The following is a 136555-nucleotide window of genomic DNA, read 5'->3' as shown; positions in this document are numbered from 1 at the left end:
CTCCAGAGAGCACCAAAGGTGAGCCAGCGGCAGAGTGGCAGGGCAGCCCTCGAGGCAGCAGCTGGGGAGGAGGATGAGGAGGAGCCGCGGCCCGGTACCAAGTGATCTATGGACCGGTACTGGTCTCCGGACCGGGGGTTGGGGACCACTGCCCTAGACAACCTCATAATGTCTCTGAGTTGTACGGCCATACAAAAGTCTAATATACACGTGTGACAATGAACTTCTGTGGCCACACATTTTAATACATAATATACATATTTGTTATAGATTTAGTTGGGAAGTTGTGTTGGTCTGAAGCAGCAGGCATCTGAAGAAGTGCATGCATTTGAAATTTTGTTGGTGTTTGTTGTATAACTACTGTAAATAAAATAAAATAAATTAACAACTACTTTATTTTTATAGCCTGCCCTTCCCAACTGGCTCAAAGTGGGTAACAACTATGTATGTATGTATGTATGTATGTATGTATGTATGTAGGTAGGTAGGTAGGTAGGTAGGTAGGTAGGTATGTTGCAGCCCTTGTTTGCATGCCCATGTTGATCATCACTTCGGGGTTGAGAGGTGAATTTCTTCCAGGCCAGACTGACCAGGAATTCTAGGTTTTTTTGTGGGGAAGGGTATCATCTGGGCATGACATTTCTCTCTCTCTCTCTCTCTCTCTCTCTCTCTCTCTCTCACGCACACACACACACACACACACACACACACACACACGAGCATTATGTATAATATATACAACAAATATATGCTATATAATGAATATTATATAGGATTATAAATAAATATATGTTCATACATCCTGCCCTCCCTAAACACTCCGCGAGGGTAACAAAATAATTTACAATCAGTAAAAATAGGGCATATTTCCCGACGGACTCCTCCAAACCAATGATCATTAGGACAAGACCTCGTAGGTTGTAAGCCCTGCGGGAGAAAGGCGGGTTGAAAATACAATAATAATAAGCAGCTGAGCTCTAAATTAACATATTTGATCTTTTACCGGGTGTGTGTGTGTGTGACATTTTCTCCATCTACAGAGACAACCGTCCAGTCTCCTTCAAGCGTCTCTGTGGCGCTTCTCGGGCCTCGCCAGGCCGCCGCTCTGGCCCCGGCTGACCATAGAGACCAGACGGCGCTTGCGCTCCCGCCCTGCGCGCCTCTCTAGCCGCCGCGGTCTGTGATGGGGCCTCCGAGGGTGCGCGCGCCTGCCTCGGCCTGCCCGCCGCGCTCCGTCTCCTCGGCCGGCCGGCGCTGAGGCCTCTGCGGCTACCCGCCCGCCCGCCCGCCCGCGGCCATGGAGCTGGAGGCGCCGGACGAAGCCAGCAGCGGCGGCGACGGCGCAGAGGCGGGAGCCGGAGCCGTTACCCCGGAGGCGGGCTGGGGGGGTCTCGACTCGGCTGGAGGTGAGAGAGGACCACGGTTGCCACCTCTGGGTTGGGGGGACCGGGAGAGTTTAGGGGCGGGGCGGGGCCCCAGGGAAGTGTAATGCTAGGGAGTTGCCCCCTCCAAAGAAGCCCTTTGCTGGAAGCCCTTTGGGGAACGGACCTCCGTGGCCTGGAGATGACCTGTAAATCCAGGGGATCCCCAGGCCAGACCTGGAGGCTGGCATCCCTAGTGTACCCTCCAAAGCATCTGTTTTCCCCAGGGGAACTGACCTCTGTGGCCTGGAGATGAGCTGTAATTCCAGGGGATCTCCAGGTCCCATCTGGAGACTGGCATCCCTATTGTGCACCCTCCAAAGCAGCCCTTTTCTCCAGGGAAAATGATCTCTTACCTGGAGATGACCTACAAAACCCGGTGATCCCCAGGTCCCACCTGGAGGCTGGCATCCCTGGCCAGCATCCTCAATACACAAGTGCTGTGGCTGTCAGCCTCAGTATCCCCAGCCCTCCCCCCCCTCCGGTGCATTTGAGGATGGGTCACCCTCCAGATTATTGCTGCTCTTCTCTTCATCATCAATACCGCCCTATTATTATTATCTCCGTTATCCTTATGGATCCCCTTGTCCTCATCGTGGTGCCACTGCTCTTGTCACCAATGTGGCGTTTGCTGTTATTACTATTGGGTTGCCCTTCCTCCCCCAGCCACAGGTTTGGGCACATGATTTTTAAGGGGGGGGGGTCAATACATTCCAGAAACGTTGTGAAACTTAATTAGTTCTTTCTCACTTTTTCTTGAACTTTTGTTCTTTTTCTATTATTATTCTGTCTCCTACCTTTTGTTAATAGGCTTTTTGTATTGTTTCTTTACTAGGGATGAAGGCCTGTTGCATCCAGGAATACAATGGCCATTAGACCCCCATCCCCCAACTCCACCCTGGGCAGGCCAGCCGAGTTCCCCCTCCCGCGCCCCCCTAAATCCCACCCAGGCCTCAGCCAGGGATGGGACAACCGGGACAGCTTCCATGATTGATGGCTACGTGATGAGTCTCAGCTCCTTCCAGCAGCCTGTAACCTTTTTATTAAGGGGAACAGATTAGCTTGCTGGGAGGTAAATGGTAATGACTGGGGAAGGCACTGGCAAACCACCCCGTATTGAGTCTGCCATGAAAAAGCTAGAGGGCGTCACCCCAAGGGTCAGACATGACTCGGTGCTTGCACAGGTGATACCTTTACCTTTTTTTGGGGGGGGGGGTTAACCCCTTCCCCTTGTGCATAGCCTTGCCCAGTCACTACACTTCTGTTTTCTCTGTTAATGAAATCTGCATCTAGCATTTGGCCTGAAGGTCTTACAGTAGGGGTGGTCCAAACTGGTTCTCTAGCTGTTTGTGGATTGTGATTACCATGACCTCATGGGAATTGTAGTCCATGGACATCTGGAGAGCCACAGTTTGGCTGCCCCTGCACCATATCAGAAGCTTAGCTTTTCTTCTTTACGCCCCCTACCCCCAAAACTGCTAAATCCATAAGGTCTCCAGAAATGTTTCCTCTAATTCCCCCCTCCCCCCCCCCCTTGTTAGGAACAGTTCACATCCTGAGCAGGAGATAATTGCTGTAATCCTAAAATGAGCAATGAAGGAATCCAAATGAATCCTACGGTGTGTCCAGTAACCAACACAAATCTATTAACATTTTATTTATTTTATGTATTATATATATGGGATTTGTATTCTGCCCTATTTTTGGGAACTCATGCAGTATCCCTTTAATAGCAAAATTATTTTAATCATATTACACATTCATTGTCTTTTCTGTGTGTGTGTGTATTGCATTATTTTTATTTCATATACACACACACACACACACACACACATGACAATGAACGTGTAACATATGTACTGCCAACATAGTTACCTTTATAGAATTTCACAAAACAATTTTGCGCTTAATGGGCTATTGCATGTTACTGGATTTGCTTTGGTTATTTGGGTTCCGTCATTGTTTATTTGTTTATTTCTCCTGAGCCTTCCCCCTATTTTGTTTTTGTAGCCTTCAAGTGGGCCCATGGGCAGTACAAGGCCGTTTGCAGCTCTAAATTGCCGCTGAGCTGGTCCTCCTGTTAATGTGCGGTTTAGGACGTGGTGTTTTCCAGTTGCTGGGCCTCATTTCTCTATGAAGAACTCTCTGTTTTGAAAATAGGCCTTTTATGCAATATTAAGAGCCTCTTGTGGCGCAGAGTGGTAAGGCAGCAGACATGCAGTCTGAAGCTCTGCCCATGAGGCTGCGAGTTCAATCCCAGCAGCCGGCTCAAGGTTGACTCGGCTTTCCATCCTTCCGAGGTCAGTAAAATGAGTACCCAGCTTGCTGGGGGGGGGTAAACAGTAATGACTGGGGAAGGCACTGGCAAATCACCCCGTATTGTCTGCCATGAAAATGCTAGAGGGCGTCACCCCAAGGGTCAGACATGACCCGGTGCTTGCACAGGGGATACCTTTACCTTTACCTTATGCAATATTAGTGGAGCACCTCTGCTGTGCTCATTGACGGTCTTTGCCAGGGATGGGAATCAAAGTGGTGCCTGGAATTTTTGTATGTCATTTGCCCTTCCTCTGAGGAATTCAGCGGTGTCATTCATGGGTTCCCCCTCATCTTTTTTCACAACCACTCTGGGAGCCTGGTTGGCCTGAAATAGTGTATAGCTCAGGGTCACCTAGGAAACCACCTGGTGTACGGGGGATTTGAATTTGGGGACATTCCAGCCCTAATCTGACATTCTAACCACTGCACCGACTCTAATTATTTCTATTTAGGGAATGTAGATGCTCCAGGTCTTCAACCAGCTCAGATGACTAAGTGCTGCCCTAAATACTGTCTCCCACAACAGGTTATTTTCAGTGGAATGTGTAGAATTTAAAGCCAGTGTGGAGGGCATTGTTATCATGATTGTTATTAACAGTTGTGTGGATGCCACAGGGGGTGGTAGAGAGCTGTCTTGTGTGTTTTTGTGACTAAGAACAGTTAATGGTAACTTGTCGTGCATTGCGTATCCAATCCCTCCGTTCTTCATGAAAGACTGGCGTCTTCAGAGGTCTTACCAGGGGCTTTCTAATTGTACCCCGGGACACATTAATAATCTTGGGGGGGGGGAACAGGGATTTGTGGCATTCTTTGGTGTGGTGGTGGGGCTTTTGATAAGGGAATTGGGAGAAGGGCTTTGGGTTAATTGTAGAGGACTTGTTTTTAGAATCATAGAATTATAGAGTTGGAAGGGGCCATACAGGCTATCTAGTCCAACCCCCTGCTCAACGCAGGATCAGCACAAAGCATCCTAAAGCATCCAAGAAAAGTGTGTATCCAACCTTTGCTTGAAGACTGCCAGGCAGGGGGAGCTCACCACGTCCTTAGGCAGCCTATTCCACTGCTGAACTACTCTGACTGTGAAAAATGTTTTCCTGATATCTAGCCTATATCGTTGTACTTGTAGTTTAAACCCATTACCCAGTACTTGTACTTTAAACCCATTTTTGCATGCAGATGTCCTAGGTAAGGGTGTGCAATTGTTTGTTTTTGTTGGGTTTTGTTTGAGGTTTTTCTGTCCTCCCCCCCCCCCCATTATGTTCAAACCAGAATGGTGGCAGAAAGGGCTGTCCAGCCTTATGGCCAACCTGTGGGGTTTTCGAGGCAAGATGAGCAAAGGTGGTTTGCTATTGCCAATCTCTGCAATACCAACAACAACAGTGTTATTTTTGTATCCTGCTCTTCCTGGATAGTGAAGAGCCATTGTTTATGATTTTATATAAATTGTTTTTTTTTCCTGGGGGTTTTCAGTTGAGTTCCGCCTCTTGTCCCACCATGCCGATCTTGCTGTTTTCCGCCTCCAGGAAGAGCAGCAACAGTGGCAGTGCTCCCCGGCCAAGCTGCTTGCCCTGCCACAACCCCTGTGAAAGAGTCGTTCGATCCCCCCCAAAGGGATACTGACCCCCAGGTTGAAAACCACTGGTGTAGTGGTTAGGAGTGTAGAGTTCTAATCTGGTGAGCCAGGTTTGATTTCGCGCTCCCCCACATGCAGCCAGCTAGGTGACCTTGGCCTCACCACAACACTGATAAAGCTGTTCTGACCGAGCAGTAATATCAGGGCTCTCTCAGCCTCACCTCCCTCACAGGGTGTCTGTTGTGGGGAGAGGAAAGGGAAGGTGAATGTAAGCTGCTTTGAGACTCCTTTGGGTAGAGAAAAGCGGCATATAAGAACAAATTCTTCTTCTTCTTGAGAAGTGAAGGAACTCTAGTTCCAGATGCCCACCAAAAGACTTCTGCCACTACAGAGCTCTGTCTTAGTTCAGAATATCATTGGTAAATGTGCTCTTCAGCTAGTTCTAGTCCTAAAATTGATCATAGTGGGTATAATTCCAGCATGCTCATCAGATGCCCCTGTTGAGGCGACAGCATCTCTCCTGGAAGTTAGGCGTCTAACCTTACATTTCTTTATTTCCATTGTTTTTATTGTCCCCCTTTCTCCTTGGGATTCAGGGTGGATTACGCAGTGAGAATAAGTCAATCAACAGGATGGGGCATTCAGTAAACCACAAAATAGAATTATGGTTGTAGAAACCTGGAACCAACCAGAAATCTTTTTAAACATCAGAATGAAAGCAGAGCCATCAGTATTAACATGCCATGTTAAACAATGCAAAAATCACATAGAAAGATCGTGTAACAACCTAGCTTGGTGCAGTGGTTCAGAACAGTGGCCTCTAATCTGGAGGACCGGGTTTGATTCTCCACTCCTCCACGTGCAGCCAGCTGGGTCATCTTAGGCTAGTCACAGTTCTCAGAGCTCTCTCAGCCTCATGTACCTCACAGGGTTGTGGTAGGGAGAAGAAGGGAAGGCGATTGTAAACCACTTTGAGACTTCTTCCGGTATTGAAAAGCAGAATATAAAAGCTTCTTCTTCTAAGGGCCTACTATAATAATTTTTGCACACTAAACGAAACAGTTACATAAATCTGGAACCAGCCAGAAATCTAAAAAGTAGAATTGAAACAAAGGATAAGTATTAATATGACATATTAAACAAAGCCGGAATTACACAGCCCCTAATCGTTTATCCAGGTAATTATGTGAACTATTTAGTACAGTGTAACCCTATTACCTGTGTAGAAAAACCCTGTTGAATAATTCAGTTTGCATAGGTTTGAGGATGCTAGCAAGGAAATGGGATGGACATAGTGCTTAAGCCATTATATTTGCATGCAGTTCAGTTTTGTTCACAGCTGTTTCTTTCCTCATTGTCTCTTGAATTGCCTTCCAGATTTCAACAACATCAGCACTGCAGCAGTGATCTTTCTGAAGTCTGTCCAAGATTATGGATGTACTGGCAGCAAAGTCCGTTTTTAAATGGACTATAGAAGTGCAGGAGGGTGGAAGGGCCCCTGCAGAGCAGGGTGGCTAAGCTCGCCAGCTGGGCTATTGCACTCTGCAGGAGCCCTGCTCTAGTGCCTGCCAAGCAGGGAGGGTCAGGTGGTGAGCTGGGCCGGATGGCCCCTCTGAGCTTTCCCTGCAGCCAGGAGACTCAGGTACGCAGCATGGATGCCATGGACAGCCTGAACAGCCTTCCCTGCCCTCCTGGCAGCCAGGAAAGCAGGGAGTACAGGTTGGCTGCAGCGGAATTCATTCATTCATTCATTCATTCATTCATTCATTCATTCATTCATTCATTCATTCATTCATTCATTCATTCATTCATTCATTCATATACTTACAGCCTTTCCTAAAGGCTTAGGGCAGTTTACATGAAACAGGAACGATACAAGTAACTCTGTGATAATAATGTAGTGATAACAATAACATTAACATGGTAATAACAGTAAACAACATTACAGGACAGTGGAATACTGGGAAGAGCATTGAATTCAACTTGTACTGAGGCCCAGTTGGTGGGGCGGATCTGTAGTGGTTGTCGTAGGAGGGAGGCTTGGGGGCCAATGGGAAGTGGTGGTTCAAGCCAAATGCCTGGCAGAAGATCTCCCTTTTACAGGCCCTGCAGAACTGTTTGAAAGGAATGTGGCAGAGTGCAGCTGGACAGCCGGCCCTAACTTACCTCCTGGACTGTTTCCGCACTGGAGGCTTTGTACTGGGCTGCAGGCTGGAGTTTGAGTTGGGGCAAGTTGTCCCGCCTCTTCCTGCTCCTGCATGGGGGGAGAATTTGGCCCAGTGCACCTTGTCCACCCCAGATTTGGGCTCCCGCACAGGAGCCGGGGCAGCAAAGTTCCCAGTGTGGAAACGGTCCTGCCCACTCTTCCTCCTCATAGCAAGTGCTGGGAAGCAGCACGAAGGAGGAGTGGGGCACGGGAAGAGCCTCTGATTGGCCCTCAGTTGAGTCCTTCCATCATCCTATTGGGAGATGTCCCTCAGCAAGGGCCAATCAGGCTTGGCACATCAGCAGCAGAACGGTAAGGTTTTTATATATGACGACGATGCTGAAGGCCGTATCTGTAGTCTTGGACAAACTTCAGAAAGACTGATCTGAGTGGTGGTACACTTTGAGGAAGAGTGTCTCCAATGTTTCTTTGTGATTTTCTTAAAAGATTTATATGAGAGGAGGAGGGCTGTTAATAAATGGATCAGAACAATTGTATTGCTGAATTCCACAGTCAGTCTTCAGGAACAGTTCGCTCGGATTCTCCTGCATTCTTCAGTGAATTTGAGGGGAGGGTGGTCTTATAAATGTAAAATAAATAAATGGTAGGATGTACTCACCAACATTTCCTTTTATTCGTGGAGAAGTATACAAGTCTTTGGCTAAGGAAGTCTCAGATGAGCATTGAAACTGCTCGTTGTTAGGCGAAAGCTTCCCCCCATTATTGTCTTCTGGTCTTGGCCTTGTTTGCTGTGTGGTCGGTCGGTCACAGAACTGCAGTTCTGATCCTTGAGGTTTTGTTTGCTGTGTGTTGCAATTTTAATTACTCTGGCATGTGGGCATTTCCTGATGTCTCTGTTGAGGAGGGCCATGGATCAGTGGCAGAGCATCCACTTGATACATAGAAGGTCCCAGCTGGCCACTTTTTTGGGCCGGCACACCTGGAGAAAACCTAGCCTCCCTTCCAGGTAGACACAATATGCTTCAGGGGTAGCCAGCTCAGACTCCCAGAAGTCAAGAGCCTGGCCTTCGGTGTCCGGTTTAACTCACTATTCCTTCCCCATGGCTAACAGGAAACTCTGAAAAGCAGTAAACACTGTAGAAATAAATTATGCAGACAGAAAAAGGGCAGGTGGTTTCTTTGCATAACTGGAATTTAGCTTGGGGACGCTGGTGTACTTTTGTAGTGTTGGTTTTTTTTAAACTGTCGTGTAATATATGCCCACACTCTTCACCAGGCCTGTTGAAAACCTTCATTGCTTTTTGTTGGAGAAATGGGTTAACGCAGACTGGGAGGCGCTCAAGAAACTCCAAGCCGTGGGCGCAGAAGAAGACGGCTATACCACCATCTTTACTTCTGAGCCTACACATGGAGCGGAATATTTTTCTCCTTCCTGGAAGCATGAAAAGCTTGTTTTCCGGGGTAGACCATTTTAGAAAACCAGTGGCTTGGCGGAAACAAAATCTGCTCCTGACCTGCTGGCTAGGTCACGCCTTTGAAATCTCTCGAAGTTCCTTTGCAGTGTGTCACCCCTTCCCAACTTGTGTTCCGGCCCATGGCAAGATATGCATCTTCTTTTCATGGTCACTAGCTCTTTGTGGCAGTGTAGGGAGGAGGAGGGAGGGAAGGCCATGTGATATAGCATGATCTCATCAGATCTCAGTAGCTAAGCAGGGTCAGTAGCCACCCAAAGTCAACTTGTCGGGAAGGGTGGGGTATAAGTTTAATAAATAAATAAATAAATAAATAAATAAATAAATAAATAAATAAATAAATAAATAAATAAATAAATAAAGAGAAAGAAAGAAAGAAAGAAAGAAAGAAAGAAAGAAAGAAAGAAAGAAAGAAAGAAAGAAAGAAGAGTTGGTTCTTATATGCCGCTTTTCTCTACCCGAAGGAGTGTCAAAGCAGCTTACAGTCTCCTTCCCTTTCCTCTCCCCACAACAGACACCCTGTGAGGGAGGGGAGGCGGAGAGAACCCTGATATTACTGAAGAAAAAGAAGAGTTGGTTCTTATATGCTGCTTTTCTCTACCCGAAGGAGTCTCAAAGCGGGTTACAGTCGCCTTTCCTTTCCTCTCCCCACAACAGATACCCTGTGAGGTGGGTGAGGCTGAGAGAGCCCTGATATCTCTAGGTCACCCATATCTAGGTCACCCAGCTGGCTGTATGTCGGGGAGCGCAGATTCAAACCCGGCTTGCCAGATTAGAAGTCCGCACTCCTAACCGCTACACCAAACTGGCTCTGCAAATAACTTGGATGGAGAACCAGCAAAGAAGGCTCTGCACAGGAGGGCAATGGCCAACCGCCTCTGCTTCTCACTTGCCTTGAAGACCCCCTGCTGGGTCACCAAAAGTCAGTCACAACTTGAGAATACTTATGTATATAGGGAAGGGAGAAGAATTTTATCTTTCTGGTAAAAGAGACCTTGTGTCACCGCACTCTCAGCCGTGTTAGTTGCTCCCCAGCAGCTCTCACATGCATACCCTTTTTGTTTTGTTTGTCAGGGGTTTAGCCGAGTGGCTTTCTTAACCGATAGCAGAGACACGCTTCTCCGGTTTGCTGTGGAAAAATTCAGAGACTCATCAGCCAAATGGGAAAAATGTGTCACAGTGGCGTGGATGGAAAGAGTCCATGGGCCGTGCTAGGACTGGATGAGTGTAGTTAGCTGTCTTGATAGGTGCAAGTCCCTGACTCAGATATCTCCTCTGCCATGAGGGGGTGGTGTTCGATGACTCCCCATGGTATGCTTATGTCCTGCCTTGCAGGTGGTTGTATATATCTGGGGATGGCTTTGTTCCCACCCAAACTCTTTATGTGCTCTAATGCAGTGGTCCCCAACCTTTTTATCACCGGGGACCACTCAACGCTGGGGACCACTCACCGGGGACCACTCAACGCTTTTTACTGAGGCCCGGTGGGGGGGTAGTTTACTCCTCTACTCTCAACCACTGCCCTGACGCTCTCTGATCGCTATGGTAATGTTTAAACATCCCTTCAAAATAAGATACAGACACGCCACAACAATGAAGTATGTTGTAAAGGGCTGGGGGGGGAGAGAAGGCATCCTTCGGGGCCCACCTCCAATTAGTCGAAGGACCACATGTGGTCCGTGGCCCACAGGTTGGGGATTGCTACTCTAATGCAGGGGTAGTCAACCTGTGGTCCTCCAGATGTCCATGGACTACAATTCCCATGAGCCCCTGCCAGCAAACGCTGGCATGGGGTTATGGTAATTGTAGTCCATGAACATCTGGAGGACCACAGGTTGATTACCTCTGCTCTAATGGTTAGTGTGCCGGTTTAGAATCAGAAATATCTGGGTTCACATCCCCATTCTGCTGTGAATTTGCTGTCTGACTTTACACCCAGTTAAAGTCTTAACCTCATTTTGGAGGGTTGTCATGCATTAGAACCAGCTAGATTCGAGTCTAGTACATCGTAGGGATCAACAAGGGATATAAGCTTTCAAGAGTCAGTGCTCTGACAAAAAGGAGCCTTGAGTATCAAAAGCTTAGTCCCTGAAAGTCTTGTCGGTGTTTTGATCTGGTCTACCTGAGAGGGCTGTTGTGAAGATGTGATGAGGAAGGGGCATTGCTGGGGTTTGTCAGCTCCAGGTTTGGAAATTGCTGGAGATTTGGGGTGCGGTGGAGCATGGGGATGGTGCGGTTTGGGGAAGTGAGGGACCTCAGCAAGGAGGCATTTTCTCTACTGTCTGGAGATCACTTGTAATTATGGGAGAGCTACAGCAGCTCCCACATGCAGGTTGGCAACCTTCGGCACTGCTCTGAGTTCCTTCAATGAAAGTACAATAAATATATACTGGATAGGTCTTGTTTTGAAAACAGCATTTCTAGTCCAACCCCCCATAAACAAACTATGCATTAAATGCACATTTTTGCCTTGTCAACCATTTAAAAACAGACTTAAAACTAGAGGTTATGTTCAAAAGCAGGTTGATCAACCTTTGGGGTCCAAGCCTTTCCGCTTCAAGCAGCAAAAGACTCATCTTGCCCCTTCGTGGCATTAGGTCAGCCACTTCTGGAGGCTACTGCTAATTGGAAATCCTGTGGCTTGTTGTAGTGTCTTAGTCGTGTCTTGCGGCCTGCTTGTCAACCCTCTCTGTGAATATGAACATAAGAGAAACCATGTGTCCCATCTGGTCTAGCACTATGTGTCACACATTGGCCAAAGCCCAGGCGCCATCAGGAAGGCCACCAGTGGGGAGAGAACTCCAGAAGCCCTTCCATTTCTGGCCCCCAAGCACCAGGAGGACAGAGCATCGCTGCCTCAGACAGAGCGTTCCATCTAGGCCTTGGGGCTAAGAGCCACTGATAGACCTCCGCTCCAGATGTTTATACAATCCTTTCTTGAAGCTGTCTGTACTTGTAGCTGCCACCACTTTCTGTGGCAGTGAACTCCACATGTTAATGGCTCTTTGGGTGAAGAAGGACTTTCTTTGATCAGTTCTGCCCTGCTCGGTGTTGCCTTTTTTGGCATGGGCTAGGGTGAAAAATGTACTCTGGAGGGTCTCTATGGCAGGGGTAGTCAACCTGTGGTCCTCCAGATGTCCAACCTGTGGTCCTCAATTCCCACGAGCCCCTACCAGCAAACGCTCACGGGAATTGTAGCCCATGGACATCTGGAGGACCACAGGTTGACTACCCCTTCTCTACAGCATTCCTTTTCTGCAGGTTGCCTGAGGGCAGCTGTGTACTTTCTGTTCCTTGATCCTGTGCCAAAGGATCAGGATAATCTACCTTCCCCTCTCATGGGTGTTACAAGGGAAGAAAACAATGATCCTTTCCATTGCCGAGCTGTGCTCCCAGGACACTTCCATGTTTCCTCAGCTTCCTGGACCGAGGACTCTCCCCAGAGCCCACCACGTTCCTTTTATTTATTTATTAAAAACATATCCAGCCTTTCCTTGTGGTTCAAGGTGGCCTACGATAACTTTTACAATAATTTTTAAACATCCCCAGATAAAACCCTAAACAAAACAGCAAATCCCAGATGCCTCCTCTGTTTCCCCTTAAAAGATTCCTGTCGGTTCAGACCCCCTCAAACCCCTTGGCCAATAGGCCGGCCTTGAAGGTACCTCTCACCTCCTCAAAGTGCCCATTCCAAAAATTGGAGCAATGACAGAAAAGGCCCTGGGCTCTGGTCAGTGCCAGAACGGCCAACCTAAATGATAGGATAGCTAAAAGATGGCTGCCTGACAGTCTCAGATGGTGCACAGAGACATATGGAAGGAGGTGATCCTTCAAATATGTGAGTCCCGGGTCAGGAAGAGCTGTAACAGTCATAGCCAGTATCTTGGACTGCGTTTGAAAAGAGACTGTCCATCCATGCTGCTGATTCAAAATAGGCAACAGAAGAAGAATAGATCAGCTTCCGGCGTTGTTCCAGAAATAATAATGTGTAAAGTTTATTATATCCATCCTTTTATGTCTCTTTTATTCAATATTTGGTGAAGCCAGAACGGGTTCCGGATAAACAATATCCAGTTTTCAGTTTTTTGAAGATGAAGTGGAGAAGGGGTGAGCGACCCAGACCAGTGGTTCGCAACCTTCCTAATGCCACGACCCTTTAATCCAGTTCCTCATGTTGTGGTGACCCCCAGCCATAAAATGATGCAAGTGTTCTTCCACAGGAATTAAACCAAAACTGACCAATGGCGTGAAGATCCGTTATTCATGATTGTATATAAATTGTTTTTTTCCCGGGGTTTCTCAGTTCAGTTCTGCCTCTTGTCCCACCATGCCGATCTTGCTCTTTTCCGCTGCTCCAGACAGATGAACACTCTATCTTAATCTATCCCGCGAGGCTGTTGTGTGGATGGTCCCCCCCCCCCCGCCCTGCTGCTTGCCCTGCTGTGAAAGGGTCTTTCCACCCCCAAAGGGGTCCTGACCTCCAGGTTGAGAACCACTTACCCAGAGTAAAGGCTGGGCAAAAAAAGACAGATCAACAATGGCCAGAGGTCACCAGGATGCATTTTAAATTCAATCTAGCTTCTTGCAGTATGTATCAGTATACAGATAAGCAACTGCATACTGAAAGCCATTTCATACATTGCCGATCAGCAATATCAGTTTTGCTTTGGAGTGTTTAGTCGTCCCAAAGTTACAGCTGATCCTGGCTAGTATACAGGTAGGGCGCATGGCATTCATGCTGGATTTTTTTCTTTTCGACTTCTGAAAAAGCAAAGGGGTGATGCGTCCCTCACGGCGGGCAGATTTCTGCTAGCCACCAGCAAGGTCAAATAATGCCAAGCAACATGCTCTCCGGTTTCTGCGTTTGTCTCCTGAGGCCGTGATTGATGTCTATCAGGTTGAAAGCCCTGAGTCCAAGCTCCTTTTCCTGGCTGTCCAGCACTTTGGCCCCTGGCTTTGCCCTCCAGCAGGATTTCTGCTGACCGTTTCTTTTTTAATGCTTTACTCCACTAATTGGGTCAAGTTGTGGATGCAGTGGCAATAAGGAGCTGATCGCCTTAGCAAACGAGCCCCGCCTAAGTGGTGATGATTCTAACAAAGTGGTGATATTCCTAGAATGTAACATCTGTTTTCCCAATCTTCCCTCACCCCAAGAATTGCTGAAGGGGACTCTACTTGTATACAACCGATGATCATAGAATCATAGAGTTAGAAGGGTCATCTAGTCCAGTGGTCCCCAACCTTTTGGAGGCTGGGGACCGGCAGGGCAACTGCGCGCCAGTGCATGCCATGCATGTGCGGCCGGGCCGCGCACGCGCACATGCACAATGCGCGGCCGAAATCGCACATGCGTGGCACTTTCGAGCATGCGTGATTTCGACCGTGCATGGCACATGCGTGATGCACGGGTGCGGCCCTGATTCCCTCTCCCCCCCCTCCCGCAGTAAGAAGCTTCCCGGGCCGCAAGCTTGCGGCCCGGGAAGTTTTTTACTGCGGGGGGGGGGCGGGGAGAGGGAGCCGCAGCCCGGCGCCAAGGCCTTCGCGGCCCGGCACCGGGTTGCGGCCCGCGGGTTGGGGACCACTGATCTAGTCCAACCCCCCACACAATGCAGGACCCTCACATCCCTATCACTCACCCACTGTAACCTGCCACCCCCTTGAACCTTCACAGATTCAGCTCTGTCAGATGGTTATCCAGCCTCTGTTTAAACATTTCCAAAGATGGAGAACCCACTATGACGCTTTTGTTGAAATTTCCTTTGTGTGCAGGTAGCTCCATCAGAGCCTGTCCTTCCAGGCACTGCAGGTAGGACAGAGGCAGCGTCCCCCAGCACGGCCAGCAGCAAGGCTGGAACTGTTGGGGTGGAGCCCAGTTTGGTAGGGGTGGGAACTAACAGGCTTCAAGAACACAAAGAAAAAAAGAGACAACAATGAAGAGAGACAAAATGCCAATACCTGTCTGCCTTACCTGCCAGCCTTTCCTTGCTATTCATCTGCTTGCCCACACGTCTTCCGGCTGTTTGCCATCTTGTCAGCCATTATTTGTCCAGCGACTGCATTGCTCAGCACCAGCACCTCCCAGAGAGCATGATGTTGCTGCTGTTGCTGCTGGTCCATCCTGATGCTGCTCTGTCTAGAGCAGGGGTAGTCAACCTATGGTCTTCCAGATGTTCATGGACTACAATTCCCATGAGCCCCTGCCAGCAAACGCAGGGAATTGTAGTCCATGGACATCTGGAGGACCACAGGTTGACTACCCCTGGTCTGGAGTATAGCATCCTGTCTCACACAGTGGCCAACCAGGTCCCCTGGAGGGCTAGGAATAGAGGCTGAGGCCTACATAAGAAGAGCCCAGTTGGATCACATTAGTGATCCAGCATCCTGTCTCACACAGTGGCCAACAGTGGGATATAGAAGCTGAGGCCTTTTCTCCCTTGACTTGGCAGAGATGCCAACTTCTGCATCCAGAGATCTGAGGTTTTACACCAGCCTCTTCCTACTCTGAGTCTTGGGCATAGTGTACTAAGCTACCTCACCTAAACACAAGCATACTCCCCACAAACAATTTCTTGTGATTGTAGCATGGTTTCTCCCACCGACAAGAGTACAGGGTTTTCTGCCCACCATGCTACTCTTTCCATGCAGTCATGTGCCTGAATAGGCAGGGCTCCGGGAGCAAGCCTTGCATGTGTGAATGGACCCCTGCTGGTTGCTTGCCCTGAAGCCGGGAGTTGAATTAGTTTTTCTCACGAGGCCATCTGCCAGCTTGTTTATGAGATAAGTACAGTCTTAATGCTCCTGCTGAGTAGCCAGTAGACCTACCCCCACCTTTTACCCATGGCGATATAACAAATAGGCTATGACCATGGTGTGTCGAAAGTGTTTGGCTAGTTGCTTTGGGGTCCAATTATTGAGTTAAATAGCAGAATAAAAATAAAATAGGAGCGTGTGTGTGTGTGTGTGTGGGGGGGGGAGGTGCGCAGTGCTCCTTCTTTGGCCCCCCCTCCCCCTTGCTAGCTGTCCCCTCTCCTGACCCGGGCTGTGCTTAGTACAGAAGCTATTAGGTACTTACAAGCTGGGAAGCCAAGCCGCTTGTGATAATTATTACAAATCTCCTGCTCTGGGAGAATCAAAATTAGCCGGTGGTTTCCCTGGAGTCTCCCTACAGCAAGGGAAGTGTGTGTGAATGTGGTTCAGATTTATAGTGGAAGATGTGGGACATCATGCTTAGGTGTAAAGGGGGAGTTTTTTGATCTTGTGCACGGTTCTGTGTACCTGGGGATTCTGTGCAAGCACTCAGTGTGCCTAATCCAGCTCCCGTGGAATCATCTTTGAATTTAGGGTGGTGGTTACGTGTATCATGTATTGGACAGGGACCATGGCTCAGTGGCTTGGCATGGAGAAGGTCCCAGGTTCAATTCCCAGCATCTCCAGCTAAAAAGGATAAGGCAGTAAGGGTTGTGAAAGAGCTCTGTTTGAGAGCTGCTATCAGTCTGAGTAGAGAAGACAGACTCTCACCTTAAGAGAACCTGGTGACCCGGGTCTGACTCCCTCTCCTCTTCCCCATGAAGCCTGCTGGGAGACCTTGGGCCAATCACAGGTCTCTCAGAGCTCTCTCAGCCTCACCTACCTCACAAGGTGCCTGTCGTGGGGAGAGGAAGGGAAGTAGATCATAAGCTGCTTTAAGACTCCTTCAGGTAGGTAAAAAATCGGGTTATAAAAATCTACTCTTCTTTCTACGTCTAATAACCTTGCTTGGCCATTCATATCTGTGACTAAAAGCATAAATAAAAATCATGTAAAATAAAAGATGTTCTGTAAACATCCTTACCGTGCAAGATCTGTCTTTTTTGGTGCTGAAACCAGCACATCAGTCTTTCCCTGCACTGCTTCCTTACACTTGGGGCACCATAGAGGTCGAGGAGATGTCACAGCTGGTGCCGTGACAGGTTCTAAAACTTCGTTGACCACCTAGTTTTGATCTAGCTCTTGTGGGGGTGGTAGCTCATGGGACATTCTTGTGAAAAGTTTGCTTTTCACAAAACAAAAAAACACCATTTGTGCCTAAAGAGTGAGTTTGTCATAGGGGAGACTTCCAAGCCAGCTTATTCTCTTGTGTGGCATTTTTATGTGGATGGTTAGGTTTTATCGTATTTTCAGTTGAGCAAACTCCGCTCGCAGCCTGCAATAAAGTGGACTGCCTTTAAGTATCACACAGAACCCTGGGATCTTAAATCTGCTTGCTAGGGGGGAGGTTCCCTTGAAGTTAGTGGGGCATGAGTAAATACGCTCTGAATTATTTGGGGGGGGAGTTGGGAGAAGGCGTGGGAGGGAAATCGGTTTTTGGGTTGAGAAGGTGAGTTTTTCATGAAAGCGTTTTGACACAAGGCGTTCTCAGGGAGGGAGAGAAGTGGAGCTTCTTAGTCAGCGGTGGTCAAACTGCGGCCCTCCAGATGTCCATGGACTACAATTCTCATAAGCCCCTGCCAGCGAATGCTGGCAGGGGCTTATGGGAACTGTAGTCCATGGACTTCTGGAGGACCGCAGTTTGACTACCCCTGCTCTTAGTCATCCTGCCAGCACATGGGCCAACAAACTACTCTTGTTGAGATGCAGCTTCTGAGGGAATGGGCATTCAATCTCCTTACCCTGTTGTTCTCCTTCTCTCCTTAGGACTGGGACCTAAGAAGATGGTTCTAACAGAGGTGAGTGCTGGTGTTCTCCGATCAGGAGATGTACACGCAAGCAGATCTTCCCAACAGCAGAGATGCAACTTTGCACTGTGACGATGTCAGACATAATCAAAGAGTGGCTTCCTGTCCCCATAGCAGAGGTGCAACCCAAGAAAATGCCTCAGTCATTAAAGCGTTCCCACTGAATACGCTTGTATCACCGTAACATGGCCTTGGTAGCTTTATTTTGCATGCGCCACAGCTGAGCATGAAGTAGAATGTGTTACATAATATGTGTTACAAAATATGATGCATAACAAGAAAAAAAAAGACTTCAGGAAGCATCTTCCATAGTTCAAACAATTCCCCTGTCTATTGATCAAGTTGACAGTCTCTCATCTTACATTTAGACTATTTCCTATAAGAACATATGGGAAGAGCCCTGCTGGATCAGACCAGTGGTCCATCTAATCCAGCATCCCGTCTCACACAGTAGCCAACCATAAGGATAGATTCAAATGAGTAGCCGTGTTGGTCTGAAGTAGCACAATAAAATCAAAGTCCAATAGCACCTTTAAGACCAACCAAGATTTTATTCAAGGTGTGAGCTTTCGAGTGCAAGCACTCTTCCTCGGGCTAAGAACACAGTGCTTGCACTTAACAGTTCACGCCTTGAATAAATCTTTGTTGGTCATAAAGGTGCTACTGGACTCTGATTTTAGTAGCCAACCAGTTCCTCTGGAGGGCCAACAGCAGAGCACAGAGGCTGAGGTCTTCATAAGAACATCAGAAGAGTCCTGCTGGATCAGACCAATGGTTCATCTAGTCCAGCATCCCGTCTCACACAGTGGCCAGCCAGTTCCTCTGGAGGGCCAACAAAAGGGCACAGAGGCTGAGGTCTTCATAAGAACATCAGAAGAGTCCTGCTGGATCAGACCAATGGTTCATCTAGTCCAGCATCCCGTCTCACACAGTGGCCAACCAGTTCCTCTGGAGGGCCAACAAAAGGGCACAGAGGCTGAGGTCTTCATAAGAACATCAGAAGAGTCCTGCTGGATCAGACCAATGGTTCATCTAGTCCAGCATCCCGTCTCACACAGTGGCCAACCAGTTCCTCTGGAGGGCCAACAAAAGGGCACAGAGGCTGAGGTCTTCATAAGAACATCAGAAGAGCCCTGCTGGATCAGACCAGCATCCCATCTCCCAACTCTAAAAATGGCTGTCACACGTGGTGAAGCAGGCAGGAAATAGCTGCCAGAGCTTTCCTCCGGTCACGCAGTGACGATCCTTGTGAATCTCTGTTCTGCCTGTGCCCTAGGGATGCTCTGATTTGATATTTGTTACCATGATTTTTTTTTCCTGCTAGGTAGTTGCTACTGCTAGCTGTGCTTGACCAGAGAATCCCAGGGGTGGCTGGGGAGTGTAAACAAGGGAGGCTGGCAGTCACATTCCATAAGTCTCTTTGGGACCTCTTTTGCGCTCTCTCACAAACTTGGGTAGCAGACAGTGCTTGACTCCCCTTTGCTTTTGCAGGCTAGCTGCATGGAAACACACCCGGGGTTTGGCGCCAAGGGGCACTGTGGGAAGGGAGCTTGGGAACATCTTAAATCTGGGTCACTGCTAGTTATCCTTAGCTTCGGTAAAGAGTTTCATGTGCCTGTTTCGTTAACCCCTTAATAAAGACTCTTCTTCAACTGAGCGCCTGCTTATTGAGGAATTCGACTGCAATATGACAGGGGTTCGGTGGCAGCTACCCCCAAAACAGTCTCCACTGGCCAGTCACACACACAAACACACAATTACGCTCTGCCACAGCCAACTGGCTAGTGATCCCTGGCCCCAAAGAAGCACGTCGGTCCTCAACGAGGGCCAGAAGTTATTCTGTCCTTGCCCCCACCTGGTGGAACGAGCTCCCAGAGGAGATCAGGGCTCTGTCCGAACTCCCACAATTCCGCAGGGCCTGCCAAAGGGAGCTCCTCCACCAGGCATTTGCCTGAGACCGACAACAGGTCCCTCCTCAGACATCCTCTCCATGGCCTGAACCAGTCTGTCCTCTTTAAGGGTCTAGCTAAGTTCCTGTTCCCGTTCTATTCTTTAAGATCACTGAAATGGTGTTATTTAGATTATTGTTGTATTTGTTTATGTTATATATTAATTTGTTCCATGTATCCCCCCATGTTGTATGTAAACCGCCCTGAGCCTTATGGAAGGGCGGTATAGAATTCAAATGAATGAATGAATGAATACATAAAATACAGTACCTCTGTGGGCGTACTAAAAATAAAATTGAATAGAAAATAATAAATACCATATATAAATAAGTATACAGAGCAGAACTTAAGAAATTCCTCCGATTTAAGATATATATGCTAAGAATGATGTATAATCAAGGTCTCAGTCAATGTATCTGGATCTTTCTCTGGTAAACAGCAGCTAAAAACTTGGAACATGCTCTGTTATTTCAGGGATCTTAGCTAATAAATGCCGTGTCACATCAACATCTATATCCTTTTGGGCTTGCAAGATGAGCCCAATTAGGTGTGACCGCTGTTTGAAGAATAGTGGGCAAATTAATAATATACGTGTAATTGTTTCTGGTTCACCAAGATGGCGGGCGCATATCCTTGGTTCTGTGGGTATGCTTTGGTATCTTCCTTTCACGACAGCTGATGGGAAAATATTCGTCATGGCCATCATAAATGCATGATGATGAATTGGGTTTAACAGATTTGAGAAATACTGGGCCATAGAGTTCTGAGTAAAAGAGAGACCAAAGAAATGGGGAGAGCATACCCGATTCATCCCTGCTTCATTGAGCTGTTTCTCAGTTTCCCATAACCTTTTTATTGTCTGGGGAATATAACTCTCCCTCTGAATTGGCCAGTGGGTTGATGTTTATACCAAGAGTATTAATTTTACGAAGGATACTATAATATATTGAGACCATTGAAAACAATGAGGGTCAGCAAGTAAATCAACTATTAGACTGGTATGTTCTGGCCAAAAATGAAGGCATAACCAGTATTTAAACATAATGATCCATGCTCTGGATTCCAGTAAATGCAGTCTCAACTCAGCATACCAAGTGGCATATCCAATAGAATTTGGGACACCTAAAATACAGCACAATAAATTCACAAACATTCTACTCATTAAGAGTCTGGATCCAGACATAACCTATAATTTCTGGATTGCATCTGGCACAAATTGGTGGCTTTACTGGACAGAAGCTCCTGCTGGTCGCTACCACTGCCTAAAAATTCTTGGCAAGCAGTGGGAAAGGTGATGGCAGGCACTGTTAACTCCTGACCTACAACAGAGATGACCGATTTTATAATAACAGTAATAAATTTATTTTTCTAATCTGCTCTTCCCGTGAGGTTCGGGGTAGCAATTTTGCTCAGTTGGGTCAGAAGGTAAACTTCTGGATATGCCTTCTGTGGGTCATGACAGATAGAATTTTCTGGTCAGTATTGGTCTGTATAACTCTGTCTCTGCCCCAGTGAGCTGTCATGTTCCAGTCAAATTCTCTAATAAGCAGACTCTTGGTTGAAGAAATCTCTTTATTAAAGGATTAACAAAGCAGGCACATGAAAACTCTTTGCTGAAACTAAAGGTAGCAAAAACCTGCCTGGCTTTAAGCTACTTCCAACTCCCCTCCCCCAGCACCCCAGGTGGAATTATACTTTCCCCCATACAACAAGCCCACTAAAGCTAAAAGGGGAGAGAAGCACTGTCTGCTCCCCAAGGCCATGAGATAGCAGAGAGGCACTGAGGAACCTTTGGAAATTTATTGCCAGCCTCTCTGGGGTTACAAAGTTAGAATAACATAACAAATTTTGAGACCAGTGGTACCTTTAAGACCAACAAAGTTTTATTAAGTGAATAGCTTTTTTGAGCCTGCACACTTCCTCAGATACAACATCATGACATGGAAGTGGTAAATTCTTACTTACAGGCAAAGTATGAGAGTGAATTCACTTACAGCATATAAAAATGGTTGACAGATTCCACAGATAAATAGGACAACCAGTCAATTGGAGCTGTTTGTATACACTTGGGATTGAATTGCATGGGAAACATTTTGGATTTAATGGAAATGCCGGCGTCGGAGCATAATGAGCAAATATATAATCCGCTGGCTGGATTCAAAATTTGTCCTGCTTCAGACCAAGACGACTGCCCACTTGAATCTATCTTCTTAGAATTAACATAGTTTAGCTTTCTCACCCGGCCCCTTCCTTTGGCCAAGCACCCTGAGCACAAGCAATTACAAAGCAGGGTAAAGGCAACATGGACTAAAAAAATGAATCATGGGCGACACAGGCACAACTCAGACCATTACGTCGCTTTGACATAGGCAGATTCAGATCACATAACCAAACATGGCATGAACATGTTGTTATTATTATTGTTATTGTTATTACTGCTATTATTGGATTTCTAACCCGCCGCTCCCCTGAGACTCGCGGCGGGTAACAACATGTAAAAACCTCATAAAAACCCCTAATACATAAACACCTAAAAACAATCCCCAACACACCCCACCTGATGGCGGCGGAACTATCCGGGAAACCAGGGGTCACTGCTGATGTAGGAGGGGGGGGCGCGATCTAAAAAGGGGAGGCGCCGGCCACAACCATAAGCCTCAACCATGTGACAGCAAGTTCTTGCCGTGACCCTTTGAAAGCTCATGATCCCATCTCAGCACCCGACGATTCAGAGGATTGGACAAGATGACCCATGAGGACCCTTCCAACTCTATGATTCACTGACACCCTTTGTGAAAAGGCTCAAACCAAGCAGGGAAGGCTTTGCAATCCGGGCTTGAAATTAGACACTGGAAATTCACTCCTCTTTAGAATCCGTGCGTGTGTTTTAATTAACTGGTAGCCCCACATAGATCAGGAAGCCTTGCTAGGGCGGTTGTGGTTAAGTTCTGACTCCTGGGAGAGGCGCTGGGAGGTCTCTAAAGTGGCAAAGCAGACTTCTCTCTTCCTCCTTGTTGGCACATTGTGGCCCCCAGAGGCCTGGCTGCCGGTCTTCCGCACAGCCAGGCGGTTGCCAGCTCCTCTGTTCCTTTCCTCGCTGGCTCCTTTGCTTAGCACATGTCTGGCTTTTAACAGCAGCAACAAAACATCCCGTCCTTTAAGAGAATGCTTGTAATTATTGATTTATATGCTTTGTACATACCCTGCCTTTCTATCCCACGGGGACCTCAAGTGGCTTGCCTCAGTTTTGTTTCCTCTATATCCTCCCGACAACCCTGTGAGGCGGAGAGGCTGAGAAAGCGCAAATGACCCGGGGTCAGCCAGAGAGCTTCCGCCGCAGAGCAGAGTCCTATTTCGTTGGTTTCCCGCTGGCTTTTATATATTAATCGCATACTAATTGTCCTCATCTTTATTTTTATAACCCAGCTTTCCTGTGAGGCTCAGGGTGGATTGCATCAGTCACTAAAGCGGTCATAAATAACATTAAAATAGTATCCCAAAACATTGGACAGCTTTCCAGTGCATTCGCCAATTAACCAGAACACGGAGGAAGGTTCCCGTTCTTTGGACAGTAGCTTTCGGTGCTTTTTCTTGGTGCTTGAGCAGGAGTCCCATCAGGAGGCCAGCCAGTTAGATGTTACGGGTATTACATTCCTGGCCTCAACTGCAGGCCCCGTGGAATAGCTCCGTGTTACAGGCGCTGCAGAACTGCTTGGTGTTTTTGACGCTTTTTATAGCTCCTCATCCACCACAAAGGAGTTAAGAATATGGGGTATGCCTCCATAGAATCATAAAGTTGGAAGGGACCTTCAGGGTCATCTAGTCTATCCCCTGAAGAATGCACTTCCTCTTCAACGGCATGCTGTCAGCAACCTTGACGCCTGCAACTGCCAGGTGCACCCTTGAGGGACAAAGGCCAGGCCCCCCTTTCCCCCTAGCACTTGTGCCTTGCACGGGAGCCCTGTCTCCTGCCCAAGGGACTGGATTTCCTGTTTTCGCTTCTGCTCACCTCAAAACCTTTTCTTTCTAGGCGCCGTCCCTGACAGGGCAGCCAGGGGTTGGCCAGGGGAAGAAAATAGGCCACAGGGGAGTGGATGCCTCTGGGGAGACGACCTACAAGAAGGTATGTCCTTTTTTCTGTTGTTTTTTTTCCTAGAATTCTGGAGTCTCAGAGGCTGGGGGCAGAGCTGGGAAGCCAAAGACTGCCTTTCCTCTCTCTGTCTCTCTTGCACATGCTCACTTAATAAGCTGGGGGGGGGGGGCTCTAGCTGTAGGTGGTCTTGAGACAAAAGACAATCCAATGTCTCTCCCACCCTTTCCCAGTGGGTCTGCCAACCTTTAACAAGCAGCGTATTTCAGGGTTCCTGCTGTAATTTTTGCACATAAATGTTGCCTGTTGATGTTTTATAAGGGCCCTTCTTTTGTCAGTGACCTTTTATTTTTTACTCTTCCATCTCCCTAGCTGTAAGTATTTTTGTTGTTAACATAGGAAGCCCAGAGCTGGAAAGCAGTTGAGGGTGGGGGACATGATTGGCAGATGCCTTCCCTCCAGGATATTCTGAGTCCTTAGGGCCCTGACCCAGCCCGTTTCTCCATCTCCCACTGTATTTCCTTTTAATCGACTCTCAGTGGCTTTTTAACGTGTCCCTGGTGGCTTCTTAAAGTATTCCTCATCAATTCCCCCCCCCCTTTTTAGGCTGGAGAGCGTTTGATTTTTTTTTTTTTTACAATGCACACTGTAATATTTTTGTTCAGCAGTTTTTTTACCATTGGTTGCAATCCCTCATTGACTTTATTGCCACAGGCAATTCTCCCCTACTGGTTCCCAATCTTCTAATAAACTGTCTCTCCCCCCCCCCCCTTAACCTGGCTCCCACTTCCATGCTTAAACTGTTCCTGTTAACACTGTTTTTTTCCAAGCTCATTACATGGAGTCACCTCTGCTGCTGGAGCTCTCTCCCACTTGACATAATTAAATTGGGACAGCGGAGTGGCTTCTGCTACTCCTATTCCAAAGTGCATCTTTGAGACTTCCTGCTTATAATTGCAGGATGCCAAGTGAAGATTTTCAAGCCTTTTCTTTTTCTGATGCAGTTATTTAGAACCTCCTTCTTCAAAGGTGCTCCGCTGTCAGCATGCTCAAAAAGAAGGGAGAAAAACAGAGTGGAAAGATCATGAATTGCATCCTGTCTTGCTGTGGGTCCTTTCAGGACCGGCTCTCCTGGTCATCTTTCTCTTCCTCCCTCCCTGGGCTTTTTCAGCCAGCTGGGAACAGCAGCAGGTGTGACTCCATCTGTTCTGGGGCACATGGCTGTGCCTTGCAGCTCAAGAGCCCCTTTCCTCACCAGCTTTTCTTGTATCTGGATCTCACCTTGACTTTAAGTTCCACAGCAGCCTCTGTTGACAGTGTCCCTTCTCGGCTTCCCTAGACCACTTCGTCTACGCTCAAAGGGGCCATCCAGCTCGGTATTGGCTACACCGTGGGGAACTTGAGTTCCAAGCCTGAAAGAGATGTCTTGATGCAGGATTTTTATGTCGTGGAGAGCATTTTCTTTCCCAGGTAATGACCACAGATGGTGGTGGGAGCTTCAGGGAAGGATGGTCAAAAAAAGAGAAGTCTCCATGTATGGCGTAAAACAACCTGTTCTCATGTGTCTTATTGCCTGGAGTGCTAATATCTTGGTCACTCTCAGAAGGGATCCAGAAAAGTGAGGGAAGCATCCAGAGAGCGTTGCCGCTAGCTCCGGCATGATGGATATCCATCTGCAAGGGTCTTAGGGGTTGGGTACATGGTTCTTCTCACCCCTGCTTTAACCTCACAGCAACATTATGAGACATGTTAGGCTTCAAGAGTGACTTGCCCTAAGTTACCAAGCAAAGATTGTGGCAGAGCAGGGGCGGGAGAAACCCAGGTCTCCCAAGCCCTGTGAGGGAAGGCTTGGGAATGTTCAGCCTAGAGAAGAGGCGATCGAGAGGAGACATGATGGCTCTGTTTAAGGATTTGAAAGGTTGTCGTTTGGAAGAGGGCAATGAGCGGTTACTGTTGGCAGTAGAGCAGTGGTCCGCAACCTTTTCCAGGCTGCGGACCGTCGGCAGCGGGGAGGGCGATCGCCTGGCCGCGCATGCCACGCATGTATGACACTCCCGTGCGCATGCGCGTTTGCGGACGCATGTGGCACAAACATGCTTGTGCAACCCGGCCGCACATGCACGTTTGCGGCCGCGGATGGCGCAAATGTGCATGCGCGGCCCGGCCCTGTGGAGGCAGGGAGCCGTGGCCCAATGCCAGGGCCTTTACGGCCCAACACCAGGCCACAGCCCGGTGGCTGGGGACCACCGCAGTAGAGGACAGGACTTACATGTAGAACGGTACGGGATAGATATCAGGAAAGAATTTTTCACAGTCGGAGTAGTTCAGCAGTGGGATCGGCTGCCTAAGGAGGTAGTGAGCTCCCCCTCACTGGTGATCTTTTAAGCAGCCAAAAACCAAAAAGAGGGGAATGTACAATAGAAAGTCTAAATCAGAAAAGGAAATCAGAATATCTGGAATCCAATGTACACTATCATCAAAGACCCTATAATTTTTACAAGGCCATTCTGTATTGTTTATAATTCCTGGATGGCTCCTTCCAACTCTGTGATTCTGTGAATTCTGTAACTGCTATACTATTCTGGCTCGCAATGAACTGGTGGCGGAAAGTGAGGTCAGGGCACTGCCAACTCATTGCAACCCTTCAGAAGAGATGTTCAGAGGTGGTTTGCCGTTGCCTGCCTCCTTGTAGCGACCCTGGACTTCCTTGTGTGTGTGTGGGGGGGGTCCTCCCCTCCAAGTAATAGCCACGGCCGACCCTGCTTAGCTTCCGAGATCTGACCAGATTGGGCTAGCCGGGGAAAAGACCATGTAGAAGTAGTGTTACTTAATGCATGTATTTTATATGCATTTGTGCCTCTTTCTCTTTCCCTGTCCCCTGTTCAGCGAAGGCAGCAACCTCACACCTGCCCATCACTATCCTGACTTCCGGTTCAAAACCTATGCACCTGTGGCTTTTCGATATTTCCGAGAGCTGTTTGGCATTCGCCCAGACGATTATTTGGTAAGTGTGGCTCTCTCTCCCTGGCCTTTCCCCAGCTAGAATCTGTCATGGGACACGTAGTTGAGGAGATCTGTAGATTGCACAGGTCAGCCATGTCGGGGGGTAGGGGGGAGCCCACATTCTTGCTGGAATTGTCTATTGAAGGGATTCTCAACAACAGGTCCATGGACCTGGAATTCCATGGAATTCCCTGGGGTCCGCAGGAATTCCAAAGGGGGCCCACAACCTTTCCCCACCTGTCTTAATGGATTTAATGGATTCAGCCACACTAAGGAACCAGCTGCTTCTATTCCTCCCACTCCCAAACATGAGTTCTCTCATGGTTTCTGTGCATGGGAGGGGGTGGAGCCTGCATGCCTACTCCTGCCTTAATCCATGTCCTGTCTCCCCCCTCCCATAATCCTCCCTGACCCAGCCTGTTAACGCAGGTGGTGATGTCACTTCCGGTGACACGGAACTTCTGAGGGGCATGGCAGGGATCACTTCCAGGGTTCCTTGAAGCCTGAAAATTTATTTCAGGGGCTGTTTCATGGTCCAAAGGTTGAAAAAGGCCCGTCTGTTGCCTGTGCACACCCTTCCATGTTCCTTCTTGCTTTTGTTCCTTCTCTTCAGTATTCCTTGTGCAACGAACCCCTGATCGAACTGTCCAACCCCGGGGCCAGCGGCTCCCTCTTCTACGTTACCAGCGACGACGAGTTCATCATCAAAACTGTGATGCATAAAGAGGCAGAGTTCCTCCAGAAGCTTCTCCCAGGATACTACATGGTATGTAGCGTAATTCCTCCGCTCCCTTGTGAGGCAGGGAGATGGCTGAAGAGTCTTCTGGGCTGTAACCTCACCCTACAGAAGCGGACCTTGTGCTTTTGAGATGTCCTCGCATGCTGCTTGCCTGGCTTCAAGCTTGTCTCTCCAGCTGTTAGTGAATCTTATGCTGAAAATCTGTAGCTTTCCCTTCTCGCTTTACCTTTTGTGTACATTACACAGAAGGGAAGAAATCTGCAAAACACTCACAAAAGCTTACTTTTATTCGACGTTAAAACAGTTGTCTTGCACTTCATTCCTCATACGCATGTGGTGTTCATTATTAAGCGTGTTTCATGCCTGTCTTTGCTTATGTCTTTGACTCATTTTAGATGGTATTTCCATCAATACTTCCTCTGTATGTCATACACTCCTTACATCTAGTGGGTTTTCCGTTTTGGTGTAACCTGATTAAGCACACCTTGTGCAAATCTGACCATTGCCAAGCTGTGAAATTTGAGATTGACAGGATGATGCAAATTTGGGTCGGAAAGAAAACTGTGATGGGATTGATGCCAATGCAAAATGGTCCCCCTCCAGGTCTGCATGCAAGAGGATCTCTCCCTGGGATGGAATCACTAAGGTCACCTAGTCCAGCCTCCTGCAGAGTGCAGGAAATTCACAACTATCTGCCCATTCCACTGGCTAGTTGGCCTCAGCCCTCTCATGGGCTAGACTAGGCTTTCTCAACTAGGATTTCAGGAAACCCTGAGGTTCCTTGATGAACCTGGGTTTCCCAAGGGGTGGAAGTTAATTTTTTTATATATATTGTTTAAATTTGGTAAACATTTATTGGGTGATATGACAATATATGGTCATGAGGACCCTCTTCCATTTCCCCTTCTGAAAATGGCCATTGATGGGCCTGGAGGGGGTGGGAAAGGGAGGGAACCCAGGTGGGCGTGTACACAGCTGTGCTTCCCAGCCATGTTCTGCTCAATCATGCCACTTCTGGGGTTTCTTGAAGCCTGAAGAAGGTTTCAGGGGTTTCTCTTTGGTAAAAAGGCTCTTCAGCCCTTTCTCACCTTTTTTCACCATCTATAGGACCTCTCTTCTTTCTCTTACCTGGGCTTGGAGCTGTAGCAAGTTGACCTTTCTGAAATAATTGATTCACTGTAACTTTAAAAATACCTCCCTGACTATATGTCATGCAAGATGAAGGACAATATCTTTCTCTAGTTACCATTGGAATCCGATCTTCCCCCTTAACCGGGAAATGTGGAGAAACAGGGATCCTGCCTACAGCTTCTGCGTTTCCAAGGCAAATGATTTTTTTAAACATTTAACCCACCAGCTGCCCCTGTCCAGTGATCCTCTTCCCCTGATCTTGTGTGTGTTTCCATCACCCCCACCACAGAACTTGAACCAGAATCCGCGGACGCTGCTTCCCAAATTCTACGGCCTCTACTGCGTCCAGTCCGGCGGCAAGAACATCCGGGTCGTGGTAATGAACAATATCCTGCCCCGGGTGGTGAAGATGCACCTGAAGTATGACCTTAAGGGGTCCACCTACAAGCGCCGGGCGTCCAAGAAGGAGAAGGAGAAGTCCAGCCCCACCTACAAGGATCTGGATTTCATGCAGGACATGCCAGAGGGCATCATGCTGGATACGGACACCTTCAGTGCTCTGGTGAAAACCCTGCAGAGGGACTGTTTGGTAAGGAAACGGTGGGTGGGATTTGCCAACCAGCAGTAGAGAACTACCCAGGGCACACAGAGATCTGGGTTCTTTCAGGCTTGAACTCAGGAGTGACTTGGAGAATCATAGAATCCTAGAATCATAGAGTTGGAAGGGGCCATACAGGCCATAGAATCAGAGAATCATAGAGTTGGAAGGGTCCACAGAGGCCATCTAGTCCAACCCCCTGCTCAACGCATGATCAGCCCTAGGCATCCTAAAGCATCCAAGAAAAGTGTGTATCCAACCTTTGCTTGAAGACTGCCAGTGAGGGGGAGAAGTCACGTTCCCTTTTCTCCTGTTTTGTATATACTTCCCTTTGCTCATCTTCTGTTCCCCCTTGCTGTGGATCCTTTCCTATTGAGATTGGAGTTGCTCACCTGTACTGTTGCCAGCCTTCGGGTGGTGAATGGAGATCTCCCGAGGTTACAGCTGATCTCCAGGTGGCAGCGATTAGTTCCCTTGGAGTAAACAGCTGCTTTGGAGGGTAGATGCTGTGGCAAGGCTAGCCAAGTGCTGGTTCTCCCGATGTCCTTGGACTACAATTCCCGTGAGCCCCTGCCAGCAGTATGCTGGCAGGGGCTTATGTGAATTGTAGTCCATGGACACCAGGAAAGCCAGCATTTGACCACCTCTGCTCTGTGGCATCATGCCCTGCTGTGGCCCCTCTCCAATTCCCAATCTCCCCAAATTTCTCAGGCTCCGCCCTGAAAACCTTCAGGTATTTCTTAAACAGAGGCAGCCCTCTTCACCTGCCTTCTTGACCAGACAGTGTTCTACCCACTAGGAAGCAGGCTTGTAGTGGACGAAAAGTACGGCCATGGATGGACCAAGGGGCATCGCCCACTTCCTCTCCAGAGCCTGCCTTTTTCCTGCCTCCACGGTGAACAGTCTCAGATTCCTCCTGCTTTGCTCTGTACAGCTTAGCCAGTTCATAGGGCTTATTTCTGCCCCTAGGCTAGGGTTTCAGCAAAAGACAAGAATCATAGAGTTCGGTGCTGCAAGGAGATTTGGGTTGAGGGAGCCAGTCTTGCAGAGGCATCTGCCTCTTGTGCTGGGCATTGAAGAGGTGAATCTGCATGCTCTGTTTGGCCGTTGAAAGCTGAGCTTGACCCTCACAAGGTCTCTGGAATCTCTTGTCCATGACTGGGATTTTATTTGTGCTTGCGGGAAGTGAGGGGGATGTCTGCTTTCTGGTTTTGAACCTCAGCTCCCAATCTCAAGGGTCGTTTGCTGCGGCCTGCCGGGAAGACCTAACTTTTAGTATTTCTCTTGTGCAGTCAAGTGGCTGTCTGCAAGAGGGCAGCAAAGAGTAATTTTTGCTAGTTTTTGCAATTGGATGTAAACTGCCTTCCTTGGCGGTCTCCCATTCCTGGACCATTCCAAAAATGCATTGCTTCCAAGATCTGATATGACTAGATTATACCATGTCACATCCCCTCCCCTGTTTTTGCAATTTAAAAACTTTTTAAAAAGGAGCTTTGGAGTAATTTTGGCCTGAGGACAGGCCAGAAAGGAGCCACTGGTTCTGCTTCCCCTTCCCTTCCCTTCCCTTCCCTTCCCTTCCCTTCCCTTCCCTTCCCTTCCCTTCCCTTCCCTTCCCTTCCCTTCCCTTCCCTTCCCTTCCCTTCCCTTCCCTTCCCTTCCCTTCCCTTCCCTTCCCTTCCCTTCCCTTCCCTTCCCTCCCCTCCCCTCCCCTCCCCTCCCCTCCCCTCCCCTCCCCTCTTCATTGCACCACCAGTAGGTCTGTGCATCTCCTCTCCTCTTCAGAACTAGAGTCAGGGACAGTGTTGTCACCTGTTTTGATTTCAGTGAGGAGTGACCAGTCTCTTGCTTAAGGCCTGGGTGCAATTGAGGGAAAAACTTAGGACGTGTCATTTCCCTGCTGTGCTCCCAATGAGCAGATCTGTGGTTAAGCAAGGAATCTCTTTACTGAAGAAAATAGTGAACAGAAGCAAGGGTTTTCCTTGCTAACACTGACAGGCAGTACTACAAGCATACCTTTATGCTGCCCTCATAACCCCTCCCCCCCATTTTGAATCTTTTTGTGCTCTTAAACATGCGAGGCTCTCAGCTTCCCAGACAAGGCGCATGCCAACTCCCAGGCATTCCTAAGAGTACAAGTCAGACCAGCAAGGTCAGAATAATAAGACACCTGCCAGCAAAGGAGCTATGAAAAAACATTATACAATTAAGACCCAGGTTAACAACAGGATTTGATGGAGACAGTTCTCCATTTTCATCTGTGTCCTGCAATGGAATGTTGCGTATCTTGGCCTGAACATTTTATTGGTCTCCAGGGTGCTGCAGCACTTGAATCCAGCTCCCCTTCTGCCATTTTATTAATGCAAGGTAGGCAAGGGTGAGAGAATGGCTAATCCTGGTTTCCTTTCCATATCCCATCAGTGAGTGAGTGAGTGAGTGAGTGAGTGAGTGAGTGAGTGAGTGAGTGAGTGAGTGAGTCAACCGCCCTGAGCCATATGGGAGGGCAGTATAAAAATCGAATGAATGAATGAATGAATTAAAAACAGCATAATGCCAACCACTCTTGAATAACACAACAAATATAGGCTATATAATACAAGACCATTTAAAAATAATACTAATATAGGAATTTTTGTATGACTGAATAAAACACAGGGAAGAGAGTCACTACAAATGATAACATTTGCTTGCTTCCACATATAACTGACGTAATTTAATGGCCGTTGCACAGAATTTAGCTGTCTGCCTATATACAGTGCTATTCCCTTCCTATAAGAAAAACTTGATTTTCTTTTTTGAACAGTGATGCCAAATTCATCCTTGAACAAAGGCGATATTATTTTAGAGCAGGGTGGTGCATAAAGTCATGGCAGAGTGGAGATTTGACCCGAACCTGGACAACTGGTCAGTTCCTGCCCTCTTTAGGAAGGGCACCACCCTCAATAATTTTAGAACAATCAGAGACTTTATTTATTTAGAACAGGGGGAGTCAAACTGCGGCCCTCCAGATGCCCATGGACTACAATTGTAGTCCATGGACATCTGGAGGGCCGCAGTTCGACTACCCCTGATTTAGAAAAGGTAGGTAGGTAGGTTGGTCGGTCGGTTGATCGATCAATTGATCTGTAACATTACAATTATCCAACAGTACATAAGACCAATAGTTCAAGGTCTGCGGTGGGAACAAGGGCTCCAGTAATTTCCCTGATAATTCACTCATGAAAGGGAAGCAGAGAACAAATCAGGGAGGCCCAGTTTTGCTTCTTTTGGCCTCAACCATCTGGCTTCACCCCAAGAAGAAGAAGAAACCTTCAGGTAAGCCAGTGTTTCGTCTAACACAACAGCCAACTAGTTCCTCCGGGTAGCCAGCAACAGGGCATAGAGGCTCTTCCCCTGACATTGCCTCCTGGCACCGAGATTCAAAGGCTTATTGCTCCAGAAATTTATTGGACTTCTGGCACCTTTATGAAGACCAGCCAGTTTCTTGTGGCCGAAACGGGGCCCAGGCCTGTTCTCCTGGCTAATCCCTTTTTTGTTTTCCTTCCGCTGGGCAGGTGCTTGAAAGCTTCAAAATCATGGACTACAGCCTCCTGCTGGGGGTCCATAACATTGACCAGCAGGAACGGGAACGGCAGGCTGATGGGGCCCAGAGCGTCTCTGACGAGAAGCGGCCGGTGGGCCAGAAGGCGCTGTACTCCACGGCCATGGAGTCCATCCAGGGTGGGGCTGCCCGAGGAGAGTCCATCGAGACAGATGACACGTAAGTGGAAATGCTGGCTTGAATTGCGCCGCTCGCTCGTGTGCTGCTGGTGTGAATTGTTCAAATATCACTTATATGTCTCTGTCTGTCCTTGCTTATCCTACCTTCTCTTCACTGTATGTGGTTCTTGCATTTTACACTTTGTCCTCATGGTAGCCCTTTGGTGGAGGGTAGGCAGGCTGTGCATGAACATGTCTGCGTGTACCTGACCCCGAATCATGAGTGCATATTTTGGCCGAGGGAGGATTTGAACCTGGGTCTTCCTTTAGCTACAACCTCGTACTTGTTGTCAGGTAATTGAATGTTGCAGCCAATATGAGTTGTTGTGTGAGGAAAGGGAGGGGGAAGGTCGGACCAGAACCAGTAGGCTGAAATGAATTCAAAAGAAGTTTTGACTAAACATCCGGAAGAGGTTCCTGACAGTTAGAGCAGTTCCTCAGTGGAACCAGCTTCCTCAGGAGATGGTAAGTTCTCCTTCTTTGTGCAGGGAGTTGGACTAGAAGAAAAATAAGAAATTTGGTACTTATATGCCACTTTTCTGTACCCGCAGGAGTCTCAAAGCGGCTTACAATCCCCTTCCCTTTCCTCTCCCCACAACAGACACCCTGTGGGGCTGAGAGAGCCCTGATATTACTGCCCGGTCAGAACAGCTTTATTGGGGCTGTGGCGAGCCCAAGGTCACCCAGCTGGTTGCATGTGGGGGAGTGCAGAATCGAGGAGACGTCTACGCTCCTTACCACTACACGAAGCTGGCTCTCTAGATCAGGGGTAGTCAACCTGTGATCCTCCAGATGTCCGTAGTGAACCTGTGGTCCTCCAGATTTGCTGGCAGGGGCTCATGGGAATTGTAGTCCATGAACACCTGGAGGACCACAGGTTGACTACCCCTGCTCTAGATTACCCTGGAGGTCTCTTCCAAATCTATGATTCTATGCATGCTCATTATAGAGTTAACCGTACAGAAACTCTAATGAATGAGATCAAACAATTAAAACAGAAGTATAAAAACACAAGTTTTAATGAAAAGAAAAAGCCCACGATGGAAGCCTGGGAACAAATCAGGCAAGCCGTGCTCCTTAGGGATTTCTCTCAGTTCTGGAAGTTGGTAGCTGATGGACCGAAAAAACCTTGTTTGGCCTCAACAATCCTACTTGAAATATGGGATGCTCACTATAAGATGTTATACTCTGCTCTGGAGATGAACACCCCTCAGTCAGTGGATACTGAAGATAAGGTAAATCTGCCTGATTAGCCACAAGTTCGCTCTGTGGAAATAAGGAAGCTGATAGGGAGCTTGAGATCAGGCAAAGCTCTGGCCTATGACCTAGTACCCCCTGACTTAATAAAGAGAAAATTCGACTGGTGGACACCACTGCTAGGCAAGTTCTTTGCTGCAATTGATAGATCAGGCAGACTCCCGAAAGGATGGGAGAGAGCGTTGGTGATCCCAATCTATGGAAAAGGAGATGGGGACAATCCACATAACTACAGGCCCATAAGTCTGTCGAGCACTATAATCAAACTGTACTCAAGGCACCTAAACTGTAAATTCAGAGACTAAACAGCTAATAAACATTTAAAAGAAAAAGAAAGCCAAGGGCACCATGAGAAGCTTCCTTTTCTGGATGCCGTGAGATGATTGTAACTCTGTGTCTTCTGTCTTCTGTTCTCTTCAGAATGGGTGGCATTCCAGCTGTGAACGGCAAAGGGGAGCGTTTGCTCCTGCACGTGGGCATCATAGACATTCTCCAGTCCTACAGGTAGGAGGGTTATTCTGCAGCTAGACAACTAGAACATACTTTGCTTGACACTCCCTAGAAGCTTCAGCTACTTTGCTTACTGGTATAAGCTGTTATAAATGTACAAGTGGAAGGTTCTAAGACTTTTTGGTAGGCACCAAGAATGGTGTCAGCAGATGGGGTGCGCACAGGCACAGCATCAAGGACCTGAACCCACATTGTCTTACCATGTTCTATATATATATATCATATATATATGATATATAGAACATATATATATATATATATATATATATATATATGTTCTATATATATATCTACCCCCTGCGTAGAGCAGGGGGTTGGACTAGATGGCCTGTATGGCCCCTTCCAACTCTATGATTCTATGATTCTATATTATATATATTCACCCTTCCCCTCAGTAGGGATGGTTTTCTGAAGCCATACTGGTTTCCAATTAATCTTTCTACGGCTGCCTTGTGGGCTGCCTTTGTGGGCTGCCTTTATGGAAAGGCAAGAAACAGGTAGATTCAGATTAAAATGTGGAATTCTCTGCTGAAGGATATTGAAATGGCCACAGGAATAAACAGCAAGGAAGCAACATGAGTGGAAGGCCTCAGCCACTATGCTCTGTTGTTGGTCCTCTAGAGTAGCCGTTCCCAACCTTTCTCAGGTCAGGGACTGTCTCCGGGGCGAGGGGAGAACCGACGGCCCGGATGCTGCCCAAACGCGCACGTGCAGTTGCCGCGCATGTGTGTTTTCACCACCAGGTGGCGGTAATGCGCATGCACGCAGTTGCCACGCATGTGCATTTTCGCCACCAGGGGGCGCTAACACACATGCGCGGCAATTGCGTGCATGCGTCTTTGCGTCTGCCTCTTCCCTTCCTTCTCGCTGTCTGCGGGGGGAGGCAGGTGCGGCTGCCGGCGGCCCCGTGTGCTGGGCCGCGGACCGGGGGTTGATGACCCCCGCTCTAGAGGAACTGGCTGGCCCCTGTGTGCGACAGGATGCTGGACTAGATGGACCACTGATTTGATCCAGCAGGGCTCTTCTTATGTTCTTATCAGAGAAGGCCTTGGCCTCTGTGCCCTGTTTTTGGCTGTCCGGAAGAACTGGTTGGCTGCTGTGTGAGACAGGAAGCTGGGCTAGATGGACTATTGATCTGATCCAGAGGGGCTTTTCTTTCGTTCTTAAGTATTTTAGCAATTTCCAATGTGCTCTTGTGATATATTTTTCTGTGGATATTTTATTTGTCTAGCTGCTGGAGCTTCCCACCCCTTTTGTGTGTGGGAAGGGGAGGGGTGTTGTCTGTGCTGGGATCAGTTCCATTCGGCCTTTTGTTCATCTGTATCTCTCTCCCTCCCCCTCCTTGGCAATTCAGATTCATCAAGAAGCTGGAACATACGTGGAAGGCTCTGGTTCATGACGGGGTGAGTTGTTGTTGTTGGATGGCCAGCAGCCGTATTCTTCAATGCCACTTTGTTTTCTAGGAATCGGGTTCCGCCACACGTGGATCTCCTGTGACATAATAAGTCAGGGGTAGTCAAACTGCGGCCCTCCAGATGTCCATGGACTACAATTCCCAGGAGCCCCCTGCCAGCGAATGCTGGCAGGGGGCTCCTGGGAATTGTAGTCCATGGACATCTGGAGGGCCGCAGTTTGACTACCCCTGTAATAAGTCGTATAAAAGTTAAAAGCAAGAGGGAGATGGTCTGTTTGGAGATGGTCTGTCTTCACAGTTTGGTTCCCCAGGGCCACTGTTATGATGCAGAACCTGTGTGGGTTTTTCACCAGATCTGCATTTTGTGAAACTGGAATCCAGCCTGCCCTTGATCATTCAAACCTTGGTTAGTCTTGGCCAGGGCCGTCTTTGTTGCATTTGGCTTGTTAGCCAACCACTGAGGAAAACGTCCAAACCAAGCCTGCTAAAGGTTCTGGTAATTACCTTCAAGGCCATACATGGTCAGGGCCCAGTTAGGGGTCAGACAGCAAAAAGGTATAAAACAGCCAAAAGCATAAATTGACTAACAATATAAAATAGCTTAGACTAGCGATCCCCAACCTGTGGGCCACGGACCACATGTGGTCCGTCGACTAATTGGAGGTGGGCCGCGAAGGATGCCTTCTCCCGCCCCCCCCAGCCCTTTACTTCATCCCCCTGGGCCCTTTACAACATACTTCGGGTTCAATTTTGTCTCCCATCACTCCCAGATGGGACTATCTCGTTGCAGAGAAACAAGCTCAGGGTTCCCATTGATTTGTCATTGTCAGGAGTTAAAATTTCCATGAAAATAAAATGTTCCTTATGTTCATTGTTGTGGCGTGTCGGTATCTTATTTTGAAGGGATGTTTAAACATTATCATAGCGATCAGAGAGTGTTAGGGCAGTGGTTGAGAGTAGAGGAGGAAACTACCCCCCCCCCCACCGGGCCTCAGTAACATTGTCAAGTGTTGAGTGGTCCCCGGTGATAAAAAGGTTGGGGACCACTGGCTTAGACCATAAGCGTGCTAAAAGCATAGATGAGATTATACATCTTGGAAATCATTCTGATTGCAGCTCTCTGAGTCGTTAGGCGTGAGTCATCTTGCGCTGAGTTTTCCTGGCTGCAGCACAGAACCTGGCGACACCATATGTCATCACACAATTTGTGTCCGTGAGCAGTAAGGTATAAAATTGACCCGAACGCCCCAGGACTCTATATAACAATGGTGAAATAAAAATGGAACGTATACCGTTAAAATATTGCCTGTCTTTCAAAACTGCTGCCCTTTCCAGAAAGAAGGAGATGTAAACTTTCCAGGAATATTTGAAGGCCTGGAAGAAAAACTCTGGGCGTGACTGAGGGAGTTTTCTCCTTTCTCTCCCCTTTTGAATTTTAACTTGGATGCTCATTGCACCTTTGCAGTTACTCAGGTTTCTCTGTTGCCTGCTTCATTCTCTCCCCCCCCTTCTGTTTTCTAGGACACGGTGTCAGTTCACAGGCCCAGTTTCTACGCTGAGAGGTTCTTCAAGTTCATGACCAACACGGTGTTCAGGAAGAGTTCCTGTGAGTACGCTTGCCACTTGGGAGGCTGTGAAAAGGAAAGAGCTTTGCCTGAGCTGACGGGAGAGGAAGGGGATACAGAGTTACCGCCTGTTAATTTCCTCCCTTTCTCATCCAGAGACTTATTCTCGGTTTCAAAACTGGAAAAAGCAATGCTTTCACATGACTACAATCCATATCCTCATTGGCTTCCTTTTCTAAGTGCATGTGCAGATTTAGACAGCTTGTCATAGCTACTCAGGGAAGGTAAAATGGGATGAGCAGCCAGTCCCCGTTGCCAACTCTTCTTTGCTGCTGTACACTCTGCACTGGTTGCCAGCTCTTGATTGCCGCTAAGTACCTATGTTCTTTTTACATATAGAATTGTTTTCTTGAAATTGCCAGCTTACATTTTTTTGCCTGCCACGCTGGTTGCCAACTCTTCATTGGAGAGCCAGCTTGGCGTAGTGGCGCAAACTTCTAATCTGGCGAGTCAACTGGCTGCATGTGGCAGAGGAGCAAGGAATCAAACCTAGCTTGCCAGATTAGAAGCTGGCGTTACTAACCACTACACAGATAGACTGAGCTGGAAAATGGTGTGGGTTTTTTTTTTATTTTGCATACTCCTAGTCAAGACTTTAGAGCCTCTTGTGGCGCAGAGTGGTAAGGCAGCAGATATGCAGTCTGAAAGCTCTGCTCATGAGGCTGGGAGTTCGATCCCAGCAGCCGGCTCAAGGTTGACTCAGCCTTCCATCCTTCCGAGGTCAGTAAAATAGGTACCCAGCTTGCTGGGGGGTAAACGGTAATGACTGGGGAAGGCACTGGCAAACCACCCTGTATTGAGTCTGCCATGAAAATGCTAGAGGGCCTCACCCAAGGGTCAGACATGACCTGGTGCTTGCACAGGGGATAACTTTACCTTTAGTTGAGACTTTAAAGCAGAGCTCACACTTTGTCCCCCTCTCTGTCTCAAAGACTGAGGCTTAATGTCAGTTTTTAAAAACAGCACAACGATGGAGGAAGGAAGCCAGCAATTCCATTTTCCTGCAAGATGCAGGGTATAATTCTCCGCCAAAATAATCCGGTATTAATCTTCCCTCTCAGAAGTCCACCAGAGGTGTGCCTCTAATTCTTTACGCTCCCCACATAAGAAAAATAGAGAACACATGTCCTCAGTGATACTCTGGTCTGAAGACAAATAAGGCATACAGACAGGAGGACTGTATTTCAGTCCTAGGGGAAGAAAACATCAGGCCAGAGAAAGTCCCTCTGCTCAAAATTTAGATAGGCCGTTTATGGCCCTTTGTTGAAGATTAAAGCGCCTTCTCTATGAGGCCAGGCTAAAGCATCTGTTTGTTTTTAGTTTTGGGAGGAAGTGTCCCCTTTCCCCTTTCAAACATCTGTTTGCCTGAATTTTAGCCACTGTGTGACACAGAGGGCCTTTTCGCACGGGGATCTTTGTTGCAAATTGTTTGCGGAATGAAAAATCGCCATTTAAAATAGTGGAATTCGTCGTTATGCATACCTGCCTTTGTAGTGGAATCAGTTGCGTTTTTTAGCGTTTCCCACAGGCTTCCGGTCTCGGCAAAAATCGCTAGAAAGGAAGCGCTATTGCCAAGCTCGTCCCGCTCCTGGCCGTCAAGCAGCCAATGGGCAGCCGTTAGCATGCTCCCAAACAGCCCCTTTCCCTTTAAGAAAGGTTTAAAAAAAAAAAAAACAGACCCATAGCAACGAATCTAGGTAGATTCGTTGCTACGGAGAGACCCATCCAGCTGCCTAATGTGAGCTGTCGTTTGATTGTATGATCGTTGGCACGCTGCCTCGAGTGATAAAAAAAAAATCCCCCCCCCCCTCTCACGGGCCCGATTTTCGGCTGAATTTATGTGTAAAAAATAAAGGGACTTTATTTCAGCAAACGGGCTTTTATGTGGTTTGTGCTTAGTGACTAAAGGTGAAGGACTGAAGCCAGGGAAGCCTCTAAACAGAAAGAGGCTCGCTGGTGCGTTTATCCCCGCTCGCTCGGAGAAAAAAAAATGGCGATCGCTTCGCCGGAAGTTTGGAGGAGAGAGCCAGGGGGAGGGACTTTGAAGAACCAGTAACAATGGTAACGCACAGGTCTTTAGCGCTACTGTTGCAGATTGGTTGCAGGAGTGTATCGCTATCCGGAGGGTGAATCCACTTTTCTGGATTCCCCTGAAAGCGCTACAACGAAGCGCTTTTTGCGGGTCGGTTTCAGGATTGTTGCAGATTGTCTACGACGTCGTGGGTTATGGCAAATTAGTAGCATTTCCAATTAGCAACCATTGTGCTATTTTGAAGCCGTGCGAAATGGCCCTGAGTGTTGAACTGGATGGGCCACTGGCCTGATCTAACATGGGTTCCCTTCATGTTCTTCACTGTGGCTCTCGATGTCTTCTTCTCTTTCCTCCTCTCCAGCTTTGAAGTCTTCCCCCTCCAAGAAAGGACGAGGCGCCTTGTTAGCCATCAAGTCACCGGGCCCGATGGCAGCGTTCTCAGCCAGCCAGATCCCCTTGGAGAAGGATGAGGCCCAGTACGACCTCCGCGGGGCCAGGAGTTACCCAACGCTGGAAGATGAAGGTAGTGAGAGATGTCTGTGGTCCTGGCTCCCCTGGTGTGTCCCCAGCTGTCCAGGGACTACAATTCCCATAAACCCCTGAAAGATATAACCCCTGTAAGGGGCTCATGGGAATTGTGGTCCATGGACAGCTGGAGGGCCACTATTTGCTCACCCCTGCCTTAGCCTATTTGGTCTCTCTGTGCTGCTCCTTACCCCTCTGTGCACACTACCCTGTCCCCAAATACTAGCGTGTCCTACAAATCTTTTTGAATCTCTGACTGTGCTTTTGCAGGTCCTAAAGTTAACCACAAGAGGTGGGAAGGTAAGAAAGAGCATCAGTTGTCCCTTGAGTAGCCATGAGAAAAGTGTGCTTCCTCAGGCAGCAGTGGTCTTGCTTTCCTGCCCTTTCCTTTCTCTGTATCACATCCCCCTTCCTCCAAAGAGCCTCCGTGCAGCATTCCCAAACTTGCCTTGTTTTACCGTACACAACAGCCCTGCAAGGTTAGTTAAGACTGGGTAACTTCACCACATTTCCAGTGAAGTTAACCCAGTGAACTGCCCGACTGAACAAGGAATTTCAGCATAGGATTTCCTGCTATAAATCCAACAGGTCCTTACTTTGCATGGGTGGAATTTTCACTGGGGAAGTTCCTCTCCCCCCAAATCCCACCCCTGCTACTTTCGGGCCCAAGAAGCTCCTTTGAACCTGTAAGCAAGCCAGTTCATAAAAAACACACAGTGCTTGTTAAAAAAGAGCCACTTTTGGAACTTCCAGGAAGTTCCTGGCCTGTTAAAATATCTGTCGGCCGAGGTGTTTGCTCTCCCTGGAGGAGGCCATCAGATTGTTCTTCTTGTTGTCCTTCAGAGGCAACGTTAATTCCCTTGGATGGAAGCAGCCTTTCTCAACTTTTTTACCATTGAGAAACCCCTGAAACATTCTTCAGGTTTCGAGAAACCCCAGAAGTGTCAAGATCAGGGGTAGTCAAACTGCGGCCCTCCAGATGTCCATGGACTACAATTCCCAGGAGCCCCCTGCCAGCGAATGCTGGCAGGGGGCTCCTGGGAATTGTAGTCCATGGACATCTGGAGGGCCGCAGTTTGACTACCCCTGGTCAAGATCATGCCAAATATGGCTGGGGAGCACACCCACGCAGGGCCCCTCCCCTTACCACCCGTTCTTGACCCATCTTTGGCCTTTTGGGGAGGTTTGACATGACTATATATGGTCATATCACCCGATAAATGTTTAACAATTTTAAAAAATACATTAAAATGGAATCAATTCCCACCCATTCAGGAAACCCTTCCAGGTTTCATGAAACCCTGGCTGAGAAAGGCTGGATGGGAGGGTACAGCTCCTGGTTTCGATCCAGCCTCTGCCGGGCAAGCAGATTTGGGCTCCTTGGAATGCTAGATGCCTTAGCTTAGGGCTCTCCACAGTCATCCCTAACAAAACCTTTCCCAGTGCCTGCAGTTTTTAGCAACTGGGAGGGGCCAGGTGGGGCTTTCTGCAGCCAGGCTCCTGATAGCCCATTGGAGATTTGATCGGCAGTGCAGATTTTAAAAACATTGCTTTGCCAGCAGCAATTATCACAACACAAGGATTGTTACTGTGCGATGGAGGGTAAGCTGCAGCAGCCATTTTGTGGCTGTCCCGGCTCCCGCAGCAGCCCTTTTGTGGCAGCCATTTTGTTCCTTTGCCCAAAGGTGCCCGCAGGCTCAAAAGGGTTAGGGGCCCCAGCCTTAGCTTTTAGTAATGTGCCATCTTTGTGTGTGTGTGTGTGTGTGTGTGTGTTTGTGGTTTTCCCTCTCCTGTCCTTCCTGAACTTTGCTGAATGCAAGGGGAGACGAGGGGTCGGTGAATGGATAAAAACTGAAGGGTGTCCTTGGGCAACAATTTCCTTAATCATTGTGGAAAGAACATCGCTGTCTTTCATGCTGTGGCATGTCGATGGTACCTCTGAGGGCAGGCAAGCCTCTCCTTCTCTTGCGCAGGGATAAAGCAAAAGCCTTGCCCTCTGTTCCAAAGCAGGAAACAGGGGAACCCTCCCACTCCCAAGGGGTTTTGACAGCTCCTTTCATTCCTCGAAATCTCTGTCTAAGTCTCAGGATCCCAGACCTAACAGGCCAAGGGAGTTCAAACAGCGCAATGCTGGCGTTGTTTGGCTTGGAGGGGCTATTGTATGGAAGGCTTTAATGGAAGGTCAAAGGACTATCTCCTTCCATATTTTAATTTTATTTATTGTTTTATACTTATACCACTCCTCTCTGCAAGCAGGCTCGGGGCAGTTTTCAGTAATAAACTAAAAACATGGTTTAAAACGCAGATAATCTTCTCTCCCCCCACCCCTTCCATCTCATCTATTGGACTGGCCATATTAGATGGTATAAATAAATAAGAGGGAGGGAGTCAAGGAGAGGAGGGAGGCATGTAAGATTTCAGGCCACCCTGGCCTCAGCCATAGGTCTTATGTGGAAGAGTGCCATTTTGTAGGCCCTGTAGAATAGATCCGGGGCAAAAAGGCCAGGCAGACTTCTTTGGGGCCAGGGATTGCCTAACAAATACATCTCTGTGTGCCAAATGGGATCATCAGGGGAGCAACCTGCTGGCTGTCTTACCTGTAGCGTAGCCTGAGTGACATAGAACCCAGCCCAGGCCTTTTTCATCATGCCTCCAGTTCTGTGAAAGGGACTCCCTGAAAGGGTGGGGTGGGGGCCTCCTTAAAGACCTGCAAGTCCTGTTTGCCAGGACTTCTGTGGGGGGTGGGTTGAATGACGGGCATTCTTGAAGCGGGGTGTGTGTGTGTGTGGGGGTGGATTCAGGGCTTGCTGTTTTATTTGGGATTTTAATTGGAAATGTTTTCCACTATTATTGTAAACCACCTCAAACCATGGGGAAAAAGTGGCATATATATGTTCTAAAATAATAAATAAACGAATTAAAGTTCTGTAAACTCTGTTGATAGATTCAGGTGGTGGCCAGCATAGTTAGTGTAGTGGTTAAGAGCAGTAGCCTCTATTCTGAAGAGCCAGGTTTGATTCCCCGGTCCTCCACATCTAGCCAGCTGGGTGATCTCGGGCTAGTCTCAGTTCTCTGAGAGCTGTTCTCACAGCAGTTCTCTCAGAGCTCTCTCACCCCCCACCTACCTCACAGGGGCTGTGGGGATAGAAAGGGAAAGGTATTTGTAAGCTGCTTTGGGTAAGCTCCTTTGGGTAGTGAAAAGTGGGTTATAAGAAACCTGGCATGAGCTAGCAAGCTAAGGCACAAAAAGGACTGTGTTGCGTGCTTCAGGGCACAGCAGGATCAACTACTTTGTGCAAGAAGGAAAGTGCAAAGGGAAAGCCTGGGAAGGAGAAGAGAAAGAGACTCTCTTTCTCATTGGCAAAGCCTGGGAGGGAGGCGGGAGGAGAGGAGAATCCCTCCCTCATCGGCAAAGACTGGGAGGGAGGTGTGATAAGGGAAAGATTTCACAACAACCCCTAATGCTGATTGAAGGGGCATGACTTGTATACCACTGTGGCCCTTGGCCCGCTGACATCCTAACGACAGGCCACCTTCACTTGCTTTGGGGCTTGTCAGATGAGGTCCCCCTTGAATGGAGATACCAAAGTATGTGTGCCTGTGTGGAAAGTGCACAGTCGAACCCACCTGCTTGCGCAGCCCTACAAGGCAGTACCCGATGCTGTTCATGCACAGCATCCTCACAGCAGCATTCCGTGGTTTCCCTTTTTTTCCCTTGTGGGCCAATCAGGCCGGCCGGACCTGCTTCCTTGCACCCCTCCATCCTTTGAAGAAGCAACCACTGCCTCCATAGCCACGACACTCTCATCAACGTCCCTTTCGGTCCCCGAGCGGTCCCCGTCCGAGTCCTCGGAGCAACCCAGGTATAGGTAAGAGGACTGGTTTGTGTGTCTCCCGTCGGAGGTCATTGTATGTATTTATTTGGTTATTCACAGAGGGCTTTCTCACTGAGACATGAGACAGTTACAAGTCAGGTACAGCCAACAAGATGGAACGTTAAGCAAAGAACACAATAGGGTTTGGGCTCCAGAAATCTCAAACCGAGCTGAAACTAGGCATGCTTTTTAAAAGGAGAGATGTTCGGTGGTGCAGACACTACGCAGTCTGAAGTATGCTGAAAGTGAGAGGTAGCAATGCAGTATTGTGGACCACGGCCTCAGCCTTTTACCAGTGCAACTCTCTGATGTCTCATTATAGCACAGCACTCTTTACCTGTGCAAAAAAAAAAGCCTTCCTGCATAATTCTGCTTCGCGGAGCTTGTGGAAAGCCAGGAGAAGGGGGAGCCTTCGTAACCTCATCAAGGAGGCTGTTCCACAAGGCAAGGGCCACATCAGAGAATTCCCATGTACGGGTGGCTATTGACTTTGCCTGTTTTGCAGGATGGAGCCCTCACAAGGCCCTGTTTGGAGGAACAAACTTGTCACAGAGCAGGCACGCCTCTCTTTGCTCTGGAAAAATGGCCCCCATTTAGACCTCGAAGGCTGATCAGCAGTCTTAATTAATAGGATGTGGCTTTGATGGGGAGAAGTGTTACCAGAGCATCAGCCATTGAGCATAACGCCTCCTTGAAGGTGGTGCGAGCATGTGTGTGTGTGTGTGAATGAGCACTCTTGCGTGAGTCACTCTTTTGCCCAGGCTGTTCTTTCTTCCACAGGCGGCGTACCCATTCCTCGGAGCAGGATGGCAGGTCAGTGTTGTCGTAAGCCACGTGTGCTTCACTGGATACTCTCCTGCCATTGGACGGCCCCATTGGCAGTACTCCTCAATGCTATGAGTGGGGTTTGGAGGTTTCCTTGGGAAACGGTATTGAGACTGCCCTCTTAAACTACAAAAGATTGAGGGCAGGTGACATTTCTCATTAGTTTGCGAAGAGATGAAAAGGCAAAGGTACCCTAGATCAGTGGTCCCCCAACCTTTTTATCACTGGGGACCGGTCAACGCTTGACAATTTTACTGAGACCTGGGGGGGGGTAATCTTTTGCCAAGGGACGTCGTCAACGCCACCGCTGCCTGAGCCCCTGCTCCACTTGCTTTCCTGCCAGCACCCCTGACTTCCCTCCGGCTGCTGCGGGTTGCTGCCAGCAGCAGCTGCGCAGTGCCATGCTGAGGGGGAGCCCCAGCCATGGCGGCCGCTGGAGAGCACCAAAGGTGAGCCGGCAGCAGAGTCGCAGGGCAGCCCCCGAGGCAGCAGCCGGGGAGGAGGACAAGGAGGAGCCATGGCCCGGGACCAACTGGTCCCGGTCCCTGGACCAGGGGTTGGGGGCCACTGTCCTAGATCACCAAAATCTCTATTGCAAACAAATTTTAGTCTGCTTATTGTAAATGTCAGACTGTAAGCTCTATAACTTATTTGCAATAACTAGTTTGTAGTTTCACCACCACCCCGTTTTATTTTATTTTTTTGCCCTGCATTTTCTGCCGGGCGTAAACCATTTGATCCCCATTTCTGAGTCCTGCTGCAGTTTGATTGTAAGGGGAAGAGGTATGGCTCCGTGCGGGAGCATACAGGAAATCCCAGACTCCACCCCCAGCATCTCCAGTTAAAAGGACCAGGCAGTAGGTCATGTGAAAGGCCTCTGGAGGCCTCGCAAACTACCTGGAGAACCACTGGTAGTTTGAGTAGACAGTACTGACCCGGAGGGACTAGTGGTCTGATTTAGTATAAGGCAGCTTCACGTGTGTATCGCTTAACCCCAAATTCTTGTGCTGATCGGCTGCCCTGAGCACCTTAAGAGGAGAAAGGCAGGATGAAAATATCCTGCTACAGGGAAACATAGTTACAGGGAAACAGCCCCAATATGAAACTGAGACCAAGCATTTTGTTCCCCCCAACCCACAGGTCCCGCGAAGAGGCTCGGGTCGAAGATGATCTCCAGCAGATCACGGTGGAACTCAAGCCCAAGTGCGACATCGAGATTGTCGTTCCTGATGCAGCTGCTGTGGGGTCAGAGGCCAATGCTGTTGCAGGGTAGTTGTTGCTGGAGGATGGGGGAAGCGGGATACCAGGATGGTGTATCAAATGTTACAGTACAATAAACAGACTTCTAAGGAGTCTTCAAACTTCAGTTGGTTCTTTAATGTCCAGAATATTAAACAGAGCACGTCTGGAACGCCTTAAGCTAGGAGCAGCAGTTATTATAACAGTCTTACTCTGCTAAGAGCCAGTTTGGTGTAGTGGTTAGGAGTGCGGACTTCTAATCTGGCATGCTAGGTTCGATTCTGCGCTCCCCCACATGCAGCCAGCTGGGTGACCTTGGGCTCGCCACAGCACTGATAAAACTGTTCTGACCCAGCAGTGATATCAGGGCTCTCTCAGCCTCACCCACCCCACAGGGTGTCTGTTGTGGGCAGAGGAAAGGGAAGGAAAGGTAAGCCGCTTTGAGTCTCCTTCGGATAGAAAAATGTAGCATATAAGAACCAACTCTTATTCTTCAGTAATATCAGGGCTCTCTCAGCCTCACCTCCCTCACAGGGTGTCGTGGGGAGAGGAAAGGGAAGGCGAATGTAAGCCACTTTGAGCCTTCTTCGGGTAGAGAAAAGCGGCATATAAGATCCAACTCTTCTTCTTCTTCTAAGAGAGAATTTCTCTAAATTGAAGTTTCCTGTTGTGAACATTGAAATTTATGTCCTTTGGAAAAATCACACAACAAAACGTGTTTGGATCTGTTTAACACTCTGGACATTAAGGAAAAAACTGAACTTTGAAGACTCATTAGAAGTCTGTTTATTATAGTGTATCATTTGATACACCTTACTGGTCTTCCAGTGCCCTATTACTTGCTTTGTGTCTGGTCCTTCACTGGATCCTACCCCTCCTATTTCATTTTTGCTTTGGGGGGGAAGCGACAGCTTTCCCAGCATGCAGTGGGTTGCCCGCATAGGAGCCAAGTCAGGAGAATGGGTTGTGCCCCTTGAGACGAGAGGTGGGAGACACCTCTGCTTAAAAAAAGGTAACGGCTCAGTCGAAACATCAAAGAGGTATGGTTTCTGTGGTTTGTCTGATCAGGCTGCTTCACTAGCCATGGTTGATGAGCCTTCGGGGAGGGCGGTATATAAATATGAATAAATAAATAAAATAAGTAGAAGTCGATTTGGTCTTGGGGCACTGGGGCTGCAGTCATGGAAGCCCCCAGAGCGACTTGTGTGAAGTAGCGACCCTTGGTTAGTTCTGTCCTCTGGTTCCCCTCAGGCAAGCAAGCTCACAGGCGTGTGCCCCGTTGTTGACAGCAGCTTCTATCGAGGTGGAGACGGCCAGCCAAGCCTCTGAGCCAGCCAGCCAGGCCTCGGATGAGGAGGACCTCCCAGTCCCGGATATCTATTTTGTAAGTCGGTTTTCAAACACCTCTTTGGGGGATGCGACGTTCAGTCCGCTGCGGTTCGCTCTGCTTCTTTCTCTCGCCTTTCCTCTGCTCTTTCTTCTTCCTCTCTTTGCCCCCATGGCCTTTCATTCTTTGCCTCTCCCTCCCTCTCCCGCGTCCATTTGGAAAAAGCCTTTAACCTTCCGAATGCTGGCTAGAGGGTCGACATTCCTCAAAATCCAGTTCCAGGTCGGTGACCTTGCAAGTTCTTCCTCCCTTTCTGTTCACGGAGGAGCTCTGTAGCCAGGGTCCTCCAACAACCATCACGTGACAGTCAGGAAGAACCCCTGAGTCCTCCGAAACAGGCGCTCAGCCTAGAAGGCTGTTGCTCCGCTGTTTCCACAGTGAACCCTGACTTATTTTCCTTTCCCTGTAGGCAGAAACAGGTGCAGAGGAGGAAGTCTAGGGAGGCTGAGCAGGGGTGTAAGTGGTCCAGAGTTGGTGTGCGGTGGACGTGTTCTGGGTTCCATTGCTGGTTCCTGGCAAATTTGTAAAGTGGATTTCTCTGCCTTTTAATGCATGAGAAGTGCCTGCCTTCCCTTCCTTAACACAGTTTTTAACTTCTTAAGTTTTTTTTCTGGGGAGGGATTTTCTCCCCCTCCTCCCAAGCTTCATGAACATGTGACTTCATCTCCTGTTTTTCTGCCCAATCGATTTTGCACTTTTTTCTTCTTCCTAAAGAAGGGCAAGGTCAGGGCAGGAGTGGCTTCAGGAGAAAAGGAAATGAAGTTGCCTTTTCTTCAGGCGAGAGGGCGTGGTTGTCCTTAGGAGCCTTATCCTGGACTCTAAAGCCCCAGTGGAGGGTCCGGAGCCTTTCCCCTCCTGGCTTAATGGACTCAGCCACAAGCTATGGACCTTCCATTGAGCATGAGTGTGTTCTCTTGTGGTTCCCATGCCTGCTTGCCTACCCCAGGGTGGAGCCTGCTTGCCTACCCCTGGCTAAACCACCTTCTGTCTCTACCCACCCCCCCCCCCAAGCCTGCCTGTTAACACAGATGATGCTGTCACTTCTCGTAACATGGCACTTCTGGTGGGTGTGGCAGGGAGGCGTGGCCAGCTGGCATCACTTCCACGGCTCCTTGAAGCTTAAAAATTATTTCAGGGACTCCTCCACAGTCAAAAGGATGAAGAAGGCCCCCAACCTATTTGAACCTCTAGACCAGGGGTAGTCAAACTGCGGCCGGGGCTCATGGGAATTATAGTTCATGGACATCTGGAGGGCCGCAGTTTAACTACCCCTGCTCTAGACCCTTCGAAATTCTAACACAGAGTGGTGGTCACAGTCACAAAATGGCTGACAGAGGAGGCGGAACCAAGCACACAGTGTCAGGGAGTGAGTGCACACTTAATTTGAATACTAGCTCTTCAGTTCAGTTCAGTTAGTTTTATTACGGTCATAAACCAGCACAAGATAATGCAAAAACATCCATTAAAGCCAGGAATTAAAACATCTTAAAACATAACAATACAAAATAGAATAATAATAAGGTACATAAACAAAGCTGTCCAGTTCACATGAAACAGACCATTCTATTACGAATTTTCATTGCTGCTGCACAGAACTTGGCAGCAGCAAGCTATAGGTTGTATCATTATCTATATCTGTAAGCAGCAGAGAAATGTAAAATTCTCCTGAACACCTGGGAATCTCCCTAACAGTGGAAGAATTAGACTAATTTGAATGTCATTATAACATTGGCATTGAAGGAGAACATGTTCCATGGTTTCTATGTGTCCAGAACCACAGGTACATTTCCTTTCGATATAGGCTATTTTTCTATATCTTCCTTCTAATACAGCCAAAGTGTTTCAAGCAGAGGTTTTCCTAAACAGGATTCCTTTTAAAACAAACATATTATTAAAAAGTTATTTCCTTGCTTGCAAACCGCCTGCCTTCAGACTTGCGGTGAAGATATTTTGTGCTGACAAGGCATTTTTTTTTAGATGGGCACATCCATTCAGAAGCCCTGCTGGGCAAAAGTGGCCCTGCCCATTTTTAAAAACACTGGGTGCTCCAAAAATGGCATCAGCGGGCACCGCGGTGCCCATTTCACCCTGTTTGGGACCCCAGCCCTACACATTCAAAACATGGAGGGCTAACAACATCATCCTTTTAATTAAAAAACGCAAGTTGAAATCCTAAGAGAGCTGAGTTTCCGCCATCGGTTCTGGAATCTGCTCTTCTATAGAACTGAAGAGGCCAGCCCCTTTCACTCCTGGACTTTCCCAGAGACGGAATGCTGCTTGGCACCAAAAAGATACCCGACAGATATTTTCTATGGCATGAAATAATATTCACTTCCCAGACTCCAGTTTGCATGCATGGGAGTGTGTGGTGGTGTGCAGTGTTTTGCATCGTGGATTTATTGTGTTGCACCAAACCACTCTTGGGGTCCTGAGATGCTACGGAGAAAGACGGGTGTATAAATATTCTGAGTACATCAATAGTCTGTCTCCCCCACGCTGGGTTCACATCTACATGTAAAATGGGAATTGAATCAGAGGATGAAGGTAAACGCAGAGGTTGGAAAGTAACTTCCACATTGCTGGAATTACTTTTGCAGTGGCTAAGGAATACACGCGGTTTGCAAAATGTTTTGATAGTAAGTTATACTTCTGGGTCTAAATATCCTTCCCTGTAGAAAGGAAGGGGCAAAGCATGGTGCAGCTGAATCTAGAGGCGTTTCCTTCCTTCCTTCCTTCCTTCCTTCCTTCCTTCCTTTCTTCCTTCCTTCCTTCCTTCCTTCCTTCCTTCCTTCCTCCCTCCCTCCCTCCCTCCCTCCCTCCCTCCCTCCCACATGTACTCAGACATCCTTTACATGAGCTTCATCATTTTGTTATTTTGTTTTCCATTCATTCTTTCTTATCTTTGTTTTTCTTCCTCCCTCCCTCATCCTGGTGTGACATCCAGTTCACAGATGGCCAGTACTGGATTTACTCTCCCCACCTGCGCAGGCTCCGAGCTGCCTCCTTTTCCTCTGGGAGCGTAAGTGAACTGACTAGCAAAGAAGGCAGCTGAACAGCCGTTCTGAAATGAATCAGTATAGCGTTGAACAGAATCCCATCTTGCCGAAAGACGGGAGCATTGCGGTCAGGCTTTGCGTTAGCCTCAAATGAATGAATTCGATATTTATTTTAGCCATAATAAGCACGCCTAAGAAATTTCATTTTCCCATACCCATCTCAAACAAAACAAAACCAGACCAAAAAGGGAACAAGAACCCAACCTTCACAAAGTCAGGAACTCAAAAGTTGAGCTACAAAACAATATAACATTTAAACAATTTTTAAATTAAAGTGCACCAATACTAGGTTAAAAGCAAAGTAAAATCCATATTAAACTATACAGATCTAACTGCACAAGAATAGACCAAATGCGTTTCGACGCTACTGGGTCTTCCTCAGTGGTCAATATCATTGAATAATGCACTCTTATCTAAAACCACAAACATTGTGATTGTGTGAATGTAGGCATCCTGCACGGAAAGTGCATCTCATGTGTGTCAGAAAAAAGTTTTTTTCTGACACACATGAGATACACTCTCTGTGCAGAGTAAATCAATAGCTGAGAATGGTGTTCTGAGATACCACCTATCTTAGAAGGTGGTGCTCCAAAAAGAAATATTATACTAGTATTTGCTGGGGCTACACCTAACAGATTTCCCTTCACAGAGCTATACTTTATAATTGGTTTTAGATAAGAGTGCATTTTTCAATAATATAGTCTGCCCAAGTGGAAAGCTAATAGCAATATTGTTCTAAGCAACCATGCAAATTTGTGAAAACAAAGGCCCCCACTAAAAAGCTTTCCCCCAAATGTCTTAAAAAGCACCAGACCAATGTTCTTACCCTAGTGCTGCCACCAACTTCCCCTGATACTTCAGCCTGGGGATTGGTGCAGTTTACAGCACTGTCAACATGGAAGGGAGGGTGCATTCCTGTCCCTCTCACATTGCGTAGTACAGGAGTAGTACAGGAGTAGTCAACCTGTGGTCCTCCAGATGTCAATGTACTACAATTCCCATGAGCCCCTGCCAGTGTTGGCTGGCAGGGGCTCATGAGAATTGTAGTCCATGAACATTTGGAGGACCACAGGTTGACTACCCCTGGTGTAGAAGACAGTGTGTGATTCGGGTGGCGTGCAGGTACAATCTGATCACATTCATTTTTCTTTAAACCCTACCTTTTCACCTAAATTGGGATTTTAAAAAAAACCCACAAATGTAGTTAAAATTCAATGCAAACATCCTGCCGAGCGGAGATTCTCGCTTGTCTTAAATCTCGGCACAATGTGGGGTGGGGTAGTCGCTTTATGCCCTCCTTTAGGAGGGCTTTTTTGTTCAGTCCTTCTGTCCTGTACCCAAAAAGGAGAAAGGAGCGGTTTTCTTGGTGGAATGTGCAGATGTTTGCTCATCATGCTGAAGCCACTGGAATGAAGCACACCAAAACCACTTGTCTGTCCATCTCTTGAATGGCAGAGGTTCTCCAGGGCCTTGGACAGATCACTTGTTACCTATCTGGAGATGTAGGGGATCGAACCTGTGTGCGTCTGCATGTATACCGGGTGCTATTCCACTAATAGATTTCCTGCATTTTAATTTTCTCCGCTTGTGTGTTCCTGTTCCTTCATTTCCCCCCCCTGTTCATCATCGTTCTTCTGTGCAGGTCACACATGGACGCTGTGCAAGAGCAAGCCTGCCTCGGAGAGGTTTTTGTGGCTAAAAGGGACTCTCGAGGGCACTGTGTACCAGAACCAAACTCTTGGTCCTTTCCAGAGAGCAGGTGCTTCACACCCTCAGTTACTCTTTTGCCGCCAAAGGAGTGATTCTTCTGTTCTTTACTTCATCGGCTAGGAAGCTGTTGGTGAGAGAAGAGAGGTCATTTTGGTGTAGTGGTTAGGAGTGCAGAGAGCCAGTTTGGTGTAGTGGTTGGGAGTGCGTACTTCTAATCTAGCATGCCAGGTTCGATTCTGCACTCCCCCACGTGCAGCCAGCTGGGTGACCTTGGGCTCGCAAGGGCACTGATAAAACTGTTCTGACCGAGCAGTAATATCAGGGCTCTCTCAGCTAATTGACTCAAAGCTACCGCCTCCTTCCTCCTGGGAGAAAAGGAGGGGTATATAATATATACTGTCAGATGGATTAAGTAGGTGGATTTTGGTGACAGCGGCCAATGGGTTTTTGATGTTGTTTCAGGGCTTCAACCACTGGCCCAGCGCAACAGCTCTATCTTGCAGGCCCTGCGGAACTGCTTAGCTTCTAGACTTACTAGGCAGAGTCTTCCACCAGGCTGGGACCAGGAGTTCTTGGGGGCCAGGAATCCTGAGCAAACTTTGCCTGATGGAACTCAGTGTTCTGTGAGGGACAGTCCCAGACTGTTCAGGGCTTTAAAGGTAGGAACCCAACCCTTGAACCTGATCTAATCTTCATTCTGCATCCAGTGAAGTTGGAAGAGCACAGGTCGTACGTGTGCTCTGCTCTGTATCCCAGTGAGGGCCTGTGCTGCCACCATATGGACCAGTTAAAATTTCTGGAGCAACTCCCAGGGCAGCCCTGTGTGGAGCAACTTACAGTCATCTAGCCTAGAGGTGAAAGGTGGTAATTGTCATACCTGGTGAAGATGGTTGAATGTTTAGCAGGTGATATTCATGATCTGGGCACCGTCATGTGGAAGTCTGTGTTCTGTGGGAGAGACCAAGAGTTTGATTCCGGCGTGCGGCGCCTCCCAGAGGCTTTTAAAGCTTCAAATGCTTTCAGAGGTGGATTTGCTTATGCGCAGTCCCATGTATTCCTGCACAGAAGACGCTCGATGAACCAATTTCAGGCAAGCAACTGTGTTTTCTGCATGTTTTGCTCTTGTGGTCAAGTTGATACGACATTGCTTAATGTTCAGCCTGTCTCCCTGCAGATTTAAACTGCAGGTTTCTGTGCTGGAGCAAAACATGCGTGGAACAGGAACAAACAAACAAAAAACAAGAGGAACCCACAGGTAAGGAAAATGAGGCTGTGGGGAAACCCTAGATTCTGGGTTCAGCAAGTGGTTGAGGCATCCTTTCAGTTTCCGGTCTGCAAAACTCAGAATGTTGGTGACTTCACTGGTTTGAAGGGTTAGGCCTGTCCAATGTAGGTAGGAGATGAAACTTGACCAGTAGAGTATCTTTCTCTGTGTGTGGGCATGTAGCACTCTGCCCTCCCACAATCTCAGCTTCTGCCAGAGCCCCCCACCCCCCATAGATGGTTGTTGTGGCTGTAGAACCTGTCAAGTAAGCAAAGAGAATCCCCCTGTGCCTGCCCAACCCAGTTTTGTTGCACGAAAAAAGTGGACGATTCCAAAATTGTAACAAAGGAGAGACAGAATCTATCCAGTGGTTTAATTAAGTATAAGAAGATAAAAAGTCTCTTATGTCATTTATTTAGACTTTGACTCTGCCAAAACGGTCTCTAGATTCATTTGTTTTCCGTTTTCAGTCGGGCTTTCGTCAGTGGCAATGAGTCCGTCCTTGTTAATGTTTGAATATAATGAGGCAAATGCTCTTGTATAATGGAGAGTCAAGGCTGTGAGCTGAGTTTTGTTGGTAGTGCATTAACCAGGGGAAAAAAAGGCGACCTGTTCAACTTGGCCCCCTTCCATTTTAGAAAGGGCTCAGAGTAGCCGTCTTTCCTTTAACCAGGCAGATTCTGGCCCTCAGCCCTTTCTGGATGGTTCAGGTATGTACAAGGGGGCTTTTCTGTCCTGCCTTATCGTCTTCTTCCCCTTCTCTCTCTCCTCATTGGTGTCCTGCTGTCATCTCTCATTTTCTTTTTTTCTCCTCCCCGCTTCTCTTGCTTCCTGCTTTGCAGCCGACAGATGAGAGGAGCTGGGTATATTCTCCTCTCCATTATAGCCCTCAAGTCCATTCAGTCTCCGATGAGGAGAGTGATACAGTAAGTTTTTGGGGTGTTTTTTTTTTTTTTTAATGGCTTGTAACTCTGGGGGGGGGGAGCATGAGTTGAATTCAGTCCCTCCTCCCCCGGCCAGCAGGTGGCGTTGCATGTGGATTACGGGAGGCATCCCTTGTTTATGTTTTGGGGAATGGGGGTCGAGCTTGGAAGGTATGCAGAGTATTGTTGAGCATGTATGGAGATGGCCTGATCCTGGCTGTTTAGGATACCTCGGAGCCAAGGAATTCCTGATGGGCGGAGTGGAAGCTGAATTGCCTTGAAGCATCTCAATTGTGGACAGTGCGTGGGGGGTGGGGGGGCATGGCTGCTCCAAGAAGTAGAAGTATGGCAAGCAGAACTTAACACGTGCCAAGTGTTGGCTCTGGCATCTTCTTCAGTAACCCGGAGCCTCCGAACTAGGATAGTTCAGAGAGAAAACCTGCAGGGGAAGTGGATTCCATTCCCCGGCTGGCCCCTGCTTCTTCCTCTCCTGATACTATTCCAGTTTACGTGGACTGCCTCTGCTCCCCCCCTAACCCCGGCTCTGCTTTCTTCGTTCCTCCCCCTTCCCCCTTCCTCTCCTCTGGTTCCGCACCCTGCTGCCCGGTTCTCCCCGAATGGCCTGGTCTTCCTGGATCCACTTCCTGGCTGCTTCCCTGCTTGGCATAGGCTGGGGATGGGGAAAGCCGGGCAGGGCAAAGGCAATATCCTTCTTTCACAGAGCATCTAGGCTTCCTTTGGGGATCTAGTACGCCATCCAGTCCCTCCCTCCCCCCCAATATCTGCGCCTGTGTAGACATCCATTATAGTGTTTGGGGTGTTTTTAAGAATCCTATTTTCCCGCAAACCTGAGGATGCCCTTGCCTTGCATGCTCCTGCCCCCACCCATCAGGAATTACGAGGATCAGAAAGGGGGCCTTGCCGGAACTCTGTCCCCAGCATGGCTTTCTCTAGGAATGGAGCGCTCATGGCTCGATCCCTTGCATTTGTGACTCCATCAATACCCCATGATTATCCTAGGACTGGGGGGGGCGGGGGCGGGGAGAGCCCCTGACATGGCATGGCTGACTCTCAGCGAATCCTTTCAACCTCTGCTTTACTCTTTCCCAAAGTGCAAAGACTAGCAAGGAGCCGCCCGGTTGCCACTCTCAGTAACTTTTCTTTCCTTCCAGTAACTTCTATGCAAGCCGCCCCCCCCCCAACCACCCCCAACAGACCAGAGCTCTCACTCCTCTTGGCCGGCCCTGCAGCTGCTGCTATGGAACGGGGGAAAGGAGCATGTGGCATCAGTGCGGGCTGCGGTTCTGTATCCCAAACACTTAAAGAGACTTCGTTTCTCTGGTCTCCTTCCAAGAAATGGCCCACAGCCGGTGGGGGCACCTGAATCTGGGAGCACCCTTGGATTCCGGGTAGTGACCAATAATTTTGTCCCTGTTTCTTTTCCAAAGTGCACTACAGTAGCTACCTTATTCGTATGTGATACTGTGAACCTGCTTATATTTCCCCCCTCCCTTTGGTCATGTGATTTTGCTTATTTTTGGACCAACCTAGCATGCTTGTGCTTTTAAGCAGAAGGACAAAAAACAAAAACCTTTAAGCGACTGTATGATTTTTTTGCGTTGGTATATCCGGTCAAGCAAACTGAACTGTGGCCACAGGTCTCGGGACGGTCGGCTTTTGCGTGGAGAGGGGGAAACAAGCACCAGCTGTCTGGCAGGGCGGCTCTCACTGATGTAAGGTGTGCATCCTTGGGCAAATCTACTGCCCCGTGCCTTGGTTTCCCCGCAGGAGAGAAGAGAGCAGCGCCCAGCCTGACAACTCTGCTGGAACACACTAGACGCCTGGGAACATTGGCTGGACTTCAGAGCAAGCATGCCCTTTGACCCCAAGTGCGTGTCACAAAAAGCTTGGTGCTCTCTGCTGGTGAAGAAGAAAAGCCGTCTGTTCTCGGGCCTGCCTCGGATTGTACACATGTTGCTGGCGGAGGACGTCGAAGGTCCCACGGCTTCATCACCCCCTTCCGATTCCTGAACCCCCAAAGTACTTCACCAAAAACTCATTTGTCCACTTGGAGACATGTGGACATGCCTGCGGTGGACATCTTGCTTTCCGGGGCTTCCGGAGCACGCTGCGTCGGCACGAGGGGACCTGGCTTTAGGACCTGCCGTGGATTTGCTTTCTCGGAAGACGACGGAATGATTCGCCCTCCGCCACAAAGCCCACAGTCGGTGTCGTAAAGCACAAGGCGTCCGATGGCCGAAAGAGCCGAAAGTGTCCTCGTGTCTTCCAGCACTGGGGGAAGAATCTTTGCCAGACAGGAAGCGAGGCCAGTTTTGAGTCTTGGGCAGCTTTTTAAAAACTGTTTGATCCCACTGTTTCCCGGGCAGCCTGCTTTCTCCGTTCCAGGGCCCGATGACAGGGACAGATTGGGAAGCAAAGGTTTGTAATGCCAGTCACTAAAAGGTGGCAGCGTTCGGTTCAGATGTGTTTCTGCTTCTGTAATGGCAAGCCAGAATACTTCCTACGTTCACACTCGTTTCTTTCTCCTCCCTGCCCCCAGAAACACCGGAAGGGTTGTCCGGGTTGAGAACATGGCTGAGGCAAATAGATGTCTAGAACTTCCCAGCTGTCACTATCAATTCTTTCCCCACTTGTCCAAAGGCCTGTTCAGTCAGAGTCGCAGTCAGAAAGTCCTTACCTGAACTGATTTTCCTTTGGTGGGACCCTTCTCTAAAATGCAGCTCTTTAAGAACGAATTCCACGTCAGCTAAACCCTATGGTACAGAGGCTGGAGGGTTTAGTCTCCCCTGATTGCATCCAAGCTGAAAGAAGACTCTTCTCCTCCATCTTGTCTTCCAGGTCTTGAGCTGTCATTCTTGTGGGGGGCAGGAAGAGGTTTTCCTCTCTTTCGTGACATCGGTCTATCCTATAGGGCAGGGGTAGTCAACCTGTGGTCCTCCAGATGTCCATGGACTACAATTCCCACGAGCCCCTTCCGGCATTCGCTGGCAGGGGCTCATGGGAATTGTAGTCCATGGACATTTGGAGGACCACAGGTTGACTACCCTTGCTATAGGGAACACTTCCTGCAAAGCCAGACGTTGCTTGACTCCTTTGGCTGTGACTTGCTTAGGAGCATATATTCATCTGATAGAACAGTTGTGACTTTTTCTAGCCTTTTGACCTAAAGGTGTATTTCTGTTTCACAAGAGGAGTCTGCAGGGGGCAGAGGAACCATTCCCCTCACAGTACTCCTTTCCTGAAATGCAAGAAGGAGAAGCAAGGAAGTCATCCTCTCTCGAGCCCCCATCCCCAATTTGAGTTCCTCATACAGCTGAGCCAGCTTGCTAAGGCCTCCTTGTAGTTAGATGCAGTGGTGCTAGATCAATACCACTTTTCAGGTTTCTCAGACTGGAGGCCACCATTACAACCTTGTCCCATGTTCCCCCCCCCCCCCCCCCACAAGCTGGACTTTGCTTTGGGAGACAGGCTGTGGGTGATCCAGCTGTCTTAGCATCTGCTATATGTCCTACCCTCAAGGCCCCCATCCTGCCCTGACTCTGTCTTATTCAGTGTGCGGGGAGAGGAGTGCTTGCATCACTAAGCTTTCCTTCTGCATGGTTCAGAGTCCAGGGCATTTGGAGAGGGATTGGGGAGAGCAGTTGGGAGCTGGCCATTGTGGCAACCCTTGATGGACAGAAGGCCATCAGCAGGCATCAACCCACAGTCTGTTCAGGCAACGCCCTGACTTTTATGTTGGAGGGGCAGGTTCTCTTTAGGGCTCTTTCCACACTTTCATTCACCAGGGCCCCCCCAAAAAAAACAAGAATCCACTCCTCGGAGCCAGGCTCCCAGAACTGTGGCTGGGTGAACAGGGGTTGCCACTTCACACTCGGGCTTGTTGTAATTCTCTAGTCCTATCTCCACCCTGTTGTAGCCCAACAGCCTCCAGAGACGCACCCACTTTTCCCATCCTAAAAGCAAGGTCCTACGGGGGCTACATCCAGCCTGAACTGCAGGGGAGACCCTGATTGGACCACCAGTCCATAGCAGGCTTGGGGTGGGGATGGGAAGGGCAGATGAATGCTAGTGAGCTCAGCAAGCAGACTCCTTCCCTTTGCGGTGGCACACTGGTCCACAGGGCTGCTTCGGGGCTGAGGCAACGCCAGAAAACAGACCTGTCACCTTCCTTGCGTCATGAGCTCCCGTGCTGCTCTCCCAATAAAACGGAACCTGCTTCTGTCCTGGGAGATGCAAAAAATGCATCTTGCTCACCGCAGTGGCTTCTGTTGCAAGGATGAGACTTCTTGCACCTACAGAGGTGCCAGCACGTGTTTCGCTGCGACCCCGGAAGCCTCCGCCGCTTCTTCTGTGGTTGCCAGCTACCTCTGCCGCCACTTCTTTCCCCCTCTCGTTCCTCTTTTCTGCTGTCCCCTGTGGGATCGGAACCTCGGAAAGGAAACCAATCTGCTGCTGTTGGGAGCCCTGGGGGACAGGTCCTCTGATTGGGCTAAGCTCAGCTATTTTTTCCCTGAGCATTTGTGCAGCTGCCTCGCAAACCTGGATCTGGGCTCTTCTCCTCCAGCTGCGGAACTTTCCGTTGGATACCAACGCCCCACTCCCCCCCCCCGGTTCCTCCATCTCTCTCACTCGGGCCATCAAAAGAGTATCTCAATTTGGCACAGCTTGCAGTAGATCTAATTTCTGGTGGCTTTATCAGAAGGTCCCTTTTTAAACAGCCGTGTTCCAGGTTGCGTGCTTTTGTACAAAGAATGTATAGAAGTTGGGGAGGGTGGCACAACCCATCCCAACGTGGGGGGGGAAACGCCCCTCTGCTGTCGTTAGTTTCCATATTTTTCCTTTGTTTTGTTTAGTCATAAATGCTTTTGTGTTTGAGTCGTCGTTCTCCCCTCCCCCCCCTGAAAAAGTGTAAATCGATGCTAAAGATGTAGCAGTGTGAGCACAATGTAGTCTTTTGATGTGAAACCAGAAGCAATTCAAAGTGTGTGTGTGTATATATCTTATTTATATGTATGTATGTATATACGTGTGTGTGTATATAATATAAGATATTTAAAAAGTCTAGTTAATTTAAGGACCTTACCCTGGGAAAGAAGCCCTAATTGAAAGGACTCGGATAAATATTTTTTCCTCTCTTGTTTCCCCCCCCCCCCCACTTGTAAATAAGTTTTTGAAGTGCGTGGAGACTTGTACCTCGTTGAATGCCTCCTGGTAAAGAAAAAGAGCCCAGTCTTCATACCCGCCCTTCATTTTATTGTATTTATTTTCCTATTGGCCTCTTTAAGAGGGGCCTTGCTAAGAAGGCACCAGTCTCTGGGGGAAGAAGAGAGGACTCTTCTCCGCTTGCAACCAACCCTTTCCCTCCCTGTTGCATCCCTTCTCTGCCTCTCCATGAATCTCTCGTGCCTGTTCTGTGGATCTGAAGTCTCCCTGCTTGCCAAGCCCGCTTTCTCGCTTCCACGGCCACCGTGTCACGACACCTGTTCAGGAGGGCTTTTCCAGCCTGCCTCTGTTCTGTCGAGTGAACCGCCTATGGATGGATGACACGCAAGTCCCGGTTGGCCTGAGCCGGCTCAAGTGTGGTCCCCTCCTTCTACTCCCCCACCCCTTCCCTGACTATTTCTAAACACCATTTTATTTAAGAGAATTCTCCCTTTCTCCCCCCCCTTCTTGCCTGATAGTAAGTGACCTCTGACCCTGCGTTCCCCCCCCCTTCCCCAAAATTGGAAAAGGAGACTCTCAGAAGCCAGAGCTGAGTGGCTCCCCTCTTTGTGTACCAAACCATGCAGACAAAATGAAACATTCTCGTATGCAACTCTTTCCTTTTTGGAATCCTGTTCTCCCTTTCTTTATTTTTGGAAGTATCCAATAAAATAGGATGATAAAGCACGGTTGGGTCTGTGTGCGTTCTTTGTTTGCTGTTGAGCTCTTGGTAGGTCGGCCTTAACCGTTTTACCATTGAGAAACCCCTGCAACATTCTTCAGGCTTCGAGAAATCCCAGAAGTGGTAGGATTGTGCAGAATGTGGTTGGGAAGCAGAGCTGTGGACATGCCCACCCCGGGACCCCACCCCTTCCCACCGCCTCCGGGCCATTATGGGAAGGGTGGGTGAGTCGATATGACCATAGACAGGTCATATCATTTCATAAATGTTTAGCAAATTAAAAAAATATCTACACAATTGATTAACTTTCACCCATTTTGGAAACCCAGGGCAAACAGCCCCGACCCTGGTTGAGAAAGCCTGTGTTAGGAGGTGGTAGTTCCCCCCCCCCCGAGTTTCCTAATGGACCTATTGATTAAACTTTGCATATTGCCACTTCTCAGTACAAAGATACATTTTTACAGAAGTTGCAGTGGAAATGTTCTGCTCTAGTTTGGAGGCATTGTTCCACCAAGTTCACTCCAAGGGGTTCCTGACTTCTAGAGAAGCTTCTCTCTCTCTCTCTCAGGACCTTTGGCACTGCCACTGCATACAGAATGGCCTGCTTGAAGGGTCAGGACTCCTAGCTCCCCTTCTCAGACCGCAGGCCTTGCATCTATGGCTCCCACTGCCCAGTGCCTGGCCACCCGAGGGACCGTTTACTGCCTGGTGTGCTCCTGCAGGAATAGCTGCCTGTCATTGCCAGTTTTTCTCCTGACACCCCTTTTACAAGAGCATGTCCAAGAAGGTGTGGTATAGAGCATGGTGCTCGCTGCGCTGGGAGCGCGCTGTGGGTGGGAGGTGCGGGTGCTGGCATGACGGCGGGCGCAAACGCGCAGGCACGGACCTGCTGTGCCTGTGCGTTTGTACCCCCCTGCATGCCGGTCCCCGCGCCTCCCCCCCGCAGCGTGGTGCTCTCTGCGCCAGAAGGCAGCTGATTGCTCCAGGCACAGCAAGGGCATGCTGCGGGGGGGGGGGGTAGGGAGGCGAGCCTGCTGGCACACCGGCGCCTCCCTCCCCCCTCGCTGTGGCCCAGTACCGAGGCCTCCTTGACCCGGTACCTGGCCATGGCCCAGTGGTTGGGGAGCACCGCCCTAACAGATGACAAAATACAGAACAGGCTCCTTAGCTTAAGACAGTGGTTCTCAACCTGGGGGTCAGGACCCCTTTGGGGTCGAATGACCCTTTCACAGGGTTTACGGCAAGGCAAGCAGCTTGGTCAGGGGAGTGCTATCCACGCAACAGCCTTGTGGGGTAGATCGAGATGGAGCGTTCGTCTGTCTGGAGGGGGGAAAAGAGCGAGATCGGCATGGTGGGACCAGAGACAGAACTGAACTGAGAAACCCGGGGGGGGGGACAATTTATATACAATCATGAACAATGGATCTTCCCACCATTGGTCAGTTTTGGTTTAATTTCTGTGAGAGAACACTTGCATGATTTTATGGAACTGCATTTAACATGAGGAACTGCATTAAAGGGTCGCAGCATTAGGAAGGTTGAGAACCACTGGCTTAAGATGTCACACATCTCTACAGAGGCTCCGTTCCCTTGAAGGTTCCTTCATCTCTCCACGTGAGCACATGGTCATTGGCTGCTCCTCTAGACCTGAGGCAAGTGGTTTGTGTCCGCTATGATGGACGTAGCTCAAAAGAGACCTTCCTTGCAGGCAGGATTTTTCATCACATCACTGTCTCCACCCACTGACCAGGTCAGAGAAGCGTTTCCTGGCAATCCTCCGGAATCTCCTTCCTAGCGTTTCTCTAGCATTTCAAACCTCCAAATCTCTGTTTCCCGTGGGAGGGAGCCGGGGGGGGGGGGGAGGGGGACTTGACCATTTCATTGTCTTTAGCAGACCTGTTTGCATTTGTACGATGGTGAGCTGAGGTATATCTGGAGAGGAACTGGACTCACCAACCCCTTCTACTGTGTTTTCAAATTATATCACACTTCCATCCCATTCTCCTTCCACAAAGCTGAGAATGACATACGTTGTTCTCCCCTTCTGCATTTATCCTTACAATCATCCTGAGAGGGAGAGGATAGGCCCGAAGGACACCCATTGAACTTCACAGAAGAAAGGAGATTTTGAACCTGGACCTCCTTGAGTCTCAGTTTGAGAGACCTGCTCAGCAAAAGAACTCTGCAGTAAGAGATGCTACTATGGAGAGTTTTTAGAAACCCAGGGACTGTGTTTCTACATTTCCTCTGTGCACAGGAAAGAGTTCTCCAGATAGGTGTTGGGCAAATGGAGCAATTTCTGATTTACCGCCTTTCTTGTTGAATTTTGGTGAATTGCAGAGCAAGAAACCATAGTGGTCGGTAAAATACTTACAACAAACAATTCAATAAAACCGAATTACACAGTAAATGAACAAGACAAGCAAAATGCCCCACCCCCACGCATAATGTTTACTTCTCTCATACCTATTCTGCAGTTGGGAAAAATTCCATTTCAGAATTCTTAAAATTCCAGGGATTAACAGAAGTTTTACACAAAAATCTGGCTCTGAATCTGAATGCAATCCCTGTTTATGCCTTGATTTGTGAATCTTTAGAAACCACGGTTCCTCTACCTCCATCCCTCCGGGAGAGAATTCGCAGTTATCCAATGAAGGACCTCGGGATTTGAGTCTGCCTTCCTCCCAAAAGTGTTGTCATAGATATGTATTAACTGCCTACTACCCAGCTCTCCTGCCTGACCCCCTCACTGCCGTATTAAAAATTTTTTCCCCCCATGATTCCTTTACAACATGAATTTGAAATAACAATAGCATCTGCTTTTAGGGAACACTCCCGAATGTTATCCTGTTATCCCTGCATGCTGGCAGGGGCTCATGGGAATTGTAGTCCATGGACATCTGGAGAACCACGGTTTGGCCACTCCTGTCCTATGTGGTTTGTTTTCTACCCAAACTTTCTCCCCTGTTATTCTTAACTTTCATGCTGATAAGTCTGGGCTTGCACAGGAAGGGAACAAATAGCAAGTAGAACATAAAATTGTGCTCTGAGCATGGGAACTCACAACCAGCGAGTGTTTGCATGCTAAATTATTGTGGCTGACGTTTTAAATTACATCACCACAAGATTGCGTTATTGCCCATGTACAAGCTACAAAAATTGTTTTTAAAAAGGGCTGTCCTGAGCTGTGACGGAAGATGATAGATGCAGAATGCCAGGCGCCATTTTGGATTCTAAATTTCGTACCCAATGTAGTGAAAAAGCAAGCTGAACTGTGGAAAGGGCCTCATTTTAGCAAAGATCGAGAGTAGCTTCAACACTTCTGTTTAATGTTTGATTTGCATATGAAATGAGTAAATCATTTATAATGCTCTAACAAGACTACAGTCTCCTTCATACACTGTATTTCCAATCCAGGTTCATATTTTTTTCTGAGGCTGGAGCAGCACTGTGGATTATCCTCCGCCCAACCCCCAGCAGATCTGAACTTGCATGATTCTGGAAGACCATTGATTCCAATTGAAAATTATTGTACATTTGTCTCCCAAACCAACCAGCGCTGTTTTTTATTAGGTTGTTCCTTAGTGAGTCTATCCATGTTCACAATCATTGCTGGCATCCTTTGATAATCTGGGATTGTACTTTGATAAAACCTGTAGTAAAGTTTCCCTTCCCCTCCGTCTTACCTTGGTAAGAGACCCCCAACCTTGTAAAATGGTGAGGTAGACATAGTGAGGACACACTCAAAGTGCCCAATTAATGGTGCATTTTTTTAAAGTGTCAACTATTTATGGCAACCTGAAATAAAACATTAAGATTGGGAAACTATGCAGAGAACCGAGCTCCAGACCACAATTGCATGTCCACTTCCTGAATGAAATTTAAGGAACAAGGTTATAGTCTCAGTTCTCAAGGATCTGGAGAGGACAGAAATAGTTTAAAATGACAATCGCTACCTTCCTACTCATGATGACGGTTAGATTTATTACGGTACTTGACCAGGATACAGAATATATATGGATAAAATCAAATAAAGTGAAGAAATAAAACTGGGAAATTCTAAGAATCATAAATAACAATATTAGAATTTAAGATTGGATAATCTAAGATACATTGTAAATTTAGCAAGTAGCACAGTCCTTTGACATATTTTTCTGCAAATTCCTTCCGAACATTCTTAATCTTGGTAGCTACTGCAGCTACTCCTAATCTTTGGCTACTACAGAAGTTCACTGATTTTTATCAGGCAGCATTTTCCTAAGTGGATCAGAATTCTTCCTGGTTGTGAGAGATCATAAGTTCTTTCCTAATTTGGTTATAGAATCATAGAATCATAGAGTTGGAAGGGGCTATACAGGCCATCTAGTCCAACCCCCTGCTCAACACAGGATCAGCCCTAAGCATCCTAAAGTTATATAGTTTACATTCAAAAAACACGTGTTCTGTTCTTTCTATACTTCCGTCCTGATAGATGCATAAACACCACTGCTTAGATATATAAAATTGTGACCATACAGCCTGACAAAATGCTGAAGGTTCCGAAGCCTCTTATTGGTAGAATCTCTCCCCCCAGGGCCAATTGCTGCTCTTGCTCAGGATCCCTTTCCCTTCAGGCCTGCTGTGAAGGAAGCGTCTAAAAGACACGCAGTAATGGGTTTAAACTACAAGTACAACGATATAGGCTAGATATCAGGGGGGGGAAATTTCACAGTCAGAGTAATTGAGCAGTGGAATAGGCTGCCTAAAGAGGTGGTGAGCTCCCCCTCACTGGCAGTCTTCAAGCAAAGGTTGGATACACACTTTTCTTGGATGCTTTAGGACGCTTAGGGCTGATCCTGCGTTGAGCAGGGGTTTGGACTAGATGCCCTGTATGGCCCCTTCCAACTCTGTGATTCTATGATTCTATGACCCTGACTGAGGGATGGGAGGCATTTCCGAGAGCAACACAGGCGAGACTGTGGGCATGGGTGTGCATCCCTTTTGAGGGAAGAAAGCTTTCCCCTTCTGCCTAATGACTGGCTGACAGGGAGGCTACAGAAGGGCTATGGCTGGCCTCGCTGCTGGAGACAAGCCATGTGTGTCTCTTCTCCATTCCCTGAACCTTTGAGGCCTACCATGCAGGGTGGTTGTACAGATGAAAGGATGCTGTTGCAGGGGTTCTTTTACCTCCTGTTTCATCTGCACAACAACCCTATGCAATAAGCCTCAAGTGTTTCATCACCACAACAACCTTTGTGGGAGGCCTCAAATGTTTCTTTTGCACAACAGCCCTGCCCACCAAAGCAGCCATTTCTGCCTGGAGAGCTGATCTTTATAGTCTGGAGATGAGCTGCTATTCCAGGAGATCTCCAGGCCCCAAATAGAGGTTGGGCATCCCTGAGTTGGAAATATTCCTTGAGATTTGGAGGTGGGGCCTCAAAATGGTACAATGCTTCAGAGTCCATCCTCCAAAGCAGCCCGCAGAGCTGATTGTTATAGTCTAGAGATGAGCAACAATAGTAGAGAGAATGGTGGGGTGACAGGTATTTTTTGGCACAAACAGACATACCAGCAAGGGACCTGCAAGTCTGGAAAGTTCAGGAAGATCTAAATAGGGAATATTTAGACCCTGTAACTGTAAATGTTGAACAAGCAACTGGCTGGAGAGACATAGGAACTGAAGTGACTTTGCTCAAGCTTGGCCTGGTAAATAAAAATCGGTATTTGCAATGAAGGTCCTATGAAATAAAAGGCATAAGGGGAGTTTGCATACACAGGATTTACAAGAAAGTAGACAGACTTTTTTTGGGGGGGGGACTAGGGGCATATCCACATTTCCTGTTAAATGTAGTAAGGATACAATGCCTGGGGATCTGATCTTTATAGTAGAGTAGTAATTCCAGGAGATCTCCAGGCCACACCTGCAGGTTAGCTACCCCTGGGCTGGAAATTTTCCTTGTGGTTTGGAAGTGGGACCTAAAAAGAGTACAGCTAGCCAAATAGTGCCCTTGGCTTATTTCAGGTCAAGAAAACATTGCAGAGAGGAGGTAAAGTTGCCAGATAGGTGTAGGTTCATGTTCTGGAATTCCACACTTCCTAGGTGTGCTTGAACCTGACTTGGGTCAGGACTGTTGTGCACAGAGAGACCTCCTCTTATGGTTACCAGGTTCCAAGAGAAGCACAAAACCCGCTCCAAACCATGAGCTAACGCCCGTTGCATTGCAGCATGCAATGGGCTTTAATACTAGTTTAAAAATATATATTTACCTTCACTAAATAAAGACTCACCCACCCTCTACCCTTTCCCAGACAGAGGTTTCAGTTAGAAATTGCAGGCCGTTGGTTCTTCCTCTTCAGCCAAGAAGATTTGAGGAAGAAATTACATGAGCGTCAACCAGCAAAACCACATTGGCTGAGACCTGTTTAAGAAATGCCTTTCTCAAAAGTCTCTGTGCTGAGCAGGAGCATCCTGCAGTCCCCAGTCAGCATCCTTCCAGGCTGAGCCGCTCTGCTCCTTCTTCAGATCCAGAAACCTCCAACAAAGTTTTAGCTCTGCTGCTATGGCCTCTTGGTTGCTACTTCTGGCCTGGCTCCATTCAGGTAAAGCAAGGGTTACTTATGTTTTATTTATTTGCACAAGAAGTTCCATAATACTTCCAACTGGGAGTCCACAAAACTATCAGGAATTGGAGGGCAAAATTTCAAGAGCACCAAAATTCTTCATGATGAATTTCAGAGTTAAAAAAAACAAAAACGGGGGAGATCTTGGACCACGGTAGAGTTTGGAGAATTTTAAAATGGAGTGGGATGTGTTGCCAACTCAGCTGGGAATTAAGTGGTGCTGAGTACAGAAGAGGCCTCAAGTTGCACAGGATGCTGCTGGGACAGAGAAGAGAAACATCCAACAAAATCTCCATGTGATTGTGAGTGTCCTGCATAGTGCAGGGGGTTGGACTAGATGACCCAGGAGGTCCCTTCCAATGCTATTATTCTATGATTCTATGTGAGAATATAAAATCTGGCAGCTAGTTTGGCTATTGCAGAAGTGCGTAAGGCCATTGCATGATTTTTGTTTGGGGATTTTAGTTTTTGCAAACCAAGCTACCTAAAATTCTATATCTAATAGCTGTAGGTGGAATTAGAAGAAAAAAATCTTGGAAATGGAGGGAAGGGAGACTGGTGGGTTGGGGGGGAGGAGTGAAGATTGAGCATGAGGGAGAAACAGTACAGGACTGATTACCTTGCTAGTCTTTGAGGGTTCTGCAGGCCTGGTTTAAGGATTCAGAGGGGGGCATAGCACCAAAGCCAGTTTAAGGACTCGGGGGGAGGGGGGCGTGGCCAAGCACAGCTGGCGCTGTTACTGGTGCTGCACAAGTACGTGCGGGGCCCCCCTCCCAAGGATAGTAGGGACTTCGGAAGCAGCTGACGGCTTCACTCTGCCGAAAATATTTCTCGAACCTTGGCGGAAAGGGCAAGCACAATGCCCCAATCTTTAAGGGGACCTTCACATATATGTGGCTTGTGGTCTGCAGGCATGCTCAATGGGCAATGCGCATGGTCAGTTACTAACGGAGCATGTGTATCGCTCTCTTTGCATTCTTGAGGTCCACAAGCTGCATAAGTTTGCTAACAATCACAGTGCGGAGGGCCCCTACCTCTACTGCACCGTGGGGCCCCTGTAACTGTGGAGACCGTAACAAGTGGAGTGGACCTCTTGTGGGGTTCTGTCCATCCTGTATAGATCCCATATTTGAAAGGCCCAGAGGAACGAGGTTTGCTGCTATTAAGGGAGGTGACTGTCATGAAGGCCCCTGGTTGCTTCTGAGGTCTTCCTGGTATCTGTTTCCAACTCCTCTCTCTTTGTTCCTCTCACAGGTCTTTGTTTCAGTGCTGGTGGTTTTGGCAACTGGGTAATTGGGGGCCAAGGAGCCAAGCCTCATTCTTGGCCCTTCATGGCTTCCATCCAGGTGAACGGGAAGCATTTCTGCGGCGGGTTCCTCGTACGGCGCCAGTGGGTGATCACAGCCGCTCACTGCCTCATCCCCAGGTGAATGCAACGTTTGTGCCAAGCCTTCGCCACTTGGGTGGAAGGAAAAAGGAGAGCAGAAATGGGGTCATGATTGGAAGTAGTCTGGGGGAGACCTGGGCCTATTCCGCACTCACAGGATAATGCACTTTCAGTGTGCTTTGGCAGCTGGATTTTCCTGTGCGGAACAGGAAAATCTAGTTCTAACATGCATTGAAAGTGCATTATCTATTGTGTGTAGACTAGGCCCCAGATTCTACTATCTCCTCTGCCATGATACTGGCTCAGTGACTGTTAGCCCAGCACTATAATATCAGTGAACCCACTTGGCAGGGAGGTTGGGAGGAGAAAACAGGGCAGGGGAGAACGACATAAATTGCCCTGAGCTCTTTGCAGTAAAAACTCAAACAACTAAGCAAATTGGAGGCTACAGGGATGTCTACCACACAGAGAACTCACCCAGGTGTTATGCCATGCTGCCCCCTGGGTTTTGGACTGCTTCATTCCCTGTCTGCCCCGGATTTTTGCTCCTGCACACAGTGGTACCTGGTGGACAGGAAGTGGAACCTTCCAGCTGGTATTTTTTCCTTTCTGGTTTGTCAGTCATTGTCGTATGACACAAACTCCCTGTCACCTTCCAGCACCTTTTTGTTGCATTTGAGTGCCCCTCCTCCAAGCCTGAAATCTTTTTTACAAATAGAAAAACGTGAAAATAAAATGTTCACATAAATATAAATAAAATGATGTTTAAATTAAAAATGTCGGGGAAAAATGCTCCACAGTGCTCCGCATCATGACTCCAGTTTGGTCAGGCAGGGAGAAGCCAAACTAGGCTCTGCTGGCGAAGGAGGCTCAAAGCGGCTTACAGTCACCTTCCCTTCCTCTCCCCACAATAGACACCCTGTGCGGGAGGTGAGGCTGAGAGAGCCCTGATATTACTGAAGAAGAAGAAGAGTTGGCTCTTATATGCCAGTTTTCTCTACTCGAAGGAGTCTTAAAGCAGCTGGTTGCATGTGGTGGAGTGCGGAATCAAACCCGGCTCGCCACTATACCAGGATTGGGGAAAGCACACTAAGTCAGCCCAAGTTTTCCCAGCCCAGTGCCGAATTGCACCAAACAGGGAACATGGATTTCCCAGAGTTCCCTTGCTGCAGGCCAACTGAGGGCATCAGGTCAGGCTTGAGACCGCCCCAGACTGGTCCTGATACTGTGCGAAAGCAGGAATTAGCCCCTAACACAAACCAGTGAGTCATTGCTTACTTCTTCAGATACCATTTCTGATACCTGGCTCTTTGCTACTGCTACAGACAAAGACGTCTATTCTACTTGATCTTTAGAATCATAGAACCGTAGAGTTGGAAGGGGCCACACAGGCCATCTAGTGCAACCCCCTGCTCAACGCAGGACCAGCCCTAAGCATCCTAAAGCATCCAAGAAATGTGTGTATCCAACCTTTGCTTGAAGACTGCCAGTGATACAAGTTCACAAGCCAGTGATACAACTTTCAATACAAGTTCTGTGTCTTATTCTAAGCATCTTATAAAGCAGCAAAAAAACCAAAAAAACCCCCAAAAACCCAGGGTTTCCAGGGGACAGCTAGTGTGATTTTGAGGCAGGTTCTAGCACAGAAGTACAGAGAATCCCCAGGGACAGTTTTATATCATGCCCTCTTCCAAATTATAAAGGAAATCAGCCATATACAAGCCAGCATTCTCAAAGGCAGCAAGCAGAAATGGTTGCTTGCACACAGAATTTCTCTGCACAAAGCCCTTGACTTTCCGATGCAGTTTGTAAGGGTCAATCGTGGGCTTCTTGGGCCTTTCCCCCTTTCCCCCAGAACAAAAGGAAACTTGCTTCAAACCAGGTCAAGGCAACAACTGCATGGTGGTGGGAGGCAAAGGGCCCATGTGGATCTCTGTCCTCAGCCAAAAGGGGAGGGGGCAGATCTCAGGGCCCCTTTCCCAAGGGGGGTGGCTCAGCTCCCCCACATCAGACCTTTTCAAAAGGCCTGTTTCTTTTCCCAGCTGAGCTTCATTGCAGCTTCCCTGCGGACAGCACAGGAGTGGACGGATGCAATCCCCATAGATGAAGCCCGCACACATTGGATAATGCACTTTCAATGTACTTTTACAGCTGGAGTTTCCAGTGCAGAACAGGATAATCTACTTCTAAAGTGCACTGAAACTGCATTATCCAATGTTTGCAGAATGGGCCTAGGTTTATTATGATTACGGTTGCTGGCTTTTCTGCTGCGGCCTGGGTGACCCTCTTCCTTTGCCTCGCAGGCGGTCGGCCTCCGCTCATGTTGTGCTCGGTGCCCATTCTCTCGAGACAAAGGAGGCCTCACAGCAGATCCTGGGCATCCGGGAGTCCATTGCTTATCCGTCCTACGATTCTGGAACAGTGAAAAACGACATCCGTATGCTCAAAGTGAGTTGCGGGGGGTGGGGGGGAGGCTTATGGTGGCATGAGACGCCAGAGTCCTGGGGCCAGTCAAGGTATTATACCTGCTCGGGCTTCAGATACAAGATACTATATTTGAACATCCCTCGCCAAGCAAGAGCCTCTTGTGGCGCAGAGTGGTAAGGCAGCAGAAATGCTGTCTGAAGCTGTCTGTCCATGAGGATGGGAGTTCGATCCCAGCAGCCGGCTCAAGGTTGACTCAGCCTTCCATCCTTCCGAGGTCAGTAAAATGAGTACCCAGCTTGCTGGGGGGTAAAACGGTAATGACTGGGGAAGGCACTGGCAAACCACCCCGTATTGAGTCTGCCATGAGAACGCTAGAGGGCGTCACCCAAGGGTCAGACATGACTCGGTGCTTGCACAGGGGATACCTTTACTTTTATCCCAAGCAACAATCCTTCAAATTAACCTTCATTCCTCAAATAGAAACCAGTGTTAAAACTACACTGGTTTCTATTTGAAGAATGAAGGCTAATGTGAGCTGGGAACGTGCCTCTTAGGCTGCATTGCTAGGAGCACAGAATCTAGAGCAAGAGAAGTTAGAATCCCGCTCTGTTCTGCATTAGTTAGATCTCATTCGGAATACTGTGTCCAGTTCAGCAGATCCAGAAAGAGATTGAGAAGTTGAAGGGTTGGGAGGAGAATGTGTTCTTGGGAGGAGAAGTTGGGAGAGTTGGGAATGTGTAGCCAGGAAAAGAGGAGGGCCAGGGGTGAGAGGACAGCTGTGTTGAACTACGTCAAAAGCAGAGATGTTGAAGAGGGGGCCAACGTGATTGCTGCAGCATTAGAGACAAGGCTTTTCCTGTCAAATGACAGGAAAGGGGGTTCCACTAAAATATTAGGAAGCATTTTCTGATGGGGAGGGCTGTTCGTAGCTGGAATCTGCTGCCTTAGAGGGTGGTGGGGCCTCCTTCATTGGAAGCTTTTAGGAGGAGATTGGATGAGCACCTGTCATGAGGGTGTGATCTTTTTAAGTCTCCAAGAAAGTGGGGGGCTGGACCGGATGGTCCTTGGTGGTCTCTCCTCACTCTGTTTGATTCTGTGTGTGATATTGTTGCTAGTGCTTTTACTAAAGAGAGCACAACTAGATTCGAATCCTGGCACCTTAGAGGCCAGAAAGATTTTTTTCTACAGGGGCTACAGAAGCCATATTCCCTGAGGAACATTCTTCTTCCCAAAAGTCATCGGCTCAGCTCCATGTATCCTCAACCTCCTGAGAACCTCTATGTTGAAACTTATCTCAAGCATGTGGGTAGGGTTCCCACCAGTTTGTAGAGATTTTCAGTGCCATGCCCCAAAACCCAGACCCCCAAAATCTTGTTTGTCTCTAAAGGTGCCACTGGAGTCTTTTACCACAGAACAGTATGACTGACCCCTGAAACGTTCTTACGGGGTATTTCTTTACATGCAGAAGGGCTTAAAAATGACTTCCATGGCTAGTGTGGAATAGCAGGTCAGACCCAGAGACCTGGGTTCAAATCCCCTTCTATTTCACCCAAACAATAATCTACATGTGGAATTTACTGCTGTAGGAAGTGGTGGCAGCTACAAAGCATAGACAGCTTCATGATAGGATCACATAAATATCTGGAGCAGAGGCCCATCAGTGGCAAATAGCTGCAAGGTCTAGATGAAACACTCTCTCTGTGGCAGTGATGGTCTGTGTTCTTGGTACCTGGGAGGGCAACAGTAGGAGGGCTTCTGGAGGTCTGGCCCCACTGGTGGGCCTCCTGATGGCACCTGGTTTTGGGCCACTGTGTGACACAGTGGCGGACTGGATGGGCCATTGGCCTAGGCCAATGTGTCTTCTCTTTCTGGGCCCCCAAGCACCCCATCATCAAAGCCTCCAGGAACAAAACCGCAGCCAAGCCAAATGATTCCTGGATCTTCCCTGCTCTGCAAAGGCCAAATCCTTTCACAAGCACACACTAAAGTCTCTTAGGCACAGCAGATCCTACCAGCGCCCATTCTGCACACCTTGGATAAGGCACTTTCAATGTGCGTTTGCAACTGTGCGTTTGCAACTTCCAAAGTGTATTGGCAGTGCATTATCTAGCATGTGTGGAATGGGTTCAGGTCTAGAGTTACTCAAATATCCTAAGGGGGAGAGTAAAATTTAGACACCTTGGAAGCCAAATAGGTCACATCTCGGGAATCCAGACCACGGATCCAAGGACTGTTGGGTTCCTGAGACCTACAAATCTACATCCCTTTGATCCTGGGTATCTTCTAACTTGCTTTACCACAAACTCCCAAATACTTCACTTCTATCTATCTGTCTGTCTGTCTGTCTGTCTGTCTGTCTGTCTGTCTGTCTGTCTGTCTGTCTGTCTATCTATCTATCTATCTATCTATCTATCTATTATATTTATTATATTTATATACCGCCCTCCCCGAGGGCTCAGGGCGGTTTACAGAAAACAGGAGGAGATACAATTAACATATGGTAACAGGTAACGGTAATAACAATATAACAATAATAACAAGATCATAAACAATAACATTATAAATAGAAATTCGTGAGAGCCCCTTCTTAACTCTTACTGGGACCCAGTGGGTTAAATCGATTATTTTTGGTCGTGGGGGGGGGGAGCTTGGGGGCCAACTGGAAGTGGTGGTTTGGGTCGACCTCAACCGAATGCCTGGCGGAGGAGCTCCCTTTTGTAGGCCCTGTGGAACTGTTTAGGTTCTGTCAGGGCCCTGATCTCCTCTGGGAGCTCGTTCCACCAGGTGGGGGACAGGATGGATAAAGCTCTGGCGCTGGTGGAGGTCAAGCGGGCTTCCTTGGGGCCAGGGACCACCAGGAGGTTGGATGTAGTAGAGCGCAAGGCTCTCTGAGGAGTGTAGGTGGAGAGGCGGTCCCTCAGGTATACTAGGCCCAGACCGCGTATGGCCTTAAACTCTAGAACTATGCAATTTTGACCACCAGTCACCAAAAATCTATCAGTCAGATCCCATAGACCAGCCTGGGACTTTGCATCTCTTGGAACGCCAATCCTAACTGGATTAAACCATGCCCCATATTCTTTAGAAGCAAAACCTCTGTGTTGTCAGGAACTAAAGACTCAAACCCAGAAGAAAAAGGGTTGTTTTTATACCCTGCTTTTCCCTGTCCAAAGGAGTCTCAAAGCACCTGGAAATCACCTTCCCTTCTTTCCCCACAAGAAACACTGTAAGATAGATGGAGTGGAGAGAGCTCTGAGAGAAATGCTCTGCGAGAAGAGCCTTCACAGGACTGTGACTAACCCAAGGTCTCCCAGCTGGGTGCATGTGAAGGAGCGGAAATCAAACCCGGCTCTCCAGATTAGATGCCACCGCTCTTAACCACTACAGCAAGCTGACGGTCTCTTTTATGGAAAATAAAAAAACTGGGCCTTTCCACAAGGTTGTTGTGAGTCAGAAAGGCTGTGATGAGCTGGGAACACTGAAAAATACTGTTTAAAAGACCCCAAATTAGCCTTAGATATTTTATATTGGTGGATTCTTCTGACTTGGATGACAGCCTAGTCTGATCATGGAAGCTAAGCAGGGTCGACCCTGGTATTTGGATGGCAGACCATCAAGGAATACCAGGGTCATGATATAGACCAGGGGTAGTCAAACTGCGGCCCTCCAGATGTCCATGGACTACAATTCCCAGGAGCCCCCTGCCAGCAAATTGTAGTCCATGGACATCTGGAGGGCCGCAGTTTGACTACCCCTGATATAGACCATGGCAAACCACCTCTGAATGCCTTGTCTTGAAAACCCTATGGAAGTTCTGATAGATCTGCTGTGCCTTGGTGGCATATTCCACCACTGATGGAGGATTTCGCTGTAGAAGAGATAGCCACTGGGTGTCAGTGTTAGCTTCTGCAAATTTCGGTTCTAGTGTCAAAAGAGCGCTACTGGACTCTGATTTGCTTGCATATGGGCTTCTAAGTGGAAAATTAGTTATGACTTTGGATGGGTCCTCCAAACAGTGATTAAATAAAGGACTACGGATAAGGTAACAGACTTATTGTTAGCACACCACAGATGTATTAAATGGTAATCATGGGAACATTACAGGAAAATATGATATCAATGGAGAAATAAACCCTCGTCTCACTGAGGAATATAAATCACAGGTGTTGAAGCAACAAAAGAAAGTTTTTTTTGTCCAATGGCACTTTTAAAACTAACAACATTTAATTCTGGGTATAAGCTTTTGTGTATTAAAGTTTTTGCGTCCATGCACATGAAAGCTGATATCCAGAATTAAACATGGTTGGCCTTAAAGGGGCCACTGAACTAACTTTATTCAAATTTTTAAAAATTACTGTTTCCACTTCGGCACTTCTGCATGGGCAGGCTCTTTATTCGGACTACCTGTTGTTGTTGTTGTTAGCCATTTAATTATGTCCAACTTTTGGCAATCTCCGATCCTGCACTGCCTCCCTCAGCCGTGCAATGAATCTACCAAGTAAGAAATAGACCAAGCTGGCTGTTGTGGTATAGTAAGGGCCACAGGAATAAACAACTTTAAAAGGGGGTTAGATAGATTCATGAAAGACAAATCTATCAAAGGGAAATCTCCACATTCAGAAGCAGTCAACCTCTGAATCCCAGAGCCAGGAGGCAACATCAGGGGAAGGCCTGTTGGTACACCTCCAAGAGGACCTGGTTGGCCACTGTGTGTGACAGGATGCTGAACTAGATGGACCACTAGTGTAAGCTCTTTTTATGTTCCTATGCAAAAAACTCATGCTATCCAGAAAATATGAATTTGTAAATTAATTTTTAAAAATAAGATCCTACTCATAAATAGCCTGATAAGGACAACACATGCTTCTGGTGGCACATTTGGGAAGGGCTATGACTTAAGGGAGGAGCATCTAAGGTCCTACATTCCACCTTGGGCACTTCCAAGTAAAAGGACCAAGTGAAAGGTGATGTGAAAGACCTCTGACTGTGACCCTGAAGAGCTGCGGTCAGAGTAGGCAACACTGACCTTTATTAACTAAAGATCTGATTTGGTATCAATCTGACAGTAGCTGAGACTCAGTTGAAGAAGAAAACGGGGTGGAAATTTTTATTTCATTTTTTATTCAATCAATTCAATTTCAGATTCAATTAACTGTTGTTGAAACAGCTGTTAAACACATACCACAGAAGAAGCCAGAGAAAAGATCAAAATGGCTCTCAGATGATACTATAAGAATGGCTGAATGTAGAGAAGCACCCCCTCATCTAGATCATTAATAAATATGTTAAAAAGTACCAGGCCGAGCACCAAGCCCTGAGGTACCCCGCTACTCACCTCCCTCCAGTCTGATGAAACACCATTGACAACAACTCTTTGAGTGCAGTTCTCTAACCAATTCCCTATCCACCTAACTATCTGAAAATCCAGATTGCAGTCCTTCAATTTATCCATCAGAGCATCATGGGGAACCTTATCAAAAGCTTTACTAAAATCCAAGTAAACGATATCAATTGAATTTCCACGATCCAGCAAACCTGTTACTTGGTCAAAAAAGGAAACCAGTTTGGTCTGACAGGACCTGTTGGAGACAAATCCATGCTGACTTCATTGAATCACCAAAGTGTCCTCCAGATGTTTGCAGATCTCTCCCTTTAATATCTGCTCCATTATCTTCCCCACAACAGAGGTCAGACTCACTGGTCTGTAGTTTCCCGGGTCATCCTTTCTCCCTTTTTTGAAGATCGGAATAACATTTGCTCTCTTCCAGTCCTCCGGGACATCTCCAGTCCTTAAAGAGGTCCCGAAGATGATGGACAAGAGTTCTGCAAGTTCTTCGGAAAGTTCTTTGTGCACTCTCGGGTGCATTTCATCTGGCCCAGGGGATTTGAACTCATCCAGTGCAGCTAAATGCCTCTCGACAACCTCTCTGTCCATGTCAACCTGCCACCCAGACACTATCCTTTGGCTACGGCCATCTCTAGATGTGCCTAAACCCTTTGACCTGTGGGAAAAAAACAGATGTAAAATAGGCGCTAAGCCTTTCTGCTTTCTCTGCATCTTCCGTTAGAGTTTGTCCATCCCCACCCAACAGTGGGCCTATTGCCTCCTTTACTTTACGTTTGCTCCTCACATAACTGAAAAATCTTTTCTTGTTACAGTGGGCTTCCCTGGCCAATCTTAGCTGACTCTCAGCTTTGGCCTTTCTGATGATTGATCTACAGTGCCTAGTAACCTGTAGGTACTCTTCTTTAGAGCTCTGTCCTTCCCTCCATTTCCTGAACATTTTCCTTTTCTTTCTTAGTTCCTCTTGAAGTTCTCTGTTCATCCATATCATGCAATCCAACTCAGTAGAGAAAGCAATTATGTTAGGATTGGTCAGTGGTAAAATGACACCAGACTGACAAAGAACACGGTGGTTAGATACAATCAAAATGGACACTTGCCAGAACATTACAAAAGGAAAAGATGTGGTCCAAGATCAAACATCATGAGCCATAGGAATCGGACTTGACTGAATGGCTAACATCGTCGTCATTTATTTTAATAAATAAAAAAAAAAGATTTGCTTGCTCGACCACCGGATAATTTAGACAAGTCTGGAAGGAAATATTGCCAGATTTATAATTATTTATCTATGTCCCATTTGGATCCTCGGCCTTCCAAAGCATTCATGGCTGTTTTCCAGGGATCCACTCCCTTTTATCTTTGCCGTGTCCCTTTGAAGTAGGGGAGGCTAAGAAAGGGCCAGCAACCCCAAATGGGCCTTCAAAATGTCTCAGCGTTTCCACATCGCATTCTGAATATTTGCCAGATTGCAAATCTGGAGTGCTTAAGATATGAACATTTTCCTAGCAGAACTCGGGCAGAGATTCTTAGGGGCGGGGTGGGGGAAATCCCATCAGAAGTATGCCATTTTGGCTCAAACAACAAGCAGGTAGTACAAGTCCCTGCTTTGGACATCCCACCTGCAAATCCTTTCTCTGCTCCTTCCTGATGTGGTGTGCTTATCAGAGCAAGGGAGTGAAACTTCATTTAATCCTGGGTCCAAACTGTAGTAACAATGCCCCTGACCAGACCTGACCAGCTTTATTGCAAGACGTGCTGTCTCCCTTTTGAGGCCCAGCGTGGTCTGGATTGCACAGGGCACTGTATGCAAAGGCTCCCATGAAGCAGGGGATTAGGCAAAGAGGCCATACAGTCCTGATCTAAGGGCTCCCAGGTGAGACGCTGGAAGGTGTATGGCTGGAATCCCAATGGGTTTTTAAAGTGTAATCAACAGGCATGCAGAGACCCAGTTTTGATCAAGGGGAGGTGGGATTAAGCTCCTTGCCAGTTCCTCTAACTAAACAGCCCTGGGGAGCTGCTATTTTTGTCCCATTAGGGGAACACAACAGTTCACCCAACAGTTCCTACCGTTATGGGAGGAAAACTGGCATGGGGTGGCCTATTCTCATCAGATCTCAGAGGCCAAGCAAGGTGAGGAGAGGAGAGGAGAGGAGAGGAGAGGTGAGGAGAGGAGAGGAGAGGAGAGGAGAGGAGAGGAGAAGAGAGGAGAGGAGAGGAGAGGAGAGGAGAGGAGAGGAGAGGAGAGGAGAGGAGAGGAGAGGAGAGGAGAGTGACGGGGATGATCCAGGGCTCAAGCTCTAGGAGGAAAGGCTGAGAGACTTGGGAAAGTTCAGCCTGGAGAAGAGGAGGTTGAGAGGGGACAAGATTGCTCTCTTTAATTATCTGAAAGGTTGTCACTTGGAGGAGGGCAGGGAGTGGTTCCTGTTGGCAGCAGAGGATGGGACCTGCAGTAACAGCTTTAAACTACTTGTAGATATTCCTGGCTAGACATCAGAAAAAAATATTTCACAGTCAGAGTTGAGGCCAAGATGAATAAGATCTGGGCCCTTCCCTGAGTTAGCTGGAACATCAGGCTGCCTTTGGCAGTGCTCCTGGGGTGGTTAATGGTCTGTGAACAAGAGGGAGGAAGTTTGATCACCGCCTGGGGGGTTAATTAGATTTTTAATGAGAGTTATGATTTTATGTTTGTATGGGGTTTTGTAAGTAGATTGTGACCCGCCACAAGCCACTGTGGCAGGATGTAATTTATTTTAAAAAGAGTAGTTCAGCCGTGGAATGGGCTGCCTCAGGAAGTGGTGAGCTTTCCCTCACTGATGATTTTTAAACAGCATCTGGGCAGATCCTTATCCTGGATGCTTGAGGCTGATCCTGCATTGAGCAGTGGATTGGACTAGATGACCTCTATTGTGCCTTCCAACTCTATGAGACCATCGAAGAAGAGGGAGGCAATGGCAAACTACCTCAGCTCCTCGCTTGCCTTGAGAGCCTGTTGCTGGGTCTCCTTGTTGGTTGCCACTTGATGGCACTTGCTTACATAAGGTTCCTTCATTCTGCCATGAGATGAGGAATACAAAATGCTTGCTGGTTTTAACAAGGGTCCAATTTCTACTCTGCCCTCAGTTGAACGGGTCCGTCGTTTTCAACCGGTTCGTCAAACGCGTTCTGCTTCCCGCTCCAGAGACTGATCTGCAGCCGGGAGTCACCTGCTGGGTGATTGGCTGGGGAGATATTTCCAATTTCGGAACCCTCCCTGCCAAACTGATGGAAGCCAACACAACGGTCATCGAGAGGACAATGTGCAATTCCTCCTGGAACGGGCATATCTTTGACTGCATGATTTGTGCTGCCAACAAGGATCAGGGCCTGCGCGGATTCTGCACAGTGAGTAGCTTATTGTCTGTTGCCCAAACCAGATATTTCCATCATAGAAAACTGAAACATCCTTTTGTCTGTCGGTCACGTTTATTGTCTCTAGCCATTGGCCATCACAAGTAAGACAGCAAAACAATAAGGATACAAAGAAATACAGATACAAACAGATTTTAAATATTATCTTTAAAATACTGTTAGAGCTTAAGATATGAACAGTTAGTTACTTCAGTTGCATCTTGGACTTAATTTTTTTTTTTGATGCACATGCAAACACGGAAACTATTTGACACACAGGCATCAACATCTGAAAGCAAAAGTGCCATATTTAAAGCCTATGGGTATAAGTTTAAACCAGAGAGGATTCCTGCCAAAAATTTAGCCCTAGGGTTTGCATATAATGGACAAAACAAAATGTAATGGGGCAAATTATCCAGAGAAGAGGAGCCGCATATACAAGTACTAGGGGCAAAGCCCGTTGCATTCAGGGATACAATGGGCACTAGATTGGGGTGGGGTGGAAGAACTCTGCGAATGGCCTCCCCCTCCCCACAGGACTTGGAAAGGCAGCAGGCTGCTGTTAGGGCAGCATGTCCCCAGCAGAGGCTGCGGCCAGGTGGCTCAGTTGTCTAGGAGTGATGTGTACCCCCCCGGGGAACCCAGAAGACCGGAGGCTGGAGGCCCCTGGGCAGGGAACTCACGGGCAGGGGCAGCTCTCATGCGGCAGGGATTGGCAGCCTCCAAGCCTTGGAGCGAACAATTAAACCTTCCTTCCAGGGCAAATGGCAGGGCATTTACACAAGCTGGGCATTAGGGACCCCCCATGGCAGCCATACTACCTTGATATTTAAAAAAAATAATAATGGTGTCATGCTCCCATTGAGCTCCCCCCCTCCAAAAAAAAACTTTGCCTTTTCCTGGCCCTGACCCAAATCTTCTGGAATGTCCAAAGCTGGAGATGGCACCCTCACCTCTACTTCCATCATTTTGATCAGCAATCCTCCCTGCCAAGAGGCACAAGATTTTGAACTGAGGACATTAACAGTGGCCTCCAGGTGGAGGAAGCTGACCTGTTCTCTCCTTCACTGCAGAGTACCAGAAGGTGGCTTCGGCTGATCTGCAGTGATTAAGTGACAGAATGGACCAAAGGAGTCCACGTGGTCCCTTAAAGGCTGCTGATTCTGGCCTGGGGCTATATTGACAGCAAGGACAGGACTTCCCAATCATGACAATATCCCTTCTCCTGTTCCAGGGTGATTCAGGTGGACCTCTAATTTGTGGAAACAGAGTTCACGGGATTGTTTCCTTCAACGGACGGAGATGTGGCGATCGGCGTTTTCCAGACGTTTACACCCGGATCTCAAAATACATCAGCTGGGTCCATGAAATGATGCAAATATTTTGAGGAGAGGTTGTTGGGGCGGCTGTGTCGGGTGCTATAGAAAGGCCGATGACTACATGAGAAGAAATAACTGAATACATTTTAAAAAATTGTGATTAAAATAATGTTGATAAGTTTAGGAAAAGAGATTCGTATGAAACCAGAAATAGCTTTATTAAATTATCTTCCTAACTGAAAGGATAATGTCTCTCTGTAATCCTCCATATGTTAACAACGGCTAGGACGAATTTTGCTAAAGTTTGGAACAATAAGAAACCAGCCAATAGGAAGACCTGGGGCTATAGAGTTAAAGAAACGTATGCTTTGATTAACTTGTCATTCTGTCAGAAGAACAATGATGTAGAAAGATTTGAGAGTATCTGGGGACCCGCTATGTTAAGAACGGGGAATGCATTAAAATGCATTAGATTTTGATGACAGAAATGTATCTAACTGGGGGTGGGACTGCTGTTAAATATAACTCTAAATCACTGTTTTATTTTTGTAAATTTTGTAATCTTGAATGGATTACATATTTGTTACTTGATGGTCTGTTGTTCTTAATACATTTGGGGGGGGGAGGGAAAAATCAATGTATGGAATCCAAATTATCAGTATCTTGTATGTCTACTTTACACCATATGCCCTCCTCATCCTCTGCTTCATGATGATCTACCTCCTTTTTTGAAGGTGAGCAGTATCGGTACCACCGGTAAACTCTGTAAACCGCCCTGAGATGATATATCCGAGAGGGGCGGTATGCGAATCCCTTAATAAATAAATGAATGAATGAATGAATGAATGAATGAATCCAGTGTTTTAGCATTGAAAAACAAGATCTACATTCTACAGTTTTCACATCTTATATAAACAGATTCTCCATTCACGTATCACTATCAATACATACATAGATTAGCATGAGGCCCCTATGCTCATGGGGTCCATGGGCAGCTGCCCAGCATACCTATGCTTTAGGACTGCATTGTGCGGGGGGTTGGACTAGATGACTTACATCTGCAAGTTCTTTTAGTACCCTTGGAGGTAATTCATCTGGCTCAGAGGACTTAGTTCCAGTTTCAGAAAGTCTGCTGTTTTTACAGATCAGGTCACTTGCTTCTGGATTTAAGTTATTCTTTTCCCTTTCTGACTCTTGCTAGCTCCTTTCCTGGCTCTCTGCTAGAGCTGCATAACGATCTGACACTGGTATTTTGTATAGGAGGGAGTCTTTGTTTGGAGGACTTAGTTTCACTGAAAGAAGCTAGGTGTTTATGGAGTAACCGTACAGTGATCCTAGACTGCAACTCCCATCCCTTGTTATGTGATATGATTTTGTCACAATAAGCATGATTTCCCTCACAAGAGGAAAAGTAGGAATTGAGCAGTTCAGCCCTCTCTTCATCACCTGTTACAATTTCACTTTCTTGACTTACTCTTTTTCTTACTTTGAACGTAACTAAAGAACCCTTTTTATTGTATTTAGCATTTCTCACTAGCCTAAGCTCATATAGAGCTTTAGCTTTTCTATTATCCTTATCCTTATCCTCTTCCTTCCTTCCTTCCTTCCTTCCTTCCTTCCTTCCTTCCTTCCTCTTCCTTCCTTCCTTCCTTCCTTCTCCCAGCTAGCTGACTCATGGTGAGTTACACAATAAAACCTCACAATAAAAGAACTATAATATCCCCATTAAAACTGTATATAACCTGGCAGCAAAATATCTCCCCCCCCCAGCCACTATAGGCTGTCTCTCGGTGCTCACTCTCCCTAAAAGCATTGGTTATTTGTTTATATTCCTCCTTGGTTATAAGGCCCTCCTTCCATTTCCTAAATGAGTCTCTTTTATTACTTAAATCTTTTGAAAGCTGTTTGTGGAGCTACAAATGAATTAATTGGAAAAATCCAGAAATTAGAGCAAGAGCATAAAAGGAATTTAATTAAACATAAACTAGCACAAATAAGATAATTAAAATCAATTAGATTATTAGATACTGAAAAGATTCAGAAAAAAACTTATATTTTTTATGCAGAAGCAATTTAAACATGCAAATAACCCTGGAAGATATTTGGTATGTTGTCTCAAGAAGGAGAAAGATGAATGAGCAATAAGAGCCACAAAGAAAGTAGATACATGAACAAGAGATACATGAACAATTTTTAATGCTTTTTACAGGACTTTATAAAAAGAAAAGAGACTCTGAAAATGAAATGAAAATATCTAGAAGACATTCCCATTAAGAGATTGATATCAGAGCATAGAAGAATTATAAACCAAACAAAAACAATTCAGGAAGTTTCTGAGGCAATAAAAAATGAAAAGGGACAAAGCACCAGGTCCCGATGGACTTAAAGTGAAGTATTATAAACACTTTGAAGTACAGAAAGTAATGAATGAGATAAAAGAAGGAAGTTAATATCTGCTACATGGCAATATTTAAGAAGTCCATTGTGGCAACAGCACCAGTCCATCACCAATGTCACTATTAAATGTAGATTGTAAATTTTTTGTTTCAATAATGGCAGAAAGACTAAGGAAGTACATTCCAGAATTAATACATAATGACCGAACAGGATTTGTACCAAAATGGTACATGGAAGATAATATATGATATATAATAAATGCAATTCAATTTATGAATAAGAAAACAGCAGCGTTTTTATTGTGGGATGCAGAAAATGCTTTTGACAATATAACTTGGCATTTTTAATTGAAAGCACTTCAAAGTATTGACTGTGGCCCAAAATTTTTGAATTGGATGCAAGGCATACACCCATAACAACAAGCAAACATTTTTATAAATGGAGAACTGACAGAAATAATTCCAATTGAAAAAGGAACATGTCAAGGCTGCCCCTTATCACCTCTACTGTTTAGCTACAAAAATAAGGTATAATTGTATAAGGAATAAAGGTGAATGATACAGAATTTAAAATGAAAAGTTATGCAGATGGTGTGGTATTAGCAGTTTTGGAGTCTCAAGAATCGGTGTAGTACACAACGGAATGTATAGAAGAATTTGGATCACTCTCAGGATATAAAATTAATAGGAAAAAGACAAAAATCCTGACAAAAACTTTAATGCAACAAGAAGTGGAACATTTATAAGAGCTTTTGACAGTTTTTAAAAACTTCAATAATAAACGTATCACTGTAGTCTTAAAACTCACTATAGTATTAAAAGACCATGGAGTCCACTGTTATCTTTTTTGGAGTCCTCCTTAAGTAGAAATCTTAACCCTTCAACTCAAGCTTGCTTTAAAGGGAAAGCTCCTAATTTTCTCTCAGGTAGAGATTGTGTCTTGGATTTTTTCTCCCTTCTCTGCTGTCTGCAATCCTCCCCCCCCCCCCAATTCAAGAAAAGAAAGAAAAGAAAGAAAGCTGTGCTTGGCTTCTCCAGTCCTCTCCCCCCCTTCAAGAAAACAAAGAAAGAGGCTCCATTTGCCTCCCCCTCCCCTTCTGAGCCTCCCTAACCACGTGCAGAACACTTTTCTATTTCAATGGGGGGGGGGGGAGAGGAAGACCCGAGTTCAAATCAAACAGAATTCAACTGACAATGGAATAAACAAAGTAAATGCAGATTCAGTCCAGGTTGGGATCAAAAAAAGGGGAGCAAGGAGGTCTCCCTAAAGGACCCGCATAACCTCACAGATGTGGGAGAAAGGACTGCTGGTGCAGCCTTCTCCCAGTTGGGAAATTTCTTGAGGTTTTGGGGGTGGAGCCTGAAGATGGCAGGGTTTGGGGAGGGACTTTTCTCGTCAGGGGAAATTATATCTGTAGTTTTGGGTACTTCCAGGCCTCACCAGGAGGTTGTCAACTAGCATTGCGCGCTCTGGGTTGGGGAGATTCCTGAAGATTTTCTTGGGGGGGGGGGAGAGCCTAGCTTAGTTTAGGGAGGGAGGGACCTTAGCAGGGCATAGTGCAGTAGAGATAGGGTTGCCAACCACCAGGTAATGACTGGAGATCTCCCACTATTGCAACTGATGTCCAGGCGGTGGGTATAAATTCCTCTGAAGGAAATGGCTGCTTTGGAAGGTAGACTCTATGGTATTAAGCCCCTTTAAGTTCCTCCTCTCCCTTAACCCTTTCCTGTTCCGGCCTCACCTTCAAAATCTCCAGTATTTCCCAGTCCAGTCGACAACCTTAGGTAGAGGCCAACTTACGAGTTTTGCTTTTTTTCAAATGGACTGCTCTCCATCATCTGGAGCCCAGTGGGAATTCTGGGAGATTGTTAAGCCTGGTGCAGTGGTTAGGAGCAGCAGCTTCTAATCTGGGTTTGATTCCCTGCTCCTCCTCCACATGCAACCAGCTGGGTGACCTTGAGTTAGCCACACAACTGTTCTCACAGCAGTCCTCTCAGAGATCTCTCAGTTCCACCTCCCTCACAGGGTGTCTGTTGTGGGGAGAGGAAGGGAAGGAGATTGTCAGCTGCTTAGAGACTCTTGGTAGAGAAAAGCATATTTAAAAAAAACACCTCTTCTCCTCCTCCTCCTCCTCCTCCTCCTCCTCCTCCTCCTCCTCCTCCCTGTGAAATCCCCAAACTTCCACTTTTCCCTGAATTTCTGTCACACTGCTCTATTTGAGCTCCTTTGGGAGCTGTTTGAGCTCAGCACCGACAGGAAGGAAGCGTTTCCATCTGTTTTGACTTTGTCGTGGGGTGTATTCTATCCCAGTGGAATGGGAAAAGAAGTCAGAGAGGGAAGAAGGGGGAAATCCAATCTGGTCTTCATAGCAGCGTACAATATTGTACAAAACAACTCTTGCTCCTAATTGTGTCCTGATGTCCAGCTCTACCAACCCATCCCATGAGGAGAAGAGGGGGTTGCAACAAGGAAGATTAGTGGTTCGGGACAGGGCCAAGCAGGACAGGGCGACCTTCTTCTCCCCTCTGCCAAAATATTTCCCCTTCCATTGCCCCACCACAGGCATGCCGTACTTTGTGGAGAAAGATATAGGCCTGGAGAGATTTGCTAGGTTTGGGGGACAGCCTCTCTCTCGGAGAATCGTTGAATTCCACTTCCCGCCCTCACCTAAGAGGGAAGCCGGTTTCAAAAATGACAGACTGGAGGGGCTGAACAACCCTGAAAGGAAGTGACCGTCAAGATTTTACACATCACCAAACTGGCTATTCTCCCCTAGGGGTCAGGAACCTGAAGGTGGAACAACAAAATATGTTAAAAAATAAATATTATTACGTGTACATTGAGAAGATTAGAAACAACATTAAAATAGCAATCCGAGTCTGTGCAATATGGCATGTCCAGTCAATATATACAATACAATGAACAGGAATGAGAATTTGAATTTAAAACTCAACAGTTCCACTTAGCACAAACTCACTATCCATAACTAGTAAAAAAGCCCATTGTATCCCAAATACAATGGGCGCTAGGAGGGGGGGAAAGCGAGGGACCGGCGAGGGCAGGGAGAGGAAAGGTAGCTTACCGGAGAGAGGGCTGCAGCGACGGTGGGTGGCTCTTCGCGGCGTCTTCTGGGCGGCGGCTAACTTCTTGTGGCGGTGGTGTGTTCCTCGAGGCCGGGAGCTCCGCGCGACTGCTGGGGGCTCCCTCAGGCGGCGGCCTGACGCGGCGAGAGGCGCTTGGCGCCTCTCGCCACGTCATGCCGGGAGCAACTGCGAGCCGCACTGTGTGCGGCTCGCTGTTGCTGGGGCTGGGAATCAGAGGGACAGCGCCTGCCGATTGGTCCCTCCGATTGTCTGTCCTGAGGAAGGGTCCAATCCGGACCCTTCCTCATCACGGACACATCCCGCCTTAGAGCTGCTTAACCATTTATTTAGTTCGTGACGCCCACGGCACCACGGGCAGTTTAAAGATTACCAGAATGCCCCAGACATTTAAGGGGCTTTTCGCACGCCTTCAAAATCGCACAATGGTTGCCAATTGAAAACGCTACTGATTTGCCGTTATGCACAACGTCGTTGACAATCTGCCACACACCTGAAACCGATCTGCAAAAAGTGCTTCCTTGTAGCGCTTTCAGGGAAATCCCCAAAAGTGGATTCACCCTCCAGAAAGCGATACACTCCTGCAACCAATCTGCAACACTAGTGAAAAAGACCTGTGCGTTAACATTGTTGCGGTTTCTACAAAGTCCCTCCCCCTGGCTCTCTCCTCTGATCTTCCGGCGAAGCGATCACCATTTTTTTTTTCTCCGAGCGAGCAGGGATAAACGCACCAGCGAGCCTCTTTCTGTTTAGAGGCTTCCCCGGCTTCAGTCCCTCCCCAGAGTCACTAAGCACAAACCGTTTGCTGATGTATTTTCCCGTTATTTTTTACACTGTTTCTGGCCGAAAATCGGGCCCATGAGAGGGGGGGGGATTTTTTTTTTTCACTCGGAGGGAGCGTGGCAACGATGCAATGACAGCTCAAAAACACCAGGCAGCTGGATGGGTCTCTCCGTTGCAACGAATCAACACAGATTCGTTGCAACGGGTGTGTTTTTTTTTTTAACTTTCTTAAAGGGAAAGGGGCTGTTTGGGAGCATGCTAACGGCTGCCCATTGGCTGCTTGACGGCCAGGGGCGGGACGAGCTTGGCAATAGCGCTTCCTTTCTAGCGATTTTTGCCGAGACCGGAAGCCTGTGGGAAACGCTACAAAACGCAGCTGGATTCCACTACAAAGGCAGGTATGCATAACGACGAATTCTACTATTTTAAATGGCGATTTTTCATTTAGCAAGCAATTTGCTACAAAGATCCCGGTGCGGAAAGCCCCTAAGTGTTCTCTCACTTGCCGTTAGAAAACAAAATGGACAGTTCCTTAATAGAAGAAGAAGTTGGTTCTTATATGCCGCTTTTCTCTACCTGAAGGATTCTCAAAGCGGCTTACAGTCGCCTTCCCTTTCCTCTCCCCACAACAGACACCCTGTGAGGGAGGTGAGGCTGAGAGAGCCCAGATATTACTGAAGAAGAAGAGCTGGTTCTTATATACCGCTTTTCTCTACTCGAAGGAGTCTCAAAGCAACTTACAGTCCCCTTCCCTTTCCTCTCCCCACAACAGACCCCCTGTGAGGGAGGTGAGGTTGAGAGAGCCCTGATATTACTGAAGAAGAAGAGTTGGTTCTTCTATGCCATTTTTCTCTACCCAAAGGAGTCTCTAAGTGGCTTACAGTCGCCTTCCCTTTCCTCTTCCCACAACAGAAGAAGAGTTGGTTCTTATATGCCGCTTCTCTCTGTCCAAAGGAGTCTCAAAGCGGCTTAGAGTCGCCTTCCCTTTCCTCTCCCCACAACAGACACCCTGTGAGGTGGATGAGGCTGAGGGAGCCCTGATATTACTGCAGAATCAAACCTGGCTCACCAGTTTAGAAGTCCACACTCCTAACAACTTCACCGAACTCCTACCCAGTACACCAAATAGTACAAGTTTGCGTCCTTTCTCAAAGTACAGCGGCTAAGAATTCTGCAAGTAGGAAGAACCCTGTTTAGAGAACAATGGGTAAGAAAAGAGTATGTGAAAGATGGATTCAAGTTCACTGACATGGCAGACGCACCATCTTCGATTGTAAGGAATGTTCTGATATTTCCCAAACAGTACTGCCTATGGGAAAAAAACATTCATTCTAGCTGGCATGAATGCTCAGTGGTGGAAAGGGTTTAATAAATCGGCAAAACACTGGGCCATATATTGCTCAGGAAAGGAAAAGCCAAAGAAAGGAGAACAAACCTGGTTGCCTCCAGCGTTGATGATTTGTCCCTCAATATCCCAGAGCCTTCTCTTAATTTTGTGAAATATGTACATTTCGACCCACATTAGCCAATGAATTAATACCTATGTCCAAAGTATTTATTTTATGGGAAATTAATTGGGACCATGAGTAAATTGGCCATTAAACTAAGAGACCAAGATTGAGTATGCAGTCTCAGCCAATATCGGACTGTAGTAGTCCACACTCTGGATTCCAAACGATGGAGACCTAACTCAGCATAAAGGACAATGGCAGAGACCAATGTGGCCATTTTCTCCAGGGGAGCTGACCTCTGTCACCTGTTGATCAGTTGTAATCCCAAGAGATTGCTAGGCACCACCTGGAGGTTGGCAACCCTAGTTCATGTAGGAATGGCTGTTGGTCAGCAGTGACCTTTGGAAATTGGGCCTATGCACCTGAGGAGAAAAGGCAATTTCTGAGAGAGAACTTGGGTGAAGGCACCTTTTAGCAGAACAAAGGCTTCTTACGCATATACATTTGTATCCTGATGTTCTTTCACGGTGCACAGTGTGGCATACCTGGTCCCTGCCCCCCACCCTGGTGCTTTGCCCCTCCCAACAACCCTGCGCGGAAGTGACAGATTGGCCAAGACTCACCCTCTGTGTAGGGATTTGAACCCAGATCTTGTGGGTCTTAGTCTAACACTATAACCACTGAACCATACCAACTGTTCCTGCTTTTCTTCAGGAGCCAGGAAGCCAAACTAATGCTGTTGCTCTCTCATCTGGCCTACAAACCCAGGACTCCCAGGGGGTCATTTGAAGACACAGCAGGGATTATAAGGCAGTTTCCTGAAGGTCCCTGTTTTATTTTATAGCTGGTCTTAATCAATAAGGTCGATCCGGGGTGTGTGTGTGTTAAGATTGCCAGACTCCAGCTGGTGGCTGGAAATTTTCTGGAATTACAACTAGTTTCCAAGCTACAGAGACCAGTTCCTCTGGAGAAAATGGGTGCTTTCTAGACATTAAGGGGTCTGGTGTAGGTAGGTATGGGGAGGGCTCTCAGTCCATTCTCCAAAGCAGCCATTTTCTCTGTGCAATTCCGGATCTCCAGACAACAATTGTCTCAAGAGCAGTTGCAATTCCATGTTTATTATTATTATTGGCAGACAAGTGGAAATCTGGGATCATGTTCACTTCTTTAGCCCTTTGAGGGAACGTGTAGGGAACAGTAGGTCAAGGAATATAAGTATCAATATCCAGATCACAGTCCCTCTGGAGAAAATGGCTGCTGTGGAAGGCGGACCCTATCGCATTATACCCTGATGAGGTGCCTCCCCAACTGTGCCCTCCCCAGTCTCCACCATGAAATCTCCAGGAATTTTTCAAAGTAGAGTGCTGGAGCAAAGATTTGTCAGATCGGAATGCAAATGTCCTGTGGCATCTCGAAAGACCTAAAGGCTTATGCGGCATTGGATTTGTTATCTGCTACAATAAATGAAGAAGAAGAAGAGTTGGTTCTTATATGCCGCTTTTCTCTACTCGAAGGAGTCTCAAAGTGGCTTACATTCGCCTTCCCTTTCCTCTCCCCACAACAGACACCCTGTGAGGGACGGGAGGCTGAGAGAGCCCCGATATTACTGAAGAAGAAGAGTTGGTTCTTATAGGCCGCTTTTCTCTACCTGAAGGAGTCTCAAAGTGGCTTACATTTGCCTTCCCTTTCCTCTGCCCACAACAGATACCCTGTGAAGGAGGGGAATGCTGAGAGAGCCCTGATATTACTGAAGAAGAAGAGTTGGTTCTTATATGCTGCTTTTCTCTACCTGAAGGAGTCTCAGTGGCTTACATTTGCCTTCCCTTTCCTCTCCACACAACAGACACCCTGTGAGGTGGGTGAGGCTGAGAGAGCCCTGATATTACTGCTCAATCAGAACAGCTTTATCAGTGCTGTTGTGAGCCCAAGGTCACCCAGCTGGCTGCATGTCGGGGAGCGCAGAATCGTACCTGGCTCACCAGATTAGAAGTCCGCACTCCTAACCACTACACCAAACTGTTCTTTAAGTTTTACTGCAGTTGACCAATCGGAATACCCGGACAGAATTTTTCAAATAAGGGCATTGGATCAGGGAAGCCCTCAAAAACTGGGTTTTTTCAACAGGACATCCAAAGGAGACCACTTGTTTACTCAGTCAGCGCTGATCTGTCTTATTTCCCATTTGGCCTTGAATCAGATAGTGGAACGATAACTCTGTGCTCAGCTCCCTCACATCTCACACCCAGATCTAAATGCCACAAATGGACCAGAAGTCTTCATAATAATCTACGCAAACCCTCTAGGAATGCAACACTCTGTCCTTTCCTTTTATAGCAAACTTTTGCTCGTTTGCTCTCTATCTGGATTTCCATCTCTGATGCAGGCACTGCCAGGATCTGAAGGTGGGCGGGAGAAGCTTTTGAGAACCTCAGAAAAAGCCATGCTGGATTGCAGAGAGGATCACTACATCTAAAATCCTGTTTCCAGATGCCTCTGGTAGCATTAATGTAGGCCTGGGAGACTCTCCTGTTGTTTGTGCAACTCATGGGAACGGGCCATAAGAACATCAGAAGAGCCCTGCTGAATTAGACCATTAGGCTATCTGGTCCAGCCTCCTGCCTCACACAGTGGCCAACCGGTTTCTCTGCAGGGCCAGCAACAAGGCAGAGAGGCTGAGGCCTTCATACAAACATCAGAGAGCCCTGCTGCGTGAGACCAGAGATCCCTCTAGTCCAGCATCCTGTCTCTCACAGTGCCAGCCAGTTCTTCTGGAGGGCCAACAGTGCAGAGAGGCTGCAGCCTTCATAAGAACATCAGAAGAGCCCTGCTGGATAAAACCAGTGGTGGTCCATCTAGTCCAACATCCTGTCTCACACAGTGGCCAACCAGTTCCTTTGGAGGGCCAACAACAGGGCAGAGAGCCTGAGGCCTTCCCTTTCCTCTCCCCACAACAGACACCCTGTGGGGTAGGTGAGGCTGAGAAAGCCCTGATATTACTGAAGAAGAAGAAGAGTTGGTTCTTATATGCTGCTTTTCTCTACCCAAAGGAGTCTCAAAGTGGCTTCCATTCACCTTCCCTTCCTCTCCCCACAACAGACACCCTGTGAGGGAAGTGAGGCTGAGAGAGCCCCGAGATTACTGAAGAAGAAGAAGAGTTGGTTCTTATATGCTGCTTTTCTCTACCCAAAGGAGTCTCAAAGTGGCTTCCATTCACCTTCCCTTCCTCTCCCCACAACAGACACCCTGTAAGGGAAGTGAGGCTGAGAGAGCCCTGATATTCCTGCCTTCCCTTCCTCTCCCCACAACAGACACCCTGTAACGGAAGTGAGGCTGAGAGAGCCCTGAGATTACTGAAGAAGAAGAAGAGTTGGTTCTTATATGCTGCTTTTCTCTACCTGAAAAGCGGCTTCCAATTGCCTTCCCTTTCCTCTCCCCACAACAGACACCCTGTGAGGTGGGTGAGGCTGAGACAGCTCTGATATTACTGCTCTGTCAGAACAGCTTCATCAATGCTGTGGTGAGCTGGTTGCATGTAGAGGAGTGGAGAATCAAACCTGGCTCGCCAGATTAGAAGTCCGGACTCGTAACCACTACACCGTGGCCGACTGGATCAGGAGGAGGACAAACTTTCGATGGATCAGACATGGGGGAATTTCTCCCATCCCTAGTTTCCCATCCCCTATCAAACACTTGGGCAGCGTATTGTCTCCTCTCTCTCCTCCCCAACTGCCTTCAACATTCCTAGAAAACCAGGACAACACTGAATCCTCATCAAGATTTTTTTTAAAGGTTTGTTCCTTTCGTTCTTTAGTAATAATAAAAATAATTTATAACCTGCCCCATCAAAGCTTAGGTCTTCCCCCTCCTCCGCATGCTGAGACTGGCAATGTCCGTACTGATGCTCCTTTGCAGCTACCCCAAAGATGCTTCTTAACCCAGATGGAAAAAAAAATAGGTCTTTTCCTGCCCTAGATAAAAGGGGAGAAACCAAGGAATGCCATGAGTCCTCCTTGGAATAAGCAGTAGAAAAGAGAAAGAGTCCAACAGCAGCTTACAATTTGGGGCCGGGGGTGAGATTCTGTGAATCACTGCTCTGAAGGAGTCACTGAAGAAGTGAGCAGGGACACACAAAAGCTCCACCCCTGCTTCAGATGTTATTCGTCTTTAAGGGGCTCTTGGTCTTTTCTCTTGCTCCAGACATATTAATACATTTTCCCCTCTCGGAATAAACATGACGTCATGCAGATGTTCCCCTTTAATGCAAGGACTTCCTGCTTTCCTTGCGGGGAGAAATCCCGTGCAAATTTCTACACATTTAGTCATTTGAGATTAGCATCAACACAAGCTATGCTCCTTCATTCTTTCCAAAAGCTATCTGGTAAACCACTTCTCTTTTAATTAATTTATAATCACAGAGAGGATAATAATCCCCTTAAACGTGGATCGTGACCTCAGGATTAAGCTGCTGCACCACATGGAAGATTGAACAAGCCTCTTCGTATTTTTTTTGTGGTTGGGATGTAGGAGTGTGCAAAATGGAATTCCTAGCCCAAACATACACATGAAAACCACAGTTTGGGGTTGTTGCACCATTTCCCTGGCACGGTATTAGGAATCCAGGATTCTGAATGAAATGAAACCACCGTTCCTAAAAACAATTTGTGTGGTTTTTGAATCTGGGTGCTTAGCAAGCCAGCAACAGCATGGGCATGTCATGTTCTTCTTTACTGGTTTCCTGGACAATGGAACCACTTGCCATGGTGCAGAGAGGTGTGCATGTGAAGAAAACTGGCTTCCTTCAGGATCCAGTAAATGGAGCCAGGATGGAGCAGAGTTGTTCTCTCTTGTCCTGTAGGGACGGACCAGAACCAATGGGATGAAATTAATTCAGAAGAAATTCCGCCTAAACATCCGGAAGAAGTTCCTGACAGTTAGAATGGTTCCTCAGTGGAACAGGCTTCCTCAGGAGGTGGTGGGTTCTCCATCTGTGGGAACTTTTAAGCAGAGGCTGGATAGCCATCTGACGGAGAGGCTGATTCTGTGAAGGCTTAAGGGGGTGGCAGGTTGCAGTGGACTAGCGATAGGGTTGTGGGTGTCCTGCATAGTGCAGGGGGTTGGACTAGATGACCCATGAGGTCCCTTCCAATTCTATTATTCTATGATTCTATGAACTATAATTCTATGGAGCTATTTTGGGGCACGTGCTGGAAAATTGGGGGGAGGGTCTTGAGGGGCGAGGGAGGACTGTGTTTGGTGTGAATTTGGTGCTGATATATTTAATAACGTCTTCCCCAGACTCTGGAATTGGTTGTTTAACGAAAAGAGCAGTGTGTGCAGAAACTTGCCTACTTTGTGGCCCAATAAAAAAGATCCACTTGGTTCCATCTGCTTGAAATTTGGGGAGTCTGGGAGGACTGTGTTTGATGCGAATTTGGCGGACTTATATTCAAGGACAATTACCGCGGACCTTTGCCCATTGAAAAGAAGGGTCCCAAACCTCCAGAACCAGAAATCACCCCATTGATTTCTAACCTGAACTGATAACGCCTTACCCTAGAGAAGCATTCGTGGTACTGAATTTGCAACAGAATACTGGATCCAAAACTGTAACAATTTTTTTCTCAATGCATACCACATTTCAGTCAGAATGCAAACCCCTAATTGCAACTCTCTCCATCTTCTGGGATAAAACAACTGGATGGAGGGCAACTGTCAGTGACTTACTGTGTCAGAAATCTGGGCGTGATCCTAGATAGGCCCAGTGTACCTGAGGGACCACCTCTCTATCTAAGCCCCCCAAAGAGCACTCCGCTCAGCCAATGCCAACTGGCTAGTGACCCCTAGCCTCAAAGAAGCACGTTTGGCCTCAACTCGGGCCAGGCCGTTCTCTGTCCTGGCCCCCATCTGTTGGAATAAGCTCCCAGAACAGATCCAGGCCCCGCCGAAGCTTCCACAGGGCTGCAAAATGGAGTTCTTCCACCAGGCATTTGGTTGAAGTCAGTGACAACATCTATTGGGCCCCAGAACCCCCTCCCAATCAGATATACCCACTCTGCGGGGTTGCGGTCATGATGTTTTCCTGTTGCTTATGTTATGGTTATTGTTGATGACTCATGATACAGTTGCCAAACTTATACTGTACTCTGTTCCACAATTCATGTTCTCTGTAAACTGCCCCGAGGCGGAAGGGAGGGCAGTAGATAAATGCGTAAACAAACAAAGTAGACGATACACTGAACATGAGTCATCAGTGTGACGGAGGCTAAAAAGGCAAATGGGATTTGGGGATGTATGGTGTCCATATCATGTGAGCTAATGGAAACACTGAGGGAGCTTGGTCTGTTTAGCCTGCAGAGAAGATGACTAAGAGGTGATACGATAGCCATCTTCAAGTACGAGAAGGTCTGTCACATAGAGGATGGAGAACAGTTGTTTTCTGTTGCCCCAGAGGGTCAGACCAGAACCAATGGGATGAAATTAATTCAGAAGAAATTCCGCCTAAACATCTGGAAGAAGTTCCTGACAGTTAGAATGGTTCCTCAGTGGAACAGACTTCCTCAAGAGGTGGTGGGTTCTCCATCTTTGGGAATTTTTAAACAGAGGCTGGATAGCCATCTGACGGAGAGGCTGATTCTGTGAAGGCTCAAGGGGGTGGCAGGTTACAGTGGACTAGCGATAGGGTTGTGAGTGTCCTGCATAGTGCAGGGGGTTGGACTAGATGACCCAGGAGATCCCTTCCAATTCTATTATTCTATGATTCTATGATCTAGAATTCTATGGAGCTATTTTGGTGCGTGTGCTGGAAAATTGGGGGGAGGGTCTTGAGGGGAGAGGGAGGACTGTGTTTGGTGTGAATTTGGTGCTGATATATTTAATAACGTGAGTTCTCCTTCTATGGAAGTTTTTCAGCAGAGGCTAGATAGTCATCTGACAGAAAAGCTGATTTCATGAACTTAGGCAGATTGTGAGTGGGTGGGCAGGAAGGGATGTTTGTCTCTTTTGGCTCTTCCTTGCATACCCAGAAATTGCTGATTGCCACTGTTGGATGGTAGGTGAATTTCCTCCAGGTCAGGATGGATTCTGGAGGTTTTTGGTGTGTGTATGTGGGGGATGACTTGGGCATGAAATTGGGGTCACTGTGGGTGGGCAGGTAATTGTGAGTTTCTGCATTGTGAGGGGGTGGAGGTCCCTTCCAACTCTATGATTCTATTACATAGATACATAGATATATAGACACATAGATACATAGATACATAGACACATAGATACATAGATACATAGACACATAGACACATACATACATACATACATACATACATACATACATACATACATACATACATACATACATACATACATACACCTGTTAGTGCCCACCTGCTTTCACTGCTAGCATTTTAGGAGGGGGCTCTATGCAAATTTTGCAATTTTAACTATCATAATTTGAATTGCCTAGATCAAGGGCTGCCCGGTAGAGATTGGGATACTCCTGGAAATTTGGGGATGGAGCCTGGGGAAGAGAGGGACTTTAGTGGAGTAGAAAGTCAAAGAACCCCTCCCCCCAAAGCAACCAAGGGAAGAAATTTTGTAGCCTGGAGATGAGCTGTAATTCTAAGGGACACCCAGGTCCCACCTGGAGGCTGACATCTCTATCTAATCCCCCGCACCCCCGCCCCAAATCTGCACAAACCAACTCCACATGGTAGATAAAACCACGTACTTGCTCAAGTTGTGAACTACCCAGCCCACCCAAGAGCACATTGGCTAAGGAATAGGGTTCTCTGATTCATTTTGACAGAGCAGTTTTCTAAAATGGAAACATCCAAATCCATGCAGCAACTGCTTCAGTATAATGTCATTAAAAAGAACCAAGTTGTCGGTCTATCAGAGCTAGGGTTGCCAGTTCTAGCTCAAGAAATTTGAGGGGTGGAGCCAGGAACTCAAAAAGAACTCAAAAGAAAAAGGGAGAGAAGGAAGAAATTGAAGAGGAAACATTGGACACTGCATAAATGTTCCGCCTCATAGAAAAACAAAATAGAGAATTGGGAGCGCTTTTAGAAGGTCTTCATAAGCAACAAATCAAGGAAATTAAGGACGGCAAAAGGAACTCTCAGAGAGGATCGGAGTTTTAAAAACTGTGGTAGACTCTAATACCAAACGAATAGAAGAACATCATAATAAGATCAAAAAGGTGGAATCTGAATGACACACCTGGAAAGCAATGGCCGAGGAGAAGTTTGAGGTTTTAGAAACACAATCAAGAACAAGAAATGCGAGGATCAAAGGGGCTTCAGAGGATTATGACAAACAGGATTTACAGCAAAATATAACAATGTCTTTGAAAGACTATCTTTTGGATGACAACCTCCTAATTGACAAGGTTTATAGAGTATACTCAAAGGCAGCAGTGAACCAATGAAAACCAATGAAGAGACATTTTTATAAGCTTTGACAGTTAGTGAGAGATGCTATTTTGCAGGAAAACTGTACTGTTACTTAGGTATCTTAATCCACGTTCTGTTAAGTTATTAAGGATGAGGTGAGGCCTTATTGAAACAGAAGAGATGAAAAAAGTTGGATTTTCTAAAATAAAGAGACTTTGAATATGCAGATAAGCCAAGTAAATGGCTGGCTTATAAACTAAAAAAAGAAAAAAAAACTCTCAAATATAGGCAATCTCATTGTTGAAAATAATGGTGTAGAATAGCGATCCCCAACCTGTGGGCTGCGGACCACATGTGGTCCGTCGACTAATTGGAGGTGGGCCGCGAAGGATGCCTTCTCCTCCCCCCTGGCCCTTTACTTCATACCCCCCGGCCCTTTACAACACACTTTGGGTGTCATTGTCTCCCATCACTCCCAGATGGGACTATCTCGTTGCAGAGAAACAAGCTCAGGGTTCCCATTGATTTGTCATTGTCATGAGTTAAAATTTCCATGAAAATAAAATGTTCCTTATGTTCATTGTTGTGGCGTGTCGGTATCTTATTTTGAAGGGATGTTTAAACATTACCATAGCGATCAGAGAGCATTAGGGCAGTGGTTGAGAGTAGAGGAGTAAACTACCCCCCCATCTCCGAGCCTCAGTAAAATTGTCAAGTGTTGAGTGGTCCCTGGTGATAAAAAGTTTGGGGACCACTGGTGTAGAACATATTTCTGAAAATAAATATCCAGAAATGCTTTGCTAAATTGTTCAAAAATTTATACCAAGCAGAAGGATTACAATTTGATTGTAAAAATGAATTAAACTATTTGAAAGACATCCCAATAATTTTCTTTTTCAGAGGAACAACATAAAATTTCAAATAAAAAAATCTTAACTCAGGAAATTTATGACGCAAACACAGCTACGAATCTACAAAAGGCTCCCGGGCCAGATGGACTTTCAGCAGTTTATTATAAAAAATTAGCACATGTGATTACTCCAGTTATGCTTCAGTGATAGACCACCTGGGTAATAAACTACCAGCCATATGGCAGCAGGCATCAATTAAATTAATTCCTCAAGATGGTTACAATTTACTTTCTCCACAGTCTTACAGACCAATCTCTCTGTTTAATATGGATTACCAATTTTTTGCTAAGATTTTAGTGGAGAGACTAAAAAGGTGTATTGATGAAGTCGTACACCCTGATCAAACAGGATTTATGTCAAAAATATTTATGAAAAATAATATTTGCTTTGTTCTAAATGCCATGGACTTTGCGGATAAAGACCAAGAGGCTGCGACATTTTTTTTTACACTCTGAAAAAGCATTTGATAATGTATCATGGAATTTTCTACAAGCATTTAATCCAACACATATACTCTGCTCAAGAAGCAAGAATTCTAGTTAATGGCATGCTTACCAAGGAGAATATCCAAATTAACAAAGGTACCAGGCAAGTTTGCCCTCTGTATCCACTTCTGCTCAATCTGGTCCTAGGAATGCTAGCATCCAGGATCAGAACAACTGATAATCTTCCGGGGTTAAATGTGGAGGGAGAGGAATTTAAGCTCAGAAGCTATGCGAATGATGTTCTTTCTGTACTAACTAAAACTGTATTGTCTATTGAAAGGTTGTTTGATTCATTGAAAGAATTTGCTGTGTATGCAGGTTACAAAGTAAATTTGTTTTGTTTTAAGGCACTCCGCTCTGCGGGTATGAATTTACTGGTTGTCCCGGGCCCACGGGATGGTTGCCTGGCCTCGACCCGGGCCAGGGCCTTTTCAGTCCTGGCCCCAACCTGGTGGAATGAGCTCCCAGAAGAGCTAAGGGCCCTGCAGGATCTACCAGCTTTCCGCAGGGCCTGTAAGACGGAGCTCTTCCGCCAGGCATATGGTTGAGGCCAGGGCAGCTCTCCCACTAATCCATCAGAGGATCCCCTCCAATATTGAGATCTCTAACATCGAGATCATTGTTAGATCTATTGTATTGGTGCCACCCTCTTCTGAATATTATTCTCTCCACCAGGCTGAACTAAGATCAGAATTGTGACCACCGCCGCTATATGTTATATGTAACTTTTGCTGATGTTAATTGGGGTTTTTATGGGGATTTTATTGTGTTTTAACTATTTATGTTGTAAACTGCCCTGAGACCTATTGGGAGAAGGGCGGTTTAAAAATTAAATAATAATAATAATAATTAAAAAAAGTAACAAAATGAAAATTATGCTTGTAGGAGTTTCAGACCTAGATATGAAGATCATTAAAGACAACTGTGTCTATGAAATTAACTCAGAAAGGGTAAACTATTTAGGAGCGTATATACATAAAGATCTAGACAAACTATTTGATAATCATTATGGTAAGTTGTGAACAAGAATCCAACAAGATTTGGTGAGATGGTCTCGGTTGAAATTATCATGGTCCACTCATATAGCTTCAGTTAAAATGAATATCTTGCCCAAATATACTTTTTTATTTCAAGCTTTACCACTGCAAATCTCAGATACGAACATTCATAAGTGGCAATCCAAAATAAATAAATTCATATGGGACAACAGGGGACCAAGAATTGCTTTCAAGATATTACAAGATGACAAGAAAAGAGGTGGCCAAGGTGTTCCCAACTTAAAACTGTATCTACACGCTGCAACACTGACTGTGCTTTCGGATTGGATTATAGACTCAGCATCTAGAGACTTAATATTGGGAAAAGTGGGCTGGGAAGAAGGCTTTCATAGTTGGCCCATGAAGAAATTAAAGGAAAAAAAAACAAATTTTAATCACTGGGTTATCACTATGATGGGTGTATGGAATAATTATAACTTAAGATTCTCTCCTAACACATCCTTCCTGAAATCCCCACTACAGCCTTATTTTAGCAAATCCCAACAAAGAAAGATATAGTGCTTATGTTACAAGGATTTAGTAACTCAGGTACACTAAGTGGTAAGGCAGCTGTCTGAAACCTTTGCCCATGAGGCTGGGAGTTCCATCCCAGCAGCCGGCTCAAGGTTGACTCAGCCTTCCATCCTTCCGAGGTGGGTAAAATGAGTACCCAGCTTGCTGCTGGGGAGTAAACGGTAATGACTGGGGAAGGCACTGGCAAACCACCCCGTATTGAGTCTGCCATGAAAACGCTAGAGGGCGTCACCCCAAGGGTCAGACATGACTCGGTGCTTGCACAGGGGATACCTTTACCTTTACCTTACACTAAAAAGCCTACAAACTTTGAATAAGGAAGAGATTCAGTGGTTAGAATATAATCAACTTGTGTCTAGGTTTAAAGTAGAATTCCCAAGTGGTGTTGAGATCCAAACCTCACTTCCAAAATTTGAAAATATTTTATTTCAAGGTAAACCACATCTTCGAGGGAAAATATATAAATTGTTGTGGAATTATGATATGAAAACCAAGGAGGTTAGAAAATGAATGATTAAATGGATGCAGAATTTAGAAACTAATGTTTCAGTGGTGGAATGGGAAAGCATGTGGATTAAGATACCTAAGTTAACAAACTATCAAGGGTTAAGAGAAAACTGGTATAAGATGTTTTACCGATGGTATACTACAACCAAGGCAATCAGTAGAGTAGCCAAAGAGTACGATGATTCTTGCTGGAAATGTAACAATAAAATTGGTTCTTTCTATCATGTGTGGTGGAGATGTGTAAACGTGAGAACATTTTGGATAAAAATTCATACTCTCTTAGAACTGATGTATAATCCTAAATTTCCTATGAAACCAGAATATATGTTCCTAAGTATTTGTCTGGAAAATTTACCATGAAATGCCAGGATTTTCCCTCCCACGCAACAGTGGCAGCAAGACTGCTTTTGCAAAGTACTATAAAGAACCAGATCTACCATCTTTATCATTATGGCTAGACTGGTAGAACTCTCGAAAATGGCCAAACTAATTAGCCTAGTAAACAGGAAATCTTTGGAAGATTACCAAGGTCAGTGGCACTGTTATACTGACTATCTTGCTAAATAGATTGTATTAGATTCTGAAGTGTTGTATGGGGGTGGGATCAGCCTAAAGCCCCTCAAATCTCCAGGAATTTCCCAACCCAGGCAACCCTACTGCCTAACAAGCACTACAGGATTTCCAGAGGAGGTGTAATACCCCTCCTACCTGGGCACAACAAGCAGGTATGGGGAAAATGGACAAACTGCTGACATTTGGGGAAATGACCAGGGGCTAAACAGGCGTTCAGCTGGCAAGGAATGTTCCACTGGCAGCCAATGAGAAAGCAGAACTGCCTCCTCCAGGGCTGGAATGGCTGAGCCTACCAAGGCAATACCCAGATTTCCCATCATTGCCATCACTGTCCAATTCTGCACACATTGGATGATGCAGTTTTGATGGGCTTTTGCAGCTGGACTTCCTTGTGCAAAAAAGGAAAATTTACTTCTAAAGTGCAAAGAAAGTGCATTATTCAATTTGTGTGGATGAGCAGCCTTTGGAAGCATCCCCTGAAGCACCACAGTCTGGCCTGACCCACCTCCCTCACAGGGTGTCTGTTGTGTGGAGAGGAAGGGAGGGTGATTGGAAGCTACTTTAAGACTCTAGAGTCCTGCTGGGTGAACTTGGGACAATCCCAGTTATCTCAGAGCTCTTTCAGCCCCACCTTCCTCACAGGGTGTCTGTGGTGGGGAGAAGAATGGAAGGCGATTGTAAGCCATTTTAAGACTCATGAGGCCTGCTGGGTGACCTTGAGCCAGTCTAGTTCTCTCAGAGCTCTCTCAGCCCCACCTCCCTCACAGGGTGTCTGTTGTGGGGACAGGAGGGGAGGGCAATTGGAATCCGCTTTGAGACTCCTTCTGGTAGAGAAAAGCGGGGTAAAAAAAGAACTTTTCCTCTTCCTGACCATTTTAATGTGAAACTATGCTGTAAGATTTTAGCACAAGGTCTCCAGGGTTGATTATACACCCACCTCTTTTGGGCATTATCCCCATAGTTGATCTGTTTACCATTTTTGGTCGGTTCCTGTCCCATTTCTGCATGTGCTCTGTAACTGTGGGTTTTTGTGTTGCTGTTTTTGGCTTCCCGAAGAAAACGTTTACGTCCAGACTTTTTGTCTGGAGGGGGGAAATCTATCCCAAATACCTGGGGGCAAGTCGGAGCCAGGGCCAAGCAGACAAATGGTTTGGAAGTTGAAAACTAATTTGTCACCTGCAGTTATCTTTGGGGCATACAGAAAACCAATCCCTTCCAAAGATTAGCACGAGATTCCTGCTTTGAGCCGCAAAATTGTTTACGTCTGGGTTGTAATTATCTCTTCTCGATCCTTATTGAGGAATGTTATGAAATTTTTGAACTAAAGAGTGGGTGAAAAGAAGAAGGGAGACAGAGGGGATAGTTTGGAAGCACATGTTTGCCTTCAGGCTGGTCCCGGCGAGACACCATGCCCTTCCCAGATGTGTTACACGCTGCAATCGACACCGCCTACCCCCAAGTTACGATTCAGACTGGTGCAGACCCAAAAATGTACTTCAGAGAGAGAGAGGGTGAAACCGAAGGCTCTGAAAGACACGTGCAACACCCCTTCCCGTGAAGTTCGGACCACCCAGAGCAGGAGAAAGGCGCGGAGTTCTCGCAAAGAAGCACTGCCAGACGGCCTTTTCAGCCCAGAAGTCTGTCTGCAAGGGATCGGTGGAGATTAGAGGCGACGCAGCCTAGCAAAGTTATCAGCAGTTTGGCTGTCTCTCCCGTCATACAGAATGAGAATCAGCCTAATTTTCGTGTGGGTGCTCTGCTGTGCTGTAGGAGAGAGTTTGGAAGGTGAGTGCTTTTTTTTGGAAGTTTTAAATAGTCCCCCACCCTACCCCTCTTTTTCTTTCTTTCTTTCTTTCTTTCTTTCTTTCTTTCTTTCTTTCTTTCTTTCTTTCTTTCTTTCTTTCTTTCTTTCTTTCTTTCTTTCTTTCTTTCTTTCTTTCTTTGTGTAGTGGTTAGGAGTGCGGACTTCTAATCTGGCATGCCGGGTTCGATTCTGCATTCCCCCACATGCAGCCAGTTGGGTGACCTTGGGCTCTCCACGGCACTGATAAAGCTGTTCTGATTGAGCAGTGATATCAGGGCTCTCTCAGCCTCCCCTCCCTTACAGGGTGTCTGTTGTGGGGAGAGGAATGGGAAGGCGACTGTAAGCCACTTTAAGCCTCCTTCGGGTAGAGAAAAGCGATATATAAGAACCAATTCTTCTTTCTTTCTTTCTTTCTTTCTTTCTTTCTTTCTTTCTTTCTTTCTTTCTTTCTTTCTTTCTTTCTTTCTTTCTTTCTTTCTTTCTTTCTTTCTTTCTTTCTTTCTTTCTTTCTTTCTTTCCTAGTGTGCACGCACAGAGCTTTGCAGCGTTGAGACACTTTCCACGAAACAATACTTCTATGCTCCATGGGAGAAAATCCCTGGAAATGAGGCTTTGACAGTGCTCACCAGATCTGAATTTTTGAACGGCACAGATGTTCTTTGGGAAGTGTACCGTGTTTCCTGGAATGGCTTGTTTTGTGGTCACCCAGGCAATTTAGGAGCATACTTTCAGCGTAGGAGGCATTTTTCCCCCACAGGGTTATTAACTGAAGATGAAAAAGAGAATTAATGTGATTTTTTTTTGTTAGATCTGATATTCACTCACCATTTCTCTTCAATCTCAAAAAAAAAAAAATACTCAGAGTTGGTGCAAGTTCATTTAAATCCAAAAGATAAAGGCATCAGGTTGCTTTTAACTGATAGAGAATAGCAATTGGGGAAAGTCCTAAAACACTGGTTTACAAAAAAGATATTGAAGGCATATCCCCACCCCCTGACCCCGGTTCTTCTTGCGTGACCATGCAAGTGTACATGGCAGCTTGGCAATGCGGAGGGGAGATTATTGTAGTGCTGATTGTGTCAGTGAGGTCTTGGTTACAGGGGGCTGGTTTCAGATTCAGTTTTCCAATGGCACCATAATACCTCCCTGCCTCCCCATCCCCCTGCACCCTCCCTCTAATCTCCCAGAAATGATTTTCCTGGGGGATAGGAGGGAAGACTCCAAGGAAGAACATGGGGGAGGGGGGGAGTCTACAGTTGGTGACAACAACAATTTGGATCTAGCCCATAGCATATGTCCACTTCCTGTCTGCAAAGCTGATAAATGCTGGGGGTGTGGCGACCGGAGGAAATCTTCTGCTTCATGGCAGGACACATCATATGGGACACTGATGACAAGGCAGAGGGCAACTCCCCTCCCCAAGCCCCACAATTCATTGCTCTGGCTTTGCCACTTACTGTTCCACCAATGGGTATGAGTGGACCCTAAAAAAGGGTACTGGAAACAACGATATATGTGCTTCCAGCTTATGGATACCTCAGAGGGTACTCAAGGCAAGATATCGACAGAGGTGGTTTGCCATGGCCTGTGACTATATAGACGCCCTTGGTGGTCTCCCATCCAGGTGGCAACCAGGGCTGACCCTGCTTAGACTCCCAAGATCTGAATCATAAACCCATAGAGTTGGAAGGGGCCATATGGGCTGTCCAGTCCACCCCCCTGCTCAATGCAGGATCAGCCTAAAGCATCCGGGAAAAGTATCTGTCCAGCCGCTGCTAGAAGACTGCCAGTGAGGGGGAGCTCCCCACCTCCTGAGGCAGCCCATTTCACTACTGAACTAGACTCATAGAATCTTGGAGTGGGAAGGGGCCACACAGGCCATCTAATCCCACTCCTGCTCAATGCAGGATCAGCCTCAAGCATCCAGGATAAGGATTTGTCCAGCTGCTGCTTGAAGATTGCCAGTGAGGGGGAGCTCCCCATGTCCTTAGGCAGCTGAATCGCCTAGGGCAGTGGTCCCCAACCCCCGGTCCAGGGACCAGTACCGGTCCAGTTGGTACCGGGCCGCGGCTCCTCCTCGTCCTCCTCCCCGGCTGCTGCCTCAGGGGCTGCCCTGCCACTCTGCCGCTGGCTCACCTTTGGTGCTCTCCAGCAGCCGCCATGGCTGGGGCTTCCCCTCGGTGTGGTACTGTGCAGCTGCTGCTGGCAGCGCCCCGCAGCGAGCGGCGAGAAGTCAGGGGCGCCAGCGTGAAAGCAAGCGGAGCAGGAGCTCAGGCGGCACCGGCGACGTCTCTCGGCAAAAGACTACCCCCACCCCAGCCTCAGTAAAATTGTCATGTGTTGACCGGTCCCCGGTGATAAAAAGGTTGGAGACCACTGCCCTAGGGCTTTCTAATAGGTACAAGCTACTAATCCCAGAAATTCTAACAGCAGGTGGTACTTTCACGTAGTTTACTCAGCCAAATATGGATGGTGTGGATAGATACGGTTTCCATAAAGCTTTTTTGTCTGGCCTGTCTTCTCAGTCTGCACAGCCTGTTTGGTGTTGGTGAGGGCCAAGGGTCTCCTCGCTGAACTCTGCCTGTGTTGTGCTGTCTGCCTGAGCCCAGGAATACTCGTTGTCGCTCTGCATGAATCACTGTTCTGGCCTTGCTTCTAACCGGTTACTCATTCAGAGACACAACAGTTGCCATGGGGATGAATGACATCACCAGGTAAATTACCTTCTACTGTGTCCCTATCTTCGGGCTGTCAGCAACCCAATATGAAGGCTATTAGATGAGTGGGCCAACCGATTGCTGGTTATTATTTCAGTGCTGCCCACTAAAGGAATAATATCTGGCGTCTGGAAAATGCACCGTGGATAACTCCTTACACACTCAGAATTTTAGAACTCCAGTGAGATCTCCCTCCAGAGGGCACCTGGAGACGACCTGCTATTTCCATGGCTCTCCAGGTGACCAAAATCAGTCCCCTGGAGCAAAAAGCTGTTTGAGAAAATGGACATTGCATTATGCCCTGCTGAGGTCCCTACACAAACACCACTCTCCCCAGACTCCACCCACCCCCCAACTTGCTGCCCTATCCAAAACCTTATGGCAGATTCCCATCTCCTCACCTTTTGTCTCCGGAGCTGGGTGTGCCCTTCAAAGGAGAGGCTTCTCTTTGAAGTCAAGGCTTAATCTTTCTACAGTTGCACAGATCTTTCCCTTTGAAGGGAAGTAGCAAAGTGAGCCCGAACCTGGTCTCCAGATGCATTCCTGTGCAAGGATTTCAGCCTGAGGAGTACATTTGCTATCTTGGAAGGTTGCCATGCTGGGAAGTCTTGCTGCCAGGTGTTCCCTCTTTGCATCAGTGTTTGGAAGGTACAGAAGGTCTGGAAATGAAAAGAAGAATTTGAACCCGGGCCCTCAGACAGAGGCAAGCAGAGCATTCTTGTTGATTAATCATTTTGCTCCTTTTAACTGGCGGAATCTTTATGGACTTGAATGCAACCAAACCCTAAAACCACAAGTCCCAAGAATCCTCTGAAGCGCTGTGGAAGGAGCCAACCAACTTTTTAACTAAAAATTCCTCGATAAGCCAAATTTAGTGGCTATTTTTACTTAGCATAAATGTCTTTTTTGAGATAATGAAGTGAGAGTCAAAGGCAGGGTGGTATGGTGGAGTACGATTTGGAAGAGCCAAGGTGCGAATACCTGTGCTCTCCCATGGAAACCTTGGGCCACTTGTATACTCTTGGCCTGACCTACCTTGCAGGGTTGTTGTGAGCATAAAATGGAGGAGAGGGGAATGATGCAAGCTGCTTTGGATCCCCACTGGAGGTACAAAGGAAATAAATTAGAAGACTTGTCCTTTTAACCATCCTTTCAAACTTTTCTTTTGCTTTCCCTAAAACAGTCAGAAACCTCACAAAACATGTGTATACATCATCATAACATATAAAATTGTGTCTGTGCTTCTGATAACATGTTGAAAGTTATAAACCCTCCAATTGTCCTTGGTGGTCCTGCTCACTGCTTGGCCCACTGCAGTCCCTCCCGCATGCTGGAGAGCAGGGGAATGAATGGCTATCCTCACAGGTTTGGCTCTGTTGTTCTGCTGGGTTGCCCTGGTCCCTACACCACCTGCTGTTTGCTGGGAACCTGAGTGGCAGGGGGGTAGCCGTGTGGGGTAGGCTCATTGCTTTCCTGAATACAATGGGCTACGCCGTTAGTATACATATATGTATGTGTACATATATCTATATCTGTCTATACACCAACACACATCTCTCTATATGTTATAGGAAGACCTCATGTATGCTGCATCCTAATAAAAGATTCCCATCAACCAATGTTTGAGCTGTGAAAACTTGATGGTTGTCAGTTACTCATGCCATAATCCAGGGGTAGTTAAACTGCAGCCAGATGTCTATGGACTACAATTCCCATGAGTCCCATGGGAATTGTAGTCCATGGACATCTGGAGGGCTGCAGTTCGACTACCTCTGTATAAACTTTTCTCTTTTTTTGCTGTCAAGTCACAGCTGACATGGTGGCCACAATGGGGATTTCAAGGAAATAGATTTTCAGGGGTGGTTTGCCAAGGTCTGCCTATATTTAGTGATGCTGGTGTTCCTTGGCCCCCTCCTATCCAAATACTGCCTACCCAAGGATGACCCTACTTAGCTTCTGAGATCTGGTGAGATCTGGCTATTCAGGGCCAATCAGGCCAGGGCAGAGCTATCCAGGATGTTCTAATTATGAATGATGAATTAGCATGCCTATTGTCATAATAGTGATTTGTATCTATTCCTATACGCAAATGAGCTTCCTTATACTGATGGTTCATTCAACAATGGGATTTGAGTCCACGACCAACAAGATTTTCAGGGTACCAACTGTGGCAAGTCAAAACTCCCTTTGTCAGATATCTGACCCTAGAAAGTTTGTCCCCCTAAAATCTTGCCAGTCACTAAGGTGCCCGTAGGCCTACCACAGAGTAATCCTGGCTACCTTCTGAAACTATCTACAGGGATGCTTTCCTGTGACATAGTTTGGCTTTCAAAAGTTGCCAAATCCTGCTCCTGAACTTGTGAATAACAAATGCTAAATACAGGGCATCATTTCTGCAGGGGCTCGATAAACACCTCTCCCTCCCTGTGATTCTTGGGGGCATTACTAGAAATTAGTTGGACATTGGAAACTTCCCATCGTGTTGAAAAGAAATGTCAGCGGATGATGGGGCAAGACGAGAGTCTAGCCCCTGGCCGCCAGCTACTCCTAGCTGGCAGTCTGCCCTGTGGTGTGGCATGTCACAAGACTCCAGACGTTTCCCGCTTCATATTAAGAAGACGGGCACTGTGTTGGCGAAAGAGCAGACAACCTGAGGGTCAGAACACAGCTCCGTTGCGCCACTGGGAGGGAAATCCACATCTCCGCCACCCCCACCACCAAACCCAAGACAAGGGACTTGGGAAAGTTAACAAAACTGAGGAGTGTCTGGCTTGCCGAGACGGAAATTGCTGAAGAATCACTCACGAGAAATGAGTGATTAATTCACGAGATTAAGGAACAAACAGCCTTTTCATTTGGATGCCAGCTGGCGGGCTGCTTGGCCAGGCGGCTGTCTTGGAGAGCCCTTGAGGGGAAATCATGAATGGGAGGAAAAGTGGATCAAAAGCCCCAGCCAGACCTCACACGGTCTTCCCGCCCCACTCTCTATACCCCTCACCCCAGACACATAATCTTGCTTCTTATGCAGTTTGTTTCCTCCTGATTATCTCTATTCCGCAACCACACAAGGAAGAAGAAGAAGAAGAAGAGTTGGTTCTTATATGCCGCTTTTCCCTACCCGAAGGAGGCTCAAAGCGGCTTACAGTCGCCTTCCCATTCCTCTCCCCACAACAGACACCCTGTGGGGTGGGTGAGGCTGAGAGAGCCCTGATATTCCTGCTCAGTCAGAACAGCTTTATCAGTGCTGTGTGGAGCCCAAGGTCACCCAGCTGGCTGCATGTGGGGGAGTGCAGAATCGAACCTGGCATGCCAGATTAGAAGTCCGCACTCCTAACCACTACACCAAACTGGCTCTCTCAGGCACCTCTGTTGGGATGTAGATCGATGAACCTGAGTCTGAACATGGTTGAAACCCCGAAGTATCTTCTTTCCAGTTTTTCAAGACTAACTCTGGACTCCAGGCCAGGCAATCCTACCAGGGCTTGAACCAGGAACCTCACGGGTGTGGTCTGCTCTAGGGAGCAACAAGCTCGGAAATGTTGAAGCACAGAAGGGAATGGGGCTACATGATATCAGCTCTCCAGAATGATCAAAGTCTGGCATCATCATTATTCATAATTATCAAATTCTTGCCAGGCCCAAGTTGAGAAACACCTGGGGGATTTGGGGGGCTGGAGACTGAAGAGGGCTGTGATTGGGGAGGGGCTTCAGTGGGGCATAATGCCATGGAGACCACTTGCCAACATGTCTCTGTTGCCTGGATATTAGTTGTAATAACAGACCCCCAGCTGCCGTCTGGAGTTGGCAACTACTATTGCTTGATGCCTGGGTTTTGCACAATCAGTTTCCTCGTTCTGGAAAACAGCCTCAGGAATCCCAGTTGGAAGTGTTGCCAAACCCTGGAGATTTGGGGGTGAAGCCTGAAAGGGGTCAGGTTTGGGGGAGCTCCTCGGAAGGGTTGCAATGTCATTAAGTCCACTTTCCAAAATATTCCTGTGGAACTGCTCTCTGTAATCTGGAAGTCAGTGGTAATTCCAGGAGATCCCCAGGCCTCACCTGGTGGTTGGTAACCCTTATGGTTGGGGTACAGGAATGGGTGTGGCTTATCCTAGACCCTCCTCAGACCCTGACAGGCCCTCTAGTGGTGTTCATTTGTTCCCTGACCTTATGATTCTGTGTTGTTTGAACGGCACTCACAAGTCGGCTTGAATGTTGGCAGTCCTGTTTTCAAAATAAGACACGTGCAGAGGAGTATGCCCCGGCTTTGGCTATGAGGAGCCTCTTGTGGCGCAGAGTGGTAAGGCAGCGACATGCTGTCTGAAGCTGTCTGCCCATGAGGTTGGGAGTTCGATCCCAGCAGCCGGCTCAAGGTTGACTCAGCCTTCCATCCTTCCGAGGTCGGTAAAATGAGTACCCAGCTTGCTGGGGGGTAAACGGTAATGACTGGGGAAGGCACTGGCAAACCACCCCATATTGAGTCTGCCATGAAAACGCTAGAGGGCGTCACCCCAAGGGTCAGACATGACTCGGTGCTTGCACAGGGGATACCTTTACCTTTTACCTTTAGTGTTTCCAGCAAGGCCTTGAACAGTCGGGCAACTAGCAAAATGTCCTCCAGATGCAGAAGCAGTGATGGGCATCTGACAGAAATGCGGATTCTGTGAACTTAGGCAGATTTTAAGGGGGTGGGCAGAACTGATTGTGTCTGTGCCTGGCTCCTGTGGCCCTTTCTTGCAAGCCCAGGGGAATGTCCATTGCCACTTTGGGATCAGAAGGCAAATTTCCTCCAGATCAGACTGACTAGGAATTCTGGCATCATCTGGACATGTGGGTGGGCTGGTAGTTGTGAATTTCCCACATTCTACAGAAGGTTGGACTAGATGAACCTGGAGGTCCCTACCAACTCCACGAATCTATGATTCTATGATAAGTTTCATCCTCTCTGACAGCTCCCTCCAAATAATTCAGAGTAACCTGTTTTGATCTCTTTCTGGGACATTTCTTTCCTGTACTTCCTCAAAGCCCAGGAAAGTGATGGCCGTTTCCTTTTCCTGTTTTAATAACAACCCTGTGAGCTCTCCCCACAGTTGACCTCCCCTCTTGTTCATACGCCATTTTAAAACACCTAATCTAGGGGAGCCCAGCATGGTATTCATAGGCAACATGCCCACTGGCACCAAGAGCTTTTAGCAAGTGGGTAGGGCTGGATGTGGCACAGAGTGGTAAGGCAGCTGACATGCTGTCTGAAGCTCTGACCATGAGGCTGGGAGTTCGATCCCAGCAGCCGGCTCAAGGTTGACTCAGCCTTCCATCCTTCCGAGGTCGGTTAAATGAGTACCCAGCTTGCTGGGGGGTAAACGGTAATGACTGGGGAAGGCACTGGCAAACCACCCCGTATTGAGTCTGCCATGAAAACGCTGGAGGGCGTCACCCCAAGGGTCAGACATGACCCGGTGCTTGCACAGGGGATACCTTTACCTTTACCTTTTAGGGCCGGATGGCATTTTTGTCCAGTAAGATTTGTGGCTGGCTCTGCCTCCTGCGGCAGCCATTTTGTAGCTGCATCCAGCATGCTGTGTCAGAATTCACCAGGTGACCTCGTCTACCAATCATTGCTCTTATGTGTTATCTGTGTATTTGTTTAGCTGATGCCTCTTCTCCTGCCTTCCTCCCCAGCAGGAGGGATCTGTTGGCTGCAGCAGGGGCGAGAAGCAAAGTGCACCATGATCCTCCAAACCGGCGTCACCTGGGAGGAGTGTTGTGCCAACAGCAACACGGACATGGCCTGGTCCAATTCCTCGCACCCGGACAACAAAATCAGCCTTCTCAGGATCTTGGGCCTTGTGACCTGTCACCCTTGCAAAGGTACAGGATTTGTGTGCTGAGGGCGCCTCCAGCACCTTTTAAGTTACACGGCAATGTGTTTTTAGGAAGTGGGTGGGGCCAGGTAGGGCTTTTGCCCAGCAAGAATTTCTGATTGACTATTAGAGGTTTGATTGGCTCTGCAGATTTTTTAAAAATGTTGCTTCGGCAACAGCTGCTGCCATAACGTAAGAATCTGCACTGTGTTAGAAGAACGTTGGTTCTTATATGCCGCTTTCCTCTACCTGAAGGAGTCTCAAAGTGGCTTACAGTTGCCTTCCCTTTCCTCTCCCGACAACAGACACCCTGTGAGGGAGGGGAGGCTGAGAGAGCCCTGATATTACAGCAGAAGAAGAAGAAGAGTTGGTTCTTATATGCTGCTTTTCTGTACCCAAAGGAGTCCCCACCCCCATTTAACATCAAAAAACGAATCATCCGGCACCCCTTTTGGCCTGACATTCTTCCAGACGGCGCTGGAGGCCCACCCGTCTCTGCTGCCACAAGGGCATTTGTTGCCTGCACCTCACCGCCCCGCCCCCTTCTGAACTCTGCCAGACGGTTTTTGCTCCAGGCTGACCCACCGACACAGAACAACCGCCTGTCTCATTCCCTTCTGCTTCTCCTCGAGCCAAAAGGGTTTCTTCCCCCCCCCCTTCCCCCAGACAGCCTCTTTGCTGAGCTGTTGCCCATTCTTGTTTTCGAGTTACGGAAGCTTGACGCGAAACAGAAGATGCTATTGTTTGATAAAGGCTCCTCATGGCTCTCTCAGAAAACACCCCCCACCTCTTTCCAGCAAATCACATTTTGCCTTTTCCACGCACAAACACAGCCACCCCTACACATTCGAGCTGCTCGGCTTTCCCCTCCTTTTAACCTCTCATCCTGCCATGATTTGAAATGCTATGTCATTCGCAAACGTTTCCTGTGTTCTCGGAGATACCACATCTGGCTGTTCAAGGCAGTGGCTATCAAACCTCCACCCTTTTGTGTGTCAGCACGACTACCGATAAACCCCACATATGCCCTTGGGAATGCTGCACGGCGTAAAGCAGCCTTTCTCGACTTCTTGACCATTGAGAAACCCCTGAAACATTCTTCAGACTTTGAGAAACCCTAGAAGTTGTGCAATTGTGCAGAATATGGTTGGGAAGCAGAGCTGTGGACACACACAACCTCACAGGCCCCTCCCCTCCCCACCCCCTCCAGGCCCATCACTGGCCATTTTGGGAGGGGTGGGCGGGTTGATGTGACCAAATATGTTCGTAGCACACAATAACTAGCAAATGTAACTAAATATATTAAAGAATTAACTCCCACCCATTTGGGAAAACCTTCCAGGGCCATAAAGAACCCAGGGGTTCACAAAACCCTGGTTGAGAAAGCCTAGTATAGAGAATCCATAGTGGCAAGCTCTTTCAAGGCTCACAGAACCTACCCTCCTTCCTTCCTTCCTTCCTTCCTTCCTTCCTTCCTTCCTTCCTTCCTTCCTTCCTTCCTTCCTTCCTTCCTTCCTTCCTTCCTTCCTTCCTTCTGAGAGCCAGTTTGGTGTAGTGGTTAGGAGTGCGGACTTCTAATCTGGCATGCCAGGTTCAATTCTGCGCTCCCCCACATGCAACCAGCTGGGTGACCTTGCGCTCGCCACGGCACTGATAAAACTGTTCTGACCGGGCACTGATATCAGGGCTCTCTCAGCCTCACCCACCCCACAGGGTGTCTGTTGTGGGGAGAGGAATGGGAAGGCGACTGTAAGCCACTTTGAGCCTCCTTCGGGTAGGGAAAAGCGGCATATAAGAACCAACTCTTCTTCTTCTTCTTCTTCTTCTTCTTCTTCTTCCTTCCTTCCTTCCTTCCTTCCTTCCTTCCTCCCTCCTTCATTTCTTTCTCTGCCAAAATTTGGAACAGTACAATTGGATATCTGTTGTGGGGAGAGGAAAGGGAAGGCGAATGTAAGCCGCTTTGAGCCTCCTTCAGGTAGAGAAAAGCGGCATATAAGAACCAACTCTTCTTCTTTGGGAATATCAGGGCTCTCTCAGCCTCACCTCCCTCACAGGGTGTCTGTTGAGAGGAGAGGAAAGGGAAGGCGACTGTAAGCCGCTTTGAGACTCCTTTGAGTAGAGAAAAGTGGCATATAAGAACCTTCTTCTTAATTTATGCCCTGATCAAGGTGGCCCAGGCTAGCCCTACCTTGAACGTCTGATCTTGGAAGCTAAGCAGGGTTGGCCATGGCTAGTAAATGGATGGGAGACCTCCAAGGAATACCAGGATCATAATGAGGAGCCAAGCAACGGCATACTACCTCTGAATATTTCTTGCCTTGAAACCTCAGTTAGAGTAGTTCAGCAGTGGAATAGGCTGCCTAAGGAGGTGGTGAGCTCCCCCTCACTGGCAGTCTTCAAGCAAAGGTTGGATACACACTTTTCTTGGATGCTTTAGGATGCTTAGGGCTGATCCTGCGTAGAGCAGGGGGTTGGACTAGATGGCCTGAATAGCCCCTTCCAACTCTATGATTCTGTGATTCTCTATAGCAGGGGTAGTCAAACTGCAGCCCTCCAGATGTCCATGGACTACAATTCCCAGAAGCCCCTGCCAGCGAATGCTGGCAGGGGCTTCTGGGAATTGTAGTCCATGGACATCTGGAGGGCCGCAGTTTGACTACCCCTGCTCTACAGAGTTGCCATAAGTTGGCTCTGACTTGATGGCTTTTCCACGACCATATTAGTGTGTGATTGTGAAGGCTACATGTTTCCCTTGTGTGCGCTTATGTGTATAGATGTGTTGTTCTTAGAGTTCTGTTCTGTGGCACTAGGGAAAGAGAGGGAACTTATAATGGAACGTGATATATTTAGACTGCACATTGTGCAAACAAAGCTTGATTCAGAGTGGTGATGTTAGCCATTCAGTCATGTCCAACTTTTGGCAATCCTATGGCTCAACTGTCACTATGTTTTTTTGATCTTGCACCACTTCTTTTAATTAAATAATGCTCTGGCCAGCGTCTGTTTTGATCGTATCTAACCAATGTGTTCTTGGTCGGCCTGGTTTCCTTTTCCACGGGCCAGTCCTAGCACGATTGCTCTCTCCATTGAGTTGGGTTGCATGATATGGCCAAAGTAAGTGAGACGGAGTTTTGTGATTTTTCCTTCCTGGGCTATATCAGGCTTTCTGGGCTCTAGGATTTCCTGGTCTGTGACTTTTGCTGTCCATGGAACCCGCAGAAGCCTTTTCCAGCACCAGAGTTCAAAGGAATCCACTCTCCTATCCGATTTCTTCATTGTCCAGCTTCCACAGCCATAAGTGGCTATTGGAAATATGATAGATCGGACTAATCTGCATTGATGTCCTTATTTTCCATGCATGGTTCAAACTTATCATTGCTGAGTGACCCAGAGCTATTCATCATTTAATTTCCATACTGCAACCACCGCTCTGATCCATTTGTGATACAAGAAAAATGAATTCTTGAATGCATTCAGTCTCTTCACCCTCAATTGCTAAAGTCATGTGACCTTTTGGGGGGGGGCAGTGGTCATTATTTTTGTCTTTTTAATGTTTAGTAAAAAGCCAAATTTCTTGCTTTCTTCACTGAGTTTTGTAATGGGTTATTCTAGGCCTTCCTCAGTTTCTGACAGGAGGGTAATGTCATCAGCAAACCGAGGATTATATATATTCCTTCCTCCAGTCTTAATACTCAGGTTGGATTCTTTGAGTTCAATCTCTCTCATAATGATCTCTGCATACAGGTTAAACAGGGAGCGGGGGAAATACAACCTCGGTGTACTCCTTTCTTTATTTTGAACCAGTCAGTGTCACCAAGTGGTGTACGTACAATGGCTTCTTGGTTTGTATAGAGCGACTGTATCAATTTGATCAAATGCATTGGCACCCCCAAATTTTGCAGGGCTTTCCACAGTTTCTAGCGATTCTCACAATCAAAAGCTTTCTTGTCTGTAATATAAATAAAGCCTGACTGGGGTGGTGGAAGGAGTTGTGTCTCATCGCCTACCTGATTGGTCATCCATCCAATGAATGGCCAATCAGGTAGGCTGTCCCGTTCTTGGCCGCATCTCCCTCCAACTTCCTCCATGTGGAAGGAGTGCCAGCCTGTGATAAGCCAAGCAGTGAGTGGGAGCTGGGAGGGAGGAAAGGCCTGGGACTGTGGGCTTGGGTGGGGGGAATGGAGAGAGGCAGCCCCCACCAGCTCTCCCCAAACCCTGAGCAGCCCAAGCTGTGACCTCAGCAGGCCTCAGCAGGGCTTCCGAGGTTGAAGGAGGGAGTCTGCCCCTGCCAGCACTCCCCCCAACTGAGCAGCCCTGGCTGCAGCCTCACCAGGCCTTGGCAAGCCTGCCTGGGTCAGGGGTAGGTGGGAAAGGCTAGCATCCATTGTATTTTTTGTACAGCAGGCTTTTCTGTTAGTAATCAATAAAGCAGATGTAGACATCCTTCTGATATTCATGTGATATTAAGAAAGACTTAAGAACAATAGCATTATCATCATAGAAAATGTTGAAAATATCAGTGCAGCAAATGAAAGCAAACATAACTGAAACCAGCCAGTTGCTCTATAGTGTGGTGATTTTAGGAACAAGAGAACTGAGAATGGATATTAAGAAAAAGGCACTTAAGGATTTTAAGGTGAAACCAAATTGACAAATGAGATTGGGGAGGAATCAACAAATAGTTTTCATACTTTAAAAAAAATTTAAAAAGGAAACTCAAGAATGTAAGAACCTCAGGAATGTCAGATATAAAAACAGTAGACCAAGTTGCAGAAGAAATAAATAATTGTTGCAATATCCAAGATCAAGAGGTACAATGGTAGGATACAGACAAAACTTCCAATTCCAGACTTACCGAAGATAGATCTACACATCACTAGAGGGAGATGCAAAAGTAAAAAGAAAACCAAAGAAAAGACAACAACGTTCTGGAAAAAAAATCTGAGCAATATATTGTACTTAAACTTTGTGTAGAAAGATTCAAGTGGATTGCTGTGTTGTTCTGAAGTAGCACAACAAAATTTGAGTGGCACCTTTAAGACCAATAAAGATTCAAGGTGTGAGATTTCGTGTGCATGTACACTTCCTCAGGTATCAGCTAGATGTCAGAAAAAAATGTTTCATAGTCAGAGCATTTCAGCAGTGGAATGGGCTGCTGAAGGAGGTGGTGAGCTCCAACTTACTGGCAGTCTTCAAGCAGCAGCTGGACAGATACTTATCCTGGACGCTTTAAGGTGATCCTGCATTGAATAGGCGGGTGGACTAGATCGCCTCTATGGGTACTTCCTATGATTATGTTATTCTAAGACTCAAAAGAATACAATAAAAAGCCACCTTGGTCACAGATGTGAAAAACAAACCGAAAGGAAAGTAAATGGAAGATCTTACAATAACCCTGGAAAGCCTACAAAAACAATTGAAGAAAGTGAAAAACTGAACAGTACCAGAATGGGATGAAGTCCATTGCTCTTGGCTCAAAAAACTAACAAGACATCATCCGCAACTGATCTAAAAGTGTAATGGTATGTTCCTTTCCAAAGCAGTAGGACATTTTTCATTTTGAAGAACAAAGAGAAAGGAACAGTGCCAAGCAACTTCCACCCCATTATCCAACAACTTGATTGGAATTGTAGCCATCTCCATTCAAGAATATCTACAACTCAATTCAGTTTTGGCATGTTGTGGCACTAAAGATCAGTTACTGATTGCTAAAATGGTCTTACAAAATTGTAAAAGATGGAAAACCAACTGGGAACATGCAAAATTAGAAGCAATAGATCACAAAACTTTCCAGATAATGACAATGCATCACCTACTACACCCTAGAAGTGATGTTGATCATCTTCACTTACCAAGAAAATTAGGAAGAAGAGATCTCCTGAAAGTTATCCAACCAGCTGAAGAAGAAAAATGAGCACTGAATGACTACACCAATAAAAGCAAAAAGAATCATCTAGTTCAGATGTACAAGGCACACACATTTAAGGTGCAGAAACCAAAGGAGATTACAAAAAGATTGAAATCAAAACTCATTTTTGACAATTGGAAGGAAAAGCACATGCATGGCAATATTTAAAAGACACAGATGATATAGCTGATAATGAAAACACCTGGAAGTGGCTCCGAAATGGGCAATTGAAGAAAGAAACTTCCTAGCTGCACAGGAGCAGAAACTCAAAATGAAAAGTATGAAAGGCAAGATTCAGAAGACTAGTGATAACAGCAAATGTCAACTTTATTTATTTTTATTTATTTATTTTTAGATTTATATACCACTGCACCACTCGCGGTGTTTTACAGAATAAAATATTTAAAATGTAATACACCCCCCATAATTTACCCAATTAACAGTAAAAACAATATAAAAGGCAGCAATGGAATCCTCTATAATCTATTCTAATCCCATCTTGTTGAGCCTGAGGCCCTTCCATCCCTCCAGTGAGAGGGGGAGCTGGTCCGATAGACCCTGGGATCCGAGTTGGAAACCCAGGACTCAACCATAAGCCTGGCGGAAGAGCTCCGTCTTGCAGGCCCTGTGGAAAGCTGGTAACTCCGGCAGGGCCCTCAGCTCTTCCAGGAGCTCATTCCACCAGGTTGGGGCTTTGTGAGACAAAAGATGAAACAATCAATCACATGGTCAGTGCCTGCCATAAAATTGCTCAAACTGACTGTAAAGAACATCATAAAAGAGTTGCAGCTATGTTGCACCGGAATCCTTGCAACAAGAATGGCTTATCATCACCCAGAAATTCATAGGAGTGCAAACCAGACAAGATCACATAGACTAAACAAAGATTCTTTGGGATTTCTGACTGCAAACAGATAAACACCTGAAACGTAGCAGGAGACAGCTGAATACAAAAGAAAGAGCAAGAGATTATGAAATATCCAGACCTGCAAAAAAAGTAAGAGTACCGCTGGGGTAAGAAGGTTAACCATCTTGCCAGTTGTCAATGGGACCCTTGGAGCAGCACCTCTAAACACACTTGGGTATTGAGCAAATTACACCAGCTCAGTTGCCGAAGACGGTGTTACGTGGAACAGCAAGAATCCTGCAAAGATATACCTATAGTTCTCAGGAACTTGGCAAGATCTCAAATTGCAGAGCAACATCTGCCAGCCAAATAGCTGACTGCGACAATTCATAATAATAACCAGATGCAGAAATCAGCTTCATGTGTCATGTATCTTTTGTCTGTTAAGAATGTGGTATTGTGCATTTTCAGGTATCAACGTGACATTGATAACTTCCCATGACTTGTCCAGAAAAGAACCTTTGTGTTCTTGACTGATTTCCTTCCTCTTTAAAATATTGATGAACACACTCTGGAGTTCTGTGGTGGTTTGCAGTAGAGTCCAGTAGCATCTTAGAAATCAACAACATATTCAGGATATAGGCTTTCTTTGACTTTTGAAAGGTTTGGGGACTTCACGAGGAGGGGAGGAAGAGAAGAAAAAGAACTTGCTTTTCTCTACCAGGAGTCTCAAAGCAGCTTACAATCACCATCCCTTCTTCTCCCTACAACAGACACCCTGTGAGGGAGGTGGAACTGAGAGAGCTCTAACAGAAGAAGAGGAAGAAGATTTGGTTCTTATATGCCGCTTTTCTCTACCCGAAGGAAGCTCAAAGCGGCTTACAGTCTCCTTCCCTTTCCTCTCCCCACAACAGACACCCTGTGAGGTGGGTGAGGCTGAGAGAGCCCTGATATCACTGCTCGGTCAGAACAGCTCTATCAGTGTCATGGGGAGCCCAAGGTCACCCAGCTGGCTGCATGTGGGGGGAGTGCAGAATCGAACCCAGCATGCCAGATTAGAAGTCCGCACTCCTAACCACTACACCAAACTGGCTCTCAGGACAGGTGCGTGAGAACAGCTCTGACAAGTCTGTGACTAGCCCAAGGTCAGCCTGCTGCCTGTATGTGGAAGAGGAGTGGGGAATCAAACCTGGTTCTCAAGATTAGAGGCTGCCTCTCTTAATCACTATACCACACTGGGAAAAGGCAAAGGGAGCAAGAGAGAAAGGCTCAGAGAGCAGCTCCCAGGTTAAGAGAAAACAGGCAACCCATTCACATCCTTAGAGTGATGTGGCACACCACACACACACACAGTGACCAGGTGTGATGTTCTACTGACCTCCGCAATAACGAATCTTGGCTTGAAGCAAAGATCGATTTTATTGATAGCACATGAATAGATTTAATCAATACATTGCCAATACTACAGCCCGATAGCCCAAGCAGGCTTAGATCAGTGAGTCCCCAAACCCTCCCTACTTGTTTCGATTTTCGGTGGGAACATGCTGAACTGAAAGAAGACAAAACATAAAACACATCAACAGCATCAAGGACATGAGATGTCTGGCAACTACGAGAACAAAAGGGAGTTGGAGCTGGGCTAAAGGGGAAGGGGAAGGGGAAGGGCTGGGCCAATATATGGCCAAAAGGCAGGAGACAATAAACAGGGGTTAGAGACAGCTGTCAAGCTGTCCCGTGAGAAAAAGCAGAGCAAGACCAAAACAAAGCAGAAGGACCCCATTCTGACACCAGGCATGCTGAGTCACTCACTCCAACAAGAAGGTTCAACCCTCAACTTCGTTGCTCCTATCAAAAACAATTACAAGTCATAAGCATTTCTGTTCCATGTGTGAGCCAATCTGACAAGAAACATAGTTTGTAACAGTTACAAGCCTCAGTTCTCCTGGAGTTTTCCTGCCAGCATTCACACACCTTAGCAAACTGGAGCATGTCTACTGAAATGAGGATGCCGAGATGGCTCTCTGGCTGAATCTGCACGGAGCTTTTATTCCAATCCAAGGCCAATTTAGTCCCTGCAGTCTCCACTGAATGCGATTTCCACTTTGATTTGGGGCACTTTAAATTTTCCCTCTGCAACAAGCAGGATTGATCCAGAGTGACCCTACCTTTCCCCTGCAATATCGTAGAGTGGATATAACCCTCAATATTTGAAAAATCGGTATGAGAAAGCATGCAGCTGTCTGCTTCCCCCAAAATAACTTGCTGCTGAGCCTCTGCTGGTTTTGAACTTGGTGCTGAGCTTCCATGGTAGAGAAGCCCTAATTGGCTAAGGCTTTAGTTCAAAGGCTTCCTCATTCCCAGGCCGCAAGGTTGCCTTAAAGGGGAAGCCCTAACCTCTCTCGGCAGAAGCTACAGAAGCCCTAACTTCTCTCGGTAGATTTGACTGTGCTCTGCATATTCAGCAGGTTTGTCAACTCCAGGTTGGGAAATTCCTGGAGATTCTTCGAGTGTTCACCCTCCAAAGCAGCCATTTTCTCCATGGGAACTGACTCCTAGTCTGGGGATCAGTTGTCATTCTGGAGGATCTCCAGGCACCACCAGGAGGTTGGCAGCCCTACGAGTGCAGAGGGGTTTGCTGCTGTCAAATACGTTCCTCTTCATTCAGTGCGAAGGAAGCCCATTGGCAAGCATCTTTTGTTCAGTTGAACGATTGCTGAAAGGGAAAAAACTTGACAAATCTTTCAAAAGCCATTGAAACCCGTTTGAAGTCTGATGAAATTCCAAGTGTTACAGCGAGATTTGAGTCTGGTAGCATCTGCTGTTGGGGTGGGGGGAGGGTTTTCTGTTCTTGACATGTTTTGCCCCTTCTACTAGATAATTAGATATTGTATTGCTTTATTACGTCCAACGTATCTCCCTGAGGATTTAAACTGTGGATATCATACCGAACTGACTACTACAAGGAACAAGACATGTGCAGAACCGAAACAATAGGAACACACAAACAAGGAAAATGAGAACATGGTGCCTTCACATCCTCCTGTACTCTTACCATCTGAGAGCTCCATCTAATGAAGATCACTTAGGATTCTCGCTCCCAGTTTCTTGACCTACATGCTGAATGGAGGGGGAGATTGATGTTTATGGTTTGCCATCTTCCTTTAGTGTGATGTTATATTGTTATATGTTAAGGGTATTGTGGGGGGATTTTATTGTGTTTTATCGATTCTTGCAAACCGCCGTGCGACGTCCATGATCAGCGGTATAGAAATATAATTATAAATAAATAAATACTCCATTTCTAATGCCTTCTCATCCTCTAGGGCAGTAGTCCCCAACCTTTTTATCAGCCGGGACCTGTCAATGCTTGACAATTTTACTGAGGCCCGGGAGGGGGTGTAGTGCCGAGGGACGTCACTGCTGCCTGAGCCCCTGCTCTACTGGCTTTCCCACTGGTGCCCCTGACTTCCCGCCGCCCACTGGGGGGCGCTTCCAGCAGTAACTGTACAGTGCCATGCCAAGGGGGAGCCCCAGCCATGGCGGCCGCTGGAGAGCACCAAAGGTGAGCTGGTGGCAGATTGGCAGGGCAGGCCCTGGGGCAGCAGCCGGAGAGGACAAGGAGGAGCCGCGGCCCGGTACCGACTGATCCACGGACCGGTACCGGTCCCTGGACTGGGGGTTGGGGACCACTGCTCTAGGGTGCATGAGTGCTGAGTTAAGCCCTGTCCACCAAGGTTAGATGTTGATCCCCTTTGACTTGTCTTCTTCCCAGAGTCCTGTGAAGGAGTAGACTGCGGAGCTGGGAAAGTCTGCAAAATGAAATACGGACGCCCTCACTGCGCATGCGCCCCAGATTGCTCCAACCTACCAAGGAAACTGCAGGTCTGTGGCTCAGATGGCTTCACCTACCGTGACGAGTGTGATCTTCAGACAGCCAAGTGCAAGGGGCACCCAGACCTCGAAGTGATGTATCAAGGGCGATGCAAAAGTAAGTATGCCTCTATACCCCCCCTTGGCTTCTAGACCATAATAAGCAGTCTATTTCACAGCAGAGAGGGGATAAGAATGCTTGTCTACTCTGACCCTCTAAATCAGGGGTACCCAACCTTTTTGACCATGAGGTCATTTTTGGAATTTTGAGGAAGGGTGGTGAGCATCACACAAAATGGCTGCCACAGGAGGCAGAGGCAGACCCCAGATGGCTGCCTCAGGGGGTGGAGCCAAAATAGGATACCTCCCTCCTCACACCTCCTGGGAAAAAAGAAAACCTGAAGGTGGGATGAAGCCACACACTGGCTAAGGGAAGGCCAGGACCGTACAAGTCCTCCTGATTCTATAACTGGAAAAACTTTTAATTGGAAAGAGGGCAGCCAATAACAAGGCCTGGATCAGATTGTCATCACTTCCTGATTGACATCAGGAAGTGATGATTGACATCAGGAAGTGATGTCAGCTGGCCATACCTCTCTGCCACACACCCTGGAAGTAATAGGTTGCCAGAAGTGACACCACCCCAACACTCCCACCAGATGTAAAGTCTGTTAAAAGTAACAACCTCTTAACAAAACTCTCGCTTCTTTACACTGATAAAATACAATGCTTGTCACATGAGAAGTTAGTGTGTCACTTGTGCGTGCAGTATGCTAAATAAGCCCCTCTCTCCATGCTAAATGGAAGAAATATTATTTTAAATATTGTTTTAGTTTCAAGAGTCTCAGAACAAGTTGCATGTACTTGTAAGAAAACCCCATTGCAAGCAATGGAACTTTCCCCATAACAGATAGATCTGTCCATATCAGACCCAACTCTGACCTGCACAGCTGCACTTTGGATCTTAAGTGATGTATCTTGCAGTAGCCATTGCCTGTCCTTTCCTTGAGTATTAATCAGCCTGGTATTCTCTCCTGGGTTCGGAAGTCTTTCCCTTTAACAATTTCCTTTACCTTCCCAGACTGTATCCCCAAGTCTCCAGGGCAGCTCTGGATGGTGCTTTTGGGGGGCATGTACATATGCAGCTTCCAGTATGGCAGTAGCATCTCCAGGGCAGCTTGGGACCAGGAAAATGGCTCAGGGGGAACGCTGAAGCATCCTCCCCCTACACCACAGCCCCAGTTGGAATCAGGGCCCTATGCCCCAGCAGCGTAAAAAAGAGAAATTAAGAACAAAGCACAGGTCCCCTTGTCACGGAAGAACAAAAACTTCACTGGATATATTTAGGGGTGTTCCTTTCTGCACAGCCACAAAACTCAGCTACTGTAATGACTTCTTTTCTTCTCCTTGAATCCCTTTATCATCATGACTTATAACGCGTATTTCAAAGATACCCATTTGGACGAGACGTGCCTTCTGATGCATTCAGTGAAACATGCCTGATTGTGCACAGCCCCGAAATCGAGGGGGACTTCCGCATGCATCAATAAAGAGCGTTGTTAAAAGCCACCACGTTTACACCGCCGTATAATACCACGACCGCGTCTCTGCATAACAAATAATCTTGATGGATACACCATTGTAATGGCTCCGCACTCCCGAGGCATGCATAGTGTATGCCAGGGGTAGTCAAACTGCGGCCCTCCGGATGTCCATGGACTACAATTCCCAGGAACCCCCTGCCAGCGAATGCCTGTCCTTTCACTGGCAGGGGGCTCCTGGGAATTGTAGTCCATGGACATCTGGAGGGCCACAGTTTGACTACCCCTAGTGTATGCTATGCTTTTCAGAGTAACTGTAGTGGGCAGTTGCATTTGTTTGAGGAGGAAGAGGGTCACTTGTATTGGGGCTGGGAGAGAGCCCAAAAGACACAGGGGTCCCTCGAACGTGGGCTGGGGTGTGCAGCCAAGCTGAGGTGCCAGCAATCCATGCTGGTCTCCCCAGCGGCCCTGGCTGCTTTTGGCACTTTCCACCGCAGTGGCAGATCAGAGGATGGAACTGTTTCCCACACAGCTGGAGAGGACCCTGAAGCAAAACCTTGCCCCGCTGGTTTGGAGGTGGGTTGAGGGCCCCCCATTGGCTCCTGTTGTCCCCTTTGCTTGGGCAGAGGGTGCCTGGGTTGTGGCACTGCTGAGATGGGCCCCACACCATCCCTCCAGGGTCTGGACCAGGCCAGGGAGCATGCCACAGTAGTGGCTAGTAGCAGGGTGGTGGTGGTTAGGCCTCTCACCCACCCACCCCAACCTCCCAATGTCCAGAGCAGCCCAGGGAACATGCTGTGGCAGCAGCTAGTATTCGGTGATGCAGTACTGAAATTGGGGATGGCTGCTCTAAGGAAAGACGATGTCCCCATGGTGACCAGGCACTGGGCAGTGGGCGATACAGAGACAAGGCCTCAGAACTGGGAAGGGATGGGAAGAGTCCAGACCCTCTCGGTGGGGAATTCCATGCAAAGGTCATGTGACGGTGGCAACTAACCTGAAAAAGAGCCAGACAGACAGACAGACAGACAGACAGACAGACAGAGACAGAGAGAGACAAAGAGACAGAGAGAAACAGAGAGAGACACAGAGAGAGAGACAGAGAGAGAGAGAGACAGAGACAGAGACAAGAGACAGAGAAAAAGACAGAGAGACAGAGAGAGGGGAGCCTCTTCATATGTTGGGAACCCTTTGGAGTGGGCAGGGTGGAATAGGGATTGCAGGCTGGAGCCTACGTAGGTGTGGGTGTGTCTTGTTGTGCTCTCAGCCTTTGCCTGATCTCCGGTTCTCCATTTCCCTTCTGCAGAGTCTTGCTCCAGTGTTGTGTGCCCTGGAACTCACACCTGCGTTGTGGATCAGACAGGAAGTGCCCACTGCGTGATGTGCAGAGCTGTGCCCTGCCCTGACCCCACCAGCCTAGACCGTGCAATCTGTGGCAACAACAACGTCACGTACCCTTCCACGTGCCACCTACGGCGGGCAACCTGCTTCCTGGGGCAATCCATTGGGGTCAAACATTACGGAAGCTGTGCAGGTATATTCCGCCTGGCCTAAAGGAACTGGCTCTGACTGGGATGACCTGACATTCTTATATCTCAGAAACTAACATTGACATGAAAGCAAAAGCCATGTGGCAGACACAGGGATGGTCAACAGATGCTGCAAATTCAGTTTCTAAATGTGAGGGAGTCGCAATTCGGATCAGGTCATGGAGAGAAAGGTCTTAAGCCCCATCTGTGCTTTCTCCCCCCCCACCTGAAAGCACTGTTACCCCTACTATTCCCTGTAGTGTATTCCTCAATAAATGCAAGGCCATACAATGTGCAAGCAGCAGCTGCCCAGATGCCATTCATGGTGAGGAAATGAGGACAATGGTTAATCCCTTGGTAAGGCCTTGAGAGCTCCCAGTATTGCAGCTGGTCTCCAGGCTACGCTTTCATCTGGGGGAAAATGGCTGCTGTGACACATGGAGGACCCCCCAAGTCCCCCACGCTACCTCCAGATTGCTAGGAATTTCCCAACCTTAATCTTGTTGCTATCAAAATTGTTGTTCGATTGAACCAGTTGCAATATTCTGCTGAAATTGGTGAAGTTGTCGCCGATGTTATGCTATGACTGTTATTTATATCTACGATGTTCTACGTAATAACCCCCAGACGTTCCATGTAAGCCATATGGGAGGGCGGTATAGAAGAAGAGTTGGTTCTTATATGCCGCTTTTCTCTACCCGCCTTCCCTTTCCTCTCCCCACAACAGACACCCTGTGAGGGAGGTGGGGCTCAGAGAGCCCTGATATTACTGAAGAAGAAGAGTTGGCTCTTATATGCCTCTTTTCCCTACTCGAAGAAGGCTCAAAGTGGCTTACAATCACCTTCCCTTTCCTCTCCCCACAACAGACACCCTAATAAATAAACAAACGAACGAATGAATGAATGGACAAATGAACGAATGAATAAATAGTCCTGATGTGCATCTGGAAACTGACTTCCTGTCCTGAAATTCCCAGTTCATATTTGATTCATAGTCCTTGTGTCTGCCATATGAACTTACTAATGTTTCCATCAACCCTGAATGGGAGGCAAGGAGACCAGAGCTTGTAGAGAAATCCCACAGTACCCCCCTCTGTAGCTGAATATTTCAAGTCCACAGAAGCTTTAATTTTATTTGCTCTCTGTGGCCTCTCACAGTTTAGGAATTCCAGGATTGACTGAAGCCCATAGGGTGGGCATGCATCCATGACACCCCCACATCCCAGCATGGCATTCTCCAAAAATTGGATAATGCGCACAAACTGCAAATGAAAATGGGAAGCATAAGCCTTCTCTGCATTCTTATTACCCTTATTTGTGTGATCCTGTGGCTTCCGGATTCCCCATTCCCACTAGGGTTTTGTGTGGTGGTGTCTGAATCAGCCATTCCAGGCTGATGCAGCCAGCGCTGCGCCGTGTGTGAGTGGGAGGCACGGGTGCTGTTGCGTAACTTGGAGCTCCGCGCCTGTGTGCGCCGAGTTATGCACTGGCGCCCATGCCTCCCCTCCCCCCGTGGTGCGGCGCTGGCTGCGTTGGCCTGGAACGGCTGATTCGGCTGCCACCACACACAACCCTAATTCCCACCCTTGTTTCACATGTGTTTGGCTCCCTCTAGTGGTCAATTCACTATTACATCAGTTAATGTCTGGCATATTTCCCTGCAGATTTAAACTATTTCCTACCACCTGAATCTGGATCTAGACAACAAGCTTCATCCGTACTGCTTTTGCTTATGCTATGCTTATTGATGGCATTGTACATATAATTCTTCAAAAGCATTTGTCTGTTTGTTTTTTCTCCTCCTCCAGCCCTGAATAAGTATCCCTTGGACACAGATGACGAAGAAGAGAACTACATATAATCCTGCTTTCTGTTTTATTCAGTTCCCACCTTGCAGGGGCATTATCTGTAACATTGTACAGACCCCATATACCTGATATTTATTGACCAAAAGAAAATCCTTATTTATATAAATAGATATAGAGGGTTCCTGACGTAACCTAGATATTTTTATCTTGACCTCCCTTTTGAAATTTTTTCCAAATAGAGAGTTCTACACTGTGGGGCCAGGGAATGCAAAAGCAGCAGTTTTAGAAGCAAAAGAGTTGATTTTTCACTACCCAAAGGAGTCTCAAAGCAGCTTACAATTGCCTTACCTTCCTCTCCCCACAACAGACACCCTGTGAGGTAGGTGGGGCTGAGAGAGCTCTGAGAGAACAGCTCCGTCACTAGTCCAAGGTCACCCAGCTGGCTGCATGTGGACAAATGGGGAATCAAACCCAGCTCTCCAGATTAGAAGCTGCCTCTCTTAACCACTATGCCAAGGTGGCTCTTTTTAGATGCCTGTTTTCTTCTGCTTCCTGTTCTGTCAGATGCAGCCTCTCATGTAGCACAGGGCAAAGGATCAGGCCTCTCAAGCTGCTCATTGCAACAGAGAAGCCTGGCCTGTGAGCTTTTGCAGGAAGTAGGACCTTACCTGCTCAGGTATGCAATAAAGAGACCGACTTAATGGTTGGTCTTTCGGTGTTTCTGCATGGGTTATTTGCCCCAGGTTCAATGCTGTTTGGAAGTGTCTTTTGCTCCTACTTCTCTCCGCACTGTGATGCATTTGTGCCCTTCCTGGTGTTTCCCCAGTTTTTCTCCAGTCCTGTTTGGCTGTGAAGTTTTGGGGAAGATCACAGAAAAGTCTGGGCAGCTGATGTGTGGGTGGGAAAGCTCAAATTTCCTTGGCCCTACCTATGTATTCCCCCTCCCCCCACCAGGAACCATTTCCTCTCCCCACTGCAGAAGGTTTCGCTTTAATCTGCCAATATAATAGTGTTATAGCGATGTACCATTGTTCAAACATACACACCACTTTCCCTGAATTCTCAGATTTAATCTTGTTTTAAAAGCAGGTCTCTAGCCCAGGGGTCCCCCTCCTTTTTTCATAGCCAGCCACAAAAGGGATTTAATTAATTAAGCAGAAGAAGAAAGTCTCAAGCTGGCGATAGCGAAATGATTTATTCCAGTGTTCAAAACAATTTCAAAACTAGGTACACTCCGTTTTCGAGATCTTCATCAGTGATATTCTCAACATTGTTAATAACTCAATCTTCTCTATGGGTGATGTAATTATACATTATAAATTGTGATATTACTATTAGTAGACCCCTACATATTTGGATATTACATGACCATTTTGGGCTTGAGCCACATAAACCAAAATATTACCAGAGGCTAAGCTAATCATTTCATCACCCATAGGAATACAATTAGAGAAGGTTGAGTTATTATTGCTTTGTTGAGTTATTAATCATATTGAGAATAGCACTGATGAAGATCTCGAAAACGGACTATACCTGGGAATCCATTTTGAAATTGTTTCGAACACTGGAATAAATCATTTCGCCATCGCCCGCTTGAGACTTTTTTTTTCTGCCTAGTAAAAGCTTCAACAACATCAGGAAAACTACACAAATCTGTCCCTACGCGGAGAAAAAGCCTTGGTGTGATTTCCTGGTGATGTGTTACAAAGCCTGAATCCCCTCCCAGAGAATCTTCCGATTACCACTATAAGTAACTGTGGCTCTGTGCTCCATACTTTTCCCTCTGAGAAGACAGTTCCTCTGAGAAGACAGTTGCTTTAGGATGCTTAGGGCTGATCCTGCGTTGAGCAGGGGGTTGGACTAGATGGCCTGTATGGCCCCTTCCAACTCTATTATTCTATGATTCCCCTTCCTTTAGCCACTGGGCCTAGTATCTCCTTTCCCAAGTCATTTTTGAGTCCTTTGCCCTCTCCTCTTCTCCTGTCCCTAGGCCTGTACAAATGCTGTCACCAAGGTTTTCCCCCCATATTTTCTTGGCTTTTAAGTTCCGGCTTCCTTGGGGTTATTTTTTCCTGTTCTGCACAGGTTTTCCTCTCTCGAATGGTCAATTAAATATTCAACCAGTTAGAGTTTTGAACTGAAGATCTGAATTGCAGCCTTTTATCCCGGAGCTAAACCGGTGTGATGTGGAATCGTCTGCTAGAAGTAGCAAAACGCAGAAATACAAGTGAGGAAACACAAGTGAATGCCCCTTCTCTTACAAAACATGGACAATTCACATTCTCCTGACGACAGCACAGTGGAAGTTTCCCAGCCTTGGGGAGATCCAGACACAGCGAATGAAGATTTCCAGGCCTCCCAGAGATCTGGTGAGCCAAAGGGAGAGACGGTTATCACCATGACCAATTTTTGGCCAACAATTTTTAGCCAACACGTACACCAACTTTTAAAATTCATCAATGCATGGTGAGGAGTCATTTTCTAACAACATGTTTTCCCTGAAATGTATGCTTTTCTCTATATATTCTGTTCTTGTTTTGAGAGAGAAAAAAGCTTATTTTCTGTATTTGTATGTGTTTATGTCCTGATTTTTTAAATGTATTTATTGTGAAGGATGGCTGGGTGTATCAGGATACTGACCAAAGGGTAACTCCGTCGTCCGAAGGCTCTCTGTGTTCTTGCATAAGCTTAGGCATTTGGGTGCAGGTGTTCTCCAGTGTCACAGAAAGCAAAGGCAGAAGGGCAAGGGGAGGCAAAGGAACTGGGAAAGAACTGGGATCGGCTGTGGAGATGCCGAGCTCTAAGGCTGGGCAAGTATCTTCCTGCTTTGGTAAATCCTAAAGTTTCCCCGTCTAGCACTGACCATCTGAAAGCACTGTGGAATAGAAATTCTACAGGAAATACCTTCAAAACTCAGGTGTCTTGGATGGGTCAGAGGGTATGGTGACTCTTGTTGCAAAAGCTCTTGTTGAACAACTAAACACATGCCTACGTCCAACCCTGATGTCATCCTCTTTTCTTTGGAGAGGTTCCACTACCACCTCTGCTAAAACAAATGTGTGCACATTTGTGTGGGCCGTCTTAATGAGAGAGATGGAAGATGAACTTCCATGCTTGGGATGGAACCACCCTGACCTGGGTGGCCCCGGCTACCCCAATCTTGTCAGATCTCGGAAGCTAGGCAGGGTGGGGCTGGTTACTACTTAGATGGGAGTCTTCCAAGGAAGTCAGAGGCAGGCAATGACGAACCACCACTGAATGGCTCTTCAAAAACTCTATGGTAGGCATGGCCAAACAGTGGCTTTCCAGATGTTCACAGACTACAATTCCCATGAGCCCCTGCCATTTGGCAAAGCTGGCAGGCAGCCCATGGAGAGCCATCACTTAGCCACTCTTACTCTATGGAGTCACCATAAATTGGCAGCAACTTGTTGGCATGTTCCACCACCACCAGAGATTGAACCTGTGGCCTTCTGTGCTTCAAGCATATGCTTTGCCACTCTGCTATAGGCCTGAAGCATACAAACATACCCCACAAGGAGGGACAGCTTTGTGCTTTCCACAATGCACAGTGGTCAAGTGTGCAACAGTATCAGATCATCACCAAATCCTGCCTCTTGTTCCAGGTTGGCAGAAGCCCCAAACCTGGCAGGAGGGAGAGATTTTGTTTGAAAATCAGGTCTTCTTCTGTGTAAGGCAGCCAAGAAGGTTTAGTTTCCTTCAGGGAGGGCCTTGGCAGAGGCAGAATATCTACTTGATGTACAGAGGTTCCTTATTCAGCCCCCAGCATCTGCAGTTAAAGAATCTGATAGTAGGAGATGTGCCTCTGCCTAAGATCCTGGAAAGAGGCTGCTGGCCTGAGTAGACAAGTTTGACATTGATGGGTTGTCTGATTCCGTGTAAGGCAGCTTTGTTGTTCAGGTTTTCAACCTCACCAAACTATACCTGCCAGGATTCTATAAAAGAAGCCACAGCTCCCTCTAGTGGTCGATTCAGTATCACACTGGTTTGTCGCCGGCATAAAACCTTGCAATTTAAATCTGCAAGCAGATATGCCAAACTTAAACTTAATTGACCATTAAAGGGCGGAAAACATGTGCAGAAGAATTAAAACATTCTTGCCACCTTGATTTTTGGAGGGCAAAAGGGTATGGCACTGAATCATGTGAAGGAGTGAGATTCAAGGCAAAGCCATACATACCTAGCTCCTTGGCGAGGCTTAACTGAGAGCCAACATTCGACTTGGGAATATTTCTTTAAAATCCAGGTGCGTTTGGATGACCTTGTGGCTGAAGAAAAGGGCCCCCTGGGGAACACTCCTGGAAGCTCTTAGCCTTACTGCAGCATCAGGCCAGACTCATATCTTTTACCTCTCCCAAGGCCTCTGGCCAGTACAAAACGAAGGTGGGGGAGGGGAACCCTGGGAAGCCCTGCAGTTCTTGAGCCGCCAGATGGATGGATCGCAGACAGCAAATTCCTAGTGAAAAACTGGACCCTGGGTCAGTGGGGTCTGGGGAGCCAATTTGGGGAGTGGATTTTTTTTTAAGGCTTGGGGGAAACTTCAAGTCTGCAATGCTGGAGGAATGGCAGGATCTGGGATGAAGAGGAAGAGTCAACATCAGGCTTTCCCAAGACTGCTACGGCAAGAGGGATTGCAGAAACCTTTGGAAAGTCAGAAAACTGTGAATGGCTGAGGCTGGCCATTCACTACGGCTCCAGAAGGTACTGTAAAACTGAAAAAAAAGTCCATCTATCTGTGCTGCCCCCAAGTGGCCAGGAATTTCCCAAAGGACAGTGGGCAGCACTAGCTACACTCCGAACCATCACTGTGCCTTTCTTCAGGCCTAGCAGCACACTGAGATCACAAACGTATTACCCACTTTTTGATTTCATGGCATCCAGCAGAGCACACTCCCAAGTACAGCAAGTGCCGGATCAGTTACAAAACGAGCAGGCAAGTTAAATGCAAAAAGAAGAAGTCTGTGTACCGAGGCACCCACTTAAGATCCAAGATTTGGCAAATTTCAGATGGCAGTGCAAGCCACAATTCAGGGGACCCTGCAGTAAAAACAAAAACAAAAACAGAGAGGTACTAGGAACAATCTGATGGTCCTGGCGTTGGTTGCAAAAGGCACTGCAACAATGAGCATCTAACTTTTGACTGGAGCCCCATATGTCTTTTAAAAAGAGTCCATTTTTGTACGTGGCTTTCTCTAGAAAACAGTTACCGACCAGGAAAAGCTTCTGAACAACCATCAAGGGTCAGCCCCACCTGAGAGAGTGTCCACAGTCAACAAGCAAGGTGGCTGCCAAAGGGGATACTACAGTGGCCGACTCCTGCCCTCTTAGAAAGGGGAAAATCTGTCCCAAGGGGAGTGTGACACACACACACACACACACACATTCAAGAGAGAAATTTCCATCATTTTCACGGATTCTGGGAGGAATCTGCCGGCTCTAAGCAAGGTCCGCCAGCTGTGGACTCAGTGGAAGTTTTCTCTCTGAGACACAAGAGCCACTGACTCTGATTTCATGGCCAGAAGTGCCATTCCTAGTTCAGGAGATCAGCAGAAGCAGAGCTAGATGTCTTGGGAGCACTGATGCAAGGCACTCACATGAACCCCTGATCGCCTTGTCCTCACGGGGACAATACGGACTGCCTGGAGAAACCGTCTCAGTCAGGTAAATCAGGCACACAGCACCCCCATGTGGACTTTACAAGCACAGCAGGAGTAGAGCCGTCACTGAGCTCCCTATGCACCCAGTGGTCATTCTAATCTACATGCGGTGCCAATGGGCACCACACTGTCTACTGTCACTTTTCCTGGTGCCTGCCAGGTAGTTTTAGAAAGTGGGTGGGGCCAGTTGGGGCTTTTGCCCAGCAAGGCTTCTGATTTGCCAGTGCAGATTTGATTGGCTGCCATCGCAGCTCAGAGATCTTCCCAGTGTGGCTGAAGGTGAGCAGTGGAAGCCCTTGTGTGTCTGGCTCCATCTTCTGGGGGCAGGCATTCTCCGGCAGCCATTTTGAGTCTGTGCCCACCATGCTGTGCCAGAATTCCAAAGGTTGCTGGAGTGGTGAGCTGCTAGAGCTGCCAGAACGGTAAGGGCTGGTTCCTAAGGGTGGGGGACCCCTGGGCTAGAAGATTATACTTGATTGGTGGGGGTTTGGAGGCAAGTCGTATGAGGAAAGGTCGAGGGAGCTCCCCCGGGCCTCCGTAAAATTGTCAAGCGTTGCCCAGTCCCCGGTGATAAAAGGTTGGGGACTACTGAGAAGATGGAGCAGAGTTGTTTTCTGTTGCCCCAGAGGGTCGGACCAAAACCAGTGGGTTGAAATTAATTCAAAAGGATTTTCAGCTAAACATCCGGAAGCCATTCCTGACAGAGCAGTTCTTCAGTGGAACAGGCTTCCTCGGGAGGTGGTGGATTCTCCTCCTTTGGACGTTTTTAAGCCGAGGCAAGCTAGCCAACTGAAAGAAATGTGAGTGAGTGGGTGGGCAGAAGGGATTGTGTCTGAGCTTGGCTCTTATGGCCCTTTCTTACATCCCCAGGGAAATGCTGGTTACCAAATGTCCTCAAGACCAGAGGAATACTTGGTTTTTTTGGGGGGAGGGGCATCATCTGGTCATGGAATTGGGGCCACTATGGGTGGGCAGGTAGTTGTGAATTGCCTGCATTCTGCAGGGAGTTGGACTAGATGACCCTGAAGGTCCCTTCTAGCTCTATGATTCTATGACCATGGAGGTCCCATGTCTGTCTGTCTGTCTGTCTGTCTGTCTGTCTGTCTGTCTGTCTGTCTGTCTGTCTGTCTGTCTATCTATCTATCTATCTATCTATCTATCTATCTATCTATCTATCACATTTTTATACTGCCCTCTGTGTTGAGAGCCAGGATGCTTCTGTAGCATCAACAGGGTCATGAGCCACCTTCTGTCTCGGTATTGCTGATTATTTGAATTTCTTTCCCTGCCTTGTTTTTGGGATGGAATCATTTCAAAGCGGTGGTTCTGGAACTATTTGAAGTGGGACCCCTCCTTGTGCCTCCTCTGCCTGAAGGCCCAGCTCGGTCCTGGGTTATTGCTCCCCCGTGCAAAATGCAAGCATCACACTTTGGCTTGAACTGAGGATCTTTGCCTTTTCTTTTCCATGCTTTTTGCATGTTGCTTTGCAGGCTGTGCTTCATGGCTTCATTTGGCACATGATACAGAGGAGAAACCAAACTGACCACAAAACCTTTTTAGGCCTTTTCTCTCAGCTCACCAGCTGTTCTCTCTTCACCGCCCACCTGCCACAGAACCACAACTTCCTTGGAGACCCCAACCCACCATCTGAAAACCTTTGATGTAAAGAAAGTGATGCAAAATTCTGATTTGGATCTCATGGCTTATTTCATGCAGACTGTATACCAGTGGTTCTCAACCTTCCTAATGCCTCGACCCTTTAATACAATTCCTCATGTTGTGGTGACCCCCAACCATAAAATTATGCAAGTGTTCTTCCACAGCAATTAAACCCAAACTGACCATTGGCATGAAGAGCTATTGTGCATGATTCTATATCAATTGGTTTTTTCCCCTGGGGGTTCTCAGTTCAGTTCTGCCTCTTGTCCCACCATGCCGATCTCGCTCTTTTCCGCTGCTCCAGACAGACGAACGCTCCATCTCGATCTACCCCGCAAGGCTGTTGTGTGGATAGCACTCCTCCCCCCCTGGCCAAGCTTCTTGCCCTGCCGCAACCCCTGTGAAAGGGTCATTCGACCCCCAGGTTGAGAACCACTGCTATATAGCCATGAACCCCCTTGAGCGTCTGTGCTGTGCCACTTTAAATCCCTCCTTTTAATAAAAGGTTGCCTTTGGCCACATTCCTCAAATCCACCAGACCTGAAGCCCAAATATGCATAATTGCATCTTTGATCTCCTCCACTTCTCTCGTTCTTTTCCAGTCACTGTTCAGCAGCCATGAATCCTGAGGGGCAGTAGGTCTACTCTTCTAAAATGTTACTCCATAAAATGACTTGCTTGATAGCTGGGAGGGACGTGAAAGTGAGAAATGCCATCACATTTATTTATTGAATATTAATGGGATCAAAATTCTGCCTTTCTTCCCTTTCAAGGCAGATTGAAAGTTTTTAAAACAGACAGGATCGAAACATTGTTTTAAAACCATTAGGAAAACCTCCCACAAAAACACACGTCATTTTCAAATATATTTAAGAAACATAAAAACAACCCATATCTTTGCAGGGGAGAATTCAACAGGGAAACAAGCTGTCCCCTGCCAGAGAATGCAGGCAAGGGACCCAGATGGGGCCAAGAACCTCCCCACAAGAAAGTTTCAGCTTCCAAGGCACTTTCTTTAGTCCTTCTGTCCAGTGCAGACAAGGACTTCTCTGCAAGAGGGCAGTAGACAGCCATTTTAATTTTATTTAATTATTTGATTTCCTGGCTGCACCCTCCCTGCAAGCAGGCTCAGAGCAGTTCACAGGAATAGTAACATTTAAAACCAGCATTCAGCAAAAGGTAAGCTTTTGAAGGTTGTCTGCCTTTAGTCGAGGAGCCTTTCTGTCTGGTGCAACCAGCCTTTTCCCCACAAGAGGGGATTTGATAACCATCTTCAAGTATTTAAAAGGCTGCCATAGAGGATGGAGCAGAGTTGTTCTCTCTTGCCCTGGAGGGACAGACCAGAACGAATGGGGTGGAATTAATTCAAAAGTAATTCCGTCTAAACATCCAGAAGAAGTTCCTGACAGTCAGAGCGGTTTATCAGTGGAACGGGCTTCCTTGGGAGGTGGTGGGTTCTCCATCTTTGGAGATTTTTAAACAGAGGCTAGATAGCCATCTGACGGAGAGGCTGATTCTGTGAAGGGTTAAGGAGGACCAAGCCCTATGAAGACAGGTTGAGGGACTTGGGAATGTTCAGCCTGGAGAAAAGGAGGTTGAGAGGGGACATTATGGCCCTCTTTAAGTATTTGAAAGGTTGTCACTTGGAGGAGGGCAGGATGCTGTTTCCGTTGGCTGCAGAGGAAAGGACGCACAGTAATGGGTTTAAACTACAAGTACAACGATATAGGCTAGATATCAGGAAAAAAATGTTTCACAGAGTAGTTCAGCAGAGGAACAGGCTGCCTGAGGAGGTGGTGAGCTCCCCCTCACTGGCAGTCTTCAAGCAAAGGTTGGATACACACTTTTCTTGGATGCTTTAGGATGCTTTGGGCTGATCCTTCCTTCCTTCCTCCCTCCCTTATCTCTTTCTCTGGCAAAAATTTGGAACAGTACAACAGGGTGTCTGTTGTGGGGAGAGGAAAGGGAAGGTGACTGTAAGCCGCTTTGAGACTCCTTCGGGTAGGGAAAAGCGGCATATAAGAACCAACTCCTTCTTCTTAATATATGCCCTGATCAAGGTGGCCCAGGCTAGCCCTACCTTGAACGTCTGATCTTGGAAGCTAAGCAGGGTTGGCCATGGCTAGTAAATGGATGGGAGACCTCCAAGGAATACCAGGATCATAATGAGGAGCCAAGCAACGGCATACCACCTCTGAATATTTCTTGCCTTGAAACTTCACAGTCA

At 47.3% G+C, this 136555-nt stretch overlaps 3 protein-coding genes across 17 annotated transcripts; all 3 read left to right on the top strand.

The window, feature by feature from the left end:
* Positions 1-1167: 1167 nt before the first annotated feature.
* Positions 1168-60484, top strand: PIP5K1C (phosphatidylinositol-4-phosphate 5-kinase type 1 gamma). 14 transcript variants are annotated; one of them, XR_013229980.1, is made up of 21 exons: positions 1169-1406; positions 17626-17657; positions 23646-23738; positions 25045-25175; positions 26592-26709; positions 27322-27474; positions 28868-29167; positions 32728-32933; positions 34610-34693; positions 36054-36102; positions 37635-37719; positions 40132-40293; positions 40566-40595; positions 44026-44164; positions 44951-44983; positions 46136-46264; positions 47486-47618; positions 50566-50640; positions 53562-53642; positions 54494-54577; positions 55747-60484. XR_013229980.1 is itself a non-coding variant. In XM_077332180.1 (20 exons), exons 1-20 carry the CDS (start codon positions 1298-1300, stop codon positions 55747-55749), a joined length of 2124 nt encoding a protein of 707 aa, XP_077188295.1. In that variant the 5' UTR covers positions 1168-1297; the 3' UTR covers positions 55750-60484. The 14 variants fall into 14 exon arrangements, 11 of the variants coding, with proteins under 11 accessions (XP_077188295.1, XP_077188294.1, XP_077188297.1 ...); XM_077332180.1 differs by lacking the exon at positions 53562-53642 and having other exon boundaries at positions 1168-1406; positions 46136-46240; XM_077332179.1 differs by lacking the exon at positions 53562-53642 and having other exon boundaries at positions 1168-1406.
* A 6434-nt stretch (positions 60485-66918) lies between these two features.
* On the top strand, positions 66919-81755 carry LOC143836726 (serine protease 57-like). The gene is made up of 5 exons (XM_077336265.1): positions 66919-67058; positions 68334-68505; positions 70770-70914; positions 79361-79621; positions 80862-81755. The coding sequence occupies exons 1-5, from the start codon at positions 67019-67021 to the stop codon at positions 81012-81014; spliced, it is 771 nt and encodes a 256-aa protein (XP_077192380.1). The 5' UTR covers positions 66919-67018; the 3' UTR covers positions 81015-81755.
* A 20770-nt stretch (positions 81756-102525) lies between these two features.
* Positions 102526-129557, top strand: FSTL3 (follistatin like 3). Of its 2 annotated transcripts, none has more exons than XM_077332175.1 (5): positions 102526-102894; positions 111310-111495; positions 122016-122231; positions 124961-125188; positions 126992-129557. In XM_077332175.1, exons 1-5 carry the CDS (start codon positions 102834-102836, stop codon positions 127042-127044), a joined length of 744 nt encoding a protein of 247 aa, XP_077188290.1. In that variant the 5' UTR covers positions 102526-102833; the 3' UTR covers positions 127045-129557. The 2 variants fall into 2 exon arrangements, with proteins under 2 accessions (XP_077188290.1, XP_077188289.1); XM_077332174.1 differs by having other exon boundaries at positions 102527-102894; positions 111307-111495.
* The last annotated feature ends 6998 nt before the right edge of the window (positions 129558-136555 follow it).

This window comes from Paroedura picta, chromosome 4, assembly GCF_049243985.1.
Source record: "Paroedura picta isolate Pp20150507F chromosome 4, Ppicta_v3.0, whole genome shotgun sequence".
In the NCBI taxonomy this organism is placed as follows: Eukaryota; Metazoa; Chordata; class Lepidosauria; order Squamata; family Gekkonidae; genus Paroedura; species Paroedura picta.
This window is presented reverse-complemented; position numbering and strand designations above follow the sequence as displayed.

Excerpts from the sequence above, each read along its gene's own strand:
- FSTL3 (XM_077332174.1), top strand. The coding sequence starts at position 102,834 with ATGAGAATCAGCCTAATTTTCGTGTGGGTGCTCTGCTGTGCTGTAGGA. Across the intron at positions 122,232-124,960 it reads GTATCAAGGGCGATGCAAAA|AGTCTTGCTCCAGTGTTGTG; the intron begins GTAAGTATGCCT and ends TCCCTTCTGCAG. Across the intron at positions 125,189-126,991 it reads ACATTACGGAAGCTGTGCAG|CCCTGAATAAGTATCCCTTG; the intron begins GTATATTCCGCC and ends CTCCTCCTCCAG.
- PIP5K1C (XM_077332179.1), top strand. The coding sequence starts at position 1,298 with ATGGAGCTGGAGGCGCCGGACGAAGCCAGCAGCGGCGGCGACGGCGCA. Across the intron at positions 17,658-23,645 it reads AGAAGATGGTTCTAACAGAG|GCGCCGTCCCTGACAGGGCA; the intron begins GTGAGTGCTGGT and ends TTTTCTTTCTAG. Across the intron at positions 44,165-44,950 it reads TCGGAGCAACCCAGGTATAG|GCGGCGTACCCATTCCTCGG; the intron begins GTAAGAGGACTG and ends TTTCTTCCACAG.
- LOC143836726 (XM_077336265.1), top strand. The coding sequence starts at position 67,019 with ATGGCCTCTTGGTTGCTACTTCTGGCCTGGCTCCATTCAG. Across the intron at positions 68,506-70,769 it reads GCTCACTGCCTCATCCCCAG|GCGGTCGGCCTCCGCTCATG; the intron begins GTGAATGCAACG and ends TTTGCCTCGCAG. Across the intron at positions 79,622-80,861 it reads GCCTGCGCGGATTCTGCACA|GGTGATTCAGGTGGACCTCT; the intron begins GTGAGTAGCTTA and ends CTCCTGTTCCAG.